We start from the raw sequence: 144,179 nt of genomic DNA, 5'->3' as shown, positions 1-144,179 counted from the left end.
GTCTATGTAAGGCAGTTAACTCTTTCCAGCAGAGTCCTGCATTGAAGGCAGTCAGTGGAACAAAAGCATTTGGCCCGAGGCCTAGTGCTATTGGTAAACCACAATTTCTTGCACTGCCACTATAATTTAAATTAAGTAGAAGCCAGGCTTATAAACCCACATTATGACCCAAACTTTATGGTCCTTTTATATCTCCTGGGTTCTGATCACAATGAAACTTTCTCTGTCTAAAGCAATTTAATACTAACATTCCTTTGGCAGACTATAAAATGTGATTTTGCAGTCAACCTTTTATGGGTATGTTGGGTGCATATTGTATGCCCAGTTGGAAAAGAGGAAGAAAAAACAAGATGACAATGTAGGCATTGAAACACATGTGTTAGAGTTAGCAGAAAGCAAATTTGCACATGAAAAAGATGGATAAATCCCCTCCTCCTCTCTGTTCCTCCTCCCCAGCTCCCCACGACACACCTTTTCTATTTTTGTTTTTGTCTATAGAGAGCATATGTCCAAAATTAAAGCTGACTTTTCTTGGCTTGGTTGCAGTGTAAGAAAGAATCATTACAACGAAAAGTTTTCTAGTTCTGAAACTACTCTTGTCCTGTCTCCCCAGACTGTTTCTCTTTACAGGTAGTGGAAAATCTTGATGTAGCCTGTGGCTCTAATTCTTAGCAATAATCCATGAAAATATAAGTTGCATATAGAATGAGAAAATAGTAAGGTTTTAGTTCCAGAACTTGTTTTTGTAGTTAATCTAAAATAATGCCAGATGTGCCTAAAGAATTAGGAGAATTATATCAATATATGTATGTGTGTGCATGTACACACACACACACACACACACACACACACACACATATATATATTCTAAAAAATAGAACAATAATGAAGCCTGGGAGTTGTAAATACAGCAAAGGGTGAAAAGTAGTAGAATTTTCTTAAGAGGTATCTTCTAGAACCACACAAACTTAGTACACAGTCAAATATATGAATTGATGGAAGTCAAAGAGCTATACAGCATTTGAATCTCCTGAAAGATCATTCCAAAACTAGAGTAATCTCAATAGCAACAATACTTACCAAAAAATAATAGCATAATTCAGATGTTTCATAATTCCCCCAGAGGAAAAAAAATCATTCTCTTCTCCTATTGGATCTTTGATTGTTCTTTTATAAGTCAGAATAAGAGAAGACAGGTGGCTTTCTCACATCTGGCAAAGGTAATAAATATCCCTCTGTTAACAGCTCTAAAATGGACACTGGGAAACAAAGAAAACAGCGGGTGGTAGGGACCACTAGCCTATCACTTTGATATACATCAACACTTGCTTGTTTGCAAGGTGTTCTGGTTTTTGTTGTTGTTTTTGTTGACAATAAATAGAGATAAATAGAACAAACAGCCACAAAAGGACACACATAATGAGCATAACAAAGAAAAGAAACTGAATTTATGAAAAGCTTTACTTGATGACAGATGAACACTGTGTCCATTGCCCAGGGCAAGAAAAGCTGACTGATGATGGGTGGATGAACTTGGAGTTACATTCTGAAATCTGCTTGCTAAATACATTCATACTCCTACCATTCCATTTATCTTCTCCAGTGGCTGCACTACCACTAATGTTTTTTCTCTGCCCTTTAAATGGCACTGTGTATCTCTGTAACCTCACTCAATAGTACTGGACCAATAATCAAGGAGATTAAAGAGAGAGATTGATGGGGATAACCTTGCAAGCATGGCCTTCAATAGGTGACCCCCTGCTGTTGAAACATTCAGGGGAAGGGGATGCTTAAGCACTGCTATTAACTCAGCATCTGCTCCTTTTAGTTTGTTCTTAAATGTCTGTGGATCCTCAGTAGGGGAAAAATGATGTTCCTAGTACTTCTCTTTGGCAAGCCTATTGTGTCGTTCTTCAGAATGGTCCGAGAAAACAAAAGCTTCCAATGTCATGATAAGGAGTGAAATCCAAAGACCTAGCCATATGTGAATCCCTGATTTGATTCTCACTAAATTTAAACAATTTGCTTCTATTTGTTTGTTTATAATTTAACTTTCAGTTCTGAATATATCCCTTTACCGCTTCTATTTAAAAGTCAATCAGTTCAAAGAAAAAGCATTTTTATTAAGGGACAGCTAAGTGCCATAGTGAGTAGAGCACCAGCCCTGGATTCAGGAGGACCTGAGTTCAAATCTGACCATGAACATGTATTAGCTGTGTGATCATAGGCAGTCACTTAACCATGATTGTCTCATTCTTCCACCAAAAAACATTTAATATGTGTCAAGACTGTGCCTTCAAATAGGAATATGAAGGGAGGTTGCTCTCTAAAAACTCATACTCTGATGGTCAAAACAACATTTTAAAAACTATCTATCTATCTATCATCTATCTAACTATCTGTATGGATGATAGAGAATAAATAGAAATAAACACTCACAAGAGAGAAGCCACTAATATCTGAAGGAACAAGGCAAAAAAATGGAAAAACAAATGTAAAACACAACCAATCAACATGCCAATTGGGTAATCAAAACCTATAGTTTCTCCACCATTGTAAAGAAGAGAACCTGTATTTTCAAAATGCTTATCTTAAGCTGAAATTGAGTCTTCTATTTACGCAGAATTGTTTCTTTTGTTGTAATTGTACTTTTCATTTATTTTTACATAACTATTACTGTAATAGTTATGTAAAAATAAATGAAAAAGTGGATTAAGAAGAAGCAGAAATATATATGTATATATTTATATACAGAAATATATATCTGCTTCTTCTTAATCTACTTTATGCCAATTCACTTAAATCATCTTATGATTCTCCATTTTGAAGAAAAGCAATGAGTTCAGCAAGCTGTGCCCCAGGTTGAATATAAATAATCTCCATGAACATTTTGATGGCTTCTCTAACTTTGCACACCTGGCATTTCTTCTGAGTTTATTCAATCCTTCTTTGCTCATAGAGCACAGCACTCTATCTGATGTGGGCATGTTATACTAGGTAGTCCTATGCTAGTGTCTACCATGTAGGGGAATCAATTTTGCCAAAGCTTTTGTACATTTTAGTGTTTCAACCTCAGGGTGGGTTCCCTACCTGGCACAGTAATCAGGCCAGGGTTGGATAAGCAGGCAATGTTTAGGGCATCTTTTCTACCTCCTTCCTCTTAAATAGAGATGAGCTGTAAGGTCCTTAAAAGGTTGCTCAGATATCCAGGGTGCTGCTGAATCCCACTACTGCTTCCAGTGAGAAGAAAATCTGATGGTCTAGGCTGTCTATGTGTGGGCTTATGGCTACAGCTCCCAGTGTATCCACACCTGTTGCTTCATCACTCACACATCACCACAGAACTCTGAGGGCAGAAATTGTAAAATTGTATAATGATGTCTTTTGATTCATGTGTAAATCGGATTTAAGTGAGACAGAGTTACACAAAGTTACACTCTCTCTTTCAGATGTATCACTGTCCGTGGCAGAACAGAGTCAGGATGCAGCAGACTATTTTAACATCTTCTACATCCAACCAAGCTCTAAGCACTGAACAAGATCTGCTTTATTTGTCTTCATGATTGTTCGAACAAATTGTTCTCATCCACTCATTCTCCCAGGGAATCTTTACATGCTTGGAATAGATATCCCCTTAACTTACTACAGGATATGCGACCCCTTGATTACCTTCAATCTGGTTTAGCTCATGTCCTGAAATGGTTTACACCAGTGTGGTCTCTGTGCATGCTATAACGTCTTGGAGCCACATCAGGTGGACTTCAAAGGTAGAAAGAAATCCTATAAAGGACTTGGTAGCCTTTCCCTCTTCCTTTAATACACCCTACATCCTAATATGTATCTCTCTCTCTCTCTCTCTCTCTCTCTCTCTCTCTCTCTCTCTATATATATTATATATATATATATATATATATGTATATATATATATAAAACATATATTATATATATATATATAACATATATTCTTATAATTTAGTAATATTTTGTTGTATTCCAGTATCAGACTTACATTTAGAAGCTTGAATGGTATTGATGCATAACAACATAAAAGTAATCACATTGGGGACAATTTATTATTATTTGCTATTTCTTTTTTTCAGTCTGCCAACTCTCCCTCCAAACCATTCTGTCTCCAAAAATCTGGAAGACAATAATGGACAAATGTAGAAACTGAATTTTGACCTTCCTATGCCAGTGCTGGTGCAGAGAAATTTCAGTTGTAATAAGACAAAGCTCTGTTTTCACAGGAAAAGTTACCTCTTTCCATGAAACTATCACAAGCGTTACTGAGTAGGAGGTAATTGGCTTCTGCCCTTTCCAGAAAAACAACTATAATGGAAAATTTAACATTTCTCTCATGGTAGGGCTCATAAAATCGCCACTGTACAATGCTCCCAACTGATGCTTCATATTTTGATTCATGATGGGGAAACATGCATTGTTGAACTTCAATATAATAATTAGACTGAAAAACATTCAGAGCACTCAGAATTGACTTTATTAGAAAATATTTGCTGTTTCCTACTTCCAGTTACATAAAAATAAAATGTCTTGGCACCATAACTCAATTTAAACCAAAGTAGAAAAGAGGAGCAAAATTGAAAAATAACTTCCAATGGATTTTATTTATTTTAATATGGCTCCCTCCAAAATGTATTATTGAGGGGACTTTGAAATATTGAGAGGGTCCTATTGGGATATGAGTTCTTCATGGCATGGCTATTTCTGATTTACTGGTCAATTGAAAGTTGCTTCACTTCTAGGTAACACAAGGATACAAAAGTAACAAGAATGTTGCTGCTTAGAACTTATTGTGGGACAAAATGCATATTCCTGAGATTCCAATGATTTCTATGATCAAAAACACAGAATTTCAGAGTTGAATGGAAACCTGCCTATCTCTTAATCCAAAAAATATCTATCTAATCCTCCCTCCATAATATTGCTGGCAAGCATACATTCATCTTTGCTGGATGAAATAGAATAATATCCTTACTACCCACCAACTCCTAAGGAAATTTGTGCAATTTTTGGATACTTATTATATTAAGAAATGATATCCCTTATCCCCCAAACTCAAATTAAGCCTCAATAAATAGAACTATCCACATTATTCACGTATTGTACTTTATTTTTCTTCTGATGCCTGAGAAAGCATAACTATTTAACCTTTTTTCCACATTACAACTCACCAAATACTTAGAAAGAGCCACTGTCCCTTTGTTTCTGCCTCCCAATTCCTCCAAAACCGTTGATCAATTAATAAATTTTTCTTCAGAAGGAAAAATAAATATCTTTAGGTAATTCAATTGGCTTTGATTTTGTGAGGTACTGGTTTGTTATTATTAAAGCTTTTAATTTTCAAAACATATGATGGGTAATTTTCAATATTCACCCTCGTAAACCCTTGTTTCAATTTTTTCTCTTCCTTCCTCCCACCCCCTCCCCAAGATAGCAAGTTATCCAATATATGTTAGACATGTGCAATTCTTCTATACCTATTTCCACAATAATCATGCTGCACAAGAAAAATCAAAAAGAAAAACAATCGAGAAAGAAAACAAAATGCAAACAAACACAAAGAGAATAAAAATACTATGTTGTAATGCACCCTCAGTTCCCACAATCCTCTCTATGGGTGCATATGGCTCTTTATCACAAGACCATTGGAACTGGTCTTATTTCTTATAGAAAATAATTTTTGCTAGCATTCATATACCATAATTTATTCAGCTATTCTCCAATTAATGAGCATCTACTCAGTTTCCAGTTTCATCCATTACAAATGTTTGCTGCCATAAACATTTTTTGGTACATGTGAGTCCCTTTCCCTCATTATGATCTCTTTGGGATCTAAGCTCAGTAGAAATACTGCTGGATCAAAGGGTATATGTCAAACTGTGTATATAGTTTGGGCAAAGTTCCAAATTCTCCAGAATTGTTGAATCAGTTCACAACTCCACCAACAATATTAGTGTCCTAGTTTTCCCACATCCCCTTCAGTGTTCATCATTACCTTTTTTTGTCATCTTAGCCAATCTGAGAGGTATGTGAGGTCCTTTCAAAAGTTGGATGTCCCCCAAATAATGTTTTTTTTTCCTAGATTGTTCTTCACTTCTTCCTGAAACAAGCAATTTGAACCTGAACACAATATTTCAAATGTTGTTTAAATAAAGCAGAATTTCATAGATGGAATGAATGGATATGTGACTGAAAAAATATTTATTAATGACTTATTATTCACCAAGCACATATAAAAAACAAATGAAAAGGCAGCATCTGCCTTAAAAGAAAGTACAATTTAATAGTTCAGACAAGATCAGCATGTTTAACAAGGATATGTGCATTTTGTATCATGGCTTAAAATATCTCATATTCCAAACTCAGCATATTTTTAAAGCTATTAAAAATTTAAGAAAGAGGACTGATGGGAACTTTGCAAATGATAGAATTTACTTACCAAGATTGATAAGATTATATTTTCCTGGAATCCTGCAAATCTAAGAAAAAAAACTTCTAAAGGTACCTAAGAGAGTGTAATGAGGAAAAGTATTTATAATTAAGACAAAATGCTTAACAATATTTTCAGAAACACATATTCGAAAGAATCTATGAAAGAAGTCCATGGCCCCAAATGCCTTTAGAAGTATGTAAAATATGGGTAACAGGGAAGTGATGTCAATATGATCCACAGCAAGGACATTTGACATCTTTGATTCTTAGTTACTAGAATCCTTAACCAAATTAAAGTTCTGGAAAAATAATGTAGATAAAGTGGAAAATGGGGTGTGAGATTGGACTGGTATCTTTTATAGATATATTCACAGAATCAAAAATAGAATAACCCAGAAGTGGTAGAGATCATTTAGGTAATGATCACCAAAGGTAGAACAGAAGTGATATTACTTTTAGAAAAAAAAAAAAAAAACAAAAACAAAACTCAAAGATGGGGCAGAACCAAGATGATGGAGTAAAAACAGAAACTTGCTTAAATAAACTCTCTCCCAAACTGCTCCAAGTTCCTTTGAAAGTGATTCTGGACAAATTCTAGAGCATCAGAAGACCCCCAAAGACGGACAAGAGCATTTTCCAGCTGAAAAAAATTGGAAGGTCAGTAAGAAAGATCTGTGACACCCAGGTTGGAATCCAGGGTGCAGTCTGGGGACAGGACTAGTGCAGCCCCAAAGCTAGGACTACCCTCATCTTGACCTCTGAATCAGTGGCAGTACTGGTGGGTCCCAGATCTCTCAGCTCAGAGGTATCAAAGAGGACTTGGAAAGTCTGCAGAAGAGATCTGTGGAACAAGAGTGGAGGTTTAGTGCATAACCAAAGCACAGACTGCACCAGCACTGTTCCAGTCTCAGCCCCAGCTCTAATCTGATCCTGATCTGCCATAGCCTCAGCTCAGCCTTTACTGAACTTCAACACCATCAAAGTAGTATTTCTGATTCAGTAGTAATGCTAGAGTTATCTAGACCTCTTGGCCCCAGGGACACCAAGGAGGACTTAGAGGGTTACTGAAGAGGGTCTGTGGCAGTAGAGTGAACTCCCGTTCAGTGTGCAGCTCCAGTGCAGGACCCCAAATCTCAGGGCTCAAGCATGAACAAAGTAGAACTCTGTTGATTCAGCATACTAGATCTTACTGCTGCAGTGGGAGGGAACTTCCAACTAACACCTGCAAGGAAGAAAAGAATGCTTGTGGTTAGGTTCCTCAAAGAATCTCTGAAAACAGCTACACAAAACCCCCGAAGCTTGAGACAGTGCACCCTCCACCTGGAAACAGAGTCCTACTTTAACAAAGAGTTAAATGTCAAGTAATAGCCTAGGAAAATGAACAGACAACAATAAAAAAATTTCTGACCATTGAAAGTTATTATGGTGATAAGGAAGACAAAAACACACATTCAGAAGATAACAAAGTCAAATTTCCTACATCCATAACCTCCAAGAAAAATAAGAATTGGGTCCTAGCCATAGAAAAGCTCAAAAGGGTATTGGAATACAGCGAGAGCTGTTGGAAATCACAGGAACCCAACTGACAGTGGCTGCTGGAGATCCAACCCAAAATGGATCTTCTTTTGTGAGAGGATGATACAAAGAGACTGAGAGGCAGGTGCTGTTCTCTGACCTCTCTGACTGAGAGGCCATTGGATTGTCTGCCTCTCAGTCTCCTTGTATCATCCTCTCACAAGAGGAAATCCATTCTGGGTTGGATCTCCAGCAGCCACTATCAGTTGGATTCCTGTATATTCCAACAAAAGGGTTTTTGATAATGAAGTAAAAGAGATAGAAGAAAAATTAGGAAGAGAATTGAGAGTGGTGCCACAGGAATTACAAAAAACTAATAAGGAGAAGAATGCCTTAAAAACAAAATTGGGCAATTGGGAAAGGAGGTATAAAAGCTAACTGAAGAAAATAATTCCTTAAAAATGGAATTGAGAAAATGGAAACTAATGACTTTATGAGAAATCAAAATACTATAAAGTAAAACCAAAAAAAAAAAAAAAAAGAAAAACTAGAAAAACATGTGAAATATACCATTTGAAAAACAAGTGACCTGGAAAATAGATCCAGAAAAGAGAAATTAAAAATTGTTGGTCTTCCTGACAGTTATGATCAAAAAAAGATGCTGGACATCATCTTTCAAGAAATTAACAAGGAAAATTGTTCTGATATTCTAGAACCAGAGAGTAAAACAGAAATTGAAAGAATCCACCAATCCTCTCCTTAAAGAGATCCCAAAATAAAAACTACTAGGAATATTATAGCCAAATTCTAGAAATCCTAGGTCAAGGAGAAAATATAGCAAGCATCTAGAAAGAAACAGTTCTATTGAAACCACAGTCAGGATACCACAATATTTAGCAACATCAACATTAAAGGAGCAGAGGCCTTAGAATATGATATTTTGAGAGCAGTGGAGCTAAGATTATAACCAAGAATCACCTATCCAGCAAAAGTAAGTATAATACTTCAGAAGAAAGGTCGTCATTTATTGAAATAGAGAATTTTCAGACATTTGTGATGAAAAAACCAGCGTTGAATGGAAATTTTGATTTTCAAATACAGGAATGGAGAAGCATAAGGAGGTAATCATGAAAGTGAGATCATAAGGAACTTAATAAGATTTATCTATTTGCATCCCTTCTTGGGAGAATGACACTTGTAACTCATAAGAATTTTCTCATTATTATGGCAGTTACAAGGAATACATATATATATTGTATATATACAATACATATACAATTGTATATGAGGGCAGAGGTGTAAATTGAATATGAAAGGATATTTTTTTAAATGATTAAATTAAGGAGTTAGAGAGGATATATATACTGGGTGAAAGGGAAAAGGAGAATTGAAATGATGCAAATTATCTGTCAACAAAATGAGGCAAGAAAAAACTTTGATAGTGGAGGGGTAGAAGTGGAGGAGAGGGTAAATGAACCTTGCTCTCGTCAGAATTGACTCAAGGAGGATACATACTCAATAGAGTTTAGATAGATTTGTATATCTTACCCTACAGGAAAACAGGAAGTGAATGGGATATAAGAAGGGAGGGAGGGTGATAAAAGTAATGATATTTCAGGAAAGAGAGTATTCAGTACCAAAATACTTTTGAGGAAGGACAAAATTAAAGGAGAGGATAAATGGGGGGAAATACAATTAGCAATAGTATTTATAAAAAGAATTTAGAAGCAAGTTTCTCGGAGAAAGTCTCATTTCTCAAACAGAGGTACCTAAGTCAAATTTATAAAAAAGTAAAAGCCAGACCCCAATTAATAAATGATCAAAAGATATGATCTGTGCCCAAAAGGCTATACATTCATGCATGCCCTTTGACCTAATAACACCATTATTTGGCATGAATATGGCAGCTCTCTGCTCAGGAAAAAAAAAAGAAATTGAGAGGATGGCTATCAAGTACGGATGGCTCAATAAATTGTGCTGTGTATTTATGAAGGCACATTATTTTTCTATGGGAAATGATGAACAGGATGCTCCCAGGAGGGGGAAAAACCTGGAAAGTAATCCATGAACTCAAGCAAAGTGAAATGTACTGTATACAAAGTAATAGTAATGTCCTGGGATGACTAGCTGTGAATGACTGATATTCTCAATAGTACTATCATCCACAACTACTCTGAAAGACTTCTGATGAAAAATACTATCCATACCCAGAGAAGGAACAAATTAAAGCATTCTCTCTTTTTTCTCTGTCTTTCTCTATTTCTGTCTCTATCTTCAAATAATTTTCCTTGAGGGTTTTTATTTTAATTGGATAGGAGATCTATGTTTTATTTTCTCACAACTTGACTTTTATAGAAATGTTTTACATAACTTCACAGGCAGTTTCTTAATTGTGAGTGGGGATAAGAGAGAAAACCTACAACTCAAACATTTTAGAAACAACTGTGAAAAAAAGGTTTGAATGTAACTGGAGAAAATATTAAACAAAAAAAACCAAAATAAAAAAAAAAAACTATATAGACAAGAACTATATAGACTATAGTTGCAAAACCATATAGACAGAAAGCAAGTTCAGGTTCCTGTATGATTATGCATCAGAAGTATGAAATATTAGTGATCAAATAGTTTATTTATTTATTTTGGTATTTTTTCCCCTCTCCTTCTATTGACAACAAGGAAGCTCATAGCTTCATGCTTTTCTCCAGTGCTCGTTTCAACTTACAACAAGTGAGAGATTCATCAAGAAGGAAAACGTCACTCTGGGCCTCATTCTTGCCAATAAGTGCCACTAATTACTGAATTTGAGATGACAACAGCTTTGGGAAAAAATGATTATTACATCTTAAAATGTGTGATTAGACGAGAAGAATGTAACTCAGAATTTGAAACTTTTTCTTGGGAAAATTCAAATTTCAAAAGTTTTGGAGGAAATTGGGCAGAATTACATGGACTCAAATTTTCTTATTAAAAATCACTGCATAAATGATGAGCAATTTTCAATAACTAAATTCTCATAAAAATACAAAACTTTAATGATTAAGAAAGATGAAATTATCTAAAATGACTAAACTGAAGATATAAAGAACTTATTTGTTCTTAGTTTAAAAAAATCCATACATTATAGGACCAAGTGCAAGAATGGAGTTTTAGGCTTTATTGGAGGATGAGAGAGAACAATAAAACTGAGAATAAAGTCTAGCTCATGAAGAATGATGAGGACTTTTAAAAACATCATGGTGATTTGTTTTTACATTGATAAAAGCAAGCAGTGAATGATATAAAGTACCTTATATAAAGTACTTTGTAAGTTGTAAATTTTAAAGATCTCTTGATTTGTGATAGTGATGGTGGTGGTGATGATGTAAAATCCCTGCACAGGGTCAATAATAGTATAATAATAAATAAGCAAAGAGAAAAGTTTGAGATATTCTATTATTCTTATTAATTGCCAAAGAGACTGTTCTTTGAACTCAAGAAGAAACAGGATGGGTCACAAAAAATTCAAAAAGAAGAAAGAAGCAGAGTACCTAGGTACTCTTGATACATTCTTAAATAAACTCTATCCTAAGATATGAAATGAATTTAGGAATATAATTGCCAACTGTCTGTCTGAGATCTTCAAAAGAATAATAGATAATGGAAATTGTTTTTCATAACTGAATAAAGGCAGATGAGAATAGTAAGTTAGACTTAGAATCCCAAAAATCTAGGTAAAAATTGTGCATCTGAAACAGTAGCTGTGTGGCCAAGGGCAATTCAAAACTTCACTGATAGGTAATCTTAAATGAATTATCTGCTAAATTATTGGTGATTTTTCACTCTCCTAGGGGTCAGGTTGGTTTTTCCAAATATAAAACCAAAGATTTCTAAATAGGAAGCTTTACAGGGACACATAATGTCCTGAATGTATGGTAACATGTCTTTAATAGCCAAATAGACACATCTGGAGGACAGGAAAAATTTGCCCAGATTTTATAACTCACAAGCTTCATAGTATTCAAATTCCATATGGTATAATAAACTAATATGGAATTATTAGAGCTAGTCTCAAGTGAACGAATAAAAGGATCTAAGCAGGTAATTATAATACACACAAGGATGGCTTTACACAGAGCTTTTAAAGTGTTGACTAATGTTTCAATGCTCTTGTGACTTTGTGAGCTATGAACACAATTCCCATTATGTAAGTTAAGCAACCAAAGTCTTAGAATTCGATATTAGAGAGGATTAGACACTGGAGGAGGGGCAGAGCTGCTGAATTCTCAAACATTATTCAATTCATACACACATACACACACACACAAATGAGTGTTATTTACACTGTGGACATTAATATTATATGAATATATGACATATTTCTTTCTAGTAAATATATGATACAGAAATATGTCTATTCATGAATCTGAGCAATGTTTGAGTGTGTGTGTGTGTATATATATATGTATATATATATATATGTGTGTATATATGTATAATAAGATCTTTTAGATATAACCTTATAGAAGAAAGTTTCTTAATTTTTTCCATGTGCAACCGATTTTTATCCAAAAAATTTATATGTGACTCTTGGGATATAGGTCTATTAAATAAGTACACAAATAAAATATTTATTGATAATTAATCATAATTTTGTGACCCCCCACATTGAATTAAAAGATTCAATATGTAGTTGTGAACCATAGTTTTAGGAGCTAGGCTATAAAATAGTCAATATATAAAATAGAGATGATATTATATATAATATGTAGAAGTATATATACATATACACACATATGTTTGTATGTACAAATATGTACAAATGTGTATACTATTTGTATATTATGTTTCTTCTAAATTCATATATTTTTGCATCTTTTAGATACACATTGATCAAATGCATATATGTATGTGTGTGTATATATATATATATTATATGTATATATGTATGTATGTTTACATACATTTATTCAAAATATTTTTTAAAAAATATACCCATTTAAAAATTACATCTATTTTGGACTACATCTATGATTTCATTTGTTAGAGAATTCCAACTGGTAAACTTGTTTTAGCAATGTAAATCATCACCTTTGCAACTCACAATCTTGATATTTTCCTAAAGCACTCAGTAGTAAAGCTATGTTATATGCAACATCCCACATCTATGAATTTCCTCATCCTCACCTTCCCAATCTCTGCAAATGAGCTTGAAGAGATATCTACATGCTTATTTTCTTAGGGGCCAAGCTTAGTTATTATAATTTACAATATTCAGTTTTCATTATTGTAATATCACTGTTCTTTCCATTTAATTCTCATAGTTATTCCTTGTGTATAATATTCCTCTTGTTTTTCTTACTTCATTTTTCATTAATTTATATGTCTTCCCATGGTCCACTCTACTTATTATACCCATATTTTCTTGAAGCCCAGAAATATCTCATTACATTTATTATTTGTTTACATATTCCCCAACTAGTAGAGGTCTACTTTGTTTTTAATTTCTATCACAAAAAAAGAACCACCATGTTTTTTTTTTAATTTTGTTTTTGGGGGTGTGTGTGTATGTGTGTTCATGATTTAAAGTAGAATGGATATTGAATTGATTGACTCATCATAAGTTAGATTCTTACTATTTATTTAATGAAATGAAACATTATTCCATCATCTATTCTAAAGTCAGCCTGTATATCCTGGGCTTGTCCTTAATGCAATTTAATCTTGTTTCCATCATTTCCTAGCTGTATAATTTTGGGGCAAGCTATTGAACTCTCATTTTGCTCATCTGTAAAGTAATAGCATGTACCTCAAAAAATATTTGGATGGTAACTTTCCCTACATGTCAACCTACTATTAGTATTACATATATCTATATTCAAACATATTTTCTTTCCTGTAAGTTCCTTGAAGATAAGGACTCTTTTGTCTTTATATCCCCATCTTTTTGCCTGAAAAAAAGTGGTTACTTTCTGAATGTTTTTGAATTGAAGGATGGATGAATTGATATGAGAAATAAAAATATAATTGGCATTTCATTTCAAAGGCTTTTTATGCACATATAATCCAAAAACAAGTAAACAAATAGTGATTACTGGAATAATATAACTTTTGCAATATCACACAGGGAATAAGCAACAAAATTATCAAATGACATATGCATAGTGCTTTTATATTTGCAAAATACCTACCACACATTATCTTATAAGAGGCTCCCAATAATCCTAAAAGGTGCATACTAGCACCTACTTTTTTTATTCTTACTAGATATAAGTATCTATTTTGCATTTCTGTTTGTCTGTTTGTGGGTATACATAAATATATTTCTTACAGAAGATGACCTCTTTGAAAACAAAAAGCTTTTTTTAAGTTAATCATTATATGCCTATCTTCTTATACCCAGTCTGGAAAATAGTACCTAATTAATGAATTCTTGCTAATTGATTCATTAAATTGAGAGGAGCCAATTAAAATTTTTTCTAAATATTAAAATGCTTTGCATACATTGAAGTTTATATGCATGTCATTTTAATAATAATAATTATTAAAGATTATTATGAAATTGATATTTTTATAATGCCCTATAGATGTGAGTATTACAGAGAGTTCAGCAATGGGACTGATTTACATTAAATATTGGTATATTTTATATTTAACAAATATTTAAGAAGCCATTTTTGAATTGTATATTTACATAGTGTGTACATGTATTTATGTTTTGACTTAGGGCTTGAAATGAAAGTTACATTACCCACACCACACTAACTTCTTTTTTACAATTATTGTACAGATTTATTGCTCACAAACTACATTTTCAGTCTGATTTATTATAAAATGAATTTTTAAAGAACAAAGAAAAAAAGTGATACATTTTAAAAAATAAAATAAAATAAAAATTTGCCTTTAGGCCAACTTGCAGGTTTGTAATTCAGTAGAACATAAAAATGCATGGCTTTGGTTTATACAAACAAGCCAATCAATTTCCTGAGTGGAGATGGGACTCCAGAAAGAGTAGCTTAGTGCATTAAATAAGGTTTTCAGAAGCTCCCTAGTTATTTGCAAACCACACTTAAGTTTAAACTTCAATATTTTGAACCTAGAGAAAGGGCTTACATAAACTAGTCTCATCTGTCAAATAGACAATTCTCAAGAATATTTTAATAGCATGGGCCTTAGAACTGGCTGTGAAAACTAGTTAAGTCTAAAAGATATTGGGGAAATTCATATTAAGCTCAATTTCATTTGTGAAGTCATTACCTAGGTACAAATGTCATTGATATGATATCCAGCAGAGAATAAAAGGTTGAAAAGAAACCACTGGGGACACTAGACATGTGTTATATCATTCTACTATTAACTTATTTCTCTTATATTTTATTAATTTCTTTTTTATTTTTAAATATCACCATGATTTCCCAAATCCATTCCTCTCTAAAATAAATCCTGCTCCAAAACAAGGCGTAAATTAAAGAAAATCTAAGCTTTGGTAATGTCCAATGATGAATTTACTCTATACTTCTAGGTCATAATCTCTTTAACTAAGAAGAGAAAGGAGTGATTTAGCTGCAGACTATAGATCATTTTACACAGAACGTTGTACATGTAATATGTGCATGTAACATGACAACTATGCAAACAGCTCTACTGTTAAAATAGAATTTTTCTTCAGGTTTTGGCTAAACCATTTAAGAATCCAATTAAATTGACAAAATCCACAAAAATAGAATGTTTCAAGTTGACTTGTGACAGTGTTTTCCATAATTTAAATGTAAAAACAAGAATATATACCAAGTATATAGCCCAATTATAGCTAATTCTCAGACTTAAGTAAAACAATTTTTACTGCATAACTGATAAACAAATAAAAATGAACATATAAATAGCTATAAACAAAATTCTCTTATTGATAAGTAGTAAATAGTCTAGAGGTAAGAATACAGGACGTGGAGTTGAAGATCTGTGTCTACATTTTGTCTCCAACATTAATATATTTTGAGAATATAGTCAAGACAGATAGTCTCATTGTAGCTTGCTTTCAGGATGTAGAAAAAATCAGTTGTAATATGCTCTGTGGCTACCCTTACTCATGGAAACCTGGATCAGTTGATAGAAACTACTCTGCCTCCCTTTTGAATTCTAAGTCTAAAGTAGAGCTGGAGTAGAGACATTTTCTTTTTCAAACACCATATCTACAGATATATAAAAATATACCCCACTAGTGTGTGACTCTTCCTCAACCATGACTATTTGCTGTTATCCATTAGTCATTCAGATTTAACTAGGATTTTAACCAGGTTAACTAGGTAATTTATTTTATATATATATATAAATATATTAAATATGTATATATATAAATATATTATATATGCATATATATAAATGTATTATATATATATAATATATTTACATATAGTTTAGTAGATGGAATTTCATTTAGTACAAAAAAAGTCTGATAAACTCTCTCATAAATATATACAAGTTTCAAAGGAAAATGGGCTCCACATTTGAGTTGTTGTTCATTTGTTTTAGTCATGTCTAACTTTTTGGGACCCCTTTTGGGATTTTCTTCCTGATCCCAAGTCTGGTGCTCTTTTGTACCATCTAACTATATCTTGGAAAACACAAAGCAAAAAGAGAACCTCAAAGCTTCCAATTTCTGCAAGTTCTTTCCTCCTTTGTGTAGGGTACTCATGAAGTTCCCATTATATAAGGCATAACTTTTATGCTGGACTCCATGTAGAATTTTGCAGCAGTATTTCCTTAATATGTGTAGCTTTTTCTCTGTTCCCAATGTAACCACTGTACCAACTATTTCAAGATGGTGATGAGAAATATGAAATACTTTTAATTGCTCACAACTTCCTCAAGGAGGAAGATCAAGGCAAAGGCTCTTTTCTTCCCTTTATATGTGAGGCCTTCACAGGGGACTGGTTACAGATTTCCTTTATGATAGCATATTTCTGGGTTGCAATCCCAGTTTCTATGTAATAGAAATCCCATATGACATGAAGAGTTTCTTCAGCTAATCTGAACACATTTCTGTGTGCCATCATTGCATCCTGTGACTTTCAAGAACTTCTAAATTGATCAAAGATTAAAAAAAAATCTGAGGCCTATGATTGATTGATTGATGTCTAATTCTTATTCATACTTCTTGATTGATTGATTGTTTTCACCAGATAAAGGTATCAGTGTGTAGCATCTTGTCACTTACCTTAAGTGGGCTATGATAATTGATTGACTGACTCAAGAGATTCACACCCTTTTGAAATAATATTTACTCTGTCTACTCCATAGGACTTTGTATTTTGTAAAGTGTATAAGAATGTGACCTTATATATATATATATATGTATATATATTATATTCGTTATATTATAAATAACATAATTATAGACCTAAAAAGAAAAATGATGATTATGATAATAATTATTAAGATGATGATAACAATTCTTCTCACAAAGCCCAATCCATCATCTGTGTTGTGAGATTATACCCTAGGGGTGACAGTGACAAAATAAGGGAAGCCCAACCATAGTGATATCCAGCAAAGACTATGTATGTTTTTGAGACTACTAAAAAGAAAGCAACTATTGGGGCCTGGCAAGAACACTAAAATACTTTTTTCCTATTGGGTCTTGCTACTATCACTGATTATGTTGGTACCTCAGGCATTGTGATAAAATTGCTCCTATGAATCTATGAAATAGTTTGGCCAGCATAGCATTGCAAGCTGTTCCTGCACAGAATAGTCATAATGATCTGTTGACACTGAGGACAATGGAGCAAGTTGCTCTCTTTTGTGTTCTATTATCACATTGGAATGAGTCTGGCGTACCAGCATATGCCCCATTAAGAATGATTCAGTATAGATGATACTTACCACTTAAGTGTGCAAAACATGAGTACACATGAAATGAAATGAGGACGTTAATAGTTGCATAATATGTGAGTACTATATCAAAACACAATTGGAAACAGTTGTAAGCGAGGGTGTCATTTTTTCCCCATTGGTACCCTGAGCTCTAAGTTACATATTCTCAAACAACACTAGGAAATAATAAAACAATAATAGCAACAATTTCATTCACAAACTTAAGTTAGATGAAATAAGATATCAATTAAAGTAGCCATTAAAATCTGAAAAGGGAAAACTTGAAAAATCTGAGGTCATTGAAAAGCTTCAGTTCACTAGTCACCAAGTTTTTATTTAGTGTTGACTCAAAAATAATACTTAAAAACGAAAGGAATTAAAAAAAAACAGATTTGGTAGATCAGATGACTTTAAAAAGTACACACATTTAGAGAAGAATTATGAAAAAGATCTTTTTGAGTTTGATGTGATGAATTAATGCAAATGGCAGAGCAATTGTAACACAAAAGATAAAATATATACAAATACATACATATATGCACATATTTATATATTCACATATATACATACATACACATATATGTGTATGTGCACAATATACATAGACAGGAATTGAATACAAATCTAATACAAGTGTCTGGTCAGAGTAGTGAAAATTTGATAAAGGGCATCAGAAGACAACATCTGTGTCTAGGTAACAGGTACAGAAGAATACATGAATTATTGCCCAATTGAAATGGGAGGAAAGCTTTGGAAAGTCAAGAGGACATCTGCTAGCAAAACAAAACAAAAATCTGAGAAGAGCCATCTCATAAATTTTAAAGAGTGGTCTTTTAAAATCTTAAACCAAATGTATTGAACTTGATCTTGACACTATGGCATAGTGGATAGAAATCTGGCATTGTATTCAGGAAAAATAGGCAACAGGTGCATTTTTTTTTTGAAAAAATTTGAGACCATTTTAATCAGTTATTTTCTTAACTTTTTAAAATTTTGAGAGTCCAATTCTTTCCTTTTCCTAATCCTTGCCTCATTTGTTGAGAAGGCAACTAATATTGTATCAATTATACATATGAAATATAAGAATATTGCCATTTTAGCCATGCTGCAAAACACACAAACACACAACCACACAACCACACAACCACACAAAAAAGAAGAGTAATGTAAAAAAGTGTGCTTCAATTTGCACTGAGAACTCATCAGTTTTCTCTCTGGAAGTGAATTGCATCTTTAATTGCAAGTTCTTTAAAATTGCTGTGGATCATTGTACCAATCAGAGTAGTTATTTTTTTCGCAATTAATAATCACTTCAATATTGCTATTTCTCTGTATAATGTCCTCCTGGTTTCACTTATTTCCTTGTGCCTCATTTCATATAATTCTTCTCAGGTTTTTTTTTTTAAACAATTCCTCTCATCACTTCTTAGAATACAATAGTATTCCATCACAATCACATACCAAAATGTACTTAGTCATTCTCCAGTTCAATTTTCAATTTTTTACTACCACAAACACTTGCCTGCTATAAATGTTTTTTCTTTTAATCTACCTACCTACCTACCTACCTATCTGCCTGCCTATCTAATCTATTTTATTTCTTCTTTCCTTGTTCTCCTTTAATCTCTTTGGGATAAGATCTAGTAGGGTATTGCTAGGTTAGAAGTTATGCAGAGTTTTACAACTTTGAGACATATTTTCAAATTGCTCTCCAGAAATTTTGAACCAGTTCACAATTCCCCAGGATGCATTAGTGTAGAGGGCTGAAACTCTTGAGTTCATACACTGAAGTCCAGACAACCCAGCACGTAAGGCTAATTACCTATTGGACAATACTCTAAAAGCATATACTTGGAAAACGGCCCTTCCCAGTATCCTGTGCTGGCTGGACAATTAGTATGTACAGAGAATTGTAGGAGGGACTAGGGGGTGGAGTAAGACTAGCCAGGATCACTTTGGTGATAGACAAAGGAAGAATTACCTCTAAAGACCAAGAATAAAGACCAAGGACTTTTGCTTATCCTGACTCTTGCTGATTCTAAGGTATCCAGGGTGCTAATGTGGTCATCACACATTAGTATATCTCTCTTTTTTTTTTTAAATATCCTCCAGCATTGTCATTTTTTTTTTTGGGTGTTAACCAATCTGACAGATATGAGGTCGTAATTCAGTCATTTTAATCGGCATTTATTTAATTATTAGTGATTTGGTACTGTTTATAACCTTTGATCACTTATCAGGGAGTGGCCCTTTTTTTTTTTTTTTTTTTTTTTTACAAATCTGACTTAGTTTCCTAAATATTTGCAAAACGAGGTCTTTATTGGAGGAATTTGCTGTAAATTTTTCTCATTTTCCTAATTGTCTTATTATTTTGACTTTTTGACCTTTTTGACTTCTTATAACCCAAATTATACATCTCATTTCTATTGATTCTCTCTATCTCTTGTTTGGTCATAAATTCTTCCTTTACCCTTAGATCTGAGAAGTACATTTTCCTATGGTCTCCTAATTTCTTTAAGATAACAGCCTTTGTGGATAACATATATCCATTTTGACCTTATCTTAGTATATTGTATGAGATGTTACTATACACCTTGTTACCATTAAAATGTTTTCCACCATTCAGAGCAATTTATTTTTGGTCAATAGGAGAATTCTTACCTCCCCCACCCCAATCTTGGATTTTGGTGGTTTTCACATAGTTATCCATTATGGTATATTACATGCCTAATACATTCCATTGCTGAACCACTCTATTGCTTAGCCACAATCAGTTTGTTTTGTTCATTACTTCTTTATGATAGAGTTTGAAATCTGGTACTACTAGATTGCCTTTCTTCATATTTCTTCTCAATGAGTTCCTTTATACTCTTGTTCTTTTGTTCTTCCAGATGAATTTTGTTATTGTTTTTCTAGTCCTTTAAAACATTTATTTAGTAGGTTGATTAGGATTACATGAAATTAATTAATTTAGATAGAATTATCATTTTTATTATATTGGCTGTATTTATGAGCAAAATGTCTTATAATTGGGTTCATATATTACTGGTTTTGTCTTGGTAGATAGATTCCCAAGCGTTTTACAATCTGTACTTATGATAGACGAAACATCTCTTTCCATGCTTTCACTCATCACTCTATTTTCCCTCATAGCACACTTACAACAGTACCATTTTTTTCTTTTTCTTATTCTATTCTTCTGAACAATAGCGTTTCTGAAACGCTGTTCTATTGTTAACACAGTTTTTCATTTCACATCAATGCTCTTCCCATAAAATTTCTTTCCAAGAAATATTTTTATATATTCTTTACTCATTCATATGCACGTCATTCTCCACCCTACACTCCTATCCCTTATTCATATACCCTTCACCAAAAATGATACAAGTTCTTTCAGGCAGTTCTGTTTCATCATTTTAATTACATCTTCAGATACCAGCAATATCTAGTACATAGTTGAGGATTGTGTGCTTAATTGATTTGAAAATGTAATATTCTGTAACTTATAATCTTTAGTGAGTTATGTGAAGGCAATGAGGTTAAATGATTTGCCTGATCTTATATAATATACTCAAATGTTTGTCCCCATTCCTAGAATATACACCTTTCTCAACTCTGCCTACTGATTACTCTGACTTTCTTTTAAATCCCAACTGAATCAATCCCTCTTACTTCTAGGGCCTTACCCCTCTTGATTATTTTCTATTTATCTTGTATATAGCTTGTTTGTAAATATTTGTTTGCTTGTTCTCTTTTCCAATTAGCTTATGAACTCCTTGAGGTCACAAGGACTCACAAGAAAAAAAATACAATAAACCAAAAGAATGCTTGAAAGAAAAACGTCTATTACTCTATACACAAAACTATATTTAAAAGAGGACAGTCAATAAAATAACCATATTAATGTATAAATAATTTTCTTGGATTTCAACTTTTTACTTTTAATGTTACAGTTTTAATTTTTACAGATGTTGGAAAATAACGTGAAATAAGGGAATTCAGACCTCTGAATCAGAAGGGACCTTGATTTGAATCTGAACCATGTTTACTATGTGGTGATAAGTGAGTCACTTGATTTCTTGGTGAGTCAATTTCTGCAAATCTGCAAGTAAGACTAATAATAGCAATAGTCTCAGTCTCACAGGGATATTGCCAGTTTCTAATAAATAAATAAATAAATATAAATATATATACTTATTAGAATATATAGTATATATATACTAATAAGTATATATATAAGCATACATATATGATATGCATGATTACTTTATAGGGCATAACTTTGTATAAATATTAGATATTTTATGTGTCTACATAGAGAAATATATGTATATACATATATGTATACATATACATACATATGTGTTTAAGAATACATAGACACAAAGAAAGACTGCTCATGAGCTATATCTAAAAATAACAATATCCATTTCACAATTCACATGTGATATATTATTTTATGATCTCACCATATATTACAAATATATATTTGATTCATCATAATTTGAGTTGAACACAAATTATTTTAGCAGTACCATAGAAAAGTGGGAGCCAGACCCTGTTTCATTTCTGAATAATAAAATGGGATATTTGTTTCTCACCCTTTTCTCTTTTACAAGGACATCAAGGAATAAAATTAATTGGTGAAAGCATCATTTTTCTCCCAAGTATTGATTCCTATATTTTGACATTGTTTCCAAAGACATATTTCTTGAGCTCCACCTACATTTTAATATTTTAATTCGTGTAACTTTATCATGCTTGGCACTCTTAGCCTGCTTTTTTTGGCAGAAGGCAATCAGATAAATCTAATAAATACTCTAAATAAAATGTGTAAGCCACAAACCACAGAAATGTTTCAGAGAAGTGAAAGAATCTAGAGGCATTGGTATGAGAGGACACTCCCTATTTCAGTGATGATTTTGTCTAGTTTTATGATGAGACTCAATAAAAATGAAACAAAAGTTTTGAGACTGAAGACAAAGAAAATGTTAGTATTAGGAAATGCTTTTGGAAGTCAGGAATCTTATAGATAATCTAATCATGATTCTCCCTAAGCTAACTTTTCTTAACAACTGATACTCTCCCTGAACATTCTGTTCATTGGTTAGTACATTCTCATCTTTATGTTCCAAAAGAGGGTTCTGAACTGCCAGCTACTTATATGTAACCGATATTTCTCATTCTTAATTGCCCTTTGCCTATTTCTATCGGTTTTAAACTTAATTACCACTTCCATACTACACTCCAGATCCACCTGCTCTCTCCACTTTGCCTTCTGAAATTCATGTTCCATAATGAAAAATAAAACATTATTTCATATTAAAACTCTTCATTCCATTTTCTGGCCATCACTTAAAAATGACTTCTTACTGATGTATTAAGCTTACCATCTTTATCAATATCAGTTATACTTTGTTTCATACCTCCTACATACTGGTTATAGTAAAAGAAGTCATTTATCCTTATTCTGCATTGCCATTTTAAATTCTTTCTCTATCATTTTTGCTAATCAACCTTTATTTAAGTCTCATACTATTGGAATGTAATATCAAATCCAGATAGTTGAATCATCATGACTGTGATCTACTAATTCCCCTCTAGAGGAAGGATGCTGTCCTTCCTTTTTCTTTCTTTTTTTTTGTCCTTCCTTTTTCAATGAATTCAGTGATTAGCTGTCACTCATATGAGGAGCCTTCAATATATATATTGATGAGTTCGCTAATATTTTAATTCACAAGTTCTTCATTCTATTCGAGTCCTCATTAACTACTCTTCTATCCACCTCTTCCTTATAAAAAGATGACCATATCCTTAAATGTAAATTACCCATCTTCGTAGTTAAATATTCCCAAATTCTTTAATCTGAGAATAATATTTACCATTTTGATTTTATTATCTTTTAGAATCCCATACTTTGTTATCCCTCTTCAATGAGATCTGTATTTTCTCTTTACTTCTGTTCTTTTTCATGTTATTATATATATATATATATATATATATATATATATATATATATATATATATATATATATATATGTATTCCTTTTCCTCTCTTGACCCTTGTTGGACCAGCCCCACTTGTTGCTCTCGTCTGCTCTTAAATATTTTGCCCTACTGTGTTGTACTGTTGATCACACTTTGCTAAACCCTTTGGCAGGTAAAAACTGAAATAACTGAAGAAAAAGCATTTAAACTTCTGAGCATTTCAACTTATTAAGTAATATATGCCCATTGCACAACAAATTAGGACCAAGTGTGTCCTCACCTTTGCACTGGTCCCCAAATGCAGGGGCATCCGATTTTTATGCATTAAATTAAAAATATTAACAACTGGATACTATTTGATTTCTACTTGGGGGAAATGTTAGGAACTTTGAAATGTGAGAGAGTGATTTTCAGGATATTCAAGGAGGAAGAGTAAGCAGATGAACTTTCCCAGATACGAAACAGGGTGTCATTCAATTACCACAATTAAAAAGCAGTTGTAATTTATAGGAAAATGAAACTTGCTTCAAAATGGAGTCAGTTTTATATGATAGAGTCAGTTTGATTCACACAATTCTCTCAAACTCAAATTTATCTTATACATAACACTTGATAACTTTGTTTCTATCAATTATTATTGAAAGGAGATGGAGAAAGTCCTTAATTCACACTTACTGTGGTGACAACAAATTTAGGTTATCTAATTTCTATGGAAGAACAAGTAGCACAGTAGAAAATGCCAGACCTGAAATCAGGAAGATTCATCTAAAATCTGGCCTTAGCGACTAGCTATATGATCCTGAGCAAGTCACTTAGCCCAGTTTGCCTCCCTTCCCTTATCTATAAAATGATCTGGAAAAGGAAATATTGAACCATTCCAACATATTTGTCAAGAAAACCCTAAATGGGATCAGGATAATTGGGGCATGACTATAAAAGACAGCACAACGATAATTTCAATGAAACCCACACTTTAGCAATGCACACAAAAAAACTATTTGTGACCTACCAATTTGCCATTACACTCAACAACTACTCTTCCAAACCTTCTCTTTTTGTCTCAAGCTTCTCATTATACCTCCATCTCCTACCCATTCAAGTAAGAATATCGCCTTATTATTCACAAAAAAGCTAGAGCCCACTCACCAAAATGGTACTATTTAAGTAATTTATTTCATCCTCTGTTAATCTGGGCAATCTAAATTTTTGTAAATATTCATCCATTTCACTTAGATTATCCTATTTATTGGCAAAATAGCTTCTAATTATTGTTTTAATTCCTTCTTCATTGCAAAGTTTACCCTTTTCATTTTTGATACTAACAATTTGATTTTCTTTCCTTTTTCTAATCAAAATAATAAGTTTATTTATTTTGTTGTTGTTTTTTTCTGTAAAACCAGCTATTAGTTTTGTTTATTAGTTCAATAGTACTTTCAATTTTATTAATTTCCCCTTTTATTTTCAGAATTTCAAATTTGGTATTTATTTGGGGATTTTTAATTTGTTCTTTTTTTATCTTTTTTAGTTGAATACTCAACTCATTGATCTTCTCTTTCTCTGTTTTATGCAAATAAGTATCTAGAGATATAAAACTTCTATTAATAATTGTTTTGGCAATGTCCCATAATTTTTTTCATGCTCTCTCATTATTGTCATTCTCTTGGATGAAATTATTGATTGTGTCTATGATTCAATGTTTCACCCACTCTTTCTTTAGAATCAGATTATTTAGTTCCCAATTAATTTTCGGTCTATTTTTCCTTGGCTCTTTATTTATGTGATTCTTATTGTATCATGATCAAAAAAAAGATGCATTTACTATTGCTGCCTTTCTGAATTTGATTTTGAGGTTTTATGTCCTAAAATATGGTCAATTTTTGTGTAGGTTTCATGAACTGCTGAGAAAACAAGTATGCTACTTTGTCTCCATTCAATTTTTTCCAAAGGTCTATCATGTCTAACTTTTCTAAAATCCTATTTATCTCCTTAACTTCTTTATTATTTATTTTGTGGTTTGAGTTATCTAGTTCTAATAGAACAAAATTGAGATTCCCTCTCACTCTGTACAATTTTAAACAAATTGGAAAAGTTTGTATAATTTTACTGTCTTTTTCTTCTTGAAGCTTTCTTAACTCTTCTAGGAATTTGGATACTATACCACTTTGTGCATTTATGTTTATTATTGATATTAATTCATCATCCTTTAAGCAAAATGTAGTTTCATTCCTTATCTTTTAAAATTAGATTCTATTTTGGAAGTCTTTGAGACAAATCTGATAAGATTAAGATTCAGACAATGCTCACCCCCTTCTCTAATTTCCCTCACATAGGCCTTTTTTGACTCTTCATGTGCTCTAATTTTCTCCATTTTATCTCTTCTTTCTTCTTCTTCCAATACAATCCTTTTTAAACCCTAGTTTATTTTTTTATATCATCACAATAAAGTCATACAATACCTATATCCTCTAAGTATACAGTTCTCTAGAGTTACATTCCATTTAAGGATGTAAATTTTTTAATCTTTAAAAAAGCACAGAATTTTTTCCTTTCCAATTTAACTTTTTATGCTTCTCTTGAATTCTTGTCTTTTCTGTTCAGTTCTGGTCTTTTGTTCCAAAAAAATGAAATTCACATGTTCCATTTAATGTTCACATTTTCCCCTGAATGATAATGCTTAATTTTGTTGGATAGTTGATTCTTAGTTAAAATTCAAGCTCCTTTGTCCTTCAGAATATCATATTCCAGTCCCTTCAATGCTTTAAAGAGAAAGCTATTTCAAGTGTATATTTCTGGCTGTTTGTAGTATTTTCTTCTTCATCTGATAATTCTGAAATTCAGCTATAATATTCTTTGGAGATTTCATTTTGGGATCTCTCTCAGGAGATGTTGGTGGATTCTTTTAATAGCTATTTTACCCTTTAGTTCTAAGACTTCAAGATAATTTTCCATAATGATTTATTGAAAGATGTTTTCTAGGCTCTTTTTTTATCATAGTCCTGGTAATCCAATAATTCTTAGATTGTCTTTCCTGCATCTATTTTCATGTCAGTTGTATTTCCAAGGAGATATATTTTACAGTTTTCCTAGTTTTTCTTTGTTTTTGTTTTGTTTGAATGATTCTAGATGTCTCATTGAGTCATTCACTCCTATTTGTACATTTCTAATTTTTAGTGAAGAATTTTCTTCAGTTAGTTTTTTATCTCCTTTTGCATTTGGCCAATCGAACTTTTGAATGAGTTGTTTTATTGGATATTTTTCATTTCACAAAGTCTGTTTTTCAAGGAGTTGTTTTTTTTTTTTCCATTTTGCCAGATCTATATTTAAGGAACTATATATTTTTTTCATTTCAACAAATCTATTTTTGAAGGAATTTTCTTCAGATAATTCCTGTTTCCTTTTCCAAACTCTCCTGAAAAACTCTCATTTCCTTTACCCATTTTCTTCTCTTTTTTATGGTCCTTTTTTTGGATTCTTCCAAGAGAGCTTTGTGAGATGGAGATCAACTCATCACATTTTGAGGCTTTATTTGGAGACATTTTGCTATAAATATCCTCTGGGTTTGAGGACTGTTCTTCCCTCTATCCATAAACGCTGTCTATTTTCCAAGCTTTTTTTGCTTTTTGAATATTTTTTGAAGGTTGAGGTCTGCTCTTAAGGAAAAGGGGAAATTGTCCCCATCTTCCTCTACAGTGACAGTAGCATCATGTTGCTCTGGGGTCAGTGCTGCTGATTTCCTTGCTGTGCTAGTTGGGTAATGTCAAGTCCCACATTATGCTGGAATCTAGGGACACACTGTTTGCCTTCTTGAGTTGTGTTGGAGGTCTCACAGTTAGTCTGCTGATTCACTGCTTCTAAACCAGGACAGAGTAATCAATGTATTTTGGCTGAGTCTCTCAGTAGATTTGGAGATCTCTTTGCTCTGGGTTCCTGCATTGCAACTGTTCTGGGTTGTTCCTCCTGTGCCCAACTGAGACAGATCTTTCCTGAAGTTCTATCAAAATATCTTCTGCTGAAAATTTGTTATATTCCAAATATTTGTGGGTTCTGTCACGCCAAAATCAGTTCAGAAGCTTAATCTGGTATTGATCTGAAGAGAACCAGGAAGAGCTCAGACAGAGATCTGTATATTCTCTGCCATCTTGGCTCTGCCTCTTCATATAACCCTCATTTTTATTTCAGTATGATATCACTGAAGTAGTATATTGGTCACCTGTATAATAATCTCTTCATGATCATTCATTCTCATTTTAATGTGAGGAGTATGCACTATCATCTGGGGCAATCCATTCCACTTTTTGGTAGCTTTAATAATTCAGAAAGTATTTCTATATTGAGCTGAAATCTGTGTTTTAGAAACTTTTTTCATTGCTCCCATTTCTGTACTCTAGGCCAATGCAAAACAATTTCATATTTCAGGGTTTTTATTTATTTTTTTGACAATGTTTGTGTTCCTTCATCTTTTTTTTTATTTTGACTATCTCCAATTCTTTTAATTTGTTCTAGGATGAAGTCTTCCAAATCTCTCCCTATTGAGAAGTCACACAATATGGGCCAAGGGACTTTTATTTACTGACTTTGGAATTATGGGACCTCACTCTGACACTTTGTGTGATACAGAGAAGTCACTTACCCTACTTGGATGTCAGTTTTTGCATCTGTAAAATGAGGAGATTATACTAGATATCCTCTCAGTTGTCTTCTAGATATATAATACAGTCAATGTATCAGTACATTTGCCTTTGCTGATTTCTCCCCTAAAATGTAATACCAGGAACTGAATACAAAGAGTTATTCATCATAATAATTTTACTGATCCTACATTCCCATGGGAGTGGGTAGAGAAACTTTCCAAAATCACTATATCATGTGTTTATGTTTCAGAGGTGGGGGGGAGATAGGATACACAAAAGTTAAGGCTCCTGGCCAAATTACTCCTGAGAACAAACACATCATTAGCATTACATAAGTGTGAAAGTTATGACGTGCCCTAATTCTCACAAAATGTTAATATCAAAAAATATTTCTTTCATACATGAAAGAAAGTTCATTGAAAAAGAGCCACTTTTTCTGATGCCAGTAACTTAGCAATGTATTGAAAAATAGAGCAAATAAAAGTGTTAGGTAAATAGCAAACTCTTCTAGTATGTAAGTCTTTCTTGAACTATTGACACATATTGACATTTCTCTAAATAATGGAATAAATTCCATAGAGACTTCTTTGTAATAAAGAGGTATTTATTGTCATACAATGGACTTGGTACACTACAGAGCATTCATTACAGAAACATTAAACTGTGCAGTAAAGCAAATGTCAACAGTATTTACATGCTAGAAAAGATAGCTGTTACATATCCATTATATGATCATTTTAATCTTTTAAAGAAATATGCATATGTCCTTAGCTTTTGTTGAACTGATAAACAAAGTGTTGATATCTCTTCATGATGAGTCAGTTAAAATAAATGTCACCTAGAAATAAGTAAATGTAGGAAAGGATTGATGATCCAATAGGCTATGCAATGTATATTTGGAGGGATCTAATTTCTTTGTTTTTCTCTGGAACTACAACACTTTCCCCACATCCTCTTTACCCTGTTCCATATTGCTTGTTAAAAGTCTTTATTCTCACTTACTTTCTTTCTCATGATCTACTTTTCACCCTAGTATTCTTCCCAAAAGAATTCAAGTACAACCAACTACTTCTTGTTCTTCAGTTCAGTTGTTTTTCAGTTGTGTCCAAACTTCTCTGATCTCATTTGGGATTGTCTTGCAAATATAGTGGTTTGCCATTTCCTTCTCCAGCTTATTTCATAGATGAAGAAACTGAGGTATTAAGTGATGTATCCAGGTCACACAGCTTTTTCTAAGGTCTGATTTGAACTCAGGTCCTCCTGACTCTAGGTATTCTGTCAATTCTATCACCTACCTTTTATCTTGATATTTAAAATCAATACATTAGGATACATGTCAATGATAAATCATACTTTTTATATCCAAATGTTATAGCAATTGAAATCACAGGGACTTATATATCATACAAAGTCTCAGCCATTTCATTCCAAATTGAACTGTCTCTGGAATTCTCAAGCTCCTCTCTAGCAGCCTTAGTTCTAGGACTTGTCTGTCCTCTAATTCACCTTTTCAGTCTTTCCACTTGACTTTTTATATTGTATTTCTCTATTAAAATGTAAGTTATTTGCAAGAATGGTGTCCTTTTTGTTTCAACTTATATCTCCATACCTTTGCAGCGTATTGGTACAAAGTAAGGTATAGCTTTATACCTATCTATCTTTAAAATAAAGCAAATGGTTTACTACATGAAATCCAATATCCCTTCCAATTATATGTCTAATTTATTTAAAATTCTTAAGTTAGATGTTTTTTATGTCTTTTTTAAATGATAAGTGAAATTAAGTTGAATTTTAAACATTTATACCTACCTATATTTATACATAAATACATATATGTATATATACATGCATACATATATCATACAAAAAGCAAGAGAGAAAGAGGGAGTTATTTATTTTCATATCTAATAGAAATATTCCTTTTAGCTCAATAAAATTCCTCCAAAATTCAAATTTTTTCTCTTTATTTTTATATACATTAAAGGGGAAAATATAGTCTTCAGTCCCCCCAGTCAAATTTATAGAACTCCTTAAAACCAGTGTTGTTTGAAAGTATTTTTCTATTCACTATAGAGTACATGCTAATCACTACTGACTTTAAAGATAGGAAAAGGAAGCAATTGCAACAGGAGTCCTAGTGACAGTTATTCATTCATAATTCAAGCCCCATGATGTTGTATGGGAGTGTGCATCTTATGCATAGTTTCCATAGTAATTTTCCTTTAGAATATATACATATATATCCCATGTACCTTTCTATTTAATTATCTTGATTAAAGTACCACTTTTCCCCATCACTAGTAGATTTCTATTATTTCTAGAATTTATATATATATACATATATATATATATATACACATACATATATTATATATACATAAGTATTTTTTTTCTGTACCATTTTTATGTCTATACAACTTGGTTCAAGTCTGACTTTCTATTCTCATTGGAAATTATTTTCTCACATTCAAACTAAATGATCAACAGAATTGGCCTTCAATTTATTGCTCATACATGATGGCACTGGTTCCCATCTCTGTGGCTCTAAATTGTCTATTTATCCAAGCCTGGGATGGATTCCTTTATTACTTATACTTCAAAATTTTGCTTTCCTTTTAAGATGCTCAGTAACTATCTTCTGCATTATATTTCTTTAAGGAAAACATTTTCTAATGAGCTATCTCAAAGTGGAATAAGCTGTCTGGTTAGGGAAATGTTTTGTCTTCCTCAATGGAGATTTTTAAGCAAAAGTTGGATGAGCATTTTTTACTTATACTTCTATGGGAACTCTTTTTCAGAGAGGGATTGGGTTAGACTCTTGTGAAAATCAAATTATATAATATATGCAAAGGACTTTGCAAGCCTTAAAGGTTTATGTAAATTTAGCTAGCAGTAATTCAGTGCTAATAGTCTTTGTGGTTGTCATTATTCATCAGTGTCATGATAGTAACAGTATTAGTATGGCCACTTGGGTCCCTTTATATTTTGACATTCTATGATTCTGCAAAAAAGACATGAACCTATTATCCCTTTTCCCTATAAACTCAAAAAGAATCTGATCAGGTACTGAATGACTTTCTTATAAACCTACAGATCTTTATAGCTGGACAAGCTATTTTTCATTGCTAGATTAAATTTAGCAAAGATATCTTAACTAGTGCCACAAAATTATATTTTTTCAATACTTACGATATATAAAAGTTAATATTGAAGTAACTAGAAGCATGTCAGAAAATCAAATATGATCTGTCTTTGTGTATTTGAAGAGCTGTCAAGTGGAAGAGTGATTAGTCATATTTTTGACCCCTGAGAACAGAACCAAAAGTGATAGGTGAACGTTGCAGACAGCCAAAGTTAGAGTTGATGTCAACCCTACCTTTATACTTAGAGACATTCTGAAGTAGAAATAATTGCTTTGGGATGTGATCAGTTCATTCTCATTGGAAATTTTGAAGAGAAATTTAGAGGCTTAGTTCTCAGGTATGATATAGAAGGAATTGTCTTTCAGGTATACATTGTACTAGCTGACCATTGCAATCTCTTCCAACTCTTAGGTTCTCTAATAATCAAATGTCTTCACTCATAAAGACCTGAAAACACTGGTGTGAATTAAATGTGTTTTGTTTTGTTCTTCACTCCACATTTTACTTCTACATTAAACATTAAAAGCTGGTGTCAGGAAAATTTTATCACAAGTCTTGTCAAAGGCACTCTTTGCTATATGAAGTAGGGAAAATGACATTCTTTAAGCATCACTTTTTTTTCTATCTGGCAAATGACAGATTTAGGCTTAGGAACTCTTAAGGTCCTTTTAATTTCCAATTCTTTGTTACTGTGTCTAAGTCTCCAAAGTCTTTTCAGTTTCCTAAACTATTCCTGTTATTTTAATTTCTATTCTACTTAGGGGAGCTGACCAGAATTCTTGCTTACAATTTCTCCTTTTACATTTCCTTAATATGGATCTGAGATATTTTTGGTATGAATGCTTTCCTAACTATTCCAGATGTTCACTCATCCATAGCTTAATTTTTTACCCAATTCTTGTTCATCTTTTTTGATAAAACTTCCATAGAGAATACCTCCCACATATGAAAGCTCTTCCTTATCCTGGATCTCATAACTTTCTATAAATTCTAATGCACTTCTTTGTCTGCCCATCTGTTATTCTCAAAGGAGATAAGTTTACTAATGAAATTGTAAAAACTTTGCTCAGTCAATCATAGCCAAGTTCACTGTTCTAAAACATTCAGTTTCTAATTCTCATTAGAAGGAAATTATTTTTCAGATTGAACCTAAATCCCTTAGCTTAAACCCATTTCCTCTTATTCAGTCTTCAGATAGATGAAGTGCAGCTGGCGGCCATCCTGTGTGAAAATTTTTCAGACATCCAAGGTCCTTGGCCAAGGTCATCTCTTTCTATTCTTTCTTTAGTTTAAATACTCGTAGTTCATAGGTATACAGGAAGCATGTGTCAGGTCAATCTTATATTCTACTTCCCTTTGTTTCTTATGTCAATTCTGATATGATTATTTTGTGTGATTATTTTATTGAATACAAAATTTTAATAGAACAATTTACATTTGTAAGATTATGAGAGATTCACTTTACTATATTAATAATAATGCGCTAAAGAACATTTTCTCTATTTTCTGCCTTTTTCAAAATAGGAAGATTAAGGAAAGAATTGAGTGGGAGAAAATAAAAAGAGAATATGTATTAATCATACAAATGCATATTCTATAAAAATTGAGTATACAATCAAATTATCACACAGAATGATCATGTAGCATTAAGAAGTGGATTCCCTTTGACCAATCTGAGATATCATTACTTGGATGAGCTAAAATAACTGAATTGAGGACAAAAGTAGGACTGAGATATGTAATGAGAGGCAAAAAGCTCCATGGATAGTTTGGACCTTTCCCAAGGTCTAGAAAAGTACTTTTCTCACTTGTATAAATGCTTTAAAATGTCAGTATGTTTTGAATTTGTCAGTTTGGTCACCTTAATGATGATAAGATTGGAACCTCTCTTAGTAAATAGTAATACATAGATGGACTATTTTTGTCAAGATGCTTGATTAACAATCATCCATTTAATCTTTCTCTTTTCAAAGGAGGCACTAAATAATGTTTGCTAACTGAATAAATTAATAGATATCACACAATATGACAACATCACCAACAACAAATAGTGACTAAGGGCATGGAAAGTGCTGTAATATATAATCTTATTTAATTTCCTTAACAACCCAAAAAGCTAGGTTCTACTATTACCCCTATTTGGCAGATAATGCTAAGAGAAATTAGGTGGCTTTCTCCAGAAATAGTGAATGTCTGAGGTAGGATTTGTAATGGATATTGCCAGCTCCAAATCCGGAACTCTTAGCTACAATATTATGTAAGTATGAAAATAAAATATTCAGATATTTTTAGAATATATGTTTGTATATATATACCTATTCCTACATAAATAAATACACACATATAACACACACATGTATTTTGCAGGCATAGAGTGCTACCACAATAGTAAATCTCTACAAGTGCAAACCATTTATTAGTTAATGGTAAATAAGTGTAATTCAGTATGCCATATTGACCTTTGTAAATATAATCAATAGTTGCTACACATTTAGCTCAATAATTACTAGCATTCCACAATTAAAGATCTACATTTGCATACATGAAGAGTGTGGTGATTTTGGACTCACATTAGAAATACCCCTCAAAGATATAAATACTCCAGGGGAACATTTTCACCCCTCTGTGAATATCACAATGTTGGCTACAATTTTAGATGTGATTTTGAGAGGTGGATTGACAGTTCACCAAATGAGTTAGAACACCACATAATTACTCTTAAGTATTTCAAATGAAGATCCCATATGACTAGAGATGGTAATATCTAATGAAAGTGCCATTTATCCATTTAGGACAGAACATGCCATAAGAGAAAATGAGTTGCGAGCTTGGAATAGGTGGATAAAGCTGCATATGACAAAATTTAGGAGATTATGACATCAGGCTGGTACCCAACCCATCTGTTACTCTGTGTGGGACAGAGGACATATTGTTATGGTGATTAGGACAGGTGGTACTTCATTTGATAGCACAGCTGTGCTAAACTTCTACACTGAAATCTAAAACCATGTGAAACATTCCAGCTTTGGGGTCACACACACATAGAAAAATGTAGAAGCAGCTGGGTTCTATTCTGAAAAATTTTGTCTGACCAAGAGATTCTAGTTGACATTAGAAATCAAAACTTATACACTCTGGGCAAATCCAGAAGCTTTCAAAAAATGAATTTGGGTGATTCTTACCTCCAATTTCTAGTTTGTTATAAAGGACACACAATAGGCCTCTGAATAGTCTCACTGAGCCAGTCAGCATGGGATAAAGAAAATCAAGTATATATTCAATGTGATATTTACAAAAGCACCATATTCTTGCAAGATCTAACTTGGATTTGTTATTTATTCTATAAATACTTACAAACACACACAATTACATGTTGATTTTTCTCAAAACTGTTTTCCAGTGATTCTTTAATTTTTGTCTTTGCATGTGCAGTGCTTACCAGAAACAAAATGGCATAGTGGATGTATAAGCCAATCTCAGAACTAGAAAGACCTGAATTCATGTCCTGCCTCTGATGAATAACCAATAGGTGACTGGGAAGTTCTGTTAAGCCTTCTATGCCCTAGGCCACTCTCTAAAAATATAAGTCAAGGAGTTAACAGCCAGTATCAGTAAATAGAGTTCCATCAATTTAACTACAGATCCAATTAATATAGTTCCCCCTACCCCTTCAAAAGCTTGGTACATAGGACATTTAACCAATGCATTTAAATAATTGACTACTTCACATTCTTGTGGCATAATGCAGCAAATGGATAGAGAGGGAGAAAACACAGACAGAGACAAAGACTTTCTCTTCAAAAATGAAGAAATAACAATAAATAATGGTTCACTCAATGGGCATTTTGCTGTGGAAGTTGACATGTGTTTGAAAGGGGAACTCACAGCAAAAAAAAATGTTATAAAATAGTGAGAGAGAATGTTTGGTTTAAAGTCACTAGTTCTTGGATTCAAATCTCACTTAAGGTACTTTCTAGCTGAGTGTAAACTAGTCCCCTAAAGTCTTTGAATACTCAATTTTCTTGTATAATGAAATAAATCATAAGTGTAGTGTTCTATTCTGTAAATTGTAGTGAATATGACATAAAGTAATGTTTTCAAAGTGTTAGGAAATATTTATTTAAACATATTTCATTCATTCCCTAAATATTTTAAGTGCTTATTATTTCCAAAGTATTTTTCTGGGTATTATTGCTATTGTAAATATAAGGCATGGCCCTTTTATCAAAGAGGTTATATATTAATTGGGAAATTAATGCTTTTAGAATTAAATAAAATTAATTACAAAGCCAATAAAATATGGTCATATGTTATTATGGAAAATAATAGATAGCTAATATATACAGTGATTAAGAAAGATATCATAATAAATGAGCAAACATATCTAAAAGTTAATGAATAATTAACTTAATTTAAAATGATAAGCACTATGCACAAAATAATGCAGTCAGCACAGAGAAAACAGGAAAAATCTAGACTTTACCTTGCTTCCATGGAACCCATATTGGGAGAGATAACACATGCATGCTGGTTGTGACAGAAAGTCATATAGAATGTCTCAGTAATCCTTAGGTCATTACAACAAAGTATCTCCAAATGTATTTTGTTCTATGTTATTGCCATTAACAAAATTCTAATAGAGAGGACTGACGAGACTTACATGAACTGACGCTAAGTGAAATGAGCAGAACCAGGAGATCATTATATACCTCAACAACGATACTGTATGAGGATGTATTCTGATGGAAGTGGATCTCTTCGATAAACAGAGCTAATTCAGTTTCAATTAATCAAAGATGGGCAGAAGCAGCTACACCCAAAGAAAGAACACTGGGAAATGAATATAAACTGCTTGCATTTTTGTTTTTCTTCCTGGGTTATTTATACCTTCTGAATCCAATTCTCCCTGGGCAACAAGAGAACTGTTCAGTTCTACACACATATATTGTATCTAGGATATACTGTAACCTATTCAACATGTAAAGGACTGCTTGCCATCTGGGGGAGGGGCTGGAGGGAGGGAGGGGAAAAATCGGAACAGAAGTGAGTGCAAGGGATAATGCTGTAAAAAATTACCCTAGCATGGGTTCTGTCAATAAAAAGTTATTTAAAAAATTCTAATCATTTCTAATAATAAATTGTTTTATAGTGCCATGGATAGTAGTCAAGACTGGTAATTTTTTTTTCTTTTGTTCTATTTTTCAAATTCTGAGAAAATAAGAGGCAGCAGCATTTGTAGATGTAATTTCTTTTTCAGATCAAACCTCTAGGGTGTTCCCCTGGGTGAGTGCTTCATGTGCCTAACTAATGACAGGATTGGTATTCTGGAGATCTAAAGATCATGGGACATTTGAGTTCTGTATACTCAACTGTCTTTACAGTTTTCAAGGGGACTTGGTGATTTCTGTGATTTTCTTGGCCTTAGCCACCCATCTTTCCCTCACAGGATAAATGGGACCTGCATGAACCATTAAAGAATGGGTATTAATTGGAAAGGTATATATCATTAGAGGAAAATAATTCATATTAGTCATTCCAATTGCTAGGAAGTAGTTCTTGAAATGTGCACACAATCTCCCTTTTAATAACTCCTCAAAAACTTGCATGACTTGTCTCTTCTGAAAGGATTCTGGAAAATACTTTCTAAAGAATTTGTTTATTTTGTTGTACATGATTACAGTTTGAACAACTTTTTAAAGTGAAGTATATTGATATTGATGGATTTGGGATATCAGTGATGTGGATTCTTTCTTCAACAATGCAGATCACTATCCATTCATGCATTCTCATTCTGTGAGATCCTGGATCAAGTCCTTCTATAAATAACTACTGTGCAAGATGTCTTTTTTAGCATTTTTATCACTTTTATAAATCTAGAATGGTTTTCTAGATTTCTTCACACGTCATGGATTCCATCAGGGTATGTGGATTTTTTCATTTTCTATTCTTTTTGCTCCCTCCCTACTTTTGTGGTCACAAATTTGTAACTATAAATTAATGAAACTTCTGTATAATTTGGTATTAAACAGTAGTCTACTCATACCTCTCATTACCTTCAACTTGGATTCCTCAGAGAATGTGGGTTGCTATGTCATACAATATCTGTAGTATTCTTCTTTAAAATATAATGTTCTCTGGGAGCAGGTTTCTTTTCAGTTCATTAATCACAAGTGCAGCCAGGGATTAAAGTTCAAATCCTTTATTGTCTGCTTCATAGTCTTTTCTCCTTCACTTGGGGCTTGGCTAGTTTTTCTTAGAGGCTTCTGTAGTCTTGGTTCAGAGAGCTTAAAGCTGCCTTCTCTGGCTTCTGAATCTCCTCGAATGAATTCTGGCTGAGGCTCCAAGAGCTTCTTGTGGGCTTCTCCTTTCTGGCCCTGACAGCTGCTCCTTATATATCCCACACTGAATGTACATCAATCATTATATCACTAGGAAACCATTATTTGTTGTAGGATTAAATCAATGCTAAACTAGATTTAACCACTGTCTCCTCAATTCCACTTACTTAGCACCTTGTAAGAATACTAAAACATATCACTTGAAGAATATTGATAATCAAATTATTTGTTTCATGAAAACCTGGGAATCATCTTGAATTCTTCCCAATTTCAAAACATAATTGAATCTACTCTTAGTTGTGGGCCTAGCTAATTATCTGTCAGATTGAAAATACAAACTCTTGCTTTGATTGCATTTTGAATAAGGAAAACTCTTTTAACCGTAAAAGCTCAGTTTTATATGGCATCTTAAAATGTGCAGAACACTTCACATCTTATCTTATTTGAACCTCATCACAAACCAGTAAGATAGCTACTTTTTTCCCCTTTCTTTTAACAAATGAAGAAACTGAGACTGAGAAAGGATAACCAACTTCCAACAACCAAATATCTGAGCAAAATTCAAACTCAGGTGTCCCTGTCCCTAAATTCAGTATTCTGTCTACTAGCATTTTTCGGCTACTTCTAACAAATAACTTTCTTTGGAAGGAGGTGAGGAGGAAGCCAAAAAGCAAGGACTTTTCAACAAGTGTCTTTCCCAATGTATATTTCAGGAAAAAAAAAACACAAATAAAAAACAAACAAAAAAACACAAAGCCTTAGTAATGGGATGGAATAAGAAAATGAAATTTGGGAGGCAAAATGACTTTCCCCAAACCCACAAACTTATGGTCAGAACTGTATTTAGTCATTTATCAATCAGCAAACATTTCTTCAAAGCTTATAGCCCAGCTTCAAAAAGCCCAGTGCTATGCTCTGGGCTAATCAGGAGGGAAACATAAAAGTTAAAAATTATCTTGATCCCAAGGAGTTTAGTTTTCCTTTTTTCTAATCCAGAGAGCATTCTTTTATATCATATTGTTCCCAGGAAGTGAATGCCTTAATTTAATAGATTATTCTTTTTTATTTACATTCATCAAATGCCCAAGATGTGCCACAACCATCCCAAGAATTTCTTTTCATTCCTTTCTCTGTTCCCCTGTTCCCCTGTTCCTATGTTCCTCTATTCCTTCTTTCCTTCCTTCCTTCTTTCTTTCCTTCCTTCCTTCCGTCCTTCCTTCTTTCCTTCCTTCCTTCCTTCTTTCCTTTCTTCCTTCCTTCCTTCCTCTCTTCCTTCCCTCTTTTCCTCCTCTCTTCTTCCCCTCTTCCTTTCTTTCTTCCCCTCTTCCCTTTCTTTCTTCCCCTCTTCCTTCTTTCTTTCTTTCTTTTTTCTTTCTTTCTTTCTTTCTTTCTTTCTTTCTTTCTTTCTTTTTTCTTTCTTTCTTTCTTTCTTTCTTTCTTTCTTTCTTCTTTCTTTCTTTTTCTCTTCCTTCCTTTCTCTCTCTTTCTTTCTTTCCTTTCTCTCTCTCTCTCTTTCCTTTCTCTCTCTCTCTTTCTTTCCTTTCTTTCTTCCTTTTTTCCTTCCTTCCTTTCTTTCTTTCAGACTATAATTACAAAAAGAGCTACAATTCATGCCTTCAGGAACTTATATTCTAATGGAGAAGGCAACACATAAGGCAAAATCGGTCTGGCAAGTTCACCCCTTTTATTTTTGATGCTGGTGATTTTTTTTTCCTTTCCTTTTTCTTATCAAATTAAATAAAGGTTTATTGATTTTTATATTTTTTAATAAAACAAACTCTTAGTTTTGTTTATGAGTTCAATAGTTCTCTTAGTTTTCTTAATCTTTTCTTTGAGTTTCAAAATTTCTAGTTTGGCATTTAATTGTTTTTATTTTTAAATTTGTTCTTTTTCTAACTTATTTAGTTTTGTGCCTTATTCATTGATCTCCTCTCTCTCTATTTTATTTATGTAGCTATTTAGAAATAGAAATTTCCCCTAAGAACTGCTTTGGCTGCATCGCATGGGTTTTGGTATGTTGTCTCATGATTGTTTCTATGACTTGTTGTTTGACCTACTCATTTAAAAAAAATATATATATATATATATTTAATTTCCAATAGATTTTTATTCTATCTTCCCTCCCCCTTAATTAAATATAATTTTTATTGCATTGTGGTTTGAAAAGGAAGCCTTTACTATTTCTGCCTTTTTGCATTGGATTGTGAGGTTTTTATGTCTACATATATGATCAGTTTTTCTGTGGGTCCCATCTCTTGTCGAGAAAAAGGTGTATTCCTTTCTGTCCCTATTCAATTTTCTCCAGAGGTCTACCAAATCTAGGTTTTCTAGGATCCTATTAACCATTCTAATTTCTTTCTTTTTTATTTTATCGTTAAATTTTTTTCTGATTCTGAGAAGGAAAGGTCAAACTCTCCTTCTAGAATAGTTTTACTTTCTATATTTTTTAACTGGTTTAAAATCTTCTCTAATAATCTGCATGCTCCACTACTTGGTACATACACATTTTCTATCATTACTATTTCATTATTTATGGTACCATTTATCAAGTTGGACTTTCTCTCCTTATGTCTTTGAAAAACATATATTTTTACTTTTGTTTTATCTGAGATCAGAATTACTATCCCTGTTTTTTTTTTTTTAACTTAAGCTGAATTCTGTTCCACCCCTTTACCTTTACTGTATGTATCTCTCTGTGTCAAATGTGTTTCCTATAAACAACATATTGTTGGATTCTGTTTTTAATCTAGTCTGCTATTTGCCTTTGTTTTATGGGAGAGATTACCCCATTCACATTCACAATTATGATTACCAGCCCTTTTTTCCCTTCATCCTATTTTCTCCTTTGTACATACTGTTGTTCCCTCTTTCCACCCTGTCCTTAGTAATGTGTTTTTTCCAACCCCACCTGAAATGGGCTGAGGCTCAAGTTGATGCACTGAGATCCCAAGCACATGAGGCTAAATAGTAATTGGACCATACTCTATTAATATATATACTTGGAGAAAGAATGGCCCCCGCCCACTCTTTGTGCAAGTCCTGATGGGTTGTATAGGAAATGACGATTTTGGTGGGTGGAGGCAGGGGAGTGGAAAGGGAAGCGGAAAGAGAGACTGCTGGCTGGCATCTTGTCACAGCTGCTTGCATTGTTATCAGGATTGCCCTTCACCTCCAATCCCCCTCTGCTAGCAGGCTTCTTGTCTGCCCATATTGCTATCACAATCCTTCTTCATCTCTTCACTTCAATAAAGATAGAAGATTTTTGCCTTTACCTGAATTCCTGACTCCAGCTGATTTTAAATACACAGTCATCACACTCACCCACTACCTTATCTCATTTCATCCCTCCCCCTTCTCTTAGTAGTACTTTTTACCTACTCTATCCATTATCTTTTGTCAATGCTTCCCATTTCTCTTACCTGTTTCCCTAGTGTTTCTGCCCTCTCTTCTATCCTGTTTCTCACTTTTCTTTTCCTCTTTCTCCTCCTACTTTTTTATAGGTTTATATAAATTTCTATACCCAACTTAATTATTAAATTATTTCCTCTTAAAATCAAAACTGATGAGATCAAGCTTTAGATAATGCTTATCTCCCTTTGTTCCTTCCATTTTGTAGTAGGTTTTTTGAACCTCTTCATGTGAACTAATTTTCACATTGCACCTCACCTTTCCTCTTTTTCTAGTACAGACCTTTTCCCATCCCTTAATATCTTTTTCTTTGATGTCATGACATCAGAGTCCATTCACAATTATACCCTCAGTCCACAGACACCTTATCTACTCCAGTGACAGATACAGTTCTCAAGAATTACAGATATTGTTTTCCTATCTAGGAATATAAGCAGTTTATATATAAAATATGTTTTCTCACTGTTTACCATTTTGTGATTCTCTTGCATTTGTGTTTGTAGATTAATTTTTTTGTTTAGTTCTGTTTTTTTTTCCAATAGAAATATCTGAAAGTCTCTTACTGCATTAAAATTCCATTGCCTCCCCTGAAAGATGATGCTGATCTTGCTGATTGTAATCCCTGCTATCTTCCAAAATATGGTATTCTAAGCCCTCTGATCCATTATTGTAGAAGCTGCCAGATCCTAAATAATCTTGACTTTTGCTCTTCTACTGAGCCAGGACTGAGGGTCTCAGTTGATGATTTGCTGTAATTAAGACCTTCTCATCAGCTTTCCCATAGTCTATCTGATATGGGTTGTATCCCCTTTTTACCCTATTGAGATTGACCTTTCTTGAAAATTTTTCAGTCTTTCTTGGGCTGGAGAATGGTTTCATTCCATCAGTATTTTCAGAGGCTTGGTTTCATATGGTTTTCAAAATACCCAGTCTACAGTTCTTGATTAGGATACCTAGAACACAGGATTAATGTTTAGTAATACCCCAACAATTCCTACAAAAAACAGATTAGGAAAATCAGGGAAACTACTGTGAGAGCCTTTTCAAAATCTTAATTTATACAAGCCACCTTATACTTGGAGAGAGTTCAGCATTTTGTGAAGAACTTGGCTCATAATAAGCTCCATGAGGTAAGCAGTGCAAATATTTTCATTCTTATTTCACTGATGAGGAAAATTAACTTGCTTTCTCACCTTTACCAGTTATCTTATAGCACTGTGAATCCAAACCAGATCTGATTACAAATATTATATTTTTTTTACTGCTTACTCTTCCCTCCCAAAGTAACTTTAAAGACAATGTTACAGCTATAATAATAGATGAAAAGTACTTGGAAACCTTAATGAATCATAGGTTAGTAATTCTCATTATAATTAATTATTAACTAATATGAACTAATGAAAATAAACTATGTAGTCATCTGTCCCTCAGGGAGGTCCTCTGGTTACTGGTATTTTTTTGTTCTGTTTCTTTGAAAAGATTCTTGATTAATAAATATTCGTAGAATCAGAAGCTTCTCATCTGTAAAAGCCTGGAAAACTGTTTACTTAAATGGTACAGTCTCTGCATCTAAGCCTGTGAGATTGGGGAGGGGGGGGAGGTTAACCTAACAATTTCCAGAGTATAGGTTCCCAAGGAACAAGCAGGAGGTTACAGGAGCTGAGGTCACAATTTCTGCTAAATCAATTAAGAATAATTACAGAAAGTTATCAGTGACATTTATCCCAGTTTTGCCTTGTGTTTCTGAATTTCAGAAAGTAAGAGTTATGCTATAGAAAAAGTTTACCTAGCTCAAAATAAATTTACCCATCTCTTTTTAATTAAATGAACTGGGAAATAGAATCAAATTACCATCTCTCTAAATTATTCTAATAAGCAAAATCATTCTAACTTGCTTCTTGGTCTCATATGTTACTCATGCTCTTTATCAGATTTCAAATGGAACCAATATTTTCTTGTTTGAATGAATTTGTCTCACTCTATTGGAACATAGAAAAGTACAATCCTGCCATCTCAAATTGCCATAGCAACATGTAGAGGTCCTGATTCTGCTGGCCTGTTCTTCTGGGTGGAAGGATATAAATGACATTTTGGAAGATGCCACAAAGTTATACTCTTATACTTTTTTTTTTTTTGGTGAGATGGTGATGCTGGATTCTCAAATACTATATAGCCTGGGAAACAAATCCCAGAAGGTTAAACCATGGATAAAAGAATCTGGTAACAGTCTGTGTTTGCCTTCCCAGGACCAGCTTAGCTTTGAACTAAGAAACTCATTATCAATAATCTAGTTATTTGATGATAAATTATTTGGCCTAAAAAACAAAACAAAATAAAATAAAAATTCCACAAAATCCTGGAAGTTGGCAGCACAAGTGGGTTCTTTGATGCAGCTTTCTATTCAGTATGCTGTATAACATAGTTTAAGATACTTCCTACTTTAAAATAAAAGAGGAAGAAGAATAGTAAAAGCAGTTCTTATGTTTTTTTTGCTTCTGCTTCCTTTCTAATTTTATAATCTGTAGTGGTGTAAGGTGATGCTGAGGTGTCTGGGACAATAACAATTGTATTTGTTGTTATACATATAAATATAACAACAAATGTGTTGACATATATACATGTGTATATACACATACATATATTATATATACATACATGTTTTATATACACATATATATTATATACATACACACACATACACACACACACACACACACACACACACACACACACACACACACACACATATATATATATATATATATATATATATATATATATACATGCATATGTATATATGAGTCCCAGCATAATTCTGCTCTCAAAGTAGGTGGAAACACCATTGTTCTGAATGCTGTCCAAACTCTGAACCTACCAATTTCATATCAGCCAATAATGTAACTGAGACACATTGAGGAGTTATTCTTGAGTTTTTTGTTGATATTCTACAAAGTCTCAATCTGTAATTTAGAAATTATTTTCAATATATTTGTAAATATTTTTTTCTTAAATTATTGTATTTAGAGGTCTTTTAAAGTGTTTTTGCCCTGGAAATTCTATGTTCTTTAGCTTGTCTTTTCCTTTATCCTATCTTCAAGTTCAGTATTCTTCTATTATCATATATGTTTGTCTTAATCATACTCTTTTAAAAATTGTTCATTATTTTCTATTTATGCCACTAGATTTTTACCTTGTGATTCTATCATTTTCTTTTATTCAGAATATTTGACATTAAACAGAGGTTCTCTTTCTTATTATGAATTGTCTAGTATTTAATTATACTTGCTAAGTTTTAGATATCTGGCTTTCACAGTTAAATTCTTATCCCAGATGTGAAAAAGGAAACGGAGGGTCAGAGGTTTGAAGTCAAGAAACTAATCTAGAGACAAGACCAGAAAAACAATATTAATTGCAATTATTTATCACATCAAGGACAGAAATCAGTCACCAGTACAGGGAGAGGGATAAAGAAAATCTAGACTAGGAAAAAGGATTTTCAATGCAGTCTTCTTAAGCAAAACCTTCCTCTAAGACATTTATAACCAGCCAAGAGGAACTAGCTTGGAGCCTGAAGACAGCAATTGCTGAGCAGATTTTGGAAACCAGAAAAATGAGAATGGTAAAGGTAGATATTAACCTTTTTGTAACAGTTACTCAGTCTTCATATAAGATATTTCAACTGGTCACATTGATCTTTTATGGAAAATAAATCATGTACAATCCAGAGGATTTGAGATATTATTAAAGACCAGGAGGAAAGGAATAAGATACACACACACACACACACACACACACACACACACACACACAAATACAAGAACTTGAGGGGTATTATTATATAAAGCACATTTTTTGCACAGACATCATACAAAAGTCAATATAGGGAATTTTAATAAAAAGACATAGCTGACTGAGAAGAAAATAAATATTCAAAGAAAAAAGCCATCTCTATGGGCAACCATTTAGTAAGCAAAGGAATTAAGTCAAAATTCCCCAAGGAAGGCAAAGACATTACCCAAAATTGATAATGTCACATTTTTCTATTGAAAAGGAGTAAGTTCAAGAATCCAAAAATTATATGAATGATAATTCTATTAAAAAAGAAATGAAAGAATAAGATGAACATATAAAATAAATAACTCTTAAGAAGCTCTTAAATGTGATATCACTCTCATGCTGCAAATGATAGAATCCGGGACCTAGACTTAAGAATATATGGGTAAAAGTTTTATTATAAAAATGTAGAAGTTGTTCAGCCTTCAGAAAAAAACTTAATTACTCTTAGTTTGCTTATTTGTCTAAAAGGTTGTTGGACATGATAAATTCTTAGGCTCCTTCTAGCTTTAGAACTTAGAACTAGATTGTATAAAATCAGCAAGTATAATTAAGTAGTAGAAATTTTAGAACAAGACATAGAACCTCTGTTAAATGGTAAATACTCTGAATAAAAGAAAATGACAAAATTGCAAGGCAAAAATGTAGAAAAAATAACAAAAAAATTAAATAGTAAGATTAAGACAAACATATAAGACAATACAAGAATATTGAACTTGAAGTTAGAATACAAGAAGAGACAATTTGAAGATGATGTCTTCTATCGCAAAGACACTTAAAAAAAAAACTTCAAATACTATCAGGAAATAATTGAAGAAAAAATATTGAAAACCATTCATATGTTAGAGATTGAGACTTTTTAGAACATCAATATAAAACTCAAGAATAACTCCTTAAAAATATTGTCATCAGAATTTAAAATTATGAGATTTGAAAACAAATTTTGCAGAAATCAAGAGAAAATAAAAAACTTTCCATTCCCATGAGAATTTTTTTTCACTATAGCACAGTATTACCCATCATGAAAAGAAATCAAAGAACAGATGGAATATGACATTCCAAAGAGATAGTGAAATTAGTTGGCACTCCAAAATAAAATATTCTGCAAAGCTAAGTTTAATCAACACAGAAAATAATTGGACATTTAATTAAAGGGAAGAATTTTAATCATTCTTTAAAAAAAAAAAAACTGAGATAAGCAAAATATTTGACATAGAAACTGACCAAACAGAAATTATCTATTTTCAGATAACAATTAAAGAATAAGAAATGAAATGTTTATTTTTCATGTGGCTAGAGCTAGATAGTAATATGAATGCAGAGTAATGGAATTGAGGTTTTTAATGAAAAAAAGTTGTGCATTCTTTAAGTAATAGTGAGTGTTAAAGAGACAATCAGTGGTCTAATAGATGTCAAAAGTCAAAAGCATAATGGTGAAAATCAGGAGCAGGGTTGAGGAATAAATCTATTACTGTTTTATGGTGGAAATCACATGGGACTTGAGAGAAATGGTGGACAAACATCTCTATTTGTCCAGAGACAAAAGTCCAGAGGTGTTTCTATCTCCCTTCTGAATGTTTGAAGAACAACAATAGAATATCAGAGGCATCTTCCAGACGAGAGAGAGGAAAGTGGGTAAAGTCACTAAAATGGAAATTATTTAAAATTATTAGAATTAATTCCTCAAATGTGATATGAGATGAGATGAAACACTCTACAAAAGGGTTTAGGGATTGGACACTTCAAGTGACAAATGATAGAATTGTATGTGTCATTGTTAATTTCCAACACATAGAAGGGAGTAGTTGAAACATCAGAAAGGTATGATCATGGAGGGGTGGTTAGGGAAAGATGGTTTCTTTTCTTTTTTTGATTTTTTTAAAATTAAAGCTTTTTATTTACAAAACATATGCATGGGTAATTTTTCAACATTGATGCTTGCAAAACTTTTTTTTTTTTCAAATTTTACCCTCCTTTCCCACCCTATCTACTCTCTTAGATGACAGGTAATATAATACATGTATACATTTTTATGCAATTATCTTGTTGCACAAGAAAAATCAGATCTAGAAAGAAAAAAAAACCTGAGAAGGAAATCAAAAAGCAAACTAACATTAATAGAAAACATGAAAATGTTATGTTGTGATCCACACTCAGTTCCCATGGTCCTGTCTCTGGGTGGAGGGCTCTCTTTATCACTGAACAATTGAAACTAGTTTGAATCATCTCATTGTTGAAGAGAGCCACGTCCATCAGAATTGATCATCATGTAATCTTCTTGTTGCCGTGTATACAATGATCTTCTGGTTCTGCTCACACAGGTTTTTTTTTTTTTCTCTTGATTTCTGCAAAATTTGTTTTAAAATCTCATAATTTTAAATTCTGATGACAATATTTTTAAGGAGTTATTCTTGAGTTTTATATTGATGTTCTAAAAAGTCTCAATCTCTAACATATGAATGGTTTTCAATATTTTTTTTCTTAAATTATTTTCTGATAGTATTTGAAAGTAAGTTACTTCACTTAGCATCAGTTCCTGTAGGTCTCTCCAGGCATCTCTGAATTCATTTTGCTGGTAGTTTCTTACAGAACAATAATATTCCATAACATTTATATATCATAACTTATTTAGCCATTCTCCAATTGATGGGCATCTACTTAGTTTCCAGTTTCTTGCCACAAACTTTTTGCCCATGTGGGTCTCTTTGCCTCCTTTAAGATCTCTTTGGGAAATAAGCCCAGTAGAAACACTGCTGGGTCAAAGGGTATGCACAGTTTGATAACATTTTGAACATAGTTCCAAATTGCTCTCCAGAATGATTGAATCCATTTACAATTTCACCAATAATGCATCAGTGTCCCATGTTTCCCACATCTCCTCTAATATTCATCATTATCTTTTCCTCAATCTTAGCTAATCTAAGAGATATGTAGTAGTATCTCAAAGTTGTCTTAATTTATATTTCTTTGATCAATAGTGATTTGGAGCACATTTTCATATGACTACAAATAGTTTTGATTTCTTCATCTGAAAATTGTCTGTTTCCTATCCTTTGACCATTTATCAATTGGAGAATGGCTTGAATTCTTATAAAGTTGAGTCAATGCTTTATATAGTTTAGAATTGAGGCCTTTATCATAATCTTTGAATGTAAAAATGTTTTCCCAGTTTATTCCAGGAAAGGTAATTTCAAAAGATATGACATCAACAAGAATTAGTGTTAAGGAAAACAAAAGATTATAACAATTTAGGCTTGATATTAGGAAAGAAAAGAAACAAGCATACAGAAATCCTTCTTAAAAATAGAATTAAACAAAAGTAGGATAGTTTCCTTTTCTTTAAAAATATTCAAGGAGAAACTGAATGGGCACTTGGTTGGTATATTAAAGTAGCAACTGTTTTGATATACTGGTTGGACTTGAAAGCTCAAATTCTGTGATTCTCTGAAAATATTTATAATATCTTTTTATGTCCCTTGCATTGATGCAGCTTGTAACCCATTCATGTACATCCATCCTATGTAATTCTTGTTCAGGTATTTAAGAAGTACACCAAGAAAGTCCACTTAACTCATTAGAAGCCTTCTTCTTAGCTTTCTGCTAATATTTCAGGGATATCAATGAGATATATTTATATAAGAATTTAGTGGAAAAAAGCATTATAATTAATATTACTTTAAATATGATTAAATAAATATGAAGCTGTATGATAGCATAGTCAGGTAATCACCAATCTGGACATGACACTTTGAAGATCTGGCAACTTATTGTCTTTATAACCATAAGTTTCAGAAAAGATATCTGTACTGGTGGAAGAAATTTTCTTATCTGAGAGTTCTTATATCAGTGAAAAAAAAACATAGATTTAAGTCCCTATCCTGATGTCTATGAACAAATTATATTCTTACAATATAAAGGGAAAAGAATAAAGGAATATATACAAAAATGAAATGCAAGCAAATTCTACAAAAGAATTCAAAGTAAGAATTACAATCAATAGAAATAAGCAGAAATCACATTTTGCTTAAATGAATGATAAAATATGAATCTATATTAATATCATGCATATTTTTATCAAATTACATAAAAGAAAAGTTAACTTCATTCCATCAAGATATATATCTTAATAGAATAATAGTTTTTTTCCCCCAGAACTGGATGAATGTAATGAAATTTAAAAAGTATTGACCAAAGAGCAAAGCAATACATACATATATGTATATATAAATTTAATTAAAATTATGGAGCTCTTCCATGTTATGGAATATCTTCTTCCCCCAAATTGTGTTGGGACAGTCTGGTCTGAGCAACGGCTTGCTGAGCCTTTTTTCAGGTCTGCTCACCCACCTTTCATGTCTCCCTTTATTCACATTTTAACTGTGACTCCAAAAAGCTATAATATGTTGACCAGCTATGCCCTAATAAAATCATATTGACAGATGGTCTAAAAACCACATTGAAGATGAGCAAAAGGCCTCAAATTCAAAAGTGAGTTAGGGAAAATATCTATTTCAAGCACACATATACTTTCCCTGATAAAACTGATGATTGAGAACAATTTGTTCCAACAGCCATAATGGTGACTGAAATAAGAATGGTGGCTGGAATGCTTAGTGCTTAGTCAGATATCTAAAACATCAAGGTCATCCACTGCATCCTTGGCCATCACCACTCATCATGATTTTGTTATTGAAACCAGACCACCATAATTCTGGAAGAGAGACTGAAGCTGAAACCTGTGCCACTTAGCCTCATTTAAATTCACCCACAAGTCAAAACATCATGCCATGATACCACTGATCTTCTTTAGAATGAAGAAAAAACAACATAGGAATCACCATCCCTTCTTTATTTACCCACTGACTTGATCCAGTTTCTTTACCTTTGTCACTCTTTTATTCTGCAATATTTTAACATGAAATATAATGTTCACTTGTATAAAAGTTTTGGCATTTAATCTCTGGGAATTCAGTTTTGATCCTCCCCTTCCATTTTTTAAAAAATTCCATTTACAAATCTAGTCCCTTTCTTTTTTCAATCTCGATTTTCCACTTTTAAACTCACAAGTCAATCTTATTTTTCTAAAAAGAAAACAAAACAACCCCTCAAGAATGAGTTAATTTTTTTTTTCCTTCTTCCCTCCTTTGTAATTGTACTGTACAGGGGATAAAATAATGGACCTGTAGCCAGAAATACCCAAGTTCAGCTCTTGTATCAGGCACTTAATAATTGTGAGACCCTGAGCAAATATTACTTAACCACTGTCCATTCACCTGTTAAATAGGGATCTATATATTTCTTACATTCCTCCCTCTTCCCCCCTCCCCAGTAGTATTTGCAAAGTTACTTAAAAATCTTAAAATGTTAGTGACTACTATTATTATTGATATTCTGCTCAATCTATTTGTTTTTGCAGGGAGTCACTCAAATGCTTTTCTTTTTTAGATATCCTGTTTTTCTGGATGATTAATTTCAGTTTTACATGTTATGTTATTTTGGACTACAGTTTGAGATCCTTTGCTTTTTGGAATATTTTATATTTTTCTTTCTCTCGCCACTTTGATGCAGAATGAATTTTGGCTTTCCAAATTTTCATATATATTATATAAGTATATGTGTGTATGCACATACATATAAACAGACAGACAGACACATCCACACACATATGTGTATATATATGTATATATATAAATATTCATGTGTGTATACACACACGACCACTTGTAGAATCTGTTTTTGTTTCTGTTGTTTTGGAATTGTGAAGTCTAATTGTAAGTTGGTGTTAAAAACATAGTATTTTAATATCTTTTCAGGGATAGTAAGAAGCAATCTGTGGATTCTTTTAGTCAGAGCTTTTAAATCCTATATTCACATGTTCAATAAAATTTTACTGTATCATTTATATTATTGTATTTATTTTTCAAACAATTGTTATAGTCTTCTCTGAAACCTATGACCCCTTAATTTTTTCTTGTATTTCCTGAATTTTAGATAAATGGTTTATATATAATGCACCATTATTTTCAGTATTATCTTTTCTTTTTCCTGCCAGTTTTTTATCCTCTCTCTCTCTCTCTCTCTCTCTCTCTCTGTCTCTCTGTATATATATATATATATATATATATATATATATATATATATATATATATATATATGTGTGTGTGTGTGTGTGTGTGTTGTATACACATATACACAATCTAATATATAGATAATAGTGCTATTTATATGTGCATGTATAGATAAATATATTATGCCAACTATGTGAGTTTTTCATTCTTTGGAAAAAAAACATCACTGTGTATTAGTTTTTTTCTAATGTGTTAATTGTGTTTTTATTATTAAATTGAGAGATCTAACTTCTGATATATCCCATTTCTAATTGCTTCTCTTATGGATTTAATTGCACTTTTGAACCATTCTAAGGTTTTCAGTTATTGGTCCATGCTCTTTTGACATTCTACATAATTTCACTGGTTCACTTTCCTTTAGCTTCTAATGTTTGTTAAGGGAACATTGTGACTCCTTTATGTATTTCATACTTATCTTCTTTATTTTAGTATACTACGATAATTTATTTGTCTGTACTATAGACTTTTCTTGTTTTCTTCAGTTTAAAAATCTTTGGGGTTTCAATTATTTTGTCCCTTATCCCCCTTCTCCTAGTTATTTTTTTCTCCTGTGTTTTGTGTGTGTGTGGGGGGGGCAGTATTCTGTAGGATTGGACTGGAAAGCTGCCTCTGCTTTTTCTTTTGTTTGAGAATTTAAGTCTCATGAAACATTTTTCCTATAAAGAAACATGCTCTATCCACTTAGTATCCTTGGCTGAGGGAAAGGACAAGGAGTCAGAGAAGATAGAATTTGGAATTTGGCCTAGTCAGCCATCTGGATTCTTTCATTCTGACCCATTATAGTTACTCATGCTACTCTCTGGCCCAGGCTCTGGCCTACTCTTTGACTTTCCTTCATTAAATGGGCTAAATAAAAATCTGCCCATTTTCAGAGTTATGGAAGGGTAAGGAGGATGATTGAAGAATATTTCCTTTAGGTTGAGAGATTCATTATCTAGAGGCCACCTGAGGCAAAAGAAAGCATAATTTACTTTTCTTTATTATCCTCATTACAACCATCCTCCTCACTTGGTTGGGCTGCCACTTGTTAGTGTTTTGGATAAAGATTCCCCACAGCCTTCTCATCTCTTCCCCATCTTTCCCAGCCCCAAACTGAACTCTCTTCCTGGGCTGTGACAGGATAGCTTTTGGCACACCTTGTCCCAGATATGATCTTTTCATTAATCTAAGACATTTCCAAACAATGCTGCCAATTATGTATTGATCCCTCCCCTGCTTGACTCCCTTTTTGTGACTTGATTTCCTCTATTAGAGTGTAAGCTCCTTGAGATTTTCTTTCTTACTTATCTTTGTACTGCTATTGTTTAGGACACTGTCTTTTCCATAGTAAGCATTTGATAAAAGTCTTATCATTCACTTATTTATTCATACCCAATGCATAATATTTTAGGGATTAGTAGGAATTAAAGGAATATTTATCATCATTTTAGTCATAGACCTCAGTTTTCTCATAGTTACAATTATGTTGAAATAGTGCACGACTCACAAAATAAATTCCTTAAAATTAGTAATTATTTTAATTTGTATTATTTTGTTATTTTTATCTCTAGTACATACCAAAGGGACATTTTTCTTCAAAAACAAAGCAAAAACATTTATTAAATACTTATTATATGCTAAATTGTACTAGGCAGTAAGAATATAATAATAAAAATGAAAATAGAGCCTTCCCTAAAGATAATGGAAAATGCAAAATATATTTCAAATAAATCCAAAATATTTTTAGATAAAGCAGTAGTAATTGGGGAGATTGGAAATGGTGTCTAGGAAGTGTAATGCTTAACAGGTGATTATAGTTATGTCTGAAATTGAATTAAATGGCCCTTTGTCCTCTTTTCTTGCTACCTTGTGTTCCTCTACTTCTGTTTCTCTAGCTTTATCACCTGTCTTTTATTTCCGATCTTTTTTTTCTTCTATTTATTCTATGTTAGTAAGAGAATAAAAGGGGAAAAATATGAATTTAGCCAATGTATTAAGAAAATATGGGGTCTAGCTAAACATTATACATATGATTGTATGTATGTGTGTATGTATGTCAATCACTTTCCCCATCATTTCTACAACATGGAAAAACTGTATTTCCCTGAATAAAGATACAAAGATTTCATCAATCCTTTCTTATCTATAGACATAGAAGATTTTTCAGAGAGGGAGGTGTTAAAGAATAAACAACTGTGCCCTAGGAAAGCTCTATTTAAGACATCTCCATTCTGCACAGCACTTAGAGGTATAATATAACTTCTACCTGAAGATAATAATTAAATGATCAACAACACTCTTGATGTGATTGAACTGGAGGGGATTGAAGAACATGTTTTCAGGAAGAGCAATAATTTTGAAACAATTAATGCCAGTGGAGGTTGGTCTTATTACCCAATAAGAAACTTACTAATGATAACTTTCCAAAAAAATGGAATGGGTTTCTTCAGGAGATCATATTTTCTCCCTCCCCTTTCCTATGCTATAAAGAGAAATCTCCAAATAAAGACTTATTGGCACATTTTAGAATGAGTTATTTGTTTATTTGCTTGTTTTTGGTGATTGCTTCTGAAATTTCTTCAACGTGGACATTTAGTTATATATAGTATAAGCATGGAGTTTTATATATAGCATGGAAAAGGAGTCAGTCCTGTAATTTGATGAGTATAAGCATTTCTTGGATGAAGAAACTACATTTAGACAAGTAGTTAAGCACCTTCCTAGAGAGTTTTAGGGGTTTAACCATGAGTTTAACCAGGATAGTCTAAGTCAGAAGCAAAATTTGAATCTACATTTTACTGTCCCTAAGATTGACTCTCAATTACTCTGCCACACTGCTTCTCATATGTTTATTGCTTTCCTCATTTAGGAGTTCAATATATGTTTGCTGAGTTGAATTGAATTGAGTTGAAAAGTATTATCAGAAAATAGAGTCTTTCCAAGAAGGAGTATGGCTCCAAAGATTAACCTCTGAGAACAGAATTTCTTTATTTGCATGGAAATACCACCAGCTGGAAGACAATAAAGAGATCAGCATAAAGTGAAGCACAGAAACTTGAGGGCAAATATAGATTTTTTTCAAGACATGACCAACTTTTAATAAAGTAAAAAAAAAAAAATCACCCTTTCCTTCCTAAGTCCTATTTTTGACATGCCATTACTTTCAGCCACTCAAAGACAATTTCTAGGCCCCTACTCTGCTCATTTCTATCACCTGTCTTCCAGCTTTGCCATTTTCTCCCACACCACGGAAGTACTTGCTTGTTTTTTTTGACATTTATTTAAAAACAAATTCCCAAAGACTTGTAGCATAATAGCATTGAGAAGAGCGGCGGACTGTTTTACGAGGCAATAACCCGGTTCTCTTATTGCAATCCTCTAACCAGCCTTCAGCCTTATAGTTTATCCACCCGGGAACCAGATTATTGCCTCATAAAACAGCTCGGTGCTCCTATTATGGCTTAAATATAATTGTATTTAAAGACCTTGTTGATTCCATTTAGCAAAATTAGTTTTTATCTTATTTCATCACAATAGTAGCCTGAATAACCTTGATTTGGGGTAGAGGGTTGAATTTCAATGATATTGTCAAACTTGAAAAAATTTATTTTGTAAAACCTCAATTTCTCTTATTTTGAAATTTGATTTTTATTTACTTTAGATAAACAATATGAGTTTTTTAAAAAAGCAAAACATTTTCTATGCATGTTAGTTTCTAAAAATTTATATTCAGAATAATAGGATACATATTTTAAATTTATTAATTTTTCAGAATTTCACAAATTATGTTTGTCTTTTTTATCCTCTCATTTTTAATCAGTGCATAAAAACAATAATGTTTAAATAGGTATCATAAAATACATTTAATTTTGCATAATAACAACATAGTTTTAAATTGTCAACATCTAAGCATAAGCTCAATTCACTTGTGTAGTTTTAGCTTATCATAGAGAAAAGCTATTATTGTATAAAAATAGAAAAGGGAGAAAAGAGGAGGAAATGAGAAAAAAATATGCTTAAGGGAGTTCTAAGAGACTGCGCAACAAAAACCTCAGGTGGTGAACTATCATATCCATAAAATAAATTCAACCATTTTACCAATAATAGGAAGAAAGATAATTCGGGATTTAGGATATCTTTAGAAATGAGTAAAACTATCTTTATATTAAGTTGTCAGCATCATGATGGAACAAAATGTCCTACAACTTGCCTTGACTCACTCATCAATGATGGTCTAGTAGGTTCCAAAAGTATCATTAAAAAAAAAATTGACTTGTATCATTACATTTATAAGTATGGTTGTCTTACCATGACTCTGAGTGCTATGAATGGCAGGTTTCAGTCACTATTCTTTTGCCTGATGTGTGAAATATACTCTGGGCACTAGTTGAGGGATTACTCATCCTTTTGATTGCTTGCCAATCATAGCTGTCACTTGTGTGATTCAGAGTCTTTTAGTCTTCAAATGATTAGGCTTTTAATAGCATAGATATTATTGCTCAAACATATTTAAATTGTAGAATATCTCCTTGTTTAAGGGTCCTTCAAGAATCTTTTTTTTCCTCCTTGACAGAACATAATACATAATTCTTACAATTGAAGAATAATCTTTACCTTCCTTTAAAATCAAAATTGGGCCCTATTGACTTTCAACTAACTTAAGAAAAATCATTTTCTTAGTTTGACAGTTGAAGCTTTCAGTTAAAAAAGGGAAGTATGGAGAAGCTTTATTTATCTTGAATTTTTCTATGAGCATGTATTAGAGTTTGTGATATTGTTTCTCTCCAGCTTGTATTTTTTCCAATTTGTATATTTAGCAATTAAGTTTAGTATTTCTATAATTAAACCATAATTTGTTTTCTTTGTTGAGGTCTTTGTAGTACAATAAAACATAACCTTGATTATCTCCTAAGAAGGAAAACTTTCCATTCTTCCCAATTTGAGGAGAAATTAAAAGAGAAAATAGAGAACAAAATGTAGAAGAGAGAAGTGATAAATGATTTACCTTTATGAAAGATTCATCAACCTAGGGTTATGCCAGCTATAGAAATCAAATTGGTGCATAATGTCAATTATCAAATAAAGAGAATAATAGAGTAGAATTTGCTTATATCATCTTTGCATATTCCTTTGATGACCTTTTGTTACTTATATTTTAAGATTTTATTTTAAAAATATTTTCTAAGTCCCTTGAACAATGACATAAGCATAATGACAAAGCTAGCTGCCCTGAAATCCATAAAAGTATTGTGGACCTTCTCATCAACATTTATAGAGTCCTTGGAGCTCCAAAAAGAGAAGACAACTTCTAAGACTTCTAAGGACAGAACAGCATTGTTAAAAAAAAAAAGACATACTTGAATAATTTAGTTATGCATGAATCAGAGACATATGTGTTGAATTTCCCTTAGAGTATAAAATTAAGTGAAGAGAAATCTGTGTAGAGGGGTTGACCAAACATGATTTAGAGACCTTATTGAAATTAAAACATTTTAAAATAGTTTGAGAAACTCCATAAACCCAAAATTTAGCCAAGTTTGCCAATCTCTAGTAATACAAGGAATGAATTCTTCTGATTGATTCCAAAAGAGTGAATGAAGACCTGTTCCCACTTAGAAAAGCAATCCTATAAATTCCCAAGAGTTGGTTACACTCTTGAACAAATATGTATTTCTCTAAGGAAATTAGTGTTTTCATTGTACTCTTTAAATACTCACTAGAAATTTAACAAAATCTTATTTTCTAACCTGAAGATGTCAATATGTTTAATGTAAAATAAAGTTATAATTCCTTGTGTCCAGTAGATGCTTAAAAATACTTGCTGAAGAAATACAAAATAAGTGAATAGCTGAGTAAGTTGTTGCAACAGGATACAGTGACATCATCCTTATATGCCACAAGGCAAGGTATTTAATGGGCCTCAGAAGAATGGGAAGAGAGATTAAAATACAATTTTAAGTGATCTTGTCATAGTCCATCTATAATTGGCTTTAAATCATAAGCTGAATTTATTGCTGTAGACCACCAAACACTTGTTTATGTGTCCAACAAGGGCGAAGGGTAAAAAAAGACTATAAAAATGGTAAAAGCTTTACACAGGCATTAAACTATAATTTAATTTCATTATACCAGAATTTTCAAGCAAAAGAAAATGGCTTTGTATTCAAGAAACAAAGGCTATTTTCCTATTGTGGGTGCATATAGAGAATAGAAAGCTTCTCTGCAAAGGGTTTTTCAGTAAGCTATCAAGCAAAGGTGCACGACTTTTTTCTTTTCCAAAAGATTTCTTGTCTAATGATAGTTCAGTATCATCAAAGACATATGTTTCTATTTTTTCATCCATTTATCCTCACTTAAATGCTCTCAATCATGTGTTTACTCTAATTTCTATATTTGCTTACATGAGTTCAGCTTATTCACATACAGTAACTATCCATTTTCTTGTGAATAAAAGTTTACCTATCCAGAGCCAGAAGCCTATTATGGGTCCCATTACACTAAGTATCAGTTGCATCTATGTGAGTAGAGATTTGCTCCCTTCTCTTGGAATCATTAACTCACCCTTTAGGCTTTTTATGTTATGTACATTTTCCCAAAGATATTTAAGGCCATGGATCTTTTTATTGGTTCCTTTCTTGGTTATTGTTTCTTGTGAACTTCTGAAACATAATATAATATGCAATTTACAATAATATGTATTTTTTTACAATAATATGTATTAAAGAGCAATGTTTGTCTGCATATAAACATGTATTATTTGCAAATATATACACATATAATTTGTCTTTTCTACCATGTATGCCTCTCTGATACTCTCATTGAATAACCAGGCAAGTCAATTTTCAAATGATATTTACATTAGATTATATATTTTAAAATTTGTTCTCATGATCAATATTATTGATGATTCCATGTCCAAATTTTCCTTCCATGTGTCCCTCTTCCTATTCATGTACGTGGTCAGCAGCCTTGCCCAGATCTTCATTATCTTTTTTCCTTGGACTTCTTTAACCCATTCACTTACCTCCATTTTCTCTGTTCTCTAATCTATCCTTCATATGGCAGCAAAAATCATTTTTCTAATGCAAGGTCAAAATATATCATTCCATTTTTCAAAAAGCTCAGTGACTCCCTTTTTTCAAATGCATCAAATAAAACATGTTAGTATGGTTTTTAAGCTCTCTATTTTATAGTTCAAGCTTATTTTGTCTTATTTTACAAAATTTCTAACTCTGAAAGTTTTCCTTATCCCTGTTAGCAATGATTCTTTCAATTCTACATTTCATTTTTTCTTTTCACCTTTCTTTTGTATTTGCTTTCTCTTCTCTCTCTTGCTTACTGTCTTTCTCTAGAAACATACACAAGTATATGCACATATATATGTACAGATGTGTCTTTATACATATACATAACTACACATATACATCTATATAGTGTTTTATTTAATGGCACATGTACCACAAAATCTAAGATTAGAAGCTTTCAGAGGATCACTGTACCTCATTATTCCTTATATCTTTTCTTGACTGTGTGTTTCCATATATACAATTCCTTAAATATGGGATAGGGCCTAGAACTCTGATTTCCTTAGTAAATGGATCTTCTGGTAATGCAATTCCCCAGTGATGATAGACACCTTTCTATAACTTCTAGTATTGAAGAGGTGACTATAGTGCCAAGAGATTTTTAATTTCTTGAAATCACACAGCCAGTGCATGTCAGAAGCAGATCTTGAATCCAGGTCTATCTGGTGCAAAAATGAGTCTTACTCTGATAAGCCATGGTGTCATTCATATTCTTAGTGGGTGCTTAATAACTCTTTATTGAAAAAAGTAAAAATTGAAAAAGACAAAATAAAATAAAAAAATAAAATTTGATATGAAAATCAAATTTCTGTCTATTATAAATGAATGAAACATGATGTTATCTGAACTTTTTCAGGACAGATCTTTCTGAAAAGAACAAGGAAAAATAGTTAACTTCATTTTATGTTCCATCTTGTTCCTGTCAATGACCTCCTTATTGAATAAAGAGGGAGGGGAAAAAGGAAGAGAAACATGAGGTTTTCTCTGATGACAAGTCAATTTAGAGAAGTCTCTGATCAGTAAACAGTAAAGCCCACATCTCTGGTTTCCTTTATGGGCCTCTAATATCAACATATCCTTGAGGACTTGTTGAAACTCTGGATGCAAAATCCTAAAGAGAATTCAAGAAACAAGGCTGCTTAAGCATAAGGACTTCATTTTTCAAACATTAAAAACAACAACAACAACAAAAAAACAACCCTTGGTTTAATTAATGACAAAGAAAAAGGAAATAAAATGCAGAAGTCAGAATTTCAATTATTCATTAGAAGAGACATAATAATTAACATTGCTGAAGACCAAATTAACTCCAATTAATAGGAAAAATATTTTGAGTTTTTTCCCCCCATTTTTACATGTGTGCCTACAACTTTCAAGATGTCCTCTCTCCATTTGCTCCATCTCCTGAACCAATGTAATGACAACTTAGTGAAGTTCAAATTTTCTTTCCTTATTTACAAACCAAGAGGCAGATAAAGAACCTTTTTTTTTTTTTTTTCACTTCCAGGACTATTGCAATAACACGCCTATTGATCTCCATTTTTCCTACTCTCAGCTAACTGAAGTTCATCTTCCACACAGCTTTAAGTGCAGGGTTTATCCCTTTTCTGGTCAAGAAGCTCTGATGACTTCTCATTGTCTTTGTGATAAATAAAAACTCTTCCTCCTGATATTTAATTGTTTTTACAATTTGGTCCCAGTCTGCCTTTCCAGATATATCATGCTATTCATCTCTTTTGTTTTAGTGTCCAGCCAAATGGCTCTGTTTGTTGCTTCCCATTCACAAAGCCTTTTCTCATTTTCAAAGTTATTTGCATTTTGCCTTCATATCATTTTTAAGTAGACCATTTATACTCTGCTCTGGAAGGCATAATATCCTATCAGACTTATTAATAGAATGAAAATTTCTTTGTTTTTTTTCATAAATGGACAATTTAAAAGTATAAAAATACTTCAGCAGCCTGCTAGGGCAACCAACATCTCCAAAAGTATCACTATGGAATTTCCAAATGTTTATGTAGTCTTTTATTTTGATGACTTATAAAATGCGAGATTTTAAGGACTAGAAATGTAATCTTTTGTTGGCACCTTACCTTGACATCTTCTGCTTTAATAATTGGGGCAACAGGGAATGAAACATATTCTCATACATGAGGAGAAACAAAAACATCTTATCCAGAATTGACAACCTCTTGAGGAACAGAGAGACTTTTTTTTTTCTGACAAGTCTGACTTCCTTCCCAATTTCTAACATCTTTATCTAGATTATGATAAAATCAAAGTCTAATTTTGTTCTCAGACTTTCCATAATCAAGCAAATGAAGAGTAGGTATTATTTGTTTTAATAAAGGATTTTTCACAAAATAATTAAACAGCCCCATAAAGAATTAAAGTAGTGCATATGAGGTATCATCAAAGTATTTGGGGAATGAATACAGAAAAAAATTAAATGGAGTTTCATAAATCACCAGGAGAAAAATAAAACAACAGCAAAATTTGAGGATATTCTCCTCCTAGGCTGATAAATTTAATTTAGAAACTTTTTCTCAATTTATAACTAACCCTCAGTCATTTAATGGATGATGGGTGAGACAAACTAAGACCTGGGAAAGACCTTAATCATTTTTTAAGACCTTACTATATGTCAGATACTGCCAAGTACTGCAAATATAAAAAAAGAGTCTCTATGAGGTACTTCACATGGTAATGAAGAAAGACAGCACATAAAAAGAAACTGAGAAGTGGGCAGGAGTGAAAGATTTCAGAACAAAACCAAAAACAGTCCATAATGAAGCCTGGTATGCAATAAATACATGGTATGTCTGGGTGCCGTTTTTAAATGAAGCTTCCAGAGGAAGCCATTTAATCAAATGCCTGGGACCAGCTGGAAGGGAAGAGGGTACTTCTCAGGTGTTAATTGCAGGTTTGAAGGTCTCTGAGTTATAATGGAACAATCTAAAGGAAGGTACCCAGGTGAGACATGAATAGAGAGTTGCTTTCAGTTTTCTTCTGAAATGATAATCCCAGAATCACCATCCAATAAGATAGAGAGGATTCATAATTATTAGCTACATGTAGTTTCAATTAGATTTCATCCAGAAGAGATAACCTCCTTGTATTTAGACTTTTCCTAATATGGGTGGAAACATTTTCTTTTTTAAATAGTCAGGATTGGTTTGACTTATAAGCAAAGCTTTTTCATTCTATACACACATGTGTATGTATGTATGTATGTATATACACATGCACATGCACATACATACATAAAATATATTATATATGTGTGTGACTAGTTTTTGAACAAAATTCAATTCTTAAAGCTAATTTTATATTTACTTATTCGTGAGTACATGGTATACTTACACCCTCCATTGCCCCAGGAACAGAATGTAAACTTCTTAAGAACAAGGACCTTCTCCTTTTATACATACATACACACATGTATATATACTCACATCTCTCTCTCTCTCTCTCTCTCTCTCTCACACACACACAAACACACACACACACACATCAAGTATAATATAGTATCTGGTAGATACTAAGCCTTAACTAATGATTTTGATGTATTGAAGTATGTTTTTCTTTTTCGCATTCAACAGACATTTTAAGTGCTTATTCCGTCTTAGGCACTGGGGATAGAAAGATAACTTTTTTAAAAAGTCTTTTCAATAAGGAATCTATCTTCTATTGATAACACAGAAATTTTTTTCCCATTTTGTTAATCACTGTGGGGCTTATTTTAATAATGTTGCTTTCAATTTGAATTCTAAAGTAAACCTATTAGAATAGAAATAAGACAACCCGCTGAGCAAACCAGAATTATCCATGAAACATAGCTTATTACTCTTCAATTTGGACAGATTTTTAAAAAAAAAGAGTTCAAGAAGGAGTCTGGCACAAGACAGAGAGGACTGACTTTCCTTGGAATCAGGAAGGTTCTTCTTCAAGTTTTGCCTCTGATTCATACTCATTTTGTGACTGTACAAATCCCTTAAGTTGTCTTCCCATGAGATGGTTATCTAATAAGAAGATTTTAGCCAGAGTTAATGAACTTCTTTTGGTTATAACGTTCTGATAGCTATATTTCAATATAATTTATTTCTTTTTGCTTTTAAGATTATTCTAAGACATCTGTAGACTCCACCATGGGGTCCATGGCATACAATAACTTTAAGAACCCCTGGAATATATCTACAATTTACAAAGGGGTTGCTGAGTCTCATCACTATAAGATTTAGTGCCTCCTTGTCCCATTAAAAGTATGTATCTTCATCTATCCTAAAATATCACCTGTGAGTCATTCCATAGATTTGATGGGATTTTAAAATAAATACATAGCATAGGTAATGTTCCTCAATCAGATTTTCTCAAATTAAGACTTTAAAACAATTTTTGAAGGGTAGTCCTACATGGGCATGAATTGTCGTTATCTTTTAATCAAACCCAGATGCATTTACCACATATTCTTCTTCACTTAACAGGATGATCACAGACATCCTGTACAGTATTTTTAATTAAATCCGGAAAAGCTCACTTTCAAAAGTGCCAGACGTTTTACATTTTCTGGTAGCAATCTGGATATCAGGGCTGTAATAATATCTCCTGCTGTGCTAAACATCTGTTCAGAACGTACACTTGTTGGTAGGAAACTTTTAAATGCAAGGCTAAGAGGCTAACTTGCCCTGATTGGATTGGATATTTCTTTGTTTTTCCAGACATAAAATAGATATCTCTCAAATTGACTTCGTTGAATGGTACAGTATGTGATAAGGCTTACTTTTTCCATGAAGAAGTGTTATAACCATACAGATGACCAGAATTTAATTTTTTTTTCTTCCAATGGTAAGGGTTCAGGCCAGATGAATGTCATTCTCTTTTTGCATTTGTTTCTGATCTTCTGAAATTCACACTATTATTCAGTTGCCAAATCTCCCTGAAACTTCTTTTAGTACCTGTTGTCTACTTATCCTGGGGCATCCATCTTCTCCTAAAGTCTCCATATCATGCAACATTTCTCCATTATATCAGTCTTCTTTTCCCAGTGATGATTTTTTTTCTGGGCCTATATTTTGGGTAGAAGCTCATGCTAACTAAACTCCATTCTTAATTTCTCTCCGATTCCATCTTTTTTTAACTTTCTGGATTTAAATATCATGTTGTCCAATGAATATCTTGTCCTTTCGGCCCTAATCTCCCATTATCTTTTGTAGATTGTCTTCTCCCATTAAAATAAAAATTCTTATAGGTCAGAGATTGTTTTTCTTTCTGCTTATATTTCTATCTTGGAAATATATTACAGTGTCTGGCACTTAGTAAAGGCTTAATAAATTCTTATTGTCTTACATAAATACTGTTTTTGTTGATGAATTCTAACAATAAAAATGTAACAGGGTATGAATAGCATAAGGAGTTAAAAAGTTTCTTTCATAGATACTGTCTAGATAACTATAATGTCGTCACTTAACAAGTTACTGAACCAGAAACTTTTTTTTTTCCTGAGGCAATTGGGGTTAAATGACATGCTCTGGGTCACACACCTAGGAAGTGTCTGAAACTAAGATTTGAACTCAGGTCCTCCTGACTATGCAACTGCCCCTGACCCAGACACTTTCAATGATAAGTTGAAGAGATAAGATGAATCTGTAAAAGTAGAATAATTCTATTACAGTGAAGACATCATGGAATTGCCACAAGAATACCCCATGGTGGGGGAAAAACTGGAACCTTTCCCAGTAAGATCTGGAGTGAAGCAAGGTTGCCCACTATCACCATTATTATTTAATATCATATTAGAAACACTAGCCTTGGCAATAAGAGTCGAGAAAGATATTAAAGGAATCAGAGTAGGCAATGAGGAAACCAAACTATCACTCTTTGCAGATGATATGATGGTATACCTAGAGAACTCCAGAGATTCTACTAAAAAGCTATTAGAAATAATTCATAATTTTAGCAAAGTAGCTGGCTACAAAATAAATCCTCATAAATCCTCAGCATTTTTATACATCACCAACAAAACCCAACAGCAAGAGATACAAAGAGAAATTCCATTCAGAATAACTGTTGATACCATAAAATATTTGGGAATCTATCTACCAAAGGAAAGTCAGGAATTATATGAGCAAAATTATAAAAAAAATTCTCCACACAAATAAAGTCAGACTTAAATAATTGGAAAAATATTAAGTGCTCTTGGATCGGCCGAGCGAATATAATAAAGATGACAATACTCCCTAAACTAATCTATTTATTTAGTGCTATACCAATCAGACTTCCAAGAAAATATTTTAATGATCTAGAAAAAATAACAACAAAATTCATATGGAACAATAAAAAGTCGAGAATCTCAAGGGAATTAATGGAAAAAAAAATCAAATGAAGGTGGCCTAGCTGTACCTGATCTAAAATTATATTATAAAGCAGCAGTCATCAAAACCATTTGGTATTGGCTAAGAAATAGATTAGTGGATCAGTGGAAAAGGTTAGGTTCACAAGACAGAATAGTCAATTATAGCAATCTAGTGTTTGAGAAACCCAAAGCCCCTAACTTCTGGGAAAAGAATTCATTATTTGATAAAAACTGCTGGGATAATTGGAAATTAGTATGGCAGAAATTAGGCATGGACCCACACTTAACACCATATACCAAGATAAGATCAAAATGGGTCCATGACCTAGGCATAAAGAACGAGATTATAAATAAATTAGAGGAACATAGAATAGTTTATCTCTCAGACTTGTGGAGGAGAAAGAAATTTGTGACCAAAGATGAACTAGAGACCATTACTGATCACAAAATAGAAAATTTTGATTACATCAAATTAAAAAACCTTTGTACAAACAAAACTAATGCAAACAAAATTAGAAGGGAAGCAACAAACTGGGAAAACATCTTCACAGTTAAAGGTTCTGATAAAGGCCTCATTTCCAAAATATATAGAGAACTGACTCAAATTTATAAGAAATCAAGCCATTCTCCAATTGATAAATGGTCAAAGGATATGAACAGACAATTTTCAGAGGATGAAATTGAAACTATTACCACTCATATGAAAGAGTGTTCCAAATCATTTTTGATCAGAGAAATGCAAATTAAGACAACTCTGAGATACCACTATACACCTGTCAGATTGGCTAAGATGACAGGAAAAAATAATGATGAATATTGGAGGGATGCGGGAAAACTGGGACACTAATGCATTGTTGGTGGAGTTGTGAACGAATCCAACCATTCTGGAGAGCAATCTGGAATTATGCCCAAAAAATTATCAAATTGTGCATACCCTTTGATCCAGCAGTGTTTCTATTGGGCTTATATCCCAAAGAAATACTAAAGAAGGGAAAGGGATCTGAATGTGCCAAAATGTTTGTAGCAGCCCTATTTGTAGTGGCTAGAAACTGGAAAATGAATGGATGCCCATCAATTGGAGAATGGCTGGGTAAATTGTGGCATATGAATGTTATGGAATATTATTGTTCTGTAAGAAATGACGAGCAGGATGAATACAGAGAGGACTGGCGAGACTTACATGAACTGATGCTAAGTGAAATGAGCAGAACCAGGAGATCATTATACACTTCGACAACGATATTGTATGAGGACATATTTTGATGGAAGTAGATTTCTTTGACAAAGAGACCTAACTGAGTTTCAATTGATAAATGATGGACAAAAGCAGCTACACCCAAAGAAAGAACACTGGGAAACGAATGTGAACTATCTGCATTTTTGTTTTTCTTCCCGGGTTATTTATACCTTCTGAATCCAATTCTCCCTATGCAACAAGAGAACTGTTCGGTTCTGCAAACATATATTGTATCTAGGATATACTGCAACATATCCAACATATAAAGGACTGTTTGCCATCTAGGGGAGGGGGTGGAGGGGGAGAGGGGAAAAAATCGGAACAGAAACGAGTGCAAGGGATAATGTTGTAAAAAAAAAATTACCCTGGCATGGATTCTGTCAATATAAAGTAATTATTAAATAAAAATTTTTTTAAAAATGTAAAAAAAAAAGAATACCCCATGGTGTAGATTCCTATCTATTCTTTAGTTCTGTGATTTCAATATATGGATAAACACTAAATGGCCACAATGTTGTGAAAATTAGATTTCTGAGTGTGTGTGTGATTCATTCCGTGTATCATATGTAGTGAAGGGTAAGGGCATCAGAGGTTCTGGTATTATCCATGTTAAAAAATAAAACAATCTGCTATTTAGAGAAAAAAAAAATTCCACACATGCAGTTAGATAATTCTCTTGTAACTCATTGCCTCAATTACTTGGGAAACTGAAAATTGTGTCTTGCAAGGTTCACAAAACTGACATATGTGTACCTGTTGAACATATTTTTCCATTGCTTGATTCATGTGACTATGTTTCCCCAATATTGTTATTTCCATTTATTTAGAGAGCATAGTGTATTAGAAACAATTATATTTGTCATAAACATCACAGGAATTAAAGTTGAAAAGAGATCATAACACTATGCCATCAACTCCCCCTTCTCAGGGAAGTATTCTTGAGATAAGCTTCATAATATATAATGAACTTCACAGTTCTATTTAGATTGGCACTTTGCAGTGACAGGTCAATCATTTTATGAACAACCATGCTGGCAAATATGTATATTTACTATGAAAAAATGTTCTTTCACAGAAGTTATCTAATGTTATAGCTTATTTAGGGTATTATTCAGTTTTCTGTGTTTATATATCAGTCACTTGTGCAGAAAATCAACTCTTCTGTGTGATAAAGAAAAATAAGTAAAATGTCAGAAATAATAAGGAGTAATATGACAGTTAGCCCTAGTAAGCATAAGTTTCTCTGTTATAAGTTGGGCAGTACACTTTGTCACCTGTTGTGTTAGGTTTTCTTTGTTTCTTGAAGTATTCAGATTTGGCTATACACAATTATCTTTTTGCTTCTACATTATTGTACCTATGGTGAAGATTATCCTCTTATTTCTCCTTATAATATTCTATGTGAGTTAATATGTATATTCTCATATTTCTCTCCATTTAGTGATGATATAAGTTACACTGAACATTTTGACAAAATCAGATGTTTGTGTTTTCAAAAATGTTACTGAAATTAACCAATATTCCACTCCAATTTTAATGCTCATAATTTTCTTTTACTTTTACTTCACTATTCTGTAATGATGCCTCCAAATTTGCTTTGCTGTAATTTTTTCTAACTAGTATCAATCTAAAATTTTTATTTTTTTAATGGGAAAGGAGAATAGATCCAACTATAAACTATCATTCAGCCGACTTCAAATCCTTGGGAATTATTGAATGGTTTATTAGAGTTATGCCACAAGGAATTTTTCAGAAATATATAATCAGAAAATAAGGAAAGATGGACATGTGATAAGTCTTTAGGAACCACTTGATAGCTAATGCTTGCTTGCTATTTAGATGAGACCAACATATACTACAGAAGACATCCTTACCCCATCCTACCCTGCAATGTTGATCTTATATGAGAACAAATTAATCAATCATTAGTAGATTTTTAAAATGGATGGTTATTGTTCACGATCTAAGTTACCAGAAAAATAATTCATGCATTAAAAATAAGATATGGATAATTATGTTATTATTGTTCTTGTTATATCCAAAACTTAGAAAAGAAAATTGAGCTCATGAAAATTAGCATGGATTCAGAAAGAACAGATAAATCATTCCTAATTTCCTAATTCCATTTTAATGTGACTTTGAAACTTGTGAATCAGGGAATGCTGTCAGACATGTGGTCTAACCAGAATTTGCCAAGCATTTAATTAGTTGCTTATGACATTCTTTTGGAAAAGTTGTAAAGTAATAAACTAGATAAAGGATAAGTTAGGTGGATTTGTTTCTGATCAAATGGTTGTACCCTACAATTGATGATTTATGTTTCATTGATAGAAGAGGAAACCCTAGAGACAGAGCCAAGATAGCAGAGAAAAGGCTAGGACTTGTTTGAGCTCTCCAATAAAACCATGCAAATATTTTTAAATAATACACTAAAGAAGTTCCAGAGTAGCAGAATCCCCCAAATTATGGGGTAAAACAATTGTCCAGCCCAAGACAATTTAGAAGGTCAGCAGAAAAGGACTGTCAAGATAAAGTGAGAGGAGAGGTCCAGTACCCAGAGATGGATAGAACACAGTCCAGTGCAGCCCTTGACTCAGTAAACTAGGAGCAGATTTTGAGAACCATTGAATGAGAGTAGCAGCAGTTGCTTTAGAAATCCTCAGTCCATGTATGTTAAAAGAGTCAAACAATAGGATATTACAAAGATCAGGGTTTCCTTGCAAGTTCTGAAGGATTATTGGTTTGCTCATAGTTGGTCACAATCATGAGTGGCAGTCCCAGGGCAAGGAGGGGGATTGGCATGCCAAAGCTTGCAGCCACAGTAGAGTGGGATAATCCTCCCAGTGCCAGGGCAGAAAATAGTACATGTGGTCACTCACAGACCACAGCACAAGATAGGAAAGTAGTAAACACATTTTGGAAGAACAGAAAACTTTCAGGTACCAAAAAATATCTCTGAAAACAGCTGCATAAAATCCTAGAAGCTTGAGATAGTACATCCTCTACTATGGAAGTAGAGCCATACATTAACAAAAAAATTCAAGTAGTAAATTGGAAAAATGAGCAAACAACAGAAAAAAGATTCTGACCACAGAAAGTTACTATGGGATAAAGAATATCAAAACACACATTCAGAAGAAGATAACAAAGTCAGAGCTCTTAAATCCAAAGCCTCCAAAAATATGAATCGATATTAGGCCATGGAAGAGCTCAAATTTTTTTTTGAAAATCAAATAAGACAAGTAAAGGAAAAATTGGGAAGAAAAATGAGTTCAACAGCTTGGTAAAGATGACACAAAAATAGAGAAGAAAATGATACCTTAAAAATGCAACAGGCAAATAACAAAAGAGGTATAAAAAGTCAATAAGGAGAATAAAAAGCAGAATTGGCAAAATAGAAAAAAGGCACAAAAATTCATTGAATCAGGAAACTTAATAGGAAAGTAGAATTAGCTAAATGGAAAAAGAGTTACAGAGGCTCAATGAATTAAAGAATTTTGTGAAACAATATTTTATTATATACTTATAATGTTCTAGGAAATGTCATAAGTACTTGAGATGCAAAATCAAAACAAAATTCCCCTTCCTCGATACTCTCTCTCCCTCCTTCTCTTTCCCTCCCTCTCTCTTTTTCTCTCCCTCCCTCTCTCCCTCTCTTCTTTTCCTTTCTCTCTCTCTCTCTGTCTGTCTCTCTGTTTCTCTCTCTCTCTCCAAGAATCTTATGTTCTAATTGAAGAACATAATCACACAGTTCAGATAATATGAATTATTTGCAAAATAATAGTAGTAACACTAATAAATTAGAGGAAAAAGAAAGATTTTATGTAGCAAGTAGCATATATCTTGAATGAAGCTAAGGATACCACAAGATGAATTTAAGAATACAGAATAAATGAAAGAACATTAAAAGATACATAAGTATGGGATGATATGCTAATTGTGAAGAATAGCAAGTGAGTCAGTTTAGTTGGAGTAATATAGTACAGAAAGGGAACAATGTGAAAAAAAAAAACATAAATGTAGGCTGCAGTTAGACTGTGAAAGACTTAAAATGTCAAACAGAAGAATTTTTACTTTATGTCATAGGTCAAAGAGAGGCCCAGTAAAATTTTTAACCTAGGACTTTAAACTTGTTATGTATAATTTTCCCAACTGTTCCATGTGGCTTCTTCTTTCTAGTCCAAGTATAATGTATGTTTTACAACTTTATTATCCTATTCATTCTAATTTTAACCCTCTAAATTTTCCGTACCTCTTAGGTCATACAACTCAATGCCTTATGAATTGGAAAGTACTTTTGTGGTAAGGCACATAGTTTAATCCTGTGTGTAAATGGCTTAAATGAACCTCAAAGTCAAACTTTCTCTGGAATTTCCAAGATCCCTGTCAAATATCATTTTATATCCAACATTGGTGGAAGGAAGCATAGAGAGCCCAAGTATCTGCAATGTGTGCAAGTTGGCAAAGACTGGTGTCTGGCACTTTCCAAATTGTTTTAGCAACGTTTGGCAAGGCACACACAAATTATAGATGATTATCATTTCACAGCATGTGCAACCAGATGGAGGAGATGAACTGACACACAAAAAGTTTCTTCTTAGGAAATTATTACCTTCCATAAAAAAAGAAGAAATGGCCAGAGCCAGTGACAGACTCATTTGAAGAAGAAAACAAAAGGGCCTTTTGAGGAACTACTACATTCAAAACAAGTTTTAAAGAAAATTTTTTTAAAGAAAAAGGGGAGAGAGATGGAGTCAGAAACAAAGAGATACAGAGACATACAATGACTTTGCTAGCAATTGAAATACAGTAAGCCACATGACAAACTGAATATTCAGATTTTTATAATTGCTTCAGTTTTCTTAGGTTGACTGTTCTCTCAATAACATGATAAATGAATTTGACAGTTGGTTTAAAAAAATGAAGCCATAATTCATAATGTCTTATTTTTCTTGAAGGTGAAATTTCTGAGCTTCTGAAAAATGATATGATTATTTTTCAATCTTTCAATAAGAAATCACAAAGACATATATGATAACTGTATCAAGATGGCCATGACTCAGGAACAATTCATAAATTGACAGGTCCTTTTTTCTGTAAATTCAAAACAGCAAATTATAAAAAAAAATTGGTGATTGACTCTTCCATGCAGGTCAATTATTAAAACTGAAGTGGATCTTCTCCTTGTCTTCCAGTACTTGCATGAATTATGTAAATTGAGATGTTAATAAGCAGTGTTACACCAAGTTTCTTAATGTTTCGCTGTTGCACTTAAAATGAATTATACAAAACAAAGTTAGTTATTTAATTTATGAAGTTTGTCCTAAATTCTAATTACTCTGCACTTTACATGCCTTTAGAATACTCATATAATATAGTATATAATTATTATATTTACCTTTGTGAATTAGAAGCAAAATATGTCTATTGATTTACTCTTGATGTGCATTGAGTGAGAAGGCAAAAGCCTGGCCTTATTGGAAATAATACTAATGGGAGAAGCAGATTAAAGTATTCTTAAGTGATTAAGTGATAATATTCTGAATATTATATTGGTGAAAGTCATCAAGTTTCAATGTCATTCATCAAATATCTTTGGAATGGCTGGTCCATTCTTTACAATATCATCATCATCTTTTTTTTAACATTACTGTTCTTAGTTTAATCAGTATTGTTATTGTTGTTTCAGTTGCTATTTTTGTTAACATTATTATCAGCCTTTTCTAGATTACACTTCCTAATTAAGTCAATAATAAAAAAGATGAAATAACCAAACAATAAAACACAAGTATGGACATGCTCAGAGAATGTGGAATAACAGACATCTAACTTATTTATGGTCTCATTTTTTTCTGTCTTTGGACTACTCATTGATTTTTTAGCTATGGTCCTATTGTAGAATCAAGATTACCTTAGTTGAAATGCTCCATTTGAGACTTGCTAGCTGTGTGACACTGAGCAAGTCATTTCACTTCATTATACATTAGTTTCCTCATGAAATGAGGGGGATAAAAAGAGATGTTGGACTCAATAGTTTTTCCAACTCCTGGTCTCTTCAACATCTAAGTATATGATCAGATGATTCTGTATTAGTAGTAACCATTCTTTTATTCATTATAGTTCTATTCATAGGACTGATAACAGTGTCTGGTACACAGCAAATGATTAATAAATACTTTTTGATTTATCACTTGATTGTTCTTCAAAATGTTATTCAGTTCATATACCCACCACAATTGTGTTAAGAAGATAACATCTGTAGGAAGAAATGATTGGTGAAGACAAGAGCTATTATTCAATCAGGAGGCTATACTCTTCCCTGGGAGTTACTATTGAATTAATAATAGTACAGCATGAATCTAAGCAACAGTTCATTACTGAAGAAACTATAAAATCATGAAACACGTATCCTAATCATTTAATCATTAAAGGCCCTGTAGTTCTTTTCATACTCAGGGTGTTAATATTATTCCAGTTACAGTTTAAATTTAGCACATAGATTTTTTGGAGTTTTTCTTAGTCCTCTTCAGAGCTCAAATTCCAAAAAAGTGATGTTATTGATGCCATTAAGGAATGATGTTAGATTACACCATGATGCTATATACACCATAATGATGGAATGATGGGGAAAAAAAACTTTCAGATGGATTTATATTTTTAGCTTTTTCTCTCATTTATTGGTTTCTTTGACTCTCTCCTACCTATTTGTTGAAAAGTTTGTGATAGTCTTCATTGGTAAGCAGAAGTTCTTCATTTGATAGTTGTAAATATCAATTAAATCACTGATCTGATTGAAACGATCAGGCAAATTTCCATGTAGACATACACATTTTTATATACATAAACACCCCCCAATACCCCTTAAAAAAAAAAAAAAGTTATGTTCATGACAGCCAGAAGATGTAGTAGCATTTCCACTTGAATTGAAAAAGCAGGGAGTTAGAAAATTCTTTATATTAATATTGAATTTTGGTAAGATATTAATGACAGTTGTGAATAGTATGTGACAGTATAATTGGCCTTTATTTGGACCAATAATATACTGCCTTGTTGAGCTATAAAAACTAGATTAAATAATCTAAATCCCAGTTTTATTCCATTAGGGAAGCAAGGAGCGGTCAATTAACATAATGAAAATGATTTGTATTGATAATCTAGAAATATTGATGCATATATATGAATATGTGTGTGTGTGATATGAGTTTCTGAGCATTCATTATATCAAGACAAGTTTTATATAGAATATTTCTGAATTTACTAACTTGTTTGGTAGAGACCCTACTGCTGTCCTTTAAACAATGCAAATTATAGAAATTCTCCTCAAGAAATCTCAAGAAACTTACTTTAGCATAAGACTTTATTCAAATTATATAAATTTGTCTGGTTTCTTTTCTTATTTACTTATTCAAATATATAATTTTTAGTATTTGTATGTATACCTATATATTTATTTGTTGTAGAGGAATTTGTTTATGATATTTGTAACTATTTCTTGACAAACAGAAATTGATCAGGCCTAGATGGAGAGTATACATATGTGTGTGTGTGTGTGTGTGTGTGTGTGTGTGTGTGTGAATGTATATCGAGAGAGAGAGAGGCATGAATACATATATTTATTGTATGAATCCATTCATGTGTATGTATTCTTATTTCAGTCTTATTGATACTGATTTATAACTTTATTTGGGATCAGAGCAGCTTTTGATCAAATATTTCAAGATATTTTAAAATTTGATCCTATTCATATCTATTGATGTGCGATTCCTTTTTGAGCTTCAGTCATTCATTCTATCCATTACTTTTAGCAATTCCATATATATTTTAATAGGACTATTCATCAGGTTCTCTCTCTGTTTCTGTTTCTGTCTCTGTTTCTCCCTCCTTTCCTCCCTTCCTGCCTCCCTCTCTTCCTTTCTCTGTCTCTCTCTCTCTCTGTCTCTGTGTCTCACCTTCTTTTTTCTCTCCAAATGCACATTTATGAGTATATATATATATATATATACATATATATATATATATATACATCAGAGATATGTTTGTATTGTATATGAATATGTATATATACTCATGGAGATCCCCATATTTTTCTATACAAATGAATGGGCTGAAATCTCTAATGTGATATTTCATATAATTTTAATCACAGAAAAATAATTTTCTCCTCAGATCACTTTAAACATAAATAGAACTATTTTTAAAAAATCCTATGATCTGCATATATTCACACATCATTCATTTTTCTTTCTCTCTTCAAGAAATATGCATTTGAATGTGGTAGTCAGCTGTACAATTTTGGCTGCTAAAACTTAAGATTAAACCTATTAAAAGAAAACACATTTCAAATTGGTATTATCAGTTCTCCCTAGAAAACCTCTACCAAACTCCTATATAACAAGTAAAGATATGAAGTAACATTTCTTTTTTAGATTAAGTTGAAATAGAGTATTTGTTGGCACCCAGAAATATCAATAAATAAAATTATCAGCTCACTCTGAATTCCCCAAAGCTTGGCTGTCATTATTTAGGGGAAAAAGTTGCACATACACCAACACATACACACACACACACACACACACACACACACACACACACACAAAGGCAGCTTGAGATACAGATTGTCTTCTACATACCCTAGTGGTCTTAAAAACAGATCTATACAAATTACTCATCTTTTTTTTTAATCTGCTTGATACATTGCATGTGGGAAAAAATGTCTGAAATCTTTTATTCCACCACTAATATTGAAAACAAGTGTGCCAAACATGGGTTGTTTTTAAGGAACGAGTTCTAATCTCAATCAAGTGGGCAATTCATTCTTTACCTTTTGGAAAACTCTTGTAACTATTTCAGAGTTAAGAAAAAACACAAACCACCTGATTCTGTGGTATATGGTTCAACTAAGTATTTTCGTATTGTTTTTGAAAGTGAGTTAAAAGCAGAAAACCTTATTGCCAAATTTGTTATCAAATACCATTATTATTTGTTACCAAAAAAAAGTTTTATAAAAAGTTTCTTATAACAATTGGACCCAAGCATTTCCCCCATTCAGAATAATGATTGTAACTCATCAAATAATTTGTGATTGTATTTTCAAAGTCTTTGAAAGTTTTCACACTGTTATTTCCTCATATTCTATCCCTTTCACAGAACCTGTCCTTGTACCTTTTCTTTCCTCTCTTAATATCCTAAGCTGGCCTTCTGGGAATTTGCACTGCCATGGAAGAGAAATTTGATTTAGGCTTATTGAACCTACTTTGTGCAAATTACTTCATACCCACTTCTTGAGTCTTAATTTCTTCATCTTATATTGAAAAGATGTATTCTAGGGGCAGCTAGGTGGCATAGTGAATAGAGCACTAGCCCCTGAAGTCAGGAGGACCTGAGTTCAATTTGGTTTTAGACATTTAACACTTACTTCCTGGCTGTGTGACCCTGGGCAAGTCACTTAACCCTAATTGCCTCGAGGGGGGGGTTGGGGGGGAAGAGCTGTATTCTGAGCTCTCCTTCCTTCCAGAACTACAAGGAAAAGTAATAATGACAATAATAAACCCTTAAGAAATCATAGTTGTAAGATTCATAGTTGGTGCAAGGTTTTTTTTTTTTCTTTTAATGTGAATGAATACAAATAATTTTCCTATTTTCAGTATCATTCTCTCTCTGTATTCTTGCCTTCTCGTTCTAGCTCATTTAATCTCTGTCTTTCTCTATATCAATATATCTGTCACTCTGTGTATCTGTCTCTATCTCTCTGTTTTTTTGTCTGTTATAGTGACTGTATCCTTAATTCTGTTTTTTTCTGTCTCTGTCTCTATTTCATCCTATTCCTCTTATTATTTCTCTATGTCTCTGTTTCTGTCCTTGTCTCTCTGTGTGTCACTGTCACTTTGTCTCTTTATACCTGTCTTGCTCTATTTCTATTTTGCTTTTATGTCTTTCTGTCTGTGTTGTGACTATCTCTTTCTGTCTGTCTCTGTTCTCTTCTTGTCTCTGAATATCTCTCCTTATCTCTGTTTCTTTGTTTCTGTGCCAATTCTCTCTGTCTGTCTCTGTCTTTTTCTCTGTCTCTCTGTGACTGTGTCTCTGTCTTTGTGTCTCTCTCTCCTTCTCTCTTTCTCTTTCTCTCCCTCCTTCTCTACTTCTCTTCTTCCCTCCCTCCCTCCCTCCTTCGCTCCCTCCCTTGCTCCCTCCCTCTCAGTCTCTATCTCTGTCTCTGTTTCTCTGTCTCTGTTTCTCTCTCTCATTCTCTCTCTCTCTCTCTCTCTCTCTCTCTCTCTCTCTCTCTCTCTCTCTCTCTCTCTCTCTCTCTCTCTTTCTCTCTCTCTCTTTCTGGCTCTCTCTAGCTCATCATCAACCTTAATGATAAAAGCCTTCCACAAAAATTCTTAAGCTTCAGGAACAAACACCTCTTTGGCACCCTGAGAGAATATTCAACAAACATCATCAATCTCCTTCTGAGCATGATTTACAACCTTTCCTCTTGGCTGACTGGAAGCATTTGTGAGCATGCCCCAGCAGCATCATATTGGGATTTTCCTCGAATTTGCCCTATAAACACATCTAAACGGGGCCTGTGGCCTTGTGCCAAAAGGGAACACTTGTTCTCTAAATGAACAGAACCTAGTCTAGAGATATAAGTACACAAAAGTACTTTTCTTTGTAACTTCTTACTACCATTGGGATGACAACTTTTTTTTGAATATCTGAAGAGTGGGTTTTGAGCCAACAAGGAATTCATCTTTCTGTGATCAATGGGCTACTTTGAAAGCATCAGACAGAAGAGAAAAAGAATGAGGGGAGTGGAATTTGAATTCTCAAAACAACATGAAAAAATTGTTACACAATGAGTTTTGAAGTATGAATGTGGATCCTTCTTAATCAACTTCTGTTTCTAGTGTAGTGACCATTCCTAGGTATCTGACAAATGTTCTCTTTCTGCATGTTTTCCCTGAGCCTCAGGAAGGGATCCTCTGAACCACAGCTGAAGTCATTTAGCACATAGCCTCCTGAACCGCTTCTTACTCTGTGCACTCGCTAAAACAGATGCACATACATTATTAATTGTTACCTAACTTGCAATCATCATCAAGGGTAGAAAAACTATACCCCCATCAGGAAAGCATGCAAACATTATGATTAGTTGAAAACATAGACGGATCTTTAAGATGTCTATAGTGAGTGAAATAGTAGCTACTGACATGTCTGGCAATGCTTATAAGGGGGAGTGTTATGAGGCTGAACCGTGATGTACACTACCCAACTGATGGGAATCTGTGAAGCTGGAAACTCATTGGAGGAGGTTAGACTGCTACAAAGAGAAGGATATGCAGAATACATTAGTGCCACATCACTTTGATAGAATTTGCAAATTTTATGTAAGTCAAAAAATGATGACTGCATTATATTACAGGAAATTGTGGGTCCCAACTAAATAGAGGCACATAGTTTTTGGTCTAAGCACAATCAGACCACGTTAAGGGGGTGGGGTTCTTTGATGGAATAATAGAATGCCACCCACATTATTTGAATAGAATACAGGCTCATTTCAAAGGAAACAGGATTAATGCCTGTATTCTGTATTCGCCCAAGGCTTATTATGTGCCCTGAGGTAGGATGGAATGGATAGTTTGAAGTTTGAAGAAACTAGAGTAGGAACATCTGGATGTGACTACATTGGGTGGCTTGATTACCCTGGAGAATATTTGCAAGAGGAAAACTAAATTGTATTTGAAAAAAAAAATCACAGAGTTTCTTCCTTGATAGAAGGGAATCCCTTCTATCAATAAAATCACAATGAAATGGTCTTACAGAAACAAATCTGTGATAAATAAATAAGTGATTAAAAAGGTAAGGGAATGAATGAATAGATATATAAAATACGAACACTATATACACATATGGACATATCTAAATGTGTCTGTAAATGCTTTTATGTGTACCTATAAACACATAGATGTGTGTGCATGACACACATGTATGAACATATATTCCTTCATGCATATATATGTTATAGAGGCTTACATGTGTGTGGCTACATGCACATATATTTGTATGCAGATGAATATACAAATGCAAGTATAATTTCTAGGAGATCTGATCCTGTTTGGTCAGCAGCGATTCAACAACTTAAAGCATTGCCTAGTCCCTTGACTAAAGAGACAGAAGTTGTTGACACAGACAAATTTGTAAGGAAATGCTTCGTCATAATAAGAATAACTAAAAGTGGAATTAAGTTTTGTGTAGAATAATTAGTTTTTCTATAATATTTTTCCAAAAAGAAATTGACAAATACTTTTTGTTGGTATCATAAAAGGAATTATATTTCAGATACAGCTTGGTTTAAATGTCCCATAAAGTTTCTTTCAAGTATATTTTTCTATGATTCTGATTCTAATTCATCATTTATTCTGCCATCTTTATGGATAATATAGAAAGATGAGAACCTGGTAATACTATATATAAAATGATTCAGAATGAATTGAATGACTGAAATTAAAAAATAAAGTCATTAATGACTAGATTTCAATGCAAGAGACCTTTAATTAAAGGTTTCAAAGATGTGTTTCATCATATGCAGTTTTGTAAAGTGAATGCATAAATTGAAAGTTTATTTCAATTGTTGATAGAAAAATAAGAGGAATGACTTGTGTGTTAGACTGAAAAAATTCTAGACCTAAGTTAGAGATTTTTAAAATCCAGGCTCTATCACTTAGAATATTTTTGTGACCTGGATAAGCCTTTTGTACTAGGTCTGTTTCCTTAATTATAAAATGAAAATATGGAATTAGAATGCCTCCAATATCCTTCTTAGCTATGAAGCTATCATTCTAAAATGAAATTTAACGGACATAAAAATAAAATCGTATACCTATTTTCAACAAAATATACTTCATGAGTACTAAATGAAGGAATATATTAAGATAACATTTTTTTTCCTGAAAGGAAAGTAAGTTCTAAATTGATTGCTTACTTCCATATGAATGTATATACACTCATTATATACACAAAAAAATGAAAAGCCATTTGGAAGGAGTGACTACCAGTGAAAGGGAAATTGGGAAAGAGCTCTGTTAAAAATGTGTTTGAAGTAAGTCTTATAGGAGGAGAGAGATTCTCTAAAAGAGAGATGAGCAAGGAGAACCTTACAGACATAATGGAAAACTAGTACAAAATCACAGGGATGAGAGGAGACATGACAAGGTTAGTTTCATGGACCAAAGAGAATAGCAAAGGTAGTAATGTGTTATCGAGATGATCATAATATGAAACCAATAGCATTTATTGAGTCAAGACGGAATAGTTAGACTCATGTTTTAGTAATAATTCGTTGGCAGCTGGCTAGAGAATAGGTTGAAGAGGGGAGAGATGGTGCAGAGACTGAATGGAAGGTTATTGTAATAGGTGATAAATCAGGATTAAGGTGGTGGCTGTGTGTGTAGACAAAGAGATGCATGTGGGGAATATGACTTAGAAACTCACTGATAATGTGTGATATGGTTGAGTGATGGGTCACAGATGAGTCAGATTGCAAAGAAAGCTAACTAGAGAATAGTGGTACCATTGATAGCAGTAAAAAAAAAAGTGGTTTGGATAGATGATTAAAGTAAATAATACTATTCTGATGAAAGGAAATGGTGGTGTAACTCAATGTTACCATTCTGAAAAAAAATTATACTAAGAAACTACTAAAAATATCTATACACTTGAACATTGTTGAGCATCTAGACTTCAAAAGGAACAAGGATAGAACATGGTCTCATTAAAGCCAAAATCTTTAAAGAAAATAATTTAATATTGAAAAAAAGTTTAAATGAAGCATAACTTTTTTTTGAATGGCATACAAATAGATACAAAATGAAGAACTCTTTATCAGAAAAAAATTGCAGTGATTGCAACATAAATGGAATGAACAGAAATGGCAAATGAGATGTGGATTTCTTTTTTTCTTATTTAAATAATTTTTTTAAATTAATTCTGAACTTAGAAATTAAAACAAGCATTCCCATAACAGTTTAATAGAAAAAAAGGTGATTACAAATGAAATGGCAAATGTATTATGTACTATTTGCTATTCCTTTTATATATAATCAAGTTATCATGCATCTTTTTTTTCTTATTTTCTTCCTTTCCCTCCTTCAGAGATGGCTAGCATTAGACACAAATGTGTATGTACATATGTGTGTATAAAGTTATTCTATGTATTTATATAAATGATTGTATACATGTGTATATAACCACTCTATGCATATATCTATCATATCTTTTTCTGGATACTCATAGCATCTTCCTTCATATGTCTTTTGTTATGAATTTGGGTATTTATAATAATCAAAATGACTTAGTCACTCAAAGTCATTCTTAAAACAATTTTGGTGTTACTGTATACAATGTTCTCTTAATTCTATTCATTTTACATATTATGTCCTGTAAGTCTATTCATGCTTTTCTAAGATCACCAAGCTCATAATTTCTCAGCATAGGAATATTCCATCACAAGCATACAAATACTATAGCTTGTCCAGCTATTCACCAAATGATGGGGATCCCCATAATTTCCAATTCTTTGACACTACAACAAAGAAAGCTGCTGTAAATTATCATGATTATGTCTGGCACCAAAAAATATATCAAAATATACCTCTTTTTTTAAGAGGTAGGAAATATTAGGCATAGAATATTCCATATAATATTGGACTTGCTGATGTATTTGTTATTCTTGCTGATCTTTTTTCTTCCTTTTTATTATTTGCTATAAGAGTTATATCTCTGGGAGGAGGAATGGAGAAATATAATAAAAATAGAGGTGTTAAAAACACAGAATATATACATTGTGTATATATGTATATGTACATATGCATACATAAGATATATAGTTATCTCTATCTATCTAATAAAAGCAACATTTAAGTAACAATATTGAGAGAGAATAGAAAACTATTATATGTGCATTTATGTGTATATTGTTCAGATTAATGTGTGAAGGTTTTCTAAAATGGGATTTGAACTTAGTTCCTTCTCACTCCATATGTAATGCTCCATGGAAAAGAGTACAAATAAGGATAGTTGCGAAACTTCAGATTCGGAAGAAATATCTATGTCAATGAGACCAATAATTCCCAGAGGTACTGACATGGTTAGAATAAAAGTTAAAATTGAATGCAGATTTGTCTGGCTCCCAGTCAATTTCTCTTTTCATTAGGTTGTCTCTTAGATGTAACATTGAGGCACATGTATTTTCTAACCCCTTGAAGGATCATTGTTTAAGAAATGTCTGGATTCTATCTGCCATATTGCTTAGAAAGATGGCTGAAGAGCCTTTCAAATTTTGCAATGAGAAAATTATTTGACTGTGAACATAATATAAAACATGTAAGAGCTGTGAACCAAACGACAATCCTTTTTAATATTTATGATTCAGCTTATAAATGTTCTTAGGTAGAACTTTATATAATTCATTTCTTTTTTAAAAAAATTAAAACTTTTTCACCCTCTGTCAGGGTAAAGTACATTATCCTCGATTTCCTGTTGTGCTTCATTAAAGCTAACTTCCAATTTATCCTCAACATAATAGCACTTAATTTCTCCTCAGAAATTAAACCAATTCTTCTTCTGTATTGGAGTAATAACTCTAGATATTATTAATATCATAATGAGCAGAGAACTAGTCAGTTCCCCAGTATAATACACAATTCAGGGTCAGATTTTGATAAATGCAATATTTCCAGGTAATATAGAGTTATAAACATTTCATTTTCTCCAGTAAATATGAACTCCAATAGTTTATAGGTTAGATCTATCACTCTATAGCATAGATTATGAAAGGAGAAATAGCACATCTCACAATCACAGATTCTCAAAGGTAGAAGGTACCTGGATATCACTGAGGCAAAATAGTTCCCTTACCAGTAAACTTGAGCATAATCTGCTCTTCCTTTACTTAAGTTTTCTAGTTATTTGGAATATACCATCTTTTTAAGAATTTGTTATTTATTCATATTAGGATTTATTAGGAAGCTTTTTCTCCATGACATTAAACCCAACTATTCCTTCCCACATCTTCCTCCCCTCAGAATTTTGATTTCTGGTCTCAAACAATGCATATCTAATTCCTCTTCTCTGTCATAATTTGCAAACACTTGAAGCCCATTTTTATATTTCTCCAAGTCTTTTTACATGATAAACATCCCTGTTCATTTTAACTCATCCTCAAATGGCATAATTTGAAAGCCATTACCACCCTGAAATTCCTCCTTTGAGTTATCTCTAGTTTAGCAATATTAGGCTGAGATTTGATTGTGATACATAATACAATCTAACTGAGGCAAAGCACACAATATAAGAGGTACTATGACCTCTTTAGTCCCTGGAGCATACCATTGAGATAGATTGGATACAATGGTCCTGGGACATTATCTAATCCATTCCCTTGGTTTATAGAGGATGAAGCTGCAAAGGAGATTGTGACAGACACATTGTCACACAAGTTATAAGTATCAGAACTAGGCTTCAAACTCATATCCTTTGATTTCAATAAGTCCAGTGTTCTTTCCAGCAAAGTTATATTTGTACTAATTCTAATAGGTAACAAATATTGTCTTTTATTTATAAAGTGATTGACACATAGTATCTAGTATATACATGTTTCCTTCTCCTTTCCTTCCCAAAGCTCCTTCTCTGATATCACATAGTACATTATAAGTTTGAAGTACAATAAAACTTCCCAGATCTTTTTTCAGAATTCTACCTAATCATACTTCTCCATATTGCTTATATGAAGTTTTTTTCTGTCCATTTTTTAAATCCAAGTTTAAGTCTCTTGTTTTGCTATATTCTGTTGTCTTGGCTCCGTATTCTGATCTGTAGTGATTGTTCTATATTCTGGGCTCACCAAGGTAGTACAAGAGATAAAATGCTCAATAGTCTTAGAGTCACAAAGTTCAAATCTCACCTCAGAGTCTTAGGAGAAATTTACTTACCCTTTATTTGCTACAATTTGCTCATTTGCAAAATTACAATAGCACCTAATTCCCACGAATTCAGATCATCATCATCATCATCATCACCATCATCATCATAATTTAGTGTATTTTTTAGCTTCTCTCTAGTTCTGAGCACAGGGCCTTTCTTATGGAAGCTATTAACTCCAACATATCCTTTTTAATGCTCTAAAGATTTGAGGTCATCTCACTCAATATCTGCAAGTGTACTATCGATGCTATAATTAACACTTAGATTGTTTATGTCTCCTAAATAAATGAATTCATCAACAAATTAACGGACAAAAATACACACATAAAACTCAGGGTATTGGGAAATGAATACTCGATTTGTAGTTAGTATTCTAGCTCTGCCACTTACTATTTGTATAAACTCTAGTTCTCAACTCTTCAACCATAAAATTAGGTCATAGGATTGATTGACTTTAAGGTCCCATTTAGCCTTTAAAATATGATACTAAAAATCAAAATAATACAGAAAACATCAACAGACCTTTACATTTGATTTCAGAAGTTGGGGAAAGACAAATCAATCATTCAGAAAGTAAAGGTGGGTTGCTGAATCTGTCACTTTATTTCCATTTTAAATTCTTGAAAACATTAGCCACTAGGTAAGTGGACAGAGTTTGGAAACAGTGGCTTTCAGTAATAAGTCCCTTTCCATATGCTCAAGTTTCTATGGTTATAATGTAAAAAGCATTGTTTTTTTTTTCCTGTAAAAACCCACTGATTTTAAAAATAATCATATTGATCCACCAATGAAGCCATTTGAGGCTCCTATTAGATGTTTAACACTATATTTGTCTTAGCCAAGTGATAGATGGACATGATATAAAAAGTTTTACCTTGAGTTTTCATGCTTAATACAATAAGAATAAATTCATCTATATCTAGCTATCTAATCATAATATCAAAAATAAATGATCCCTTTAATCCACTAGCATTTCATACCCTCTTGTATCCTTGGACAGAGTTAGACATCATTCTTTTTTGTATGTATTTTCAGTTTTGTCTCAGCCACACCTGAGCCATAAGATCTCTTAGTTCCTCAGCCAATTACATATGACTTATCCTCATACAATACTAGTTTGAACAAGACAGATTTAGAAAGAACAGAAATTTGTATGAATTGTTGCACAGTGAATTAGGCAAAATCAGGAGGGATTATCATCACTTTCCAGATAGAAAACTCATAAACTCAAGAAGTAGGTTGATGATATCTCTTTCTGTATCTCTTTATCTTTATTTCTCTTCTTTTTTTTAGAACATGGCTAACATGGAAATTTGTTTGGAACGACTTCATATTTTTAAGAGATTATGCATTTGTTGCTAGGTAGGGGAGGGGATAGAGGAAGGGAATGAATCTAGTGATGGAATGAAAGAAAAAAGTGTAATTATAACATTATAGCATTTTAATTTCTGGTTTTAGATAATGCCTTGGGTTGTCAACTCCACTTGAATACTTGTATAAGAATATGACAATGAAAATTCAGAAATGTGGATAAAACTTTCTACTACTACCAGAATATTTAGGAATATTAAAAGAAATACAAGATAGTTCTGTCTACACTATACAAATATTGTAATATATCAATAATGTATTTTTGTCATGCCACAAATAAAGGCATATCTATTATAAAATTAATAAATTAATATAATATAAACACATAATATATGATAATATGTAATATGTAATAATTATGGTGTTTACATATATATATATATATATATATAATATATATATATATATATATATATATATATATATATAATATGTGTGTTATCCAGTATTTTAAATTCATTTTTTCTATAATTATTCTGCCTGGCATATAGTAGATGCTTAATAAATTGCTATTTTTTGATTATTGACTCTAATACTTTGTAATAAAGTTGAATCAGAAATATATATTTCTTATTCTTGGCTTTCCTATTATTTTGATAAATAAAAAGAAACTATGATTATGTATTTCCATGGGGATCAAACTCATTATGATATCTTACATAAAATTAAAATTTCAAATATACCAAATTAGAATAATGTGATCACTTTATGGGACTCATTATTCACACTCTTCAAGACCTAACAGTCTTGTACAGTCAAAGATGATGTGTATTTTTGTTTTGGCCTAATGAAATTTTATGAATATGCATTAGCTTAAAATGTAAAAGAGAAAGTATTTCAAAAGAGTATGTGATTAGATAGAGTTATAGAAGAGTTGGAAAACCTCAGTTACAAGTAGATTTATTTCTGGTAGAAAGGCTGTGTTCGAAAAGTACTGAACTTTGAATGAAGTTCATAGGTTCAAATCCCATCTCTGAAACTTGTCATGTGACCATGAGTGAGCAATTTAAAATTTCCAATCTTTGGCAATTTCCAAATTCTGGTCTGCATGACCAGAGGCAAGTCACTTATCCTTTATTAATATTAGACAACTCCTTAAAACATATAAATGTATCATAAATATTAATGAAATTTTTAAATAAAGTATAAGAAATAGCATTTTTCATCAGCTAGATACTGACATGATCTGCTAACTCCTGACCCCAAATAGAATGCTAATAGCAAGAGAGGATTCGAGTGAGGGATTGTATATTATAATATCTATGTAGTAACAATAAAATTTGGAAAGACTACTAAATCTAGAATCAGGATAAAAATGTTAGAATCCTAGACCTATTACCACCTTTAAAATTTAGACAAATTGCTTTATAACTTGTAAGTTTCAGGTAAAAGTAAATCCTGATGGAATCAATCAGTGGCTTGAAGAAGACCTACATATCTATCTTCACAAGTGTGAAAGGAAGTCAATATAGCACAATCCAGGGAACTTGCTCTTGCCCTGGAGTTTAGAAAAATCAGAAATTTGAATTCAAAAATTTGAGTGTCTGATAATGTAAAGTCATGAGATCATTAAGAACTGAACTAGATAGAATTGAAAATAAAAGGCATCAGATAAAAGGAAAAAGAAAAACCTGTACTGAATTGTACCAAACAAGAAGAGCTATAGGATGACCCATATTTTTATAAACATCTTGGAGCAGGAGGTGAAAGCTAAAGAAACTAGTTACAACAGAGCCAAGATGGCAGAGAACAGACACAACTCTCTGTAACCTCCTCCAACCTTCTATCAAACCAACAGCAGATCAAGTTTCTAAACTGGTTAGAAGTCAAAGAATCCACAAATACTTGGAGTATAACACATTTCCAGAAGAAGATACCTTGGAAGAACTTCAGAACAGGTCTGTTTCAATCGAGCAGGGGAACAGTATGTCAAACCCAGACCATTGCATAGGAAGATTGGAGTAAGAAGTTAGAGCTCAGAGTCAGAGTGTTGCCACTTCCAAGCACCTGGGAATCATCTGTGAGTCTTTTAGGCCACCCTATCCTGGTTGCAAGCAGGTGTTCTGGAAGATTTGCCTTTTGTAAAAGACAAAAGACTGAGCCCCAGAAGAGCTCCGAACCTAGCCACCATTACCCAGCACTGGAAATTAACCAGCAGAACTTTCCCAGGGCAAATTAAAACAGGTGTAGTTTCTTTGCAATGAACAGGCCTCAAGCCTTAAAAAAAATGACTAAAAAACAAAAAAAGAAGCTAGACAGCTTTTATGGAAAGACAGAAAGGAACAGACCTCAAATCCTCAAATTTTTTTAAAGGAAAAACAACTCCAGAAGAAGCTCCAAAAAGAGACAGGAGATGGTTCCTATTTCACAAGGCTTTATTCAAAGATTGCTTAAGAATCTTAAAAGAGAGTTAGAAGAAAAATGGGGAAGTGAAATGAGATCAATGCAAGAAGGAATGGAAAAAATGGAAAAAAGAATGCAAGAAATAAAAAAAAAATAATTGGCCAATTGCAAAAAGAGCTAAAAAAGGTAACTAAGGAAAATAATACACTAAAAATTAGAATTGAACAAATGGAAATGAATGACTCAATAAGACTTCAATAATCAGTCAAACAAAAACAAATAAAATGAAAAATAGAAGAAAATATGAAATATCTCCTAGGAAAATCAATTGATCTGGAAAATAGATCTACGAGAGACAATCTAAGGATTATTAGGCTTCCTGAAAGCCATGATGAAAAAAAGAACCTAGATATTATTTTACAGGAAATAATAAAAGAAAACTGCCCTGATATTTTAGAATTAGAAGGTACAATAGCCCTCAAAAGAATCCACTCATCACTTCCTGAAAGAGACTTCAAAATTAAATCCCCAAATAATATCATGGCTAAATTTCAGAACTAGCATACCAAGGAAAAGATATTGCAAGCAGCCAGAAAGAAACAATTTAAATTGAGGAGCAACAATCAGGATTACCCAGGATCTAGCCTTAAAGGACTGAATGGCCTGAAATCTGATATTCTGAAAAGCAAAGGAACTGGGATTACAACCAAGAAGAAATTATCTAGCTAAAATGAGCATTATCTTTCAAGGAAGAAGATGGATATTCAATGATATAGGTGAATTTCACATATTTCTGACAAAAAGACCAGAACTGAACAAAAAATTTAATCTCCGAACACAGAACTCAAAAGAAGCATAAAAAGGTAAAAAAAGAAAGAACTCTTGAGAACTATATTTTTGTTATGGATATACTTAGAGAATGCAGGTATACTTTGATTTTATTATGATAATATAAAAAAAAAGAGATAGAAAGGGGATCATACTGGAAGAAGAGGAAAAAAGGAGGTTAAAATAAGGAAAATTACATCCCACAAAGGGGCAAAGAAAAGCTATTATAATTGAGGGAAAGAATGCAGGGGAATGAGCATTGTGTGAATCTTACTCTCATCACTTTTAGCTCTAAGAGAGAATCTCAGACATATTTGTTATCATAAAGAAACTTGTCTCACCTTAGAGGGAATTAGGAGGGAAAGGGAGAAAAGAAAGGGAAAGACTAATAGAAGGGAAAAAGGAATAATTAACAGAAAGGTGTAAAAAAGGGGAGGACTCTAAAATGGGAAGACTGTTTGAGGGAGGTGGTCATCAAAAGCAAAATACTGGGGAGAAGGAAAGGGATAGGAAAGAGAAAAGCATAACCTGGAGTAAATCAGATCACAGGAAATAAAAAAATTAGCTATTTTAACTGTGAATGTGTCCATAAAATTGGAAGCAGATAGCATACTGGATTAAAAGCAAGAATCCTGCAATATGTTGTTTACAAGAAAAACATTTAAGGTATAGTGATACCTACAGAGTGAAGGTAAAGTGCTGGAGCAGAATATATTATACTTCAGGTAAAGCAAAAAAGGCAGGAGTAGCAATCCTGGTCTCAGATCAAGTAAAAACAAAGATAGATCTAATTAAAAGGGATAAGGAAGGAAATTATGAAAGGGGACTATAGATAATGAAGCAATATCAATACTAACCATATATGCGCCAAGTATAGCATGGAAATTCCTAGAGGAGAAATTAAGAGATGCAAGAAGAAATAGACAGCACAACTATACTAGTAGGGGATCCCAACCGAGCTCTCTCAGAACTAGATAAATCAAACCACAAAATAAATAACAAAGAAGTTAAGGAGTTAAACAAAATATTAGAAAAGTTAAATATGAGAGATCTTTGGAGAAAATTAAATGGAGAAAAAAAGGAGTTTATTTTTTTTCTCAGCGGCTCATGGAACATATACAAAAATTAACCATGTGTTAGGGCATACAAACCTCAAAATCAAATGCAGAAAGGCAGAAATAGTAAGTACATTTTTTGGGGGGGATCATGATACAATAAAAATCACACACGATATAAGGCCAAGAGAAAATAGACCAAAAAGTAATTGGAAACTAAATAATCTCATCCTAAAGAATGGATGGGTAAAACAGCAAATCATAGACACAATAATTTCATCAAAGAAAATGACAATAATGAGAAAACACACCAAAATTAGTGGACTGAAGAGGAATATTATATCTCAATAAGGGGAATAAGGGGATATTTTATATCTCAAGAAGATTATTTGCATAAAATAAAGAGAAAATCAATGAATTAAGCTTGCAATTAAAAACCTAGAAAAAGAACAAATTAAACTCCCCATTCAAACTTGAAATTCTAATTTCTAAATAAATTATATTTAATCTAAATAAATTTAGATTAATTAATATTTAATCTAGATAAATTCTAATTCAAAATAAAAGAAGAGATTAGTAAAAATGACAGTAAAAACCATTGAATTAATAACCAAAACTAAAAGTTGGCTTTATTAAAAAACCAACAAAATAGAAATATTTAGTCAATTTGATTAGAACAAGGGAAGAGGAAAATCAAATTGTTAGTCTCAAAAATGAAAAGGGAGAACTTTCCACCAATGAAGAGGAAATTAGAGCAATAATTAGGAGTTACTTTGCCCAAATGCATGCCAATAAATTTGATAACCTAAGGGAAATGAAGGAATACCTACAAAATATAGATTTCCCAGATTAACAGAGGAGGAAATAAATTACTTAAATAGTCCCATTTTAGAAAAAGAAATAGAACAAGCTATTAATCAACTCCCCAAGAAAAAATCCCCAGGACCAGATGGATTTACATGTGAATTCTACCAAACATTTAAAAAATAATTACCTCCAATACTATATAAACTATTTGAATAAATAGGGAATGAAGGACTCCTAGCAAATTTGTTTCATGACACAGATATTATACTGATACCTAAACCAGGTAGGATGAAAACAGAGAAAGAAAAAATCTCCCTAAATAATATTGATGCAAACATCTTAAATAAAATTTAAGCAAAAAGAGATTACAATAAATCCTTCTCAAGATAATACACCTTGACCAAGTAATATTTATACCAATATTGCAGGGCTGGTTCAATATTAGGAAAACTATTAGCATAATTAACTATTTCAATAACCAAATTAACAAAAAATATGATTTTTTTCAATAAATGCAGAAAAAGCATTCGACAAAATCCAAAACCCATTCCTATTAAAAACACTAGAGAGTATAGGAATACATGTAAAATACATGTAAAACCAGCAAGCATCATATGTAATGGGAATAAATTGGAATTATTCCCCATAAGAGCAGGGGTGAAACAAGGTTGCCCATTATCACCATTACTATTCAATATTATATTAAATATGCTAGCTTTAATAATAAAAGAAGAAAAAAGAGATTAAAGAAATTATATTAGGTCATGAGGAAACCAAATTATTACTCTTTGCAAATGATATGGTATATTTAGAAAACCCTTGAGAATCAACTAAAAAACTAGTAAAAACAATAGCAGGATATGAAAAAATAAATCCACATAATCATTCAAATTTTTATACATTACTAACAAAATCCAAAAGCAAGAGATACAAAGAGAACTTCCATGTAAAATAACTGTTGATAGTATAAAATATTTGGGACTCTATCTGCCAAGTGAAAGTCAAGAACTGTATAAGCAAAATTATAAAACACTTTCCACATAAATAAATTCAGATCTAAATAATTGGAAAAATATCAAGTGCTCTTGGAAAGACTGAGTGAATATAATCAAAATGACAATAGTACCTAAACTAATCTATTTATTTAGTGCTGAAGCAATCAAACTCCCACAAAACTTTTATTGACCTAGAAAAAATAACAACAAAAGTCATCTGGAAGAACAAGAAGTTAAGAATTTCAAGGGAATTAATGGAAAAAAAAATCAAATGAAAGTGGTCTAGCTGTACCAGATCTAAAACTATATTATAAAGCAGTGGTCATCAAAACCATTTGGTACTGGCTAAGAAATGCAGTAGTTGATCAGTGGAGTAGCTTAGGTTCATAGGACAAAACAGTCAATGACTATAATAATTTAGTGCTTTTCAAACCCAAAGACTCCAGCTTTTGGAATACAAACTCACTATTAGACAAAAACTGTTGGGAAAGTTGGAAACTATTATGGCAGACCCATAGGCATTGACCCACACCTAACACCATATACCAAGTTAAGGTCGAAATGGGTTCATGATCTAGACATAAAGAATGATATTATAAACATATGAGAAGAACATAAGATAATTTCCCTCCCAGATCTTGAAAGAGGAAAGAATTTGTGACCAAAGAAGAACTAGAGATCATTATTGATCACAAAACAGATAATTTAGATTATATTAAGTTTAAAAGTTTTTGCACAAAACAAAACTAATTCAGACAAGATTAGAAGGGAAGCAATAAACTGGGAAAACATTTTTTATATTCAAAGGTTCTGATAAAGGTCTCATTTCTAAAATATTTAGAGAATTAACTCAAATTTATAAGAATTCAAGCCATTCTCCAATTGATAAATGGTCAAAGGATATGAACAATTTTCAGATGAAGAAACTATTTCTACTCACATGAAATGGTGCTCCGAGTCACTATTGATCAGAGAAATGCAAATTAAGATAACTCTGCAATACCACTACACATTTGTCAGATTGGCTAAGATGACAGGAAAAGATAATGATAAGCGTTGGAGGGAATGTGAAAAACCTAGGACACTGATACATTATTGGTGGAACTGTGAATAGATCTAGCCATTCTGGAGAGCAATTTGGAATTATACCCCAAATGTTACCAAACTGTGCATACCCTTTGACCCAGCTGTGTTTCTAGTGGGCTCCTATCCCAAAGAGATCTTCTGCAAAAATGTTTGTGGCAGCCCTTTTTGTAGTTTTACAAACTGGAAACTGAATGAGTGCCCATCAATTGGAGAACAGCTGAATAAATTATGATATACTGATATTATGGAAAATTATTGTTCTGTAAAAAATGATCATGAGGATGATTTCAGAGAGGCCTGGAGTGATTTACATGAACTGATGCTAAGTGAAATGAGCTGAACCAGGAAATCATTTTCATGGCAACAACAAGACTATATGATGATCAATTCTGATGGAAATGGCTCTCTTCAACAATGAAATGATTCAAACCAGTTCCAGTTGTTCACTGACAAAGAAAGCTATATACATCTAAATAGAGGCCTGGTGGAACTGAATGTGAACCATAATGTAGTATTTTCATGCTTTCTGTTGATATTTGCTTGCATTTTGTTTTCTTTCTTAGTTTTTTTTTTCCTTTCTCGATCAGATTTTTCTAATGCAGATAGATACCTATATAAATATGTATACATATATTGGATTTAGCATATATTTTTGACATATTTAACATGTATTGAACTACTTGCCATTCAGGGGAGGGGGTGGGGGAAAGGAGGGAAAAATGGAACAGAAAGTTTTGCAAAGGTTTTGTAAATAAAAATCTTTGATAAAATATATTAGATTTTCAAAATAAAACAAAAAAAAACAAATCAGTTACAATCACTTCTCATAGAGTGAGAGAAATTCAAGGAAAACTAGTGATTTTTCTTTTCTTTTTTTTAAATAACTTTTTATTGACAGAACCCATGCCAGGGTAATTTTTTACAACATTATCCCTTGCACTCACTTCTGTTCTGATTTTTCCCCTCCTTCCTCCACCCCCTCTCCCAGATGGCAAGCAGTCCTATACATGTTAAATAGGTTACAGTATATCCTAGACACAATATATGTGTGCAGAACCGAACAGTTCTCTTGTTACACAGGGAGAATTGGATTCAGAAAGTATAAATAATGCGGGAAGAAAAACAAAAATGCAAGCAGTTTACATTGATTTCCCAGGGTTCTTTCTTTGGGTGTAGCTGCTTCTGTCCAATCAATTGAAACTGAGTTAGATCTCTTTGTCAAAGAAATCCACTTCCACCAGAATACATTCTCATACAATATCATTGTTGAGGTATATAATGATCTCCTGAGTCTGTTCATTTCACTTAGCATCAGTTCATGTAAGTCTCTCCAGGCCTCTCTGTATTCATCCTGCTGGTCATTTATTACAGAACAATAATATTCCATAACATTCATATACCACAATTTACCCAGCCATTCTCCAATTGATGGGCATCCATTCATTTTTCAGTTTCTAGCCACTGCAAACAAGGCTGCCACAAACATTTTGGCACATGCAGGTCCCTTTCCCTTCTTTAGTATCTCTTTAGGGTATAAGCCCAGTAGAAACACTGCTGGATCAAAGGGTATGCAGAGTTTGATAACTTTTTGAGCATAGTTCCAAATCATTCTCCAGAATGGCTGGATGTGTTCACAATTCCACCAACAATGTATCAGTGTCCCTGTTTTCCCACATCCCCTCCAACATTCCACATTATCTTTCACTCTAGCCAATCTGACAGGTGTGTAGTGGTATCTCAGAGTTGTCTTAATTTGCATTTCTCTGATTAATAATGATTTGGAGCATCTTTTCATATGACTAGAAATAGTTTCAATTTCTTCATCTGAGAATTGTCTGTTCATATCCTTTGACCATTTATCAATTGGAGAATGGCTTGATTTCTTATAAATTAGAGTCAATTTTCTATATATTTTAGAAATGAGGTATTAATCAGAACCTTTGACTGTAAAAATGTTTTCCCAGTTTATTGTTTCCCTTCTAATCTTGTCTGAATTAGTTTTGTTTGTACAAAAACTTTTCAATTTGATATAATCAAAATTTTCTATTTTGTGGGTAATAGTGATCTCTAGTTCTTTTTTGGTCATAAATTCCTTCCTCTTCCACAGTTTCCTGAGAGGTAAACTATCCTATGCTTTTCCAATTTATTTATAATCTCATTCTTTATGCCTAAGTCATGAACCCATTTTGACCTTATCTTGGTGTACGGTTTAAGTGTGGGTCAATGCCTAGTTTCTGACATACTAATTTCCAGTTTTCCCAGCAATTTTTGTCAAATAATGCATTCTTATACCAAAAACTGGGGTCTTTGGGTTTGTCAAACATTAGATTATTAAAGTTATTGGCTATTTTGTCCTTTGAACCTAATCTATTCCATTGATCAACTAGTCTATTTCTTAGCCAATACCAGAGGGTTTTAGTAACTGCTGCTTTATAATATAATTTTAGATTTGGTACAGTTAGGCCATTTTCATTTGATTTTTTTTTCATTAATTCCCTTGAAATTCTTGACCTTTTAAAACTGGTGATTTTTCATCAGCAACCTACTCTGGTTTCCTTTGCTTGTAATACTATGTTCTTTTTTCTTTTCCCCAAAGTTTTTAATAAGCAGAATTGTGCACAATCACAAAGAAGCCAAGTGAAAACTGGACATATATTCCAGTTTAAATAAAGCAAAAAACCATTCTTCTGCCAAAAGATTATGAGAATTTTTAAGTGGGGGCTCTGAGCAATTGTTATTATACTTTTAAATTTTCATTTACTGTGTACTTCCTAAAATAGCAGAGAAAGGGGCTGAACCTAAAAGACCATTATATTATAAGTTTGCTTTAAATAAGTCATTTATTATATATTTATTTATTTTTATTTTTTTCTTTTCTTTTTAATTTATAAAATAACATATGTATTTCTACTAAGACAGTCAAAAATAACGTGAATCTATATAACATTTAAAGAAGGTACAGAATGGCAGTTTACATAGAAGTAAACATATAAATATATTAATCCAGATTTATTGGCAAATTAATTTTTTAATTAAGACATTTCACTTACATATGGAGGTAGGTAAAGAGAAGTATATATGCATACATTTTTTTTTAACACAGAATCTCTAAAATGCTTACCAGAGAACTCTCAAACTCAGAATTTGGAGAGGCCTCAATAATCATCTAATCAAACATGCTTAAATAGGAAACTTCTCTGCAACATTTATAATAAATAGTAAACCAGCTCATTCCAAAAGATTGTAAATTGGGGAGGGGGTAGCTACAAATACTCACACATGTATTAGGTTTTATACATATAATATATATGTATATCATATATATTATATATGATTTCCTTACTTTGAACACTTTGCAATGTAAAGGTGTCATTTCTAATTGTCATGTCAATCATTTTTCCTTCACTTTCTAGGAATTCCAGGGTACTAAATTATAAACAAATATAAGAAAATAAAAGGTTTTAGCTATTGCAATTATTCTTCAATGCCTTGAAATCTTTGAGCCTTGTAATTGGACTATAGTATGAAAAGGGGATACATGATGCTTCACACTGGGTAGACATTGGGTTTGTTCTCATAGAAATTGGCATTTATTTTCATGATTTCCACTGGACTATGGCAAAATTTCCAGAGCCCAGGAGTTCTCCATCCCAAATGGGGCTATTGGTTATAACAGACCTCATGGAAGGGAATAAAAATGGAATTCTGATAATGGTCTGAATTTTTTATTTGACTCAATTCTTTGAAACCAATATTCAGACTCCATTTTAAAGAAAACTAACAAGCTTATTAATCATTGAATAGCTATAGTGAACAAGTTAATATTTACTCAGAGCTTTTTGCTTATTATTTAATATGTTGAGGTATCTTGAATCTAAGAGATGAACCTACAGGGAAAATTGCTAATGTGTGTAAGTATCCTTACACATGCTTACATTTTCTAACAAGCAATGTCAGTTCCTTTATATTCACATAGATATGTAAGCATTTCCAATTACAGTATTTCTAAATAGCACATACAGCTTTATGCACATTAGAACAAGGGTCACATAGTTGAAATATCTAAGTGGGAAATAGGAATGAATTGTGGTATGTAGAGAGAATATTCTTGTTTCATAGGGAGGATCATTGACTTGTACAAGTTTACATTAAGAGATCTGATTAAAGATAAGATTTGGATATAAATTCTCTGGTTCTATAATCAATGTCTCTCCAGTAAACCACACTAGAAATGCATCTTGAAAGAAGATTCTAAGAAATAAAAAAAATGGAGAGAGGGAGAGAAAGAGAGAGAGAGAGAGAGAGAGAGAGAGAGAGAGAGAGAGAGAGGGAGAGAGAGAAGAAATTTCAGTATAAGGAATAGCTTAGATACATATAAAGCACTTCAATAGTTCTTTCCTCTTTTCCCATAACCACAACACCATTTGCTCTAAGCACTGGAACTCCATTGTCTATTTCATTGATACAGCAATGTTATTGATTGCCGATTCCTGTTTCTTCTATTTCCTATCTCTAGGATCTTGGGCAACTGACTATTTATTTTATAGTCAATTTTATTATTTGTATGTTTAGGGTAATACACACACACACACACACACACACTTTTTTCTTCATATCACTTACTGGTTGCTATAATCAAGATTTATTTTTACCTGAAATTTATAGAAGTAACTTGCCTAAGGTAAAATAACTGATAGGGTCTAAAAATACAGTAGTCAAGACTTTCAGATAAAAATTCTTCAAAAGAAAAATGTATTTGTAGGAAAAATATGAACAATAATAGGCAATCATTATTCTTCATATCAGCCAGTTTAGGAAGAATGGGCACCATAGCCTATAATTTGACTGATAATCTATCATTGTTTGAAACACAGTGTTAATGAAGACTTTTCTATTCTGCTTGGCATTTCACATAAGTTCAACTTATTTTGGGCTTTACCAAGCTGACACATTTCTTAAACATTCATGTTGCTCTTTCATATTTTTCTTTGATTATGTGAAACTCTATTATTTTTAGCTGAGAATACCTTGTAATAAAAATCTGAGCTCATCAGCAAACATCCTCTCTAGTCATATTAGTTTCTTTGATGTCTTGTCCTTTTTGTTAACTTGTCTACATACACCCTAGATCTCCTTAAAAGAATTCAAACTTCTCAGAGGCAAGGATTACTTCTAATTTTGTTTCTGAGCCCTTTGCCCCTATAACAATGCATTCACAATGTAGTTGCTTATTAAACCTTTGTTGAATTGAATTAAATTCCTCAATGAGATTATTTTTTATTATGTTGTCAAAATTATATTATTTTATGACTAGCTCATCCTTCTTATGCTGTCTTTCCTACCTTTTTTTCTTTAAACTCTCTGAAATCTGCTTTATTGACATGTAGGATATATAAGACTTTACACAATTTTCCCTTTCTTGTCTACTGCAAGCTCAAAGATGCTGCATTGGATATATGATCAGCAACTTCAACTTAACCTGTAACAGTTCTGTGACTGCATGAAATTCATCACTTTTCTCTGAGTTTTTGGCCCTTATCAAATAGGGAGAGTTTCTTTTGCATTATTTGCCTCAAAAGCTATGAGTTAGATCTCGTAAAAGCCAGGATTATTGTCTGAATGTAGTGTACTTCTAGAACTCCTAGAACTCCTTCTAGAATTGAAACTTCCTCCACTCATATGTAGTAAATAAAAAGCAGATATAAAGCAATCCCAGGGCAGTACATGATGGGGAGTACAACAGTACTTGTAAAGATGAGGACAGATTGCTTAGAAGGGGCCATTTGTTCTAAACTTTGAACTAAGCTAAGAATCTTAAGAAGTAGGGTGAGGATAGAGAACTCTCCAGGCATGGGTAAATGAAAGAAAAGAAGGAAGGTATAAAGGAAGAAAGAAAGGAAGGAAGGAAGGAAAAATTTAATTTAATTTTATGTGGGTACATAATTATGTACCACAGTTGTAGTAATTACCTTATAAATAGTATCTTATTTGAGCCTCAGCCCAAGGAGGTATTATCTTCTCCATTTTACATCAAAATAAAATGCATCAGACAAAAGTTAAGTGACCTGCCCAGAGTCACATAGCTAGTAAGATTTCATGGCTGGATTTGAATGAACTTGATTCTAACACCCTCGCTCTATTAATTTTTACCACTATTTACAGAAGGCTTTTATAGTGGTAATAGTATCAGAGATTAAAAATAATGTGTAAAGGCAATATCGGGGATTCAGATTTGTCTAGAAAAAATGCATGAAGAATATGTAGCATTCATGCCTCCAAAGATGTCACTTATTGGTTACCAACAAGTCATTAATAACAGTTTCTGTCACTGCTTGGATTTGTTCCAGAGCACCACTTTTCTCTTTCTGAAAGTTTTGCGCTAGATTTACTTTTTGTTCTCTGATCTATTGATGCCTATTAACTTTTGAGAAGTTACTGACTCATTGAGTATGCCAGAGTTGCTTTTTCCCTTGTCAAGACATGCAAGCCTTTTAAGCGTCTCATTTATAGATGACTGTTTAAGTGTTCACTTACTTGATTTTGTCAATGGATTTTCACTGTTCTTCATTGTTTCTTAATTGTTTAAATTTATTTTCTTCATTTTTATGTCAAAGCATGATTTAATGAATAACAGGGCCATTTTTTCTTCATTATCTCCAATTCATTCAATATATTTGTTAAAAAATGCTCTTCATTCTTATTAAACACTTTTGCTATAATAATCTCATTTAGATTTTTTAAATGTCTTTATTTTTTGTTGTCCTCATCTTCTTGGAAAGTTTAACTAAAGAGTCACCTCTTATTCTCTCTGCCTCCTGAAAAGAGCTTAAATACATTCAGAGAAGTCTGTGTCTTCATTATAGAGATTAGATATGTATAGGGACTGATCTGTTATTTCATTAGGTAGAAACTCTTTCTATCTATGGAGTTCGGCATTTTATCTAAAATGTTTTCTCTTAGACATTTGTTTTAAGCATGGAAAAGTTAAGTTAAGCCAAGTGGCATCAAGTTAAAAAAAAACAATGATTGAGCCCCTGTAGCCCCTGCTTAGGTACTGTAACAACTGGAAACACCTACACACACACACACACACACACACAGAGAGAGAGAGAGAGAGAGAGAGAGAGAGAGAGAGAGAGAGAGAGAGAGAGAGAGAGAATATAGTCACTAATCTCAAGAAATTTACAGTCACATGGGGAAATAACATATATGTAACTACAAACAAACAAAAAATACAGATTAATTGAAGATAATCACAGAGTGAATATATTAGAAAGGGAAGGAGGAGCCTATTGCAGAATGAGAGACTGAAGCTGATACATGAAAGAAGCCCAGGCAACTAAAAAGCAGAAATAAAGAGGGAGAGAATTTTAGCCATAGGAAATAGCCTTTGGAAATGCATGAATTTGAGAGATAAATCAAAATGGAGGAAGAAGGGCAACTATATCCCTAAACTCTCCCCAAAACACTTCAAAATATCTTTAAATAATAACATAAAAAATTCCAGGAGGAGAAGAATCTACAAAAGAACATAGTAATTTTCCAAAGACAATTTAGAAAGTCAGCAAGGAAGATTTCACCCTGTGACAATGAAGCACAAGCCATACCAGCAGAAACCCATTGAATTCGTAGTAGCTACCATTGAAGCATTAGTGTTTCAGAAGCTCTCAGACAAAAGATGGATGGTAAAAGGGTCAAACAACTGGTCAGTAGGAAATCTGTTGCTTTTTCCAAAGTCAGATCTGGGTCACAGATCTGGGTAGGAATTTCAAGATCAGGATTAGTACTGACACCCTAGAGTTTGTGGCCACAGTCCAGAGAACCCTTCTCACAGTTCTAGGACAGAAAAGAATGCTTGTGGCCCCTCATTGAACATAAGCCAGAAGAGTAGTATACACAAGTCTTAGATCATATCACCTTGGAGGAACTGAAAACTTACAAGTCCCAAAAAGGATCTCTAAAAACAACTGCAAAAAACACTCAAGATTGTGACACTATAATCCACTTCGGAAGCAGAGACCTACTATTAACAGAGTTAAAAGTCAACAAATAGGAGGGAAAAATGAACAAAAATGAGAAAAAAAGATTTTTTTTTAAATTTTTATTTAATGATTACTTTATGTTGACAACATTATCCCTTGCACTCATTTCTTTTCTGATTTTTCCCCCTCCCTCCCTCCACCCCCTCCCCTAGATGGCAAGCAGTCCTTTATATGTTGGATATGTTGCAGTATATCCTAGATACAATATATGTTTGCAGAACCGAACATTTCTCTTGTTGCATAGGGAGAATTGGATTCAGAAGGTATAAATAACCCAGGAAGAAAAACAAAAATGCAGATAGTTCACATTCGTTTCCCAGTGTTCTTTCTTTGGGTGTAGCTGCTTTTGTCCGTCATTTATCAATTGAAACTCAGGTCTCTTTGTCAAAGAAATCCACTTCCATCAAAATATGTCCTCATACAATATCGTTGTCGAAGTGTATAATGATCTCCTGGTTCTGCTTATTTCACTTAGCATCAGTCCATGTAGGTCTCTCCAAGCCTCTCTGTATTCATCCTGCTGGTCATTCCTTACAGAGCAATAATATTCCATAACATTCATATACCACAATTTACCCAGCCATTCTCCAATTGATGGGCATCCATTCATTTTCCAGTTTCTAGCCACTACAAACAGGGCTGCTACAAACATTTTGGCACATACAGGTCCCTTTCCCTTCTTTAGTATTTCTTTGGGATATAAGCCCAATAGAAACACTGCTGGGTCAAAGGGTATGCACAATTTGATAACTTTTTGGGCATAATTCCAGATTGCTCTCCAGAATGGTTGGATTCGTTTACAACTCCACCAACAATGCATTAGTGTCCCAGTTTTCCCGCATTCCCCTCCAACATTCATCATTATTTTTTCCTGTCATCTTAGCCAATCTGACAGGTGTGTAGTGGTATCTCAGAGTTGTCTTAATTTGCATTTCTCTGATCAATAATGATTTGGAACACTCTTTCATATGAGTGGTAATAGTTTCAATTTCGTCCTCTGAAAATTGTCTGTTCATATCCTTTGACCATTTATCAATTGGAGAATGGCTTGATTTCTTATAAATTTGAGTCAGTTCTCTATATATTTTGGAAATGAGGTCTTTATCAGAACCTTTAACTGTGAAGATGTCTTCCCAGTTTGTTGCTTCCCTTCTAATCTTGTTTGCATTAGTTTTGTTTGTACAAAGGCTTTTTAATTTGAAGTAGTCAAAATTTTCTATTTTGTGATCAGTAATGGTCTCTAGTTCATCTTTGGTCACAAATTTCTTTCTCCTCCACAAGTCTGAGAGATAAACTATTCTATGTTCCTCTAATTTATTTATAATCTCGTTCTTTATGCCTAGGACATGGACCCATTTTGATCTTATCTTGGTATATGGTGTTAAGTGTGGGTCCATGCCTAATTTCTGCCATACTAATTTCCAATTATCCCAGCAGTTTTTACCAAATAATGAATTCTTATCCCAGAAGTTAGGGTCTTTGGGTTTGTCAAACACTAGATTGCTATAGTTGACTATTCTGTCTTGTGAACCTAACCTTTTCCACTGATCCACTAATCTATTTCTTAGCCAATACCAAATGGTTTTGATGACTGCTGCTTTATAATATAATTTTAGATCAGGTACAGCTAGGCCACCTTCATTTGATTTTTTTTTTCATTAATTCCCTTGAGATTCTCGACTTTTTATTGTTCCATATGAATTTTGTTGTTATTTTTTCTAGATCATTAAAATATTTTCTTGCAAGTCTGATTGGTATAGCACTAAATAAATAGATTAGTTTAGGGAGTATTGTCATCTTTCTTATGTTCGCTCGGCCAATCCAAGAGCACTTAATATTTTTCCAATTATTTAAGTCTGACTTTATTTGTGTGGAGACTTTTTTATAATTTTGCTCATATAATTCCTGACTTTCCTTTGGTAGATAGATTCCCAAATATTTTATGGTATCAACAGTTATTCTGAATGGAATTTCTCTTTGTATCTCTTGCTGTTGGGTTTTGTTGGTGATGTATAAAAATGCTGAGGATTTATGGGGATTTATTTTGTAGCCAGCTACTTTGCTAAAATTATGAATTATTTCTAATAGCTTTTTAGTAGAATCTCTGGGGTTCTCTAGGTATACCATCATATCATCTGCAAAGAGTGATAGTTTGGTTTCCTCATTGCCTACTCTAATTCCTTTAATATCTTTCTCGACTCTTATTGCCGAGGCTAGTGTTTCTAATACGATATTAAATAATAATGGTGATAGTGGGCAACCTTGCTTCACTCCAGATCTTACTGGGAAAGGTTCCAGTTTTTCCCCATTGCATATGATGCTTACTGATGGTTTTAAATATATGCTCCTGACTATTTTAAGGAAAAGTCCATTTATTCCTATGCTCTCAAGTGTTTTTATTAGGAATGGATGTTGGATTTTATGAAATGCTTTTTCTGCATCTATTGAGATGATCATATGGTTTTTGTTTGTTTGGTTATTGATATAGTCAATTATGCTAATAGTTTTCCTAATATTGAACCAGCCCTGCATTCGTGGTATAAATCCTACTTGATCATAATGTATTATCCTGGGGATGATTTTTTGTAATCTTTTTGCTAATATTTTATTTAAGATTTTAGCATCAATATTCATTAGGGAGATTGGTCTATAATTTTCTTTCTCTGTTTTCAGCCTACCTGGTTTAGGTATCAGTACCATGTCTGTGTCATAAAAGGAGTTTGGTAGGACTCCTTCAATCCCTATTTTTTCAAATAGTTTATTTAGCATTGGAGTTAATTGTTCTTTAAATGTTTGGTAGAATTCACATGTAAATCCATCTGGTCCTGGGGATTTTTTCTTAGGGAGTTGATTGATAGTTTGTTCTATTTCTTTTTCTGATATGGGACTGTTTTGGATATTTACTTCTTCCTCTGTTAGTTTGGGCAAGCTATATTTTTGGAGGTATTTTTCTATCTCATTTAAGTTGTTGAATTTATTGGCATAAAGTTGGGCAAAGTAACTCCTAATTATTACTCTAATTTCCTCTTTGTTAGTGGCGAGTTCTCCCTTTTCATTTTTAAGACTAACAATTTGATTTTCCTCTTTCCTTTTTTTAATCAGATTTACTAAGGGTTTGTCTATTTTGTTGGTTTTTTCATAGAACCAACTCTTAGTTTTATTAATTAATTCAATAGTTTTTTTTTTTACTTTCAATTTTATTGATCTCTCCTTTTATTTTTAGAATTTCAAGTTTAGTGTTTGACTGGGGGTTTTTAATTTGTTCCTTTTCTAGCATTTTTAGTTGCAAGCCCAATTCATTGACCTTCTCTTTCTCTATTTTATACAAATAGGCCTCTAGAGATATGAAATTTCCCCTTATTACCGCTTTGGCTGCATCCCATACATTTTGGTATGATGTCTCATTATTATCGTTTTCTTGGGTGAAGTTATTAATTATGTCTATGATTTGCTGTTTCACCTAATCATTCTTTAGTATGAGATTATTTAGTTTCCAATTATTTTTTGGTCTATCCCCCCCTGGCTTTTTTTTGAATGTAATTTTCATTGCATCGTGGTCTGAAAAGGATGCGTTTACTATTTCTGCCTTAATGCATTTGAGTTTGAGGTTTTTATGTCCTAATATATGGTCAATTTTTGTATAGGTTCCATGAACTTCTGAAAAGAAAGTGTACTCCTTTCTGTCCCCATTACATTTTCTCCAGAGATCTATCATATCTAACTTTTCTAGTATTCTATTTACTTCTTTGACTTCTTTCTTATTTATTTTGTGGTTTGATTTATCTAATTCTGAGAGTGCAAGGTTAAGATCTCCCACTATTATGGTTTTACTGTCTATTTCTTCTTGCAGCTCTCTTAATTTCTCTTTTAAGAATTTAGATGCTACCCCACTTGATGCATATATGTTTAATATAGATAGTGCTTCATTATCCATGCTACCCTTTAGCAAGATATAGTGCCCTTCCTTATCTCTTTTAATTAGATCAATTTTTGCTTTAGCTTGATCTGAGATCAGGATGGCTACCCCTGCTTTTTTGACTTCATCTGAAGCATAGTAGATTTTGCTCCAACCTTTTACCTTTAACCCGCATGTATCTCCCCGCTTCAGGTGTGTTTCCTCTAAACAACATATTGTAGGATTCTGGCTTTTAATCCATTCTGCTAACCGCTTCCTCTTTATGGGGGAGTTTACCCCATTCACATTTATGGTTAGAATGACCAATTCTGTATTACTTGCCATCTTGTTAACCCCGGTTTATGCTTTTCCCCCTTCTTTCCCCTTTACCTCCCTTCCCAGTATTAAGCTTGTGAGCACCACTTGCTTCTCACAGCCTTCCCTTTTTAGTATCCCTCCCCCCGCCTTAGAGTTCCTCCCCCTATCTTACCCCTTTCCTTCCCAGTTTCTGTATTCCCTTCCGCTTAGCTTATTCCTTCCCTTTTCACTTTTCCCTTCTCACTTTTCAATGAGGTGGGAGAAGTTTCACCATAGATTGAATATGTTTTAAGATTTTTCACTTAAAGCCAATTCTGAAGGCAGTAAGATACCCACTATATTCTTCCCCCTCCATTCTTTCTCTCAGATATAATAGGTTTCCTATGCCTCTTCATGAGATGTAGTACCCCCACTTTACCCTTTTTCTGGTACATTGTCCTTTCCACATCAGTTTCTAGAACATGGTATACATGTATTCTTTATACATCTTTATATCAGAAATATAGTTCCCAAGATTAATCTTTACCTTTTTAGATTTCTCTTGAGTTCTATATTTGTAGATCAAACTTTTTGTTAAGTTCTGGCTTTTTCATCAGAAATAGATGAAATTCGCTTACTTCTTTGAATGTCCATCTTCTTCCCTGGAAAAAGATGCTCATTCTCACTAGGTAGGTTATTTTTGGTTGCATACCAAGTTCCTTAGCCTTTCGGAATATCATATTCCAGGCCCTTCGATCCTTTAATGTGGATGCTGCCAGATCCTGGGTGATCCTTATTGTGGCTCCTTGATACTTGAATTGGGTTTTTCTAGCCACTTGCAATATTTTTTCCTTCGTCTGAGGGTTCTGGCATTTGGCCACTATATTCCTTGGTGTTTTGATTTTAGGATCCCTTTCAGAGGGTGATCGATGAATCCTTTCAATGTTTATTTTTTCCTCTGTTCCTATAACTTCTGGGCAGTTCTCTTTGATAATTTCCTGGAAAATAGTGTCCAGGCTCTTTTTTTCATCATGCTTTTCTGGGAGTCCAATGATTTTCAGATTTTCTCTCCTGGATCTGTTTTCCAGGTCTGTTGTCTTCCCCAGAAGGTATTTCACATTTTTCTCAATTGTTTGATTTTTTTGGATTTGCTTGACTGATTCTTCTTGTCTCCTCGAGTCATTCAATTCCAATTGTTCAATTCTGATTTTCAGTGAAGTATTTTCTTCACTCACTTTTTTAAAATCTTTTTCTAATTGTCCCATTGAGTTCTTTTGTTCTGTGGAATTTTTTTCCATTTTGCCAATTTTGTTTTTTAGAGAGCTATTTTCTGTTTCCAGTTCACCAATCCTATTTTTCAAGGATTTTATTTCTTTATCCACTCTCTCTTTAACTGACTTCTCCAGGCTCTTTTGCCAAGCCTCCCATTTTTCTTCTAGCTCCCTTGTGAGAGCCTTTTTAATTACTTCTATGAGGTTCATCTGTGCTGAGGAACAGATGATCTCCTCCTTTGGGGATTCACCTGGGGACTGTCTGTTTTTAGTCTCCTCAGGATTTAGAGTCTGCTCTCTATCTGTATAGAAGCTGTCAAGGGTTAAAGTCCTCTTCAGTTTCTTGTTCATTCTGTCTAATAATCAAAGACAAAATAGCAAAGAAAAAAAGAAAAAAACTGGAGTCTTTCTTTGGGAGAGGGGCTGAGTGTGTTACCGAGCTTCCTCTCCAGACTGCGGGGGGCAGCAGTGAAGCACTAGCCCTACTGTGCTGCGCCTGTGCTCTGAGATCCCAGAGCGTGCTGAGTCACTGTGTGTGTGTGTGGGGGGGAAGGGAGGGGTGGCTAGGTCCCGAGAGACTCCAGCTGTTTGGGGTGGTACTCTTCAGCCCCGGTGTTTTTAGCTTCTCTGCTGGGCTGCTGACTTGCTGCCGGAGCAAAGTATCCAAACCTGTAGCGAAGCTCTCCCCACAGAGACGGCTGTGATCACTCCCCACCCCCTCTCCAGTCTGCTCCCGTGCTCTCACTGCCACTGCCCGCCGCCTGCGCCCAATCTAAAACCGTCCCAGCCCTCCAGTAAAGACAGACCTTTCTTGGCGAATCTCAAGGATGACTTCTCTTGGTAACTTTTTGTGGGTTTTTTTTTCAGTCAAGCATTAATTCAGAGGCTTGTAATGAAATGGATAGTGAGAGAAAGCGTGGAGCTTATGCAGCTGTGTGCCTCCTCTCTGCCATCTTAACCGGAAGTTCAAGCTACAAACCTTTTTGATGGACTTTATGCAATCCATCTTTTGTAGCATTGTAAACTGTAAGCAAGCACTATTGTCCAGTTTCACACTTCACTTGATGACAGTGCTTAGTGGATATTTCAACTTTAAAGCTATCTCCATAGCTGCATCTGTCATAGTATGCTTTAGGAGTTTGATATATGCACAAGAATATATCTCATCTGGCACAAAACTTCAAGGTTGTTTTTCCCTTCTTGTGACAAATTTTTTTTTAAAAGTCACAAATAATAAACACAGTCTTTTTTAAATTTAACATGAGAATGCTTAAATTATATGAAGACAAATGTTACTTTGTACCCCATCAATACCCCACCCTCATATCTTGTTTTCTTAAATTAAAATTTCAAAAATTTATTTTGCCTCTTTTTGAAAAAATGGAGGGAGAATGATAAAGAGAGGAATGGAAGGAGGGAGTGATGCAAAGGAGAAAGATAGAAAAAGAGCACAGAATAGAAAAAATGAAAGTTTACTTTTTAAGTATTTTGAATTAATGGAACTCATCCATTTATTTTGTGAATATCATAGATTCCTTCTTCACCACAAGGTTTACTAGTTTATCCTTATGCTAATTTGTTAGTTTTTTAAAGATTTCTCTAGGTTTCTCATAGCATAGTCAAACATAAATTATGTCATACAGACAACATAGTACTCTGAAAAGAGCAGCTAATCAGAGAATCTGGAGTTTTATCCTTCTTTAGCCATTTACTATTTGTATCATCTTGGATAATTTATTTAACCATCTTCAGCTTAAGTTTTCTCACATGCACAATAAAGGAGGCTAGCAAGGTTGTTTCTGAGATTCCTAATAGTTTTAGATTTCCATTCTTATCTCATAAGTCTTTTACATTCTTCTGCATGCAATATTATCCCTTATTGGAATATATCTTAAATACAGAATAAACAGCTTTAGCTTTCAGAAGCAACAGTAACCTGGGTTGTGTTTTTTAGGTTTATCTCACTGGGATGCTTTATTTCTTAAGGACTCCCATATGCACAAAATTGATTCATAGGGACTTTTAAAATTTTCCCAATTCCCAACCTTTATGTATCTCCTTTGGGGATACTCATTGGAACAAGGGCAAGGAAGCTTCACCATTAGGCATTTGCTCCAAGTCAGATTGAGAGAAGTCAAATTTCTGGCAGCAAATAAGCCAATTGTGGAAAGACACATTTGATGAAATTTGAGATTTTTAAAATTTTGGAGAAAAATGTTTTTTCTTATGTGACTTATGATTCAACTTTCACTTTCATTGGATGAAATTAGGTTTTCTTGCATTAATATATTCTAAAGTAATACAATGTACACATAATACAAAGAGATATATTCAGGTATATAGAGATAATTGTATATATATTATATTTATATCTCCATTTATGTGCTATATTTAATACATAGATGCATGAAGTTTATTATTATATAATCAATTTCATGAAATGAAAAAGGTAAATATTAGTAAATAAATATGAAAATGTTTTTAAATAATATACATCTGATACTGATATATTACTTTAATAGGTGAAAACTTTGTTAATCTTAGCTATCACAGTGTCTCTCCTATAACAGATGATTCACAGTGTTTATTAATTGGTTTATGGATTGTTGAATATCATTCCAAAATATTAATATTTTAGCTGATTTGGGGACAAGTATTTGAAATTTAAAATAACAAGAATGAAAAATGCTACAAGTAAATATTCATATAAATTATGCAAGTAAAAATCATACCCATCTTGATCAAAATACAATCTTAAAAACTAAACTAGGCCATACATTCAGCCATCTGTAGACTACTTTTTCTTGTTATTGTTTTTCTCTAATCATTCAGTTACAGGGACAGCTACAATACCATTTCATCCATAACCAACTATTTTTTTTCCATTCAAATGCATCTTGGTGTGATTTATGAAAACAAGGCCCTTTAGAAATATGTGCAATCCATACAAGGCTAAAAATAGCTTTGTGATGATTAAATCATCACACCTCTAGATTTTTACGGCTGTAGCCAATTCTTTTAGTTAGATGGTTTAATAAAATTACATTGTATTTTGGGGAGGAAAATATAAGAAAGAAACCTCCAAAGACTTTCATGTGTAGAGCATGCCAAAAATTTGATACACATTTATTAATTTTATGGGCCATAATAATCTCTAATGGCACAGGAAACTAAAAATTTGCAATATTACTGTGGAGCCAAAGAATCTTCCAGTTGTGACAGCAACCAACTTAACGAGCCGACTCGAGCAATAATTGAGTTTCTGTGCTTTTCTTTTAATTTCACTACCTGATGATACCTAAGAGCTGTAGACTTTATTTCAGAATCCCATTAGGTACCATTATGAGATCCTATTTCCTAGGGTTTTAAAACCTAATTGTCAGTCAATGTATTACAGTAAGCCTAGCTTTCTTTTGAATCTCATGGCTATACACGGTGGGAAAAAAACAAAAGAAGTATGTTCCATCATCCTGTCAAGGAGGTTTCTTAACAAATTACCTTTCCCCTCAAAAGAAAACACAGAGAGACTTTTGTGGGCTTTAACAATCCTCATAGTTCATATCTCTTCTTCTAAGCTATTAAAGGGAACACAAACGGAAAACCATTGAGCAATGAAGTACTGACAATTGATGGCCTTAAGATTTATGGAGAAATTTAAGTATTTAATAATGGCAAGTCATGTTTTTAAAGGAGATTTCAAATTCTTTCATAAACTCATGATATTCTAGAGAAAAAAAAAAAGAAGATGTTTCAGCTGATAAACTGATGGGGCATCTCTACATTAAGCTTTCCTTGTCTTTTAGATGTTGTTGATAAGGGATATCTGAATTATCTAATTTTTATAGGGTTTTATAAGGAGTTATTCATTTTTCATACTGGCAGACTATTGTTTACACACAGCTTTATTTTTCTCTTTTTTATAACTGAAGAATGGCTAAGGTAACAATGGGTTTCCAAAAACCTCACCATGGAAATAACTCCAAAGCAAAGAATAGATTATGTTATGCATAAAAAAGATTTGGATTTTCTTTTCTTTTTTTTCAAGTACATGCACTTAGAATAGGATGACTTCACGTCGAAGAATGCTTGAAAATTAAAATTTTATAAACTATCTTCAATGAACCTAGAATTTTGTACTGCTCTTGCCTTGCAGGTTGATATACTCTGTTAATAATATTAAAAGCCCATTCAACAAAAAATGGAAAGACAGACTGCAGTTTAGATATCATATCATATTCTCATTTCCTATTAGACTTTAAGGAGAAATCAAAAAGCACATTTTTATTATCCCCTCCCCCAATAAATTAGATGTCTTGACCAATTACTATTGCCTTGAATTAGGTTAAGCAATAATGGCTTCACACTGACCTGTCAAAACATCTTGAAGTGGGTCTGTTACTCACCAAGCAGTCAAGAAAGGCTGTCTAATTCCCTTTGCCATGTACAGAAAAGATTGCCTGTGAGTTATCAGCCTTTAATAAATGTATTAGGTCATATAACTGTGAGCTCAGCACTCTGTGCCATTCAGACAGTAGGTCACAGACTATTCCAAGCTATTGTTACAAAGTTCATTTTAAGCAGCATGAGATAAAAACTAGATATGATATGATATATATATATATATATATCTTGGTCTGGGTCTAGCCATAACAGAGGATCACCTGTACCTCCCATACTGAGGTTTGCATTTAGTTGCATAGATCTCTGTAACTATGAGGAAAAAATTGAAAAATAATCTCTTCCCCACCCTCCCAAATACCACTTTCCTTAAAAAGAAATGAGGAAGGAAGATGTGGGATATCTATTAATGCTGTGTCTGCCTATCAAGCAAATAGAAATTACAACGAAGAAGGCATCATGACATAATCTCATAATGATTCTGAGAAACCAAGTCAGATTAAGAGATCATAAAAATAAAATTTTAGAGGTAGTACAGCAATATATTAGGTAAAATGCTAGATTTGAAATCAGGAGCAAACAGTGAATTCAGCATCATTCCTTTAACACCAAGTAGCTGTGTGACCATTACTTACCATTCAGAGCCTCAGATTGAATATTTATAAAATGAGTATAATTCTACGTGGAAATTATCTATCACACAGAATTTTTTGAAGAATAAATTAGTTAATATAGGTAATGTTCTTTGTAAAAATAGAAGTATGCTATATTCAGGCTATTAATTGGGGGCAAGGGAGTGTGAGGAATAAAAGGAGTCAGTAGAACTAATTTTTAGTATCATTTCTGATATGCATCATTGTGCATTTTTGAGCAGATCCTTTCAATTCTGTGGAACTCAGTTTCCTCATTGACAGAAATGAGAGAATGATACTAAATGACACATGAATTTCTTTCTGTCTTCAAATCTACAATTCTTTTCATATCCAAGGGAAGAGAAATCAGAAAGTTATGGCTTTTCTATTTCTAAAACAGCTCTGTTTATCAAAATGTAAGCATTTTCTTTCCTCTATGTTGTTGAATTTTCTCTACTTTTGTCTAATGTATTTGAAATATAAAATATAAGCAGAATTGAAATGTACCAGGTGTTCCTGCTACACAAAAAAGTATTAGAACATTGCCATACTACATTATGAGAAAAGCCAGACATGAATATCAGATAAGCTATCTTCCTTTAGAATAGAGACAAAATAGATTTTATAGGCTCCACGGATCTTCAGTACATTAAGAGTCAAACACAACAATTCAAGTTGATATATTTACATTAGCTCTCCATTGACTCTGCTACTGGAAAACACAGAAACAAATTATTCTCCTCAAGAAGAAAAGAGGGAATATCTAAAAAAGTAATTATTAAAGAACAAGAAGTCCATTGAACAGTCTAGATTTTTCAAAGATAGTTCAGATTTTTGGCGACAAGTTACAAAGAAGTAGCACAGATCTGTAAGTATAGTGTCAAGAGTGTTAGAAATCTGGGTCACCTAATGAAGCATATGGACATTATTAGTACCACTAAAAGTTGACAAAAAAGATCAAGAAAATAGTTAACAAAGGAATAAGATGCTACTTAGACTGCATGGAAGATGGCAACGAAAATAAAGAAGGGATAGAACTGTTAATCCACATATAATATGTTCATTTTCATTCCCAATGAGGATGAAGAATACAATCATGGGTTCCTATAAAGGTGATGAGATTGTCACTCATTAAAGATCATCAAACAGAAGCAGGGTAAGTGCTTATTGGGTTTTTTCTTGACAGAATTATTTTTCAAAGTTATGATTTGGACTAAACTGCTGCCTTGGGACCTGTCAACTGAAATTCTGTAATTCTGTTATATATTTGAACAAAAAAAGGACAAAACATAGAGAATAGTTAATCAGAAACCAATATGTTAGGAAATATTGAGAGCAGACTTCAGTGCCTTTAATTAACTGAAATCATTAGACCCAGAGAGAATCATGATTGATAAACTATAATAAACTTTATAAAATAGTGAGGAAAAAGGGAGATATTATAGGACTAGAAAAGAGTAAATAAAGCTTTAGTTAAAGCCAACCAATTCTGATAATAGAACTGTTCTAGGCTGTCAAAATTGGAATGGATTTTAGATATCATAGAGTTCTTCACATGCCTAGAAAGCAATATATTATGTTATATATTTGAGAAATAGTTATGAAGTCTTTGCTTAAAGGCATCTTATGAAGGAATCTTGGAATTCTAATCTGGCAGGAATGATTTCATGAAAACATAGCATGTAAACATTTAGAAATAGTAATCACTAAGATTCAGCACAGCTACATCAAGAAAAAAAAAACAGACTAATCCATTCCTCTCTTTTTATAGATTTACTAGATTGAGAGATCAGGGGAAGACAGGCATATACTACATCTTTTTTTTTCCAAAAAAAAAAAATCATACAATAACTCATGGTATCTTTGTGAACAAGATGAAATAACATGTGAAGATATTATAGTAGAGTTAACTGTTTAAATGAATAGGCTCAAACTCACTCTTGGATCAAGTTTAATTTGAGAAGAGGCCTCAAGTAAAAAGTGAAATGTTAAAAATTCTTGTAATCAGGTACAAGGAAAAAGGATAAAATGGTAGGACATAAATACATACATAACACTAAGCTAGAAACAATAGTTAATACTGAATGACTATTCAGTGAGATCTAAATAAGAAGTTTGAATACAATTGTGACAAATTTAATGGAAACAAATTAAAATGATTATGAAAAAGTGAAACATGGAGAAGTGACTAGATGATCTTTTTTTTTGTGAAAAATAATCTCTGAATTTTGGTGAAGTTAAAGGTAAATTATAGTTAAAGATTATGACATTATAACCCAAAATGCCAGCATTAATTTAATAATCCATTAGGCCAGACACAGTGTTCACCATTATAGATTTGGTCTTCTGAGTAAAATTGTCCCTTATCAGACCATATCTTGTGTCAGTCATTCAGTTTGGAGCCATTTCAGGAAAGACATCAAAAGCATATGTCATGGCTAGTGGATTATAATCAGAATGGAGGAGTTAATGAAGAGAGCATAAAGATTGGAGGAGATGGAAAAGGGAAAGAGGAAATAATAGCTGTCTTCAGATATTTGCACTTTTCATGTAGAACAAGGTCTTGATATGAATGCAGATGAGCAAAAAAAGAATCATAGATAGAAATTATAAAGACAAAAATTTCAGTCCAATATTAAAGAAAACAAATAATTATCTGTGGCTTGTCCAGAGTGAATTATCCAAATTGGAATGAACTGGCTCAAGAAAAATCTCACTCTTTCAATGGAAACTAGAACTATCTAGGAATTATATAGAGGATTCTATAGAGCAGATCAATGTTAGAATAAATGATTTACAAGGTCCTCTCAAATTCTAAACTTTTGTGAAATCCTATTTCATTGAAATAATAAATATTATATAATATTTCCTGTTGGGGACTATATGTGTATATGTATATACCAAAAAACATATGCAAAGAATTTCTATCAAGCATTTGGCAAATGTAGATTTTGTATCTGTCACTGTGATAATTACCTTAAGAATATAGATAAAAAATATAAGACATCTTTATACCTAAAGGATTAAAAATCTATTTGAGGAAATAAATTGTATTCATGAAATAAGTAATACCAAATAGCCCAGAAAATATAGTTAATACCTAAGTAGCATAAGGCTAAAAGAAGAACATGATACACTGACTATAGAACTATCCTAAAAGATAGGAATAAATGGGCTCAAATCATATGTCTCATAAAAGTGTTTAGGTGGCCCTGAGTAAGTCATTTAAACTTTTAATGCTATAGGTTCCTCTCTAAGATGATAAATTACAGAGAACGTGACACTCAGTCTTTGGATAGGCATTTCCTCCCCTCCCCTAGAAATTCCTTATATCAGTAACATCAGTTATAGTCTCTGTTTCTATAATAGTAAAGATAAAGCAAAACAAAACAAAACAACAACAACAACAACAACAAAACTGGAGTCTGAAGAAGGCAAAACCTCATTGCCCAGCATGGAAGATTAGAAAAACTTCCTGGGAGAGAGGGGACTTGACTAGATGTTTACAGAATTATAAATTTGAATTGGTATTGAAAAAAGATGAAGAGAGTTTTGGTAGATGGAATAAGATAATCAAAAATTACTGTTCACAATATGCAATATTGTGAGAAAGTAATGATCTTGACTGAAGAAGATTCCTACCTGGAAGATTGAGAGACAAGGTTGGAAAATTAAGGCAAACAAATATTATATGATTTTGAATATGAAAAGTAAAGATTTGAACTCAATCCATAAAACCATTGATAAAAAATTAGAAAGGATCTAAGAGATATTCTTATCTAATTCATTTTCTAAATGAGAGAATTGAGAAATAAAAGATTAAATGCCTGGCTCAAATTTTCCAAGCTGATTGCAAGTCCAGGAAGGGGATCCACAGTTCCTAGCAGTTTCATTCTCACTATTTGACCATGGAAAGGTCTCACATTTCCTTTTTTTTTTTAAATAGTGTTTTATTTCTTCACCAATTATCTGTGAAGAAAATTTTTAACATTCATTTTCCCCAAAATTCTGAGTTCCAAATTTCCCCAGTTGACTAGTAAAGTCAGACAGGACTGAAATGACTGAAAAAAATAAATCCCCTTGTGTTTACATATTGATGCTTAAAAAATTTGTTTTTCCAAAACAAAATTCCACCTTTTGGGCAGAAATTATCTCCCCAATCATATGATTATTTGCACCATGAAACAATTTGTTTCTGTTGAGGATTGAACAATGTCCTTTCAGAGTGTTGTAGAGAATGCTTCAGGTTATCAGAATTGAAACTTTTTTCCTTAAAATGATGAGATCTTCTACTATAACTTTTTAAAATTTATTTCTTTAAAATTAAATTAAAATTTAAAATTTATTTTTAATTTAAGGAATAAAACAAGCATTTATGTAATACAGTATAATAAAAATAATCATTGTCCATGAAACTGCAAATCTATAATGTACAATTTGCACTTCCTTTTCAATATATAGTAAAATTATCATGTATTTTTTCTTTTAAAAAAGTAAAATAACAGATATGTCTTTTTTATAACTGATATTGTACTGATTGAATCAAACTCTGAAACATTTGGAGGGTCAAAAGAGTTTGACCTGACAATTCAATGTCAAAAGAAACAATTTCCAGAAGAGGTGGAAGAAGTGTCAAGACTAAATATGCAGTTGTTTGAACTGCTAATGGAATTACCCAGAAGTACATTAATCTTGGACCCACAATGCAAATGTACAGTGATCTGAGATCAGAATTGAACAGGGGTAAAAAAGTAGGCTGGGTTGTCTGTAGAACAGTATAGTTGTTTTATGTTTCCAAGGTTTCTTCTAAAGCTTAGCTAATTTTTTTTTAATATTAAAGTTCTGCTGATTTCATATGTTTGCAAAGCATGATCTTTGAAAATGCAAAGTTAAGAATAAATGGCAATAAAAAAACCATGATGGATGTGAACTATCTCAAACATATAAATGAAAGACTAAATAAGAAAAATGAAAAGAGTATATTCACAAAAAATGTATAAACAAAAAGTGATGCTAGAGTGAAGTATAAACAATGGATAACTTTCATGCTCCTTTAGACTCAATCAATTGATAAGATTTTGTTAAGTATATCTCACTTGCCAGTTATAGTATTACATACTAGGAATATAATATAGGGGCTTAAACAATACCTACTCAGAAGGATATTATATTCTATTATGAAAAATATATAGCATAAAGACAAAGTGAATAAATGCAGATATATACAAAGAAGTTAAGTCTAAAACAGTTTTTGTTTTGTTTTGTTTTTGTGAAGAGGTACACACATTTATTAGGAACTATGTGTTAGGCACTGGTAATTTCTTATAATATTTAATAGTGCATATATTTATTTTTATATTACATATATGTATTATAGTAATGAACAAGTGGCATTCTTATTTTATTCTCATTTCTCATTCTCTCTATTAAACTAAACCACCTCTTTTCTTTTACAATATTATAAACTGTCCAAAATTCTACTTTTTACATAAAAATTATCATTAGAAATATGTTATGACCTACTTATACTCACCAGGTATTTCCTTATTGTTTTTAATGTCATTTTAATTTTTCTAAACTCATTGTTTTCTTTAACTAATGATAATAATAATGAAATGTCTATATGGAGTAGCATGTATTTTTCAGCTGCTGAAATCAATACATAAATTTCCCAAATGATATAATTATGTAATTCAACAAATTGAAAGAAAGTTGACTTTGGAATCAGAAAGACATGAGTTCAAATTATACCTTCAAAACATAGCAGCTATATGACTCAAGTTAAGTCATAACTTCTCTCAGAATCAGCTTCCTCATCGATAAAATTTGGATAGCAAAAGCATCTTCACCAAAGAGTTTTTATGAGGATAAAATGAGATACTATTTATAAAGTTCTTTATAAAATTTTATTTTATTCTTTGTGATTTTTTTTTAAATTTTTGAGGGGGTACTGAAAGGTTGAATGATTTGCCCTTTGTCAAATTTTAGTGGTTATATCAGAAATAAAACCTAATCTCAGATCTTCCTGAGTTTAAGAAAGAGCTTCAAAATAAAATGCTACATAGCCTTATTTTTTATCCACCTTTTCCCATAATCTTTTAAAATTTGTTTTTAACACACATTGCTTTATGAATCATGTTGGGAGAGAAAAATCAGAGGAAAAGGGAAAACATGGAAAGATTAAAACAAAACAAAATAAAAAATACAGGAAAAGAAAGTGAGCATAGCATGTTTTAATTTACATTCAGTCTCCTTAGTTCATTTTCTGGATGCAGAAGGCATTTTGTCTGAAGTCTTTTGGGATCGCTTTGGATTACTGAATAAGAACCAAGTATTTGTTCTTGCTGTTTTTGTGTACAATGCATTCCTGTTTTTTCTTGTTTCACTCAGCATCAGTTCTTGTAAATCTCTCCAGGCTTTTTAAAATTCAGCTTGCTTATCATTTTTTAAAAAACATTAATATACTATTACCTTCAAACACCACAACATGTTCAGCTATTTCCCAATTGATAGACATTTACTCATTTTCCAATTATTTGTTACCACAAAAAGAGCTGCTAAAAACCTCTTTGCACATATGGGACCTTTTCCCTCCTTATGATTTCCTTGGGATACAGACTCAGTAAAGAAACTGCCAGTTTACAAGGTATACACAGTTTTATAGCTTTGGGGCATAATTACAATTTGCTCTCCAGAATGGTTGGATTATTTAACAACTCCACCAACAATGCATTAGTATTCCACTTTTCCCATATTCCTTCCAATATTTAATATGATCTTTTCCTGTCATCTTAGCCAATATGAAAGGTGTGAAGTGGTAACTCCCAGTTTTTTAAATTTGCATTTCTCTTATCAATAGTGATTTAGAGCATTGTTTTTCATATAACTATAGATAGCTTTAATTTAATCATCTGGGAGGAGACTTCCGGTTAAGATGGCGGAGAGGAGGCACACAGCTGCATAAGCTCTGCGCTTTCTCTCACTATCCATTTCATTACAAGCCTCTGAATTAATGCTTGACTGAAAAAAAAACCCACAAATAGTTACCAAGAGAAGCCATCCTTGAGATTCGCCAAGAAAGGTCTGTCTTTACTGGAGGGCTGGGACGGTTTTAGATCGGGCGCAGGTGGCGGGCAGCGGCAGTGAGAGCACGGGAGCAGACTGGAGAGGGGGTGGGGAGTGATCGCAGCCATCTCTTCGGGGAGAGCTTCGCTACAGGTTTGGATACTTTGCTCCAGCAGCAAATCAGCAGCCCAGCAGAGAAGCTAAAAACACCGGGGGTGAAGACTACAACCCCAAACAGCTGGAGACTCTCGGGACCTGGCCACCCCTCCCCCACAGTGACTCAGCACGCTCTGGGATCTCAGAGCGCAGGGGCAGCACAGTCCTGCTAGTGCCTCACTGCTGCCCCCGCAGTCTGGAGAGGAAGCTCAGTAACCCCCCCCCCCCCCTCAGTCCCTCCCCGAAAGAAAGACTCCAGTTTTTTCTGTTTTTCTTTGGTAGTTTGTCTCTGATTATTAGACAGAATGAGCAAGAAGCTGAAGAGGACTTTAACCCTTGACAGCTTCTATACAGATAGAGAGCAGACTCTAAATCCTGAGGAGACTAAAAACAGACAGTCCCCAGGTGATTCCCCAAAGGAGGAGATCTTCTTTTCCTCAGCACAGATGAACCTCATAGAAGTGATTAAAAAGGCTCTCACAAGGGAGCTAGAAGAAAAATGGGAAAAGGAGAGGGAGGCTCTGCAAAAGGAGAGGGAGGCTTGGCAAAAGAGCCTGGAGAAGTCAGTTAAAGAGAGAGTGGATAAAGAAGTAAAATCCTTGAAAAATAGGATTGGCGAACTGGAAAACAAAATTGGCGAAATGGAAAAATGTTATGAGTTCAAATGTTGGGTTCTTGTTCTTCTTTAAAATATTAAAAGTTCTCTCTGGGTGCCTTCCCTGGAATCAGGATTTTGTCGGTCCCTGTTCGGGCGCCAAAATGTGGTGAGGTTTTTCTTCTCAAAACACAGCCAGGTGATAAAAGTTCAGATCTTTTATTATCTCCAATATAGCCCGGTTAGCTTAGAGGCCTATCTCTCTGCTTGGTTCCAAGAGCTCTTGCCGCTTTGTCCTTTGTTTCTGCCTCTGCTTTCTTCAGCCTCCAGCCAGCACCACTCTTCATGTCATTCCGGTGAAATCTCGACTTGTAGCTTCTTCACTCTGAAGAACTTCTTCGACTGGCACATTGAAGCTCTATTTATGCTCAAGAGAGGGATTGTGGATTTTCTCCCATAGTGCTCTCTGGCCCAAAGAGCTTCAAGGGAGGTGTGAACTCATTGAACTCCAATGAGTAAAGGTGTGAACACAAGCCTTGTATTAATTAGTTCTACTTAGTACCTTGTTTCAGGTTCTGCCCAAAACATCTTCTTGTAAGATTAGATCAACTCTAATTAGTTAGCAGTTAGTAAGGATTCCAACATCTCCCCCTTTCTTTTGTTAGATGAAAACATCAAAGGAAATAGGAAATCTAATCAGATTAGTGGGTCTCTGAAGGGGTACAGATAAATCCATCAATATGGGCCAGAACTTTGTAACCGATATACATGGTATACATAAATCCATCAATATGGGAAGCATTATACATAATTTACATAAGCACATAGCAATATAACACAGGCTAGTAGTAATGTAACAAATAACAAGAATCAACCTGAAAATTTACACATGTCCATAAGTCCTAGAAATAGTCCATAAGGAATCCATTGTCCATTAGTTCATGTGCCAGGAATCTAATAATTCCTGTAAGCTCTGAAGTACTGCAAAAGGTCTCATCAACAATTTTTCATCTCAGGGAACCCAATGATTCTTGCTGGTTTTTCAAAAACTAAAACAGTTTCATCTTGTGTCAGGAAATCCAATGATTCCTGAGATTTTAAAAAGTTCTTTTAACAGTCTCATTGTCAGCTATCTGATTCTTTCTCCATCTGTGGAAAGATGAGCAGTTAATCTAATTCCCTTCTATTTACCAAATTTGGGGTTTCTCCTCATCATCTGGTAATTACATTGGAGCTGTTTGCACTGGATATTGCCTTGTTGTCTTAAAAGGCCTGTATTCTTCCCAACTGTAATCCTGATTGCTTTTCTGTTGGTTGATGACATCACAGTTCTGAATTTCTAAAGTCTCTCTGGGTGTAACCTCAGCTGCTATCATGCCCCACCTGTCCTTTGATTGATATTTTGGAGCTGGGCCCTCCCTCTCATTCCTCTCGGTCAATATACATTTAGAGGCCCAGTGAAAGCCTCGGTTACATTTTGGACATGGGGTTTTGGGTTTTCTCTCACCCTGTCTTCTCACTCTATCTCCATTTCTACATTGGGCTCTTAGATGTCCAATTTTTCCACATTGAAAACATCGACGAGTTTCTCTAGAATTCCTTTGTCAAGAAGGACCTTGTCTTTCCATGTTCATCATAGTCTGGGCATAATAAGCATTTGTGCCCACTGTGGCACAGCGTCTTATGATCTCCTCCAAAGGAGCATCTTTGTTTAGCCCCCATATAATTCTTTTGCAAACCTCATTGGCATTTTCCTTAGCCAAATGTTTTGTCATTATTTCTGTTGCTGCATTATCTCCAATGGTTCTTATTACAGCTGTTTGTAAATGTCCCACAAAATCTGCAAAAGGTTCATTGGGACCTTGCTCTATTTTTGTGAAAGCATTATTTCCATCTTTCTGTCCAGGGAGAGAATTCCAAGCTTTTATTGCAGCCTTAGAAATTTGCTCATACACTGTTATGGGATAATAAATCTGTTCTGAACTCTCTGCATACTGACTTTCACCAGCTAGTTGGTCAAAAGCAACTTGTACAGTAGCTCCTGTTTGTCTATTGCGTTGGGCTTGAATCCTACATAATTCATGAAACTCCGAAAGCCACAATAAATTTTGTCCCGGTTCAAGACATGTTTTAGCGCTGGATTTCCAGTCATTCGGGGTTAAGATTTCATAAGACAAATTATCCAATAACATCTTCACATAAGATGATGTAGCCCCATAAAGAGTGCAACCCTTTTTCAAATCTTTAATTTTTTCCAAATTAAAAGGAGTGTATTTTCTCTCTTTTTGACCTGAGGAGTTGAGCTCTTCAATCACAGGATATGCATTTATAAAATCAGATATATCTTCTCCTTCATTTTTTGCTTTAATCAATGCCTTTTCTAATCTTGTCAAATTCTGCTTTACAGGAGAAGCTGACTGTGTTTCTGTCTCTCTCCCTCCCCCTTGTTCCACCCATGAAGGGTTAATTGCGGGGGGAGGGTCATGAGATATGGAATCACCTAATTCCTCCTGCTGTGAAGTATCATACTCAGAATTGTAATTAACTCCATTCTCATCTGATTCGTCCTCCTTTTCACCTAGTAAAGTTGGCACTTCTTCCTCCTGTACTTTCCTTTTCATCATTCTATCACTTAAATAACTTCTTATAGCCAATTGTATTACATTATATGTATTAATTATTGAGTTAGGCCCATTTTTATCATAGAATTGACAAAGATCCTCTCCAACCAATTTCCATTCATTTAGATCTAATTCCTTATCAAGAGAGAAACAAGGACATATGTCCTTTACAGTTTGTAAAAGTTCAGTGATTTGCTGTAAACTTATAATTAAACCTTGGCGTTCCATAATTTTGGCAATGCTCTCTAAACATTTTCCTTGAACAGAAACAGGCTGTTTTCTAAATATCTGTCCCATCTTAGCTGAACTTCTACTTTAACGCTTCTAACAAAATTTCTTTGTTGCACTCACCCTAATTTCTGGGTTGAAGAGTCTTTTCCACTGGATCAGGATCAGAGGCTTTTCCACTGGAATCAGGATCGTAGCTTTTCCACTGAAATCCACTGGGGGGGGGGGGTCTGTTTGCCCCACGTTGGGCGCCAAAATGTTATGAGTTCAAATGTTGGGTTCTTGTTCTTCTTTAAAATATTAAAAGTTCTCTCTGGGTGCCTTCCCTGGAATCAGGATTTTGTCGGTCCCTGTTCGGGCGCCAAAATGTTGTGATCTAGTTCAGATGGATCTGAATCGGTCCCTGTTCGGGCGCCAAAATGTGGTGAGGTTTTTCTTCTCAAAACACAGCCAGGTGATAAAAGTTCAGATCTTTTATTATCTCCAATATAGCCTGGTTAGCTTAGAGGCCTATCTCTCTGCTTGGTTCCAAGAGCTCTTGCCGCTTTGTCCTTTGTTTCTGCCTCTGCTTTCTTCAGCCTCCAGCCAGCACCACTCTTCATGTCATTCCGGTGAAATCTCGACTTGTAGCTTCTTCACTCTGAAGAACTTCTTCGACTGGCCCATTAAAGCTCTATTTATGCTCAAGAGAGGGATTGTGGGTTTTCTCCCATAGTGCTCTCTGGCCCAAAGAGCTTCAAGGGAGGTGTGAACTCATTGAACTCCAATGAGTAAAGGTGTGAACACAAGCCTTGTATTAATTAGTTCTACTTAGTATCTTGTTTTAGGTTCTGCCCAAAACATCTTCTTGTAAGATTAGATCAACTCTAATTAGTTAGCAGTTAGTAAGGATTCCAACAGAAAAAAATTCCACAGAACAAAAGAACTCAATGGGACAATTAGAAAAAGATTTTTAAAAAGTGAGTGAAGAAAATACTTCACTGAAAATCAGAATTGAACAATTGGAATTGAATGACTCGAGGAGACAAGAAGAATCAGTCAAGCAAATCCAAAAAAATCAAACAATGGAAAAGAATGTGAAATACCTTCTGGGGAAGACAACAGACCTGGAAAACAGATCCAGGAGAGACAATCTGAGAATCATTGGACTCCCAGAAAAGAATGATGAAAAAAAGAGCCTGGACACTATTTTCCAGGAAATTATCAAAGAGAACTGCCCAGAAGTCATAGGAACAGAGGAAAAAATAAACATTGAAAGGATTCATCGATCACCTTCTGAAAGGCATCCTAAAATCAAAACACCAAGGAATATAGTGGCCAAATGCCAGAACCCTCAGACAAAGGAAAAAATATTGCAAGTGGCTAGAAAAACCCAATTCAAGTATCAAGGAGCCACAATAAGGATCACCCAGGATCTGGCAGCATCCACATTAAAGGATCGAAGGGCCTGGAATATGATATTCCAAAAGGCTAAGGAACTTGGTATGCAACCAAAAATAACCTACCTAGTGAGAATGAGCATCTTTTTCCAGGGAAGAAGATGGACATTCAAAGAAGTAAGCGAATTTGATCTATTTCTGATGAAAAAGCCAGAACTTAACAAAAAGTTTGATCTACAAATATAGAACTCAAGACAAATCTAAAAAGGTAAAGATTAATCTTGGGAACTATATTTCGACTATATAGATATATAAAGAATACATGTATAGCTTGTTCTAGAAATTGATGTGGAAAGGACATCGTACCTGAAAAAGGGTAAAGTGGGGGTAGTACATCTCATGAAGAGGCATAGGAAACCTATTATATCTGAGAGAAAGAATGGAGGGGGATGAATATAGTGGGTATCTTACTGCCTTCAGAATTGGCTTTAAGTGAAAAATCTTAAGACATATTCAATCTATGGTGAAACTTCTCCCACCTCATTGAAAAGTGAGAAGGGAAAAGTGAAAAGGGAAGGAATAAGCGAAGTGGAAGGGAATATGGAAACTGGGAGGGAAAGAGATAAGATAGGAGGAGGAACTCTAAGGCGGGGGGAGGGATATTAAAAAGGGAGGGCTGTGAGAAGCAAGTGGTGCTCACAAGCTTAATACTGGGAAGTGGGGAAAGGGGAAAGAAGGGAGAAAAGCATAAACCGGGGTTAACAAGATGGCAAGTAATACAGAATTGGTCATTCTAATCATAAACGTGAACGGGGTAAACTCCCCCATAAAGAGGAAGTGGTTAGCAGAATGGATTAAAAGCCAGAATCCTACAATATGTTGTGTACAGGAAACACACCTGAAGCGGGGAGATACATACAGGTTAAAGGTAAAAGGTTGGAGCAAAATCTACTATGCTTCAGGTGAAGTCAAAAAAGCAGGGGTAGCCATCCTGATCTCAGATCAAGCTAAAGCAAAAATTGATCTAATTAAAAGAGATAAGGAAGGGCACTATATCTTGCTAAAGGGTAGCATGGACAATGAAGCACTATCTATATTAAACATATATGCACCAAGTGGTGTAGCATCTAAATTCTTAAAAGAGAAATTAAGAGAGCTGCAAGAAGAAATAGACAGTAAAACTATAGTAGTGGGAGATCTTAACCTTGCACTCTCAGAATTAGATAAATCAAACCACAAAATAAATAAGAAAGAAGTCAAAGAGGTAAATAGAATACTAGAAAAGTTAGATATGATAGATCTCTGGAGAAAATGTAATGGAGACAGAAAGGAATACACTTTCTTTTCAGCAGTTCATGGAACCTATACAAAAATTGACCATATATTAGGACATAAAAACCTCAAACTCAAATGCAGTAAGGCAGAAATAGTAAATGCATCCTTTTCAGACCACGATGCAATGAAAATTATATTCAACAAAAAACCAGGGGGAAGTAGACCAAAAAATAATTGGAAACTAAATAATCTCATACTAAAGAATGATTGGGTGAAACAGCAAATCATAGACATAATTAATAACTTCACCAAAGAAAACGATAATAATGAGACATCATACCAAAATGTATGGGATGCAGCCAAAGCGGTAATAAGGGGAAATTTCATATCTCTAGAGGCCTATTTGTATAAAATAGAAAAAGAGAAGGTCAATGAATTGGGTTTGCAACTAAAAATGCTAGAAAAGCAACAAATTAAAAACCCCCAGTCAAACACTAAACTTGAAATTCTAAAAATAAAAGGATAGATCAATAAAATTGAAAGTAAAAAAACTATTGAATTAATTAATAAAACTAAGAGTTGGTTCTATGAAAAAGCCAACAAAATAGACAAACCCTTAGTAAATCTGATTTAAAAAAAGGAAAGAGGAAAATCAAATTGTTAGTCTTAAAAATGAAAAGGGAGAACTCACCACTAACGAAGAGGAAATTAGAGCAATAATTAGGAGTTACTTTGCCCAACTTTATGCAAATAAATTCCACAACTTAAATGAAATAGAAAAATACCTCCAAAAATATAGCTTGCCCAAACTAACAGAGGAAGAAGTAAATATCCTAAACAGTCCCATCTCAGAAAAAGAAATAGAACAAACTATCAATCAACTCCCTAAGAAAAAATCCCCAGGACCAGATGGATTTACATGTGAATTCTACCAAACATTTAAAGAACAATTAACTCCAATGCTAAATAAACTATTTGAAAAAATAGGGATTGAAGGAGTCCTACCAAACTCCTTTTATGACACAGACATGGTACTGATACCTAAACCAGGTAGGCTGAAAACAGAGAAAGAAAATTATAGACCAATCTCCCTAATGAATATTGATGCTAAAATCTTAAATAAAATATTAGCAAAAAGATTACAGAAAATCATCTCCAGGATAATACACTATGACCAAGTAGGATTTATACCAGGAATGCAGGGCTGGTTCAATATTAGGAAAACTATTAGCATAATTGACTATATCAATAACCAACCAAACAAAAACCATATGATTATCTCAATAGATGCAGAAAAAGCATTTGATAAAATCCAACATCCATTCCTAATAAAAACACTTGAGAGCATAGGAATAAGTGGACTTTTCCTTAAAATAGTCAGGAGCATATATTTAAAACCATCAGTAAGCATCATATGCAATGGGGAAAAACTGGAACCTTTCCCAGTAAGATCTGGAGTGAAGCAAGGTTGCCCACTATCACCATTATTATTTAATATCGTATTAGAAACACTAGCCTCGGCAATAAGAGTCGAGAAAGATATAAAAGGAATTAGAGTAGGCAATGAGGAAACCAAACTATCACTCTTTGCAGATGATATGATGGTATACCTAGAGAACCCCAGAGATTCTACTAAAAAGCTATTAGAAATAATTCATAATTTTAGCAAAGTAGCTGACTACAAAATAAATCCCCATAAATCCTCAGCATTTTTATACATCACCAACAAAACCCAACAGCAAGAGATACAAAGAGAAATTCCATTCAGAATAACTGTTGATACCAAAAAATATTTGGGAATCTATCTACCAAAAGAAAGTCAGGAATTATATGAGCAAAACTATAAAAAAGTCTCCACACAAATAAAGTCAGACTTAAATAATTGGAAAAATATTAAGTGCTCTTGGATCGGCCAAGCGAATATAATAAGGATGACAATACTCCCTAAACTAATCTATTTATTTAGTGCTATACCAATCAGACTTCCAAGAAAATATTTTAATGATCTAGAAAAAATAACAACAAAATTCATATGGAACAATAAAAAGTCGAGAATCTCAAGGGAATTAATGAAAAAAAAATCAAATGAAGGTGGCCTAGCTGTACCTGATCTAAAATTATATTATAAAGCAGCAGTCACCAAAACCATTAGGTATTGGCTAAGAAATAGATTAGTGGATCAGTGGAAAAGGTTTGGTTCACAAGACAGAATAGTCAACTATAGCAATCTAGTGTTTGACAAACCCAAAGACCCTAACTTCTGGGAAAAGAATTCATTATTTGATAAAAACTGCTGGGATAATTGGAAATTAGTATGGCAGAAATTAGGCATGGACCCACACTTAACACCATATACCAAGATAAGATCAAAATGGGTCCATGACCTAGGCATAAAGAACGAGATTATAAATAAATTAGAGGAACATAGAATAGTTTATCTCTCAGACTTGTGGAGGAGAAAGAAATTTGTGACCAAAGATGAACTAGAGACCATTACTGATCACAAAATAGAAAATTTTGATTACATCACATTAAAAAGCTTTTGTACAAACAAAACTAATGCAAACAAGATTAGAAGGGAAGCAACAAACTGGGAAAACATCTTCACAGTTAAAGGTTCTGATAAAGGCCTCATTTCCAAAATATATAGAGAACTGACTCAAATTTATAAGAAATCAAGCCATTCTCCAATTGATAAATGGTCAAAGGATATGAACAGACAATTTTCAGAGGATGAAATTGAAACTATTACTACTCATATGAAAGAGTGTTCCAAATCATTATTGATCAGAGAAATGCAAATTAAGACAACTCTGAGATACCACTACACACCTGTCTGATTGGCTAAGATGACAGGAAAAAATAATGATGAATGTTGGAGGGGATGCGGGAAAACTGGGATACTAATGCATTGTTGGTGGAGTTGTGAACGAATCCAACCATTCTGGAGAGCAATCTGGAATTATGCCCAAAAAATTATCAAATTGTGCATACCCTTTGATCCAGCAGTGTTTCTATTGGGCTTATATCCCAAAGAAATACTAAAGAAGGCAAAGGGACCTGTATGTGCCAAAATGTTTGTAGCAGCCCTATTTGTAGTGGCTAGAAACTGGAAAATGAATGGATGCCCATCAATTGGAGAATGGCTGGGTAAATTGTGGTATCTGAATGTTATGGAATGTTATTGTTCTGTAAGAAATGACCAGCAGGATGAATACAGCGAGGAATGGCGAGACTTACATGAACTGATGCTAAGTGAAATGAGCAGAACCAGGAGCTCATTATACACTTCGACAACGATATTGTATGAGGACATATTTTGATGAAAGTGGATTTCTTTGACAAAGAGACCTGAGTTTCAATTGATAAATGACGGACAAAAGCAGCTATACCCAAAGAAAGAACACTGGGAAACGAATGTGAACTGTCTGCATTTTTGTTTTTCTTCCCGGGTTATTTATACCTTCTGAATCCAATTTTCCCTATGCAACAAGAGAACTGTTCGGTTCTGCAAACATATATTGTATCTAGGATATACTGCAACATATCCAACATATAAAGGACTGCTTGCCATCTAGGGGAGGGGGTGGAGGGAGGGAGGGGAAAAAATTGGAACAGAAACGAGTGCAAAGGATAATGTTGTAAAAAAAAAAATTACCCTGGCATGGATTCTGTCACTATAAAGTAATTATTAAATAAAAATTTAAAAAAAAATTTAATCATATGAAAACTGTCAGTTCATATCATTTGGCCATTTATCAATTGGGGAATGATTGCATTCTTATAAATTTGACATAATTCTTTATGTATTTTAGAAATGAGATCCTTTTCAGAAATAATGGCTATAAAAATTTTCCCCCAGGTTTTACTTCTGTTTTAATCTTGTTTCGGTTGCTTTTGTTTGTTCAAAAACTTTTAAATTTATTGTAATCAAAGTTGTCCATTTTACCTTTCATATTTTTCTCTAGTTCTTCTTTAGGCATAAATTCCTCCCTTCCCCAAAAATATCATAGGCAAATTATCCTCTGTTCTCCTGATTTCTTTATGTTATCACCCTTTATGCCCAAATCATGTATCAATTTTGACTTTATTTTGGTATGAGATGCCAGATGTAGATATATGCCCAGGTTCTGACATATTATTTTCCAGCTTTCTCAGTAATTTTTGTCAAATACTGAGTTCTTATTCTAGAAGCTGTAGTTTGGGAGTTTATCAAATACTAGATTGCTATAGGCCTTGATTGTTGTGTGTTTCTAACCTATTCCATTGATTCACCACTGTATTTCTTAGCTAGGGCCAAATGGTTTTGATGACTGCTACTGATTTATAATATAGTTTCAAGTTTGGTACTACTAAGCCACCATCCTTTGTATTTTTTTTTTCATTAATTCCCTTGATATTCTTGACTCTTTGTTCTTCCAGATGAATCTTATTATTATTTTTCCTAGTTCAATAAAATAATGTTTTGGTAGTTTGATTAGTATGGTACTGAAAAAGTAAACCAATTTAGCCAGAATTGTCATTTTTATTACATTAGCTCAGAAAAGATTTTTATCTACTTAGTTATAAAATGACTCATCTTTTTTATTTCAGATTTAATTATCCTGGGTTTGTATTCCTTCAGTATTCAACACAATTAGTAGGTAGTCATCTTAAAGTAGGAGTATTTCTTTTAGGACCACTACATCTTTTTTCTTTATTCTTTATTTGTTTGGATTTTAAATGGAGAAAAACAATTAAATACCTGAATGAATAAGTAAATGAATAAATCATAAATTTCATAGTGCTTAAAGTTGCAAAACACTTTACACATATTTTATTTTATTCTTATAACAACTCTGGATAATAGATTTTAGATACTATGATTATGCTCAAATTTCTTACAGATGACTTAAGGAAGGCAAATAGAGATTAAATGAGTTATACAGAGTCACACAGCTAATCTGGTCTTCCCTACTGAGTCTGGTGCTCTATCAACTGTGCTACCTATTTGTTTCTAGACTCACAGATATTTGAGATGAACGTGTCTGTCCACTTTGCATCACACTTCATGTCAATACCATTCAATTAATTAAACAACAACAACAACAAAATCACACTTTAAATTTTTTTACGAATAACTTAATACAGAAGTGTGGAAAATTTCTATAAAGTCATAATTAATGTTATTTGTATTAATCTGAAAACACAATTTTATAAAACTGCATTTGTATTCTATTTCAAGAAACAGTTATGTAGAAAAAAATTGGGAAATGGCCCAAAATTCTGTTCATCTGTCTTTACTCCTGTGGCTTCTTTAATTAATGCATTTCTTTCTTATTACCTTGTCACTTCAATAGATCTCATTATCCCAGTCTCCATAGAAAAACAACATACAGCAAAATGTATTCTCAGCCATTAAACAATCAAAGTTTCAGCCAGTGTTGAGTCCCCAAATGGTATACATTAATTTTGTTAGAAATCTATAGAGCCATTTTGACATTGCAGTCTCTTTAATCTCAATGTTCCTTGTAAAATTGCTTCAGGAGAGCACTGTCCATCTCATTATGTACATTCCTTGGCCAATTCACACAGTTTAGTCTCAACATGTTAAAAATTTTGGCCAGGTCTTCCATTTGGTAACATTTTAAAATACTAAGGAAGACATTTTGTGCTTCTAAACCACAAAAGGAAAGAAAGTGATCCAATCTTTATTAAGCTTTATTATGCCCTTTAAAAAATCTTATCATGTATTAGTAGTAATATTCGTGACACTGGAGTACACTTACAGTATATGCCTCTCCAGTTATCAAAAGCTTCATTTTAGCTTTTAATCAACTGCAAAAGCCATTCATGACTTTGGATAGTCCCACTGCAATGAACATTATCCATAAGCAATTTTTTTTCTTTTTCTTTTGCATAAAGAAGCAGGGTCACATAGATGACTGAACAGGGCTCTAAAAAGAACTTAGCTGATTTTAAAGGGGCATAAAAATTTAATAATAGCTTCTTCAAAAGGCCTATTGAATGATCTATCAGTCTCCTATGTTGAGAGGAAAAAAATATAGACGTTATTTTCATTCATTCAACAATAAGCATTTATTGTAATCCTACTATATGTTATGCACAGAGAATTTTTAAAAAAAATTTGATATTTCCTTCCTTCAAGATATATGCCTTCTATTAAAACATACATAATGAATATCCCTCTGATTTAACATCAGATATTTGTTATTTGTTATCAGGAAGATATTATCTTGTCTTGCAAATGAATTGGATTTTTAGCTATTGTATTGGTACTTGCTTCTATCAAATAATATACATATTTTGATTGCTTATTGTGTGACCAATACTATGCTAGAAGTTGAAAATATAAGAATAAAGAAAGGATAGTACCTATATCTAGAGGGTTTTATTTTAATAGTGTTAGAGCAATGTGTATCTGGGATGGACATAGCATGCTAGTAATTAATGTATTAGTATGAATTAAAGTATATTCATCTATTGTCATTCACTGGAAGACAAACCTTGATAACCTGAGAATAGAAATGATTAAGTATTTTCTGAGATTGCTTGTCCTTGAGAAATCAAGCAATGATCTGGATGATTGACTAGCAAATTCTGTTATATATAAAGAGTCTAATATTTTTAGTTATTATGCTAGATTCTGGAGATACAAAGATAAAACAAAAGAGTTCCTTCTTTCAATGACCTAATACTCTTTAGAGGGAAACAAAACGGATTCATACAAGTAAGTATACCATAAATACAAAAGAACTGGGCAAAAGACAATAGTAACTGAGAAGATCAGGAAACAGTCTCATGTGGGCCATGGCATTTCAACAGGCTAATCCTTAAAAGCCGTGTATACTCATATGAGAGAAAGGTACTGTATCCAGACATGGAGGTCAATTTGTAAAAATATATGAAGTCAGGAAATGGAATATCATGCAGGAGGTACAGCTCAAAGATCCATTTATCTGAAATGTAGAATGTGTGAAGGGGCATAGTCAATCAATTAATATCTATTAATTGTCTACTCTATGACAGACAAAGAAAAGTAAAACATAATCCCAATATTCTAGTAGCTCAAAGTCTAATGGATAAGACAACATATAAACTACAAAATTTAAACAATCTATAGACAGAATCAATTGAAAATGACCAACATAAAGAAGCTACAAGAACCAAGACCTATAAGGAAAAGGTTTCTGTATTAGTTGGTATATTAACCAAGACCTTATTGAAGACAGGAGAGTCAAGAGATGGAGTTGAAGAAAGAAAGCATTTCAGATACATGGGATAGCCAGTAAGAACATTACTAGAGTCAATACAATGTAATAAAAAAGAAGGGAAGAAGGAAGGAAGGAAGGAAGGAAGGAAGGAAGGAAGGAAGGAAGGAAAGAAGGAAGGAAGGAAAGGAGGGAAGGAAAGAAAGGGAAGGCGAGAGGGAGAAATGAAAGGATGGTGGGAGGGAGGAAAGAGAAAAAAATTATTTACATATTATGTACTATGTATCAGACACTATAGTTAGCGCTTATTTGTACTTCATGACAAAATTGGGAGGTAGATGCCATTATTATCCCCATTTAAAGTAATTGAGACAATTAAGTGACTTGTCAAGGCTCATGCAGCTAATAAGTGTCAGAAGGTAGATTTGAATTCTGGTCTTTCTGAGTCCAAAATTCAATGATCTATCTACTGTACCTTCTGGTAAATAATTAAAAGAAGATAGGATGGATTAAAAATGTGGAGGGCTTTATATACCAAATAAACTTGCATTTTGTGTAGAGGCAATAGGGAATCAACAGAAATAGTTTAATATAGGTGTGATATAGTCATACCTAGGCTTAGGAATATCAATTTTGCCATTGAAGAGAGAGGGAGGAAGAGAGAGGGAGGGGTAGGGAGAGAGAGAGAGAGACAGACAGAGAGAGAGTGAGAGAGAGAGAGAGAGAGAGAGAGAGAGAGAGAAAGTCTGTGTGTGTGTGTGTGTGTGTGTGTTTGTGCATAGACACTATTTTTTTTTTAAACAAGGCTTAGACCCACAGACATTAAGTAGGTTTCCCAAAGTGACATAACTGGATTCGCGTCCATCAGAACTGATTGTCGTATATTAAAGTTGTTGCCATGTAAAATGATCTCATGATTATGCTCATTTCACTCAGCATCAATTCATATAAGTCTCCCCAGACCGCTCTAAAATCATCCTGTTGGTCATACCTTACAGAACAATAACATTCCATAACATTCATATACCACAATTTATCCAACCATTCTCCAATTGATGGGCATTCACTCAGTTTCCAGTTTCTAGCCACTACAAACAAGGCTGCCACAAACATTCTTGTACATACAGGTCCCTTTCCCTTTTTAAAAATCTCTTTGGGGTATAAGCCCAGTAGAAACATTGCTGGGTCAAAGGTATGCACAATTTGATAACTTTTTGAGCATCATTCCAAATTGCTCTCCAGAATGGCTGGATCTTTCTCAATCATTCTTTTAGAGGTTTATTCTCTTTTTTTCTGAGACTAGAGAGAACACTTTCCCTTTATTGGTAACTCTTGATTTGACTCTGGCACATCACTGTTTAAAACTATCTCTTTGTTTCTCTATCCTGTTTCACGTTCCCAATCATGTCATGATATAGTCCCATAAAAGAAGTATTCAATTACAAGCAAGGTATGTCAAGGTTCTGTCTATAAGATTCCCAATACATTTCTTCATCTTTCTTGGCATTGTTTATCCTTGTTTCCTATAGATTTAAAAAGAAGTCTCTTACTGGTCTTTCTGCTCTCAATCTATGATTATTCACAGATATATTTATTCATTCTTCCTGGATTTCTGCTGTCTGTGGTGTTGGAGATTCAAATGAACTCTTCTGCTCTAGTTTTTTTGTTTTTTTTTTTCAAAGAATGTTTCAGATCCTGCTTTATTATTAAATGTCCAGGTTTTCTTTTTATTCTTAGGTTTGCAGGATATGTCACCCTGAGCTGTATGTTGAGTTCCAGTGCACTATGAAACACATTATTTCATTGTGTCCTTTTTCTAGTGGGTGCAGAGTAGTCTTGCATTATTTAAATGTCCTTTTCTTTAAATTTGAAGCCCTTTCTCCTGATGGTTTGTAGAATTTGCTGTTTCTGAATTGTTGAATTTTACCACTCTGTTTCTTGGAGTTTGCAGCTTTTTTCCCTCTCCTCTATAAACAAACTGTCAATTCTTTTGATTAGAATTTCATAATCTATATTCAGAAGTTCTGGGCAGTGATCTTCTATTATTTTTTCACTGTAGCATTTAGGTTTTCTGTCCCATCAATAGATTGTCTCTACATATCCTGTTTTTCAGAAATGTGTTTGTTTGTATAGTGAATATATTTTATTTTAATATTCTTAGATTTAATTTTTGTTTTGCTTTTCTTCTAAATTGTTCTCATCTTCAGCATATTTGCATTTCCAATCTATTATTCTCTCTCTTGTTTCTTCAGTGAGGCTTGCCATTGCAAATTCAAGGTCCTCTCCAGCACATTCTGTTTCCCTTCCTTTTCTCCTCTTCATCATCCTCTTTGTCCACATAGAGAATCATACTTAAGTTGTATTTCTCTGATCAATAGTTATTTAGAGTACCTTTTAATATGACTAAAATGGTTTAAATTTCTTTATCTGAAAATTGCCTGTTTATAGTGTTTGATCATTTATAAATTGGAGAGTGGCTTGAATTCTTATAAATTTGAGTCAATTCTCTATTTTAGAAATGAGAAATCTTAAATGTAAAAATATTTTCTCAATTTATTGCTTCCCTTCTTGTAATGTTCTGGTTAGCTTTCTGAAAGTCTCTGGACCAGCCTTGTTTTCAGCAGAATAATCACCATGAGAATAGCCAGGGATAAAGTCCAAAAGTTTGTGTTGTCTCCTTTACAGTCTGTTTCCTTGCCTGGGGCCCTGCTAGCTTTCTGGAGGGCCTTCGGATGGTCCTTGGTCTCAATGGAGAAATGAAGGAGGACAGGAGAGCCACCATGATGGTGGGAGATGGAATGTCTCTCCCCCAATCCTTGTTGGCTCTTATATACTCTATTAACAAATACATCATCATAGGTGTCAATCTTATAGAACTATATTAAGTACTAAGTATATGTAAAATTAGATAACCTGTCTTAGCAATTCACTGAGGTAATACCTTGTTGTAGAACTAAATCAATCATATTGAGCTTTAAGTATATTTCTCCAAAGTTCCTGCTCTTTACACTTTCTAATCTTGTCTGCTTTAGTTTTGTTTGTACAAAATATTTTAAATTAAAATAATCAAAATTATCTATATGGTTTTCAGTTGTGAGTTCCATTTATTTTTTGGACACAAATTCCTTCCTTTTCCACAGATCAGAGAGCTAAACTATCTATGTTCTTCTAATTTGCTTATAATAGCACTCTTTATATCTAAATCACAAACCCATTTAGACCTTATCTTGGTATGTGGTGTTTGGTGTGGGTCCATGCCTAAATTCTTCCATATTAGTTTCCCAATTTCCCCAGCAGTTTTTGTCAAATAGAGACTTCTTATCCCAAAAGCTGGGGTCTTTGGGTTTATCAAAACTAGATTGCTATAATTATTCACTATTTTGTTCTATGATCCTAATCTATTACACTGATCAACTACTTTATTTCTTAGCCAGTACCAAATAGTTTTGATGACTACTGCTTTATATTATAGTTTTACATCTGGCACAGCGAGGCCATCTTCATTGGCATTTTTTTCATTAATTCCCTTGAAATTCTTCACCTTTTGTTCTTCTAGAAGAACTTTGTTATTTTTTCTAAGTCTGTAAAATAATTTCTTGAGAGTTTGATTGGTATGACACTAAACAAAGATGAATTTAGATAATATTGTCATTTTAAATGATATTTTCTCAGCTTACCCATGAGCACTTGATATTTTTACAACTAATTGAATCTGACTTGATTTGTGTGGAAAGTGTTTTGTAATTGAGTTCATATAGTTCCTGGCTTTCCCTTGGCAGATAGATTCCTAAATATTTTATAACTATCAACACTTATTTTAAATGGAATTTATATTTCTATCTCTTGCTGCTAGACTTTGTTGGTATAAAAATGCTGACGATTTATGGGGATTAATATTGTATCCTGCAACTTTGCTGTGGATTGTTTCTAGTAGTTTTTTATCTAATTCTCTAGGGTTCTCTAAGTATATCATCATATCATCTGCAAAGAGTGCTAATTTGATTTCCTCATAACCTACTCTTATTCCTTTAATCGCTCTTTTTTTCCTATTGCCAAAGCTAACATTTCTAATATAATATTGAATAGTAATGGTGATAGTGGGCAACCTTATTTCATTCCTAATCTTGATGGGAAGAGTTCTACTTTGTCTACATTACATATGAAGCTTGCTTATACTTTTAAATAGATGGTACTGATCATTTTAAGGAAAAGTCCATTTATTCCTCTACTATAGTGACTTTTTAATAGGAATGAGTTTTGCATTTTGTCAAATGCTTTTTCTACATATATTGAGATAATTATATGATTTTTGTTATTTTGATTATGATAGTCTATTATGCTAATAGTTTTCCTAATATTGAACCAGCCCTGCATTCTTGGTTTATCCTACTTGGTCATAGTATATTATCCTGGAGATAACTTTCTGTAATTTCTCTACTAATATTTTTTTGCATCAATATTCATTAGAGAAATGGTTCTATAATTTTCTTTCCCTGTTTTCTCCCTACCTGAGTTAGCTGGCAGCACCATATCTGTGTCATAAAAGGAATTTGGTAGGACTCTTTCTTTCCCTATTTTTTCAGATTTGTATTTAAATTAATTGTTCTTTAAATGTTTGGCAGAATTCATATGTAAATCCATCTGGTCCTGTAGATTTTTCGTAGGGAATTGATTAATAGTTTGTTCTATTTCTTTTTCTAAAATGGTACTATTTAAATAATTTATTTCACTCTTCTGTTAACCTGGACAATATATTTTTGTAGATATTCCTCCATTTCACTTAGATTATTAAATTTATTGGCATATGTTTGAGCAAAATAACTCTTAATTATTACTCTAATTTTCCCTTCATTGGTGAAAAGTACTCCCTTTTCATTTTTGAGACTAACAATTTGATTTTCTTCTTTCATTTTCTAATCAAATTAATTAAAGATGTATCTAATTAGTTTTATTTATTAATTCAATAGTTTTCTTATTTTCAATTTTATTAATCTCTCCTTTTATTTTCAGAATTTCAAATGTAGTATTTTATAGAGGGTTTTTAATTTGTTCTTTTCTTAGCTTCTTAAGTTGTTAGCCCAATTCATTGATTGTTGATCATTGATCTTCTCTTTTTCTATTTTTTACAAGTAAGTATCTAGAGATATAAAATTTCCTCTTATTACCACTTTGCCTGCATCCCACAAATTCTGATATGTTGTCTCATCATTGTCATTCTCTTGGATAAAGTTATTGATTGTGTCTATGATTTGTTGTTTCACCCATTCATTCTTTAGAATTAGATTATTTAATTTCCAAATAATTTTTAGTCTATTTTCTCCTGGGTTTTACTATATGTGATTTTTATTTCATCATGACCTGAAAAGTGCACTTACTATTTCTGCCTTTCTGTATTTGATATTGAGTTTTTTATACTTTAATACACAGTCAAATTTTCTATAGGTTCCAGGAACGCCTGAGAAAAAAGTAAACTCCTTTCTGTCTACATTCAATTTTATCCAAAAATCTGCCATATCTAACTTTTCTAACATACTGTTCAACTCTATAATTTATATCTTATTTATTTTGTGGTTTGATTGATCTATTTCTGAGAGAGCAAAGTTGAAATCTTCTCCCCAGTATAGTTTTGATGTCTATTTTTTTATTACACCTCTCTTAACTTCTCTAGGAATTTGTATGCTATACCACTTGATGCATATAGGCTTAGAATTCATATTGCTTGATTATCTATGGTACCCTTTAGTAAGATATAGTTTCCTTCCTTATCTTTTTAAATTAGATCTATCTCTGCTTTTTTGTGATCTCAGATCAGGATTGCTACATCTGCTTTTATTACTTCACCTGAAGCTCCAGCTCTTTACCTTCACTCTGTGTACATCATTCTGCTTTAAATGTGTTTCTTGTAAGCAATATGTTGTAAGATTCTGGCTTTTAATCCAGTCTGCTACTCAATTCTGTTTTATGGGAGAGTTCATCCCATTCACATTCAAAGTTAAAATAATTAATTCTGTATTTCCTGACATCTTATTTACCCTAAGTTATGCTTTTCTCTTTCCTTTTCCTCTCCCCCTTCTCCAGTATTTTGCTTCTGATCACTTTTCTCAAATATCCTCTTTAGATCCTCTTCCTCTTTCTTGCCCTTTTCCCCTACTTTTTTTTTTTCTTTTCTATTAGCTTTCCCTTTTCTTGTCCCCTTTCCCCTCCCAATTTCCTATATGGTAAGTCAGGTTTCTCCAAAAAAATCAAATATGTCTGATATGCTCTCTTTGAACCAAATCTCACTTCCCTTCTTTTATTCCCTCAATTCTAATAGGTCTTCTTTGCCTCTTCCTGAGATGTAATTTATTTTATCTCCTTCTTTTTTTTTTCTGCTACAATACCCTTTCCACCTCTAGTTTCTTTTTCATATTATCATAATAAAATCAAATTATACCCATACTGTATATGTGTACCCATAACAGAAATATAGTTCTCAAAAGTTTTTTTTTTTTTCTTTTTTACCTTTTTATGCTTCTCTTGAATTCTATGTTTGGAGATCAAATTTTTTCTTCAGTTCTATTTTTTCATCAGAAATAGATGAAATTCACCTATATCATTGAATGTCTATCTTCTTCTCTGAAAGATAATGCTCATTTTAGCATTCTTGTCTATAATCCAGGTTCCTTTGCTTTTTAGAATATCAGATTCCAGGCTCTTCAATTCTTTAAAATGGAAGCTGCTAGGTGCTAGATAATCCTGATTGTGGCTCCTCTGTATTTAATTAGTTTCTTTCTGGCTGCTTGCAATATCTTCTCTTTGGTGTGATAGTTCTGAAATTTAGCCACAACATTCCTTGGAGTTTTCATTTTGAGGTCTCTTTTAAGAGGTGATCAGTGAATTCTTTCAATAGCCATTTTATCTTCTGTTTCTAAGATATAGGGGCAGTTTTCCTTTATGATTTCCTATAAAATAATGTCTAAGTTCCTTTTTTATTTTTTCATCATGGCTTTCAGGAAGTCCAATAATGCTTAGATTGTCTCTCCTGGAGCTATTTCCCAGGTAAATTGTTTTTCCTAGGAGTTATTTCATATTTTCTTCTATTTTTTTCATATTTTTTGTTTGACTGATTCTTGAAGTCTTACTGAGTCATTGATTTCCATTTGTTCAATTCTAATTTTTAGTGTATTTTTTTCAGTTACTTTTTTTAGCCCCTTTTGTATTTGGCCAATTGAATTGTTTTGTTCATTGCATTTTTTCCCATTTCACAAATTTTGTTTTTTCAACAAATTGGTATCTTTTTCATATTTATTTTGTAAGGTGTTATATGCTTTTTCCATTTCATCAAATCTATTTTGTAGGGAGTTATATGCTTTTACCACCCCTCATTTTCTTTCCTTATTTTTCTTTTAACTCTCTTTTAAGATCCTTTGTAAAATCTATCAAGAAAGTCTTGTGAAAAGGGGATGAGCTCATATCTCCTTTTGGGGCTTCATCTGCAGTTGTTTTTCCTTTAGGAACTTCAGTATTTGAGGTCTGTTCTCTCTCTCCATAAAATCTGTCTATGATGAGAGTTCTTTTTATTTTATTTGTTCATCTTTTTTTTTTAATTTTTTTTAAGTCTTGAGGTCTGCTCAATGCAAAGGAGTGACAGCTGCTTTAGTCTGCCCTGGGACAGTTCTGTTGATTGACTTCCAGTGTTGGCTAGGTCCAGTGTCTTCTGGGACTCAGTAATTTACAATTTGCCTTGTGTAGCAAATCTGCTTTACCACACACTTGCAACCAGGACAGAGTAGTCTAAGAGGATTACAGAAGATTCCCAGATGCATGAAAGCTGCAAAGCTCTAACTCCCCACCCCAGCTCCTTGCTATAGCAGTTCCCCATGCTATAGTCTGGGGACTGTTCCATTGCTCAATTGAAACAGATCTGTTCTGAAGCTCTTCCAAGGTATCTTTCTCCACAAATGTGTTGTACTCCAAGAATTTGTGGGTTCTGTGACTCCAAAACCAGTTTAGAGGCTTAATCTACTATTGATTTGAAAGAAGGTCAGAGAAGGTCACAGAAAGTTGTGTCTGTTCTCCACCATCCTGGCTCTACCCATTCATACTGAATCTTTTTGGATTGGAAATACAAAATTTTTAAATGCATGTTTCAAATCATAAAATGTGTCAGGGAGATCCTCATTCAAATGCCAATTTTTACATTTAATATTTTTTGGCCCTGAGAAACTAACTAAAACTCTCTGAGTCTCAATTTCCTTGTATGTTAAATGAGCAACTATCTCACAGAGGTTTTCTGAGGATAAAATGACAATATACATGGAGGGCCTTGGAAGTTTAAAGTACTTTGCTTATCTGTACTCATAGATTTGAGAAGGACATTAAAGATCATCTATTCAAAAACACTCATTTTATTGAGGGAGAAAATGAGACTCAAAGAGGCTTATGTGCCTTGGCCAAAGGCTCCAAATTTCAAATTATTGAATCTTTCTCCCTCCATCTTTCCTTCTCCCTCTGTCCTTCCTTCCCTTTCCTTTTCTCTCTTTTCTCCTCTCTTCCTCTCTCACTCTTCTTTCTCTCTCTCTCTCTCCCTCTCTCTCTCTCTCTCTCTCTCTCTCTCTTTCACACACACACACACACACACACACACACACACACACACACACACACACACTCTTCTTTCTCTCTCTCTCTTTCTCCCCTTGTCTCTCTGTGTCTCTGTCTCTTTTTCTCTGTCCCTCTGTTTCTGTCTCTGTTTCTCTTTCACATACACATTAATATTGGTAATAAGCACTGCATTATCCAAAATTGGATCAAATTTGGATAATTGATAATTACCATCAATTATCATTCATAATGATATCATTATTATGATCAAATAATCATAATCAAATTTCAAAATTTTGAAATAATCAAAATTACTGGAAACCCCCGAGGTCAAAGAAATCATGTATAATGGGCATTGCTGACAGCAGTGAGTGACCAATGGTGATTTGTGTATAACAAGTGAGATAAAAGTTATTTACTAAGTAAATATATGATAGATAGACTAATAGACTGAGGGATAAGAGCCAAACTATTTCACTCATACTCATGCAATATGAAAATTCCTAAAAAAAAAAAAAACCTCCAGAACTTTGAGTAGAATATCTATAGAGAATGAAAAGACAAACATTCGCAAGAATCAGATGGAATATGACAATAGAGGACCTTTATAAATAAAATTATAGACTTATGCATGTATTGCAATATGTTTAATTTTCTTCAATTAGATTGTTATTTTCTTGAACTCCAGGACTAGTTTCTAACTTCTTTGCTTCTTCCATTGTGCCTAGCCCAGGGTCTGACCCATAGGAGACTTTCAATAAATAGCTGTTAATTGATTGACACTTATGTGTGACACATACGTGACATTATGTGTACAAATATGTACGAATCATTGTGTTCATTTCTCCTTTTATCATGTTTCTTAATGTAGTTAGTGGTCCAGATAACAATGCCTTCTAATGAAAATTGATTGAAATAAATACATTCTATAATACAATAAATGATGTTTTAAAGAAAACATCAAAAAGGCATATTTTCTTAAATTTGACAGGTCTTTGCCAATTTTCTTTTTTTAGGTCCAGTGTTTGAAATGTTGTGAAGTTTATAGAATGCACTAATTTTTAGCACAGGAGTGCTGACATTATTGACATGAATTCTGGACCAAAAACCATGACTCTAAAAGACTGGTTAATATGCAAACACAAAAACAAGAAATATCTTTTCTCCTGCCCAATATCTCTAGACCATTGGGTTTATTTATTTATTTATTTTGGTATTATAAAGGGAACACTTAGTTAGAGGTCCAAGTTCTGAAAGTGCAGCCACCTGCTGAATGTAAGTAAGCCTGATTGGCTGGGTGCCTTTCCCAGTGGTGAAGTCTGTACATGCACTTGGTTGGTTTCACTATCATCAGCAGATGTCACTAAAACCATTAGTAACTAATGGCTTGTTTAAAGGGACTTAATAGCTAATTTGTCTAGTCAGAACAGCATCAACACAAACCTTTGAAAACAGCGTTCTCTTAAGTCATTAGAAAATTGAGTCTGTTGTCCTTTAATTTTTAAACGGGGGAATGTATTTCAAATCAATTAAGGCACAGAGACAAATGATCTGGCGAAGTTTTGACAGCAAAAGGGTCTTTGAATAGTCGATGAAAAAAGAGAGCTGGCATGCTGCAGCCCATGGACCAATGAATCAGGTAAAGGAACCAGCAAGGAGATTTATGTGATCTTAATATGAATAAGTTGGCTCCCCAAGGGCCATTAAATAAGACGTGTTTGTCTTCTCCCGAAGGCTCCCAGTGGTTTTTAATAATGAAAGCTTATATTTAAAGGCTTCTATCTTTTCTGTACTGCCTTGAAGGGCAAGAAAACATTTCTAACTCAAATCTACTCAATTTTGTTTTTACTGATGAATTTGGAGCTAATTCTTTTACACCATTTTTTCCAAAATCTATTTTATCTGCCAACTCATGCTGTAGTTAAGATGTGACCATTATTGCTAATCTTAAAATGAGTTGAAAGTACTTCTCTCATGGGAATTAGCCTTTATTTTCAGGAATAAATATTAAATTTAGGAAAGAATGCTAGATTTAAAAACTGGGAATTTAGGTTCAAATATCAGGTCTATCAAAGACTTTAAACAAACCATTTAGGAAAAAATAGGAAGAACCTTAGTAGGTTGATTTAGTTCTTTTGATATCTAGTACCTCGTTCACACTAGTCCCTTAGTGAATGTTTGTTGAATAAATGAATTTGACTTTTATGTATTTCAGAAATCAATAAACAAATATTTGTTAAGTATCTACTAAATACTATGTAGCATACTATGTATTGATGATAAAAGAACACATCCAACAGCCTATGCCCTAGAAGAATGGACCTTCTATAAGTGGATATAGTGGACAGAGTATGTGTCTTTTAAAATTTCTCAAGGTACAGAGCCTAAAGGATGACAGAATCAGAATTATAAACCAGGTTTCTTCATTCGCAGCTGAAGGTAGGAGATTAAGAAATATCTTCTGAATTAAGCTAAACAAGTACACATTAGTGTGTAAGAATTTAACAAAAGTGTTAATATGTTCTCCTAGTAAGTCTGTGACATAAAACATGCCATAGACTTGACATTTTCTTGATGTGGCAGTCATAGAATTTTGATGCATTTTAAGTTACAGTGGTATAATGAAACTGAGATTTCCATTTATCTAATTATGAAGAATAATATTCCATTGACACTTCAAAAGAAAAGAAATCCAAATGCAGATATGAAACTGTATAGGGAAGTTGCTCCATCCATGTATTGAATAAATTTATTATAGATTTTATTTTATATAATGTGGATATCATGCCAAATACGTGCCTATGTGGGATATGGATAAAATAAGTTAACCTGCTTAGACTCAGGAAGACTAGAAGATCTGGAATGGGATGTAATAGTTTTCTTCATATATTTTGTAAGAGAAATTATTGTAATTGTTCAGCTAAGCCCCTGAGAGAACAAGAAATGAAGGAAGTTTCAAAGAAAATACTTGAGTTTAAAGAGACAAAATTCTTAACAATTAGATCTATATTAATTTTTTGTTCCAATGAGCAAAACTTTATGTTTTCTCTCTCTATTTGAATAAGAAATCTCCTTATTAGTATTAAGTTCATTTCAAATCATTATAAGGACATGACTTTCCCCATATGAACCTAATTCCCATGTAAACCATGAGAACCCAATCGAGGACGGATGTGACTCCCCCTGTGAGGACTTGACTACTCTCTCACCCCAATAGCATATATTTTAACTCCTTCTCCTATGAAAACCTGACCGTTCCTTGACCCATAAGAACATATATTTCAACTCTTTCCTTTTTAATTATAAGACAGGCATGTACCACCGGTGTTTTAGCTCCAATTATATGATTCTAGGAACTCGCCACTCCTTGGAACTGTTGCTGTTGATAAGGACTGGCCCCCTTATCAATGCAACATTTGATTATAACCACCTGGAGCCCTAGTTGGTGCGTCCTTGTCTTAGATGAAGTCTTCATTTGGCCTAAAGCCTTCTTTGTTTGGATCCCTATAAAGAGTGGGCAAAGCATTCTCCACTTTGAAGCGTCACCTATGGAGATGACGATCTGCCTAGGACTTTCCCGATGGAGACAGAGGCTGAAATATCGGGGCTTCCCAGCCATCCAATTAGAGTTGAAGCTCCCTCGATGGTACTGAGTAATGTATTCTCTTTCTTTCTCTGCTATTCTAATCATAATCCTCATTATTCTTTGCCTCTTTTGCATTATTTGCTATATGTGTTGTTATTGCAAGCATTCTATCCCGTGCATTGTATAATTAAATTTTACCTTTACTTTAACTGAGCCTGAGAGCGTCATTTATAAAAGCAGATTCTAACTTCTCTTAAAAATCATGTAACATTAATAGAACACTCTTACATATCCCAAACTCCATTAAAAAAACAAAAGTACACTAACAAATTTGTAGTTGAGCAAAAGAGTCCTGCATTGACAACTAAAGTTCTCTAAAATTGGAATGGACTTCATCTAGAATAACTGTTGACTCATTGAAGGTCTCAAAGACCATTTCTACTGCTTGAGAAATTGCCAAAAGTTATACTTTCTAAGTAAGTTTAGATAAAATAGAGTTACTGGGACCTTCCAAATCTGAAATTCTTTAAGTCTTTGATTCTGATTTTGGATGGTGATTAAGGGCAATATTCTACAAGTAGTTAAATGAACTCAAATATTTCCAAAATAATTCTTTTGTTCAGAATGAATATTTATTAAGCATTCAGGGACACTTTGCAGTTTCTTTCTCTGTTGAAGTCACTATGCTAAGTACTGGGGGACAATGATTTACATGGCACAATGCTTACTTTCCAACAACTTACTTAGGGAGGAAGGAGATAAGATTGTGGTACATAAGAATAACATAAAATAGAATATATGGTGTACACAAAGTCACCTAGATAAAGCACTCTCTGAAAATTTGGAGAAAGAAAAAAACATTTTAACTTTACATAGATCAAAGAATACTATATAGAACTTGAGCTTTGAAGAAAGTAAGGATTGTGAAAAGCAATGCAAGAAGAAAATGCATTGTAGGGATTGCAAGTTAGCCTTATCAAATGCAAAGAGATGGAATAGGATATGTTGAGGTTGAGAAGTTTCAACTGGAGCATATTTTGCACAAAGAGAAGAAAATCAAATGTGTCCTAATTGGAAAAATTCTAAAAAGCTAGTTTAAGTTATTTGTATTATATAATAAAGGAAATTGGGAGTCAGTAAACTTTTTTTGAGCAAGAGAGTGACATAGTCAAATATGTCTAACCCTAACCATGATCAAACCTTGAGAAGATTATCTTGACTTCTTGATAAAAGATGGGTCAGAAATGGGAGAAATTGGAAGCATGAAGATTAGAAACAATTATATTATAATACCCCCAGTGATTGAATATAAGAAATAGGGAAAAGATGAAGGCTTGGTGAGGGGAAGAGATAGATGAAAAAGTATTATGGAGGATGAATTTCTGGGTATGATTAGGTATGAATGGTATATGAGTGGAAAGAGTCAATGAAGGTTTTGAAATGTTTTGATTAGGACTATAGTAGTACAAGCAACAGAGATAAGGAAACTGAGTGAGAAGTTCTCATGGGAGGAGCTATCTACCAAGTCAAGTGTGTACTCTTATAAATTTAAGTC

This window comes from Antechinus flavipes, chromosome 4, assembly GCF_016432865.1.
Source record: "Antechinus flavipes isolate AdamAnt ecotype Samford, QLD, Australia chromosome 4, AdamAnt_v2, whole genome shotgun sequence".
NCBI lineage: Eukaryota > Metazoa > Chordata > Mammalia > Dasyuromorphia > Dasyuridae > Antechinus > Antechinus flavipes.
This window is presented reverse-complemented; position numbering follows the sequence as displayed.